Source organism: Phocoena phocoena, chromosome X (assembly GCF_963924675.1).
Source record: "Phocoena phocoena chromosome X, mPhoPho1.1, whole genome shotgun sequence".
In the NCBI taxonomy this organism is placed as follows: Eukaryota; Metazoa; Chordata; class Mammalia; order Artiodactyla; family Phocoenidae; genus Phocoena; species Phocoena phocoena.
This window is the reverse complement of record NC_089240.1, coordinates 12,616,374-12,760,552: the sequence shown is the minus strand read 5'-3', so window position 1 is coordinate 12,760,552 and position 144,179 is coordinate 12,616,374. Positions and strand designations below refer to the sequence as shown.

The following is a 144,179-nucleotide window of genomic DNA, read 5'->3' as shown; positions in this document are numbered from 1 at the left end:
ATGTACAGTCACTGTGCTAGGCACTGGGGACAGAGTGGAGAACAAGACAGACCAGGTCACACTCCCTTTGGAGCTCCAGTCCAATATCTGGATTTAAATGCTTTATGCAATGGCTTTAACATTAATTAACTAATTAACATTAATTCACATTAAATAACTTAAATTTTTCTTCAGCGGAAAATGCATAATCTCCTTAATTATTAGAAACCACCGTGATGGGTTTTTGCTTCTTTGCCAGTCAAACAAAGCACAAAGGAATCTTATGCTACTAATGAACGGACTGTTAAAATAACCCACGAGATAGGTTTGGGAAGAAAAAGCTGATATCCTAAGCAAAGACAAAACATTATATTACCATCAAGTCAACAAAGGACCTCGCTATTCCTCTGTTCTGAGCCAGAACCATCCACAAAAGGATTAGAAATGGCACAAACCCAAGCTGACCTCTTTCTATTCCATCTGTGTCATTTTTTTAGGCTAAGATCACAAGTCCCATTGGTCAGGCTGTGAGCCTCCTCTGTTCTTTGTTTTATAATGTGATGATTGGGCCTTTCACATGTCTTACCTAACATAATCAGTGAGCCATCATGTGAGGAAAGCATTACGATCTCCACCTGGGGATTGGGAGAATAAAGTAATTAGCACAAGACTACCCCTGCTACAAGTGCTGATGCCAGTATTTTAAAACCCAAATCTGTCTGCCTCTTGAGCTTATTTTATTTTCACTGTGACAAAATGTCTCGGATCATAAGTTTTGTGAAATTGAAATAAATATCTTTCTAGTTCTGGTGTCAGAATGGAAGGGACTCTTCTCTGTTCAGACAAGAACCAAGAGGGGACTTAACTGGTTCTTGAAGTTAACAGCAGTGGAAATAAGCATCAGTGACAACAGAGCATGGGCAAATCATTTATATTTTTTCCTGCATCTAATTTTCTTTAGGTGATAAATGGGAATAATAAAATAGAAAAAGCTCGAAGGAACACTATACAAATCAATCTAGTGTTTATGACAATTTGACAAAAGAACACTAAAAATTCTTATTATTTCTCATCTATGTTAACAAGACTATTATTAAAAAAGAAAACACCTGGAAACAATAAACAACCAAAATGTTCATAGATAGTACTATGGATAAATGAACTGTGGTATGCTCACCAAATGGAATATAGGAACAGTAGTAAAAATGAATGAACTTCAGCTACAGACAACAACATGGATGAAATGATGAATGTTAAAAACTTGAGAGAAAAAACACTACATATGTTATGTTATGATGCCATTTTGATACAGCTCAAAAACAAGCAAAACTAAACAAATTGTTTAGGAATGCATCTATATATGGTAAAAGTGTTTTGTTTTTAATGAATGGGAATGCAAAATTCAGAAGAGCAGTTATTTTTGCAGGAGAAGTAGAAATCAATGGAGGAGAGCCCAGATATTAATGTTCTAGGCCCTGTGTGTCTATATTTTAATATTTTTCACAACTTACATATATATTATATATTACATTTATTATTTTGCATACATAAAATATTATGTAATACAAATTTAAGTTAAAAATATATTTTCTGTCATAATGTTGTGAAACTAATTTTTTTTTAATTTTTAAAAAAATTTATTTTATTTTTGGCTGTGTTGGGTCTTCGTTGCTGCGCACGGGCTTTTCTCTGGTTGCAGGGAGCGGGGGCTACTCTTCTTTGTGGTGTGCGGGCTTCTCATTGCGGTGGCGTCTCTTGCTGCAGAGCACAGGCTCTAGGCACACAGGCTTCAGTAGTTGTGGCAAACGGGCTCAGTAGCTGTGGCTCGCGGGTTCTAGAGTGCAGGCTCAGTAGTTGTGGCGCACAGGCTTAGTTGCTCTGCGGCATGTGGGATCTTCCCGGACCAGGGCTCGAACCCATGTCCCCTGCTGATTCTTAACCACTGCGCCACCAGGGAAGCCCTGAAATTAATTCTTAAAAGATCTTAAGACCAATCTAGTTTCCTTGAAAAGTTAAAAATTTGTAAAAATTGAGAACTAGGGATCAAGTGAAGTCTGAATTCTGGTGCAAAGGACTCACAATGCATTTCTCCAGCTAGCCTTTGGAGAAGCCCTTATCAGCTGATACAGCAGTTTCCTGAAACATAGGACCATCCTTCCAACCCAACTCCAAACATCTTAGAATTACTGAACTGGCTCATGTTAGCCAGCCAGCTCCCTTCCACCAGATAAGACCATTTGACATATTATGTAAACACTTTTAGAGTTTATCTTATTCACCACAACAACTCTTCAGTCTGACACACTGGGCAGTCATTTTTTCAAAGACTGGGAAAATAATGACTGTTATCAGCAACTTCCCATCATTCTTTGTGTCCTTGATGCTACAAGGAAAGAGTTCATGAGAGAACTCAGAAGTGCTGGAAAAGCCTTTTGGGGCCTGGATTTATAAGGTGGTTTTCCTTCTGAGTATAATTCCCTGCACTTTTTGGTCTGTTTCTAAGGAGAAATAAAATGACTTGGCTTTTAACCCCTCTTATCCTCATCTCTGTCTTACAGGACATGGAAAAGGGGAGAGGAGTGGTGGGGGTGGGGGCGCGGGGTGGAGGAAGGAGAAGTGGAGAGGGAGGAAGGGAAGGAAGAGGAGAGCATGCGACAGGGGAGGGGACGTGGGGAGGAGAGAGGGAGGGGAGGGAGAGAGGAGAAAGTGACTTAGTCTGAGAAACCACATCTCCACATGCTATGCTAGATTATTTCCACATGGGTCATCTCATTTACTTCTCCTGACAACCTCGTAAGGTAAGTCAGGAAACTTGAAACTTAGTAAAGATAGAAGCCTTAAAGTGACAAAGCCAATAAGTGATGGGATTTAACTCCAGATCTTTCTGACTCTGAAGCCAAACTCCTTCTAAGTGCTCACCTGTGGGAATTGGAATTTCAGAACAAGGTAAAGCACCAGGGGGCAGAGGCCTGGAGCACAGCAATAAGATGGGAACCCCAAATATGTGCACATCAAAAATTTCGTCTCACTAAAAAGAAGAATATTTGATCATTCTTGGACTAGTTTTGCTAGCAATTTCATTGAACACAAGGTAGACAAAAAAATGGGACAGACAATTCTTAACAGCTGAGAACTGGTTAAACAGAAGTGTGAAGAACCTTTGAAGAAAGAGATAGCATTATCTAAAAATCCAAAAGGCGAGGAAGGTAAAACTGGATGTAGACTTTAAAGAAACACATTTCTACTGATTCGCAGAAAAGACAGAATCACAGAAGAGATAGTATCAGGGGACTCAAATTCAAGCTAGAAGCTCTAAAAATAGAGTTCTGTATATGTAATAAGAATACTGTAATACCACAAGTCTGAAGTAAAGAAAGAATTAAAGAAACAAATTTTGCTATGAGCTCAGATGTTTAAAAGGTTAAGAAATGGTCACACAACCTCTTCCAATTCACTGTGACTCCAGCGAGGATTTCAGGCATCGAGAACAAAGTGAAGGTAGCACAGTCCTTGCAGTCTAAGTTCCAAATTGGAGGGCTGAAGGGCTCTCCTGGTTCTCTCTTGTGCTCCCTGCCACAGTGCCTCAGTCATAGTTTGAGAGATCCCCATGGCAGTTATGAAAAGGTCCAGCAGAAAGAAATGAGCGACGGCAGCTCAGTGGTCACTGGTGTCTAGGTCTTAAGTCAAAAGGGAAAAGGGAGTTCTTGACTTTTCTACATGATCCAACGCAGGTAAGCAGTTAGGGATGCAGAATATGCTAGGGAAAGGACTATGCTTTTACCATCCAGGGTCCTGCTACGAAACAAACGGCAGGGGAGCAGAACAGGCTACCCCACAATGTGCCACTTTGGCGTGTGAACTGTTTTGAGCTGGAGGCAATCAAGACCCAGTAGATTCAAGAAAAACTTTTACCTCTCCCTTAACTACCTAAAAGAATTTAAATAGGGGGCCTGGCCCAGAAAGAGAGCTACTACCAGAGATAACTTTTTATCTGAATGACCTATCTGTATGGCAGAGCAAACATCTGCCCTTCTTATCCTGTGAATTACACCCCTCCCCTTTTATCAACGTTTTTTTTTTTTTTTTTTGCCACACCTCGTAGCTTGCGGGATCTTAGTTCCCAGATCAGGGATTGAACACGGGTCCTCCACAATGAAAGCACAGAGTCCTAACCACTGGACTGCCAGGGAATTCCCGGCCCCCCTCCCCTTTGAAGCCTCAGGCTCCTATCCCATTCCTTAGCTTGGGATGGGCTATAGGCCTCAATTGCCTGACTTACCCTTGGGTCTCATTTTTTATATGGTGCTCCCTTTACGTACAAAATTAAATTTGTTTTTCTCCTGTTAATCTGTCATATGTCAATTTGATTCTTAGACCAGCCAAAGAACCTAGAAGGGAAGAAAGGAAAATTTTTCCATCCCTACAGCCATGGGGTAAGTGAGAGGGTTTAATGAAGAACTCTCCACGGCAAGGTTAAGGTAAACCAAAAAGAAATGGTGCAGTGTCATGGTGTGAGCAACTCCCTGAAAACTGAGCTCTGGGAGAAGGGTGCCCAGGCACAAAAGCCATCATCAATGCAAGAAGGTAGCTAATGACAATCCATAAGGAGGGAAGGCGTGAGTCAGAATATATCACCCATCTCTCTCTACTACCCTCCTCCAATGTCCTGCTTGTGCTTGCCATTGCCAGAGGGTAAATGCCCAGTGATGAGGGCCACATAGCAAGGCAAAGAAGCATGGGGAGTAAACCCAGAGGGGCAAACAGAGTAGCCAACGCAATCATTCAAAAATTATGAGTATATGCAAAGATTTAGCTACAAGGAAATTCATCACAGCGTTTGTAAAAGCAAAAATATGGAAATGACCTAAATATTACATAGAGAAAATAATTGTTACCCACATGAGGGCAGAGACAATCTTGCCTATTTTTGTATATAAACTGCAGCAATTGGAATAATGCCTTGCATAGAAAATATTCCTTAAACATTAAAAATGCTAGTGTGGGGATATATTTATGGACATGGAAAGATGTTCATAATTCAATATTAAAAAACAGGTTACAAAATAATGTGGTAATGATCCCATTTTGTTTGATAGCTAGCTACACAGATAGATACGGGATGCAGGTTTGGAAAAACATACAAGGAGATGGTTATAATAATTAACGATGTTCTGAGGGAGATTGTGTTTTGTTTTGTTTGATTTGTTTTTATGCTTCATTTTCTGATATTCCTGTAATGAATACAAATTGCTTTTATAATAAGAAAATACAGCTTTTTTCAGTTTTATTTATAAAACAGTGTTCATTTTCCTGGTGTTTTCCTTTCTCTTCCCTGTGTCATCTCTTGCTCCATAACCTTGAGAGTGGCAGCAGATGGCTGGGCAGGCATGTAGATCGAGGGGAAGGGAGGGAATCCCACCATATGGGAGTCATGACTCACAGCTTTCCCAGCTTGCGGAGCACCGAGGACCAAAATACAGAAGAGTGGTAGGGGCCTAGGAAAACCTCCTGTTCCCAAGGCTTAAACCCTAGGAAGCCGAGAATTATAGTACATGCTGAAGATGACTAAAAAGTATTTTTAAGCTGCATTGGAAGCAAGACGAACAAGCTGGGAAGAGCATCACTGCTAAGGAAAGATGTCACATTACCAGAGAGCAGGGAGAGGAAGCAGTCAACTCCAATTTTGCTTTCATGTCAACCATAAATAAGGCTTTTTCTCCTTTTCTCTTTCTTGGCCATCGTCATCATCACCGTCACCATCAACACCCCCATTATTCTTGTAACCTCCTCCAAAATCACTACCATTATCATCGCCCCCATTCCAGATAGTAAACTTCTTAAGAGCAGTAAAATATGCCTTATGCTTATATATACACTGGAACATTTAGCACGTGATTCTACATAGGATAAACACAAATTGAATTGACAAGGATGAGGGCACTCTTATCAAGTAAGCAGAAAACGTGACACTGGTAGGAAGACTTGATATACTGCATGAAAATCTTATAAACTTTAGTGAGCCAGTATCGCAAAGGGCCAGAACTTTTTAATCATGTACGCTCCCCCCAGTATATTTACATGTGTTTAGTTATAAATTTTATACATGGTCTACCTTATTAAATATTTACATATAAAATAAAAAATTTAATGAAACCGGTAATATTTGTTTTCCACATCCCAGTGGATCATTTTGGGGTTTACACACCCCGCATGGGAGACCACTGTCTTAGACAACAGAATCAGAATCAAAAGTTTCTGAAGCAAATCTATGATGGTGGCTGTAACCAATAACAGGAGATTAAATATAGATGAAGGTCAAATGTTGCATTTGAATTCCCAAATTGAGCCCAAGTTGAGGAATTTAATATGCAAGGACACTCTTGTAATACTAGGACATCACCACCAGACGACTTCTAGGTCTAGTAATTGAAGATGGGTGGACTGAGCAATAAGCAGCATTTAAAGAAAAGCCAACCTTGACAATTAATCAAATGCACCAGATGGTGCCCCACTCTTGCTACTATCACTATTTAACACTGCTGTATTAGATTAGTGTGTTTTCTTTCTAGGGGTACAAAATAAGGTTTCAGAGGATAGGAGCAATATGTGCCTGCTTCCATCACTTTTGGAAACTGCTTTGATACCAAGGCAACCAGAAATTCTCATTTACCTGGGAGAGCCCTGCTTTTCATCCCTTTGGGACCAGCATCCCAGCTCTGGGTTGCTGGTTATTAACTGCAGCAGGAGGAGGCATCCTTACGAGTTCATCAGCGAGCGTGGTTTCCTTGAACGACTCCACCCAAATCTGAACGCTTATGTCATAACTTCAGGTCAAGTTATAGAAACTCTGTAGAAACTGCCACCCCCCAAAAGTGGGGTTGGGGCAACCAGAGTGTGTTCTGGGTAGAATAACCTTTGGGGCACAGTGGCTTTGTAGAAGGTTATGGTAGGACAGAGTAGAGAGAACAAAGGCTTTGGAGTCAGACAGATCTGGGATGGAATCCATCCACACTGCCTGTGTGACAATGGGCAATCTACTGAACTTCTCTGTCACAAAAGGCAGTTAGTAAAATGCCGTAAGATTTTCTAGGCTTATTGTGGGCGCTGGAAAGAATATTTATAGAGCATCAGGCACAGGATCCAAGCTCTCCATTCATTCAGCCATGCCTGTGGATGTGAATACTTGAGGCACTTATTTAAAATACAGATATTTCTCCCCTAGAGTTTCAGATGTCACAAGCCCAGAGTGAACAAAGGATAAACCAGGGTGAATATTCCATAATTCCCTGCCTCTAGAGGAAACTTTATGTTTTAAGAAGTCCCCCTCATCCCCCAGGTGATTATTATTGTCAAACAAGCTTAGGAATCCCCTCACCAACAGTTATTTACCATTGTTGTGCCCACTGCTGTGTCACTGCTATTTTGTTCCTTCCTGCCACGCCGCAGCACTACTCCAGTGTGCCGCCGTTATGGACTCTGCCTACTTTCTTCCACCAAGGAAAATTCCCTGCATTTTCTACTCCACTTCCCTCCTCCCGCCCTCACTCCTCAGTCAACCTACTCTCTGCCATCTGTCGAGTTGGAAAGGTGTGAGTGGATGGATTCACGTGAAGGCTTTGAACTGAAAATGACTGACTTAGTTACGCAGGCCAGGGAGTTTTTCATAATAAGTGGCTTAAACTCGAGAGATTCATCCTAAACAATAGCAGTACTGGCCCGGTGGCAGACGTTTTGAGAAGAAGGATCTCTCAATTCCTGCCATGGCCTACTTGCTGATTCATCTGCATGTATGTAAGAACCACTGGAGAGCTCGTTAAAATGCAGATTCTGTTATCAGATACTGGATCTAAGGTGGGGCCCCAGACTTTGCATTTCTAACAAGCTCCTGGGTAAGCCGTTGCTGGTGGTCTAAGGACACTCTGAATGTCAAGGGGTGGGTAATGGTGAAGAAAAGACCTACATCCCCAAAGGCTTGGAAATATACCAACACCTAGAGACTAATGTGATCATGAACGTCTAGAGTCTCTTAACTTATGTAAGCACCAAGAGATAGGCCTGTTACCCGTACACACACACAACCCACAAACAACAAGTCAGAACTTTTCAACACCTTCAACAACTTAAAAATCATTACTTTCCACGAGGGAACATTTCCGCAGAGAAATGACAACTAAGAGCTCCAAAGTTTATCGTAAAAGCATTTTATGCAGTTATTTTCAAATTTACATCTCAACATTCATAAAAGGTAAGTAGAGGTAAATGTGCTTGTTTTACACATGACAGACAATACAAGAACACCAAGATAACTGTTGAAAGAGCCAGCCCTCCTGGAACAAAGAAATTTCCATTCACCTGTGTAGCACAGTCAGCTCCACAAACGTAAGTAAAAGGTTTTGAACATGTTCAGCTGGCTTCTGCTGTTAACTTCCTGGAGGAAGTTAAAGCACAATGTGAAACAATAAAATACTGAATGTGAGAGCTGGGGACAACGGAACACAGTCCTGGTGTTCTGGAATTTGAGCAGTAACCCATTTGTAAACTTGGAAGGTTTCTGCAAAGCGGCCACAGGCTGATCTAAAAGGTCACACGGTGCAAACTCCTTAACTGCAATCGGTCTTTGAGAAGACAAGCTCCACCTTGGGTGTGTGAGAGTGATGCTTCTAAGGACACTGACATCCATGGTTACAAACATATCATTTGACTCTAAAGCTCCATACATTATCTTTTTTAAAAATTAATTAATTAATTGATTGATTTTTGGCTGCGTTGTGTCTCGCTGCTGCACGCGGGCTTTCTCTAGTTGCGGCGAGCAGGGGCTACTCTTCGTTGCGGTGCGCGGGCTTCTCGTTGTGGAGCACGGGTTCTAGGCGCACGGGCTTCAGTAGTTGTGGCGTGTGGGCTCAGTAGTTGTGGCTCACGGGCTCTAGAGCGCAGGCTCAGTAGTTGTAGCGCATGCGCTTAGTTGCTCCTTGGCATGTGGGATCTTCCTGGACCAGGGCTCAAACCCATGTCCCCTGCATTGGCAGACAGATTCTTAACCACTGCGCCACCAGGGAAGTCCCCACACATTATCTTGAAAAGCCAGCTTTGGCACTTGCACAGATCCAAAGCCTCTTCCTAGGGCAGCTGGAACTTTCTAGATCAACATGACAATGTTGGTTTACAACCTGTTTAAAACGGCCACCACTTACAAGAGGACCCCGGCTATGCCCCTGATCTGGAGCCCATATTGCCCCTTCCCCAGAAAGCTTTCCTCCTCTCCCCGGAAACCTGGATTTTTAGCCTGCAGCTGCTGAGCTACCAGGCGGAGAAAAACAACATCAAGCAATGTCAGGCAGAAATTTTCACTGTGTCTGCAGTTCTGGTGGTACTGGTGGGAAGATAATACTATGTCAACCTTACACAGGGATAATCTTCTTTGTATGCTCCCACTCATTAGATTTTAACCTCTAGTGACTTTCTGAACTAGAAAAGACAAAGAAGGAGTAGCCTCTTTGTTGTTTAGGTTGGGACAAAATGGGATAATTGTGTAGTTTACCTCTGGTACTAAATGCATCCCTCAGATTTATTTTTCTTTTGTGTTTTAGTTTTTGGTTGACCTATAACACACATACAGATAAGTGCACAAATCATTATGTATGAACAGCTCAGCAAGTATTCACAAGCTGATCACATCCTTTGAATCAGCACCCAAACAGGAACTGGAGCACTGGAGCAACCCAGAAGTCCCCTTTGTGCCCTCTTTCGGTCACTATATCCTCCCCCTCCCCAGGAATGGCTATCCTGACTTTTAATACTCTATAGTTTGGTGTATTTTCGAACTTTAAATAAAATTCTAAAAACCGACTTATTTTTGAAACATGAAATTAGAAGGTAATAATATTAATACCAAATTTGTTTAAGTTGGTTGTTTTCATGGTAATTTGAGAGTCCGAAAATTAAAGTGTCTCCTTTAGTCCAATCCAATTGCTATGGACTGGACTGTATCCCCCCAAATTCATATGTTGAAGTCCTAACAACCAAACTGACTGTATTTATACATAGGGCTTTTAGAAGATAATTACGGTTAAATGAGGTCATAAGGGTAGAGCTCTGTATAGGACTGTGGCCTTATAAGAAGGGGAAGATCTCTTTCCCTTTCCCCTGTTAGAATACAGCAAGAAAACTACAAAAGGCTACCATCAACAAGCCAGGAAGAGAGGGCTCACAAGGATCCGAATCACCCGGCACCTTGATCTTGGACTTCCCACCCTCCAGAACTGTGAGAAATTAATTATTATTGTTTAAGCCACCCAGTCTGTGACGTTTTGTTATGGCAGTCTGACCTAATACATCCATTTTCCTAAAAATGTATTTCACTTTTTTGAGTAGTAAGTTTATCACTGAAGACCAGCCTCTACATTTCAAATTAATGCATTTGTTTTCTTTTTTTTAGTTTTAAGAGAAGTTGGCACACAAAATTAAATTGCTACTGCCCAGTAAGAAAACAAGTTTATTAGATAAACATAAGGAGATCTATACGCTAAGTGCTGGGGTGCAAAGACAAAAAGGCAAGATCTCTCTCGTCTAGGAAATTCACACTTTACTTGGGAAGGTCAATCATTCCAAGCCAACGGCAGATATTAATGGCATCGCCGACATAGGTTTAGGTGCCCTGACTTTGAAGTAATGTAATAAAACCCTGTCCTTGCCACCACCTTTGAAATCAGGGTGGTAGCTGCAGTGCCTCACACTAAAAGTAGACATCCAACACATGTTGTTGATTAAAGAGGTGGCTGGAGGACTCTGAAGTGTAGCTGGAGCAAGAGAGGTGCCAAGAGGTGGCTCTCTTTAATTAACACTCTGTTGGGAAGAATCAGGCTCCCGGTGGAATCACCCATAGTACCCAAAGGGAGTGCAGTGATCCTATTTGCAAGCCAGTGTGACGAGAAGTGTTTCCACTGAGTCATATTTTCAAAAGCCATCGTTTTCCCCTCCTGTAAACAAATGCCAATTAATGTGTAGGATGCGACTTTCTTAGAGTCGAATAAAGGTAACACAGCAACCAGGTGGTATGCAATGTGCCACTTGTGCTTTTTATTTACAAACCTATTGCATGCCACTTGTGTCGTCAAAGAAACAAGAAATAATTAGAAAGGTAGACTAATAGGGAAAATAAGATGTTTGTGATATCTGGGTCCTCCTCATAGCTCAAAAGGCACTGTTTGTTATACTGCATCCAAATATAAAACAAATGATCTGTCTCCAACATAAACTATTTAGACTGAACACCAGCCAAATGAAAGCAGCTGCCACTAGATTAAAAAGTCATTTTCTCAGCCAACTCAGATTAAAAAAAAATATTTTATGAACATATTTTTCAACTCAAGCAGATTTTTATTATTCTGTGTTTCAGCTGCACATAAAAATACAAACAGCATCTCCTGGCATGACCATTTGTCAGAAATTTAATTTCAGATAAACAGATGGTGCTAAACTAAAAATATTAGTAGGGTATCATCTGTAAAATTCAAATCATTTTAGTATGTGTTGTCTGTAGTATTTTTTTTAAAAAAGAAGTTTCTTTTTCTAAATTGATCACACCAAAATACAGCTCATATTCATTTTCAAGGATCTTGAACAAGGGTCTCTTATGTCCCCATCTCTAGGGGCTCTTGACAAGAAATAAACTTAGAAATACACTGTTCCTTCTTCACTTCACGGCCTGGAGATAAATCTGGATAAAAATTTAAAGGCTATAAATTGAAGTTAGAATTCTCTTTACTGGTTGATTTACTTGCTATTCAAGGCTTGGGCACATTTTGTGCAGCTGGGGGTCCAAGTTCTACACGACCAATGTCAGTGAAATGAAAGGAAACAGATAAAGGAGAAAAGGACTGGCACAGCAAACAGCTGAAAGACGACTTTCCCAACTTCCATTAGTTATTAAAACAAAAAATTAAAACAGTCCCTCCAACGGCTCAGTGAAAGTTCTACCCCAGGACCAATAGGCACAGTAACTCTGGGGACCAACCAAAGCTCTCACTGATTCGAAGCACAGATTGGATTAGAGTGCATTTCATTATGTACAGTCTTACTGCACAGCATATATCAGGTCGAACCGCATGAAATTGCCAATATTCAACCAGTTTTGACCAACATATATTTCAACCTAATATGGAGACTGCTTCCAAAGACCACTTCATTTCTAACCCTACCCATAGTACAAATCAAGAACATTATTCAATATGTACCAAATCGTATAGGAGGTGCTTGGCCATTTTTGGCTGCTTCCTTGTCCTTAGAAACCAATTCTTTTCCTCACTGGTCTAATCTTATCTAATTCTCTAACACAACAGAGCTTTTTCACCAAGGCTGTGGACACCTTTGGAGTTTGTGCATAGGCTTCAGGGTGTCAGTGAAAACTTAGATATCGTATACATAATTGCGTGTGCATTTTGGAGTCGGGACTGGGCAAGAGAAGTGAGTCCACAATATTTACCAGCTTTAAGAGAAATGAGTGGGTCAAAATTGTTAGGTAGCTGCTCAAAAATCCTGCCTTGTCCCTGAAAACTCTAGCTTATGTTGATCTCACTCTGGAAGCAGTTCTGAAAGACTTAATGTACTTAAACATAAATTGGCTCACATGCTACTTGCTGGTTTGAAAAATAAATGTCTTCTCTTACAGATCAGATAGAAAGTTCCAAGAGGCATAGTTCTTTTATGCCTCTTGTATCTCCCCTTAGTTTCTAGCACAAGGGTTTAATCTTACAGGTTAATTAAGGTTTTTTGTTAACAAGTAACATGTATCATTGCTCCTTAAAATTATTAAAAAATTGAGTTTTCTAGTGAAAATTCATCTACCAACACATACTTCTACATTTCTATAGCAGTGAAGTACTAATATAAATAAATTGCTAGCTCCTGACAGGGGAAAAACAGTATTAAATAGTCACTGTGACTCTTTTCTACTCCAATGCTGTATTGAAGTGATGGGAACTAGGTTGTGTTGCAAATAAGTCGTTTAGTCGTTGTTTTTGTTGTTGTTGTCCTTTAAAAAAAAAGGATAACATACTTCACAGTCAGCGAGTGACAGTGAAAACAGCACATACTTTGGAACCAGGCAGCTTTGAGTTGGAACTTCACAATGTCATTTTTGAAGGTGTGACCTTCGACAAGTTAACTTCTGAGTCTTCACTTCCTCTTTTACAAAAAAAAAGTCTGGGGTGGGTGAGGGGATTATAATTCTGTTACTGAGTAGCTGTGTGAGTGTATGATTAAGTGAGGTAGCTTTTTAAAGATGAAGTGAATATACATAATGTTGCTGGCACTGGGCACTCCCCGGATGTGTGGGACTGATGACCTAGGACTCTAGGAGGCTGTGGACAGGATGTTCTTCTGGCGCTGCACCTACCCCAGATGTAACCGCATAGGCTCCAGGCAGCACCTGCCCAGGGCAAAAGAGGAAGCCGAGGTTGCCCGTCATAGCCACCCATCACACCTAACCCATAAGAGCTCAACGGCGGAGTCCCGTGAATAGGGCCGGGAGCAACACTGAACAGACAGGTGTGCAAAACCGAGAAAAAGAGAACCACAGCCTGACATTTGTAGGGCTATGGGCTATGGTGTTCAACTCCTAAAATGCTCTTCTCAAAAGAGTGTTTCACTCAAATTTTCCCCCTTGCAATTGGTCTGACAATGTAGAAAATATATTGAGCTTTTTTTTTTTTTTAAAGATACTTCCTTATATCTCTATTTCTTCATCTGCAAAAGGAAGGGGTGGGGCAAGTGAACTCTAACATTCATTCCAAGTTTGAAAAATTATGTGATTCCTCCCTCCAAAGGCCCAGCTGAAGTCTCGGCTCCTCCTGAAGGGTTCTGCTCTGAAAATCCTGCCAGCACTAACCTCTCTCCCTTAGCTTTTACTGTCTCTACCATTCATTAAAGCAAACAATCTATCACAAGCTACTTCATATTTTAAAAGATTATATTACCTATATAATGTACACAGAATAATAAAACAAATATCTATGTATCCACTGCTCAATCTAAGAAATAATGTTATCAATGTTTTCAAGGCCCCATCTGCATCCCTTTCACTCTCAGCAGTAACCACTACCTTGAATTTTGTTAATTACGTATCCCCTTTTTACTACTCCCTTGCTTTTCTTAATATTACAACATATATATCTATCCCTAAAGAATATTTGTTTAGAGTTGCTTGCTTCTGAATGTCATATCTGTGTTTTCATACTTTATATTCTATATTCTGTGACTTCTTTTACTCACTAGTATATTTGTGAGACAGCCATGTTGATGGGTGAAATTGTAGTTCAACCATGATCACTGCTCTACCATCTTCTATTCTGTGAATATATTACCATTTACTTATTCATTATTCTGTCAGTGGACTATTGGGTTGTTTTCAGTTTGCTGCTGTTTTGAATAATGCTGCGGTGGCCATTTTTTTCATGTTTCTTGGTGCACACAGACCAGGGTTTCTTTAGAGTATAGCAATAAGGCCATGGGGTAGGTGTATCTTCTCTTTTCTAGATGATGCCAAACTGTTTTCCAAAGGGGTTTACCAAGTCACATCCTCACCAGTAGCCTATCAGTTCTCCTTGCTGCATGTCTTCCACACTGGGTATTGTGAGAGCAAAAAAATTATTTTCTCTGCTTACAGTGGGCAAAGAGACCATTCTCCCACCCACCCCTTTTCTTAGAGTACTTCGGAAAACTTAGGGACACAGTGAATCTGAGCCCTTACTCTAACCTTTCTAACAGAGATAAATCTCTCTAGGGATTAATCCGAGTCTCCAGGTTTTTTTGTTTTTGTTTTTGTTTTTTTGCGGTATGTGGGCCTCTCACTGTTGTGGCCTCTCCCATTGCGGAGCACAGGCTCTGGATGCGCAGGCTCAGCGGCTGTGACTCACGGGCCCAGCCGCTCCGCGGCATGTGGGATCCTCCCGGACCGGGGCACGAACCCGTGTCCCCTGCATCGGCAGGTGGACTCTCAACTACTGCGCCACCAGGGAAGCCCCGAGTCTCCAGTTTTTACAACAGAGTTATCTCCAAGGCCAGGACCAAACAGTCTCTAGATGTGTAAATAGGTGTACCTCCGGAATTAGCTAAGGGCTCTCTTGAGGGGTGGGTAGGAGACTTTCAGAAGGCACAGTCCTTTGTCTCTCTTGGAGATAAGAGAAGTCATTGTTCTTTCTTCTGATATGCTCTATAAATTACATGAGATTTTGTCCTAACTCGTCATCTCTTGCCTGGACCACCTGTGTCATGTGTTTTCTCTCTTCTATACTGGTACGGAGGGGGTCTTGCTGGCAGGATTGTTTTGTTTCTCCAACATATTATTCTTCCATCCATTATTAAAATAATTTTAAAATTTTTGGAATAAATTTAGATTTGCAGAAAAATTATAAAGATAGCATAGAGAGTTCCCATGCACCCCTGATTTCCACTCATTGGAAATTTTTATTTAGTTTAATATCTAGTATCTTGTATTGCTTGCATATCATGTATATTATATATATATTATATATTTGCTTATATGTATTTTTGTCTCTATAAGGGTCTGGGCAAGGTGTTGCTCTATGTTTCAGTACTTACTATAAGACCTTAGCTATGAGAAGAAAGGCCCTAGCTGAATTTGAAGGCAGAGGTGGGAGAGGGCCAAACTGTTCCCCTAAGAAAATGAAAGGAACTTCCAATATTTGTCTCCTGAGAGGAACAAAGCAGAGAAGGGGAAGAAGAGGAGAGCTTAACAAGGACACAAGCTGATACAGAGCTGCAGAGGGGGCCAAGGAATTGTTTTAATAGGATATCGAATGTTAATTTTAAGTTGTGTCCACTGTAAAACAGGGATGCACAAAATACACATTTCAGCCACATGCCCAATGGCCCGAGCAAGGCCAGAAACAAATATTCTATCCTAGAATGAACTTCCATACATAAAATTTTATTTTAAAATATTACAGGGCTTCCCTGGTGGCGCAGTGGTTGAGAGTCCGCCTGCCGATGCAGGGGACACGGGTTCGTGCCCCGGTCCGGGAAGATCCCACATGCCGCGGAGCGGCTGGGCCCGTGAGCCATGGCCGCTGAGCCTGCGCGTCCGGAGCCTGTGCTCCGCAACGGGAGAGGCCACAACAGTGAGAGGCTCGCATACCGCAAAAAAAAAAAAAAAAAAAAAATTACAATTTTATTATTAGAAGCTATCATAGTCATTTTTTAAAGTGTGAGGGTTTACTGTAGCTACAGAAACATCTGGGCTCAGACAGCTGCTGGCCTGCTCTTTCAACCACTGCACCACCGTCTGTAATTTTGTACCAAATGGATATTCACTTTCAAGTAAAGTCAGAACGGGCACACCGTGTTTTTGGCCAGCACCGCCAGCATGGAGTTCTGCCCCTGGTGATGCTGTCACCGATTTAATTAAGTTTCTTTCCTAATAGTAACTGACCAAGGTAAAAATTTACCTCCTGAAGTCCAAGGTTAGGTCGATGGTGATAGTGCAATTTCACTGAAGCAGGGTCACCAACCGAGCTTTGTGCACAGTTTAAATAAGATAAGTTCTGAATATTTTCAGGAGCAGCCTTAAGATTGTTTTTCTTGCTCTGGTTTTTTATTCCTAATATGTGTACAGCACTTAAAATGCTTCACATGCTCACAGGAGATAAATTTGTCCTCAAACCTTGGACGTGGAAATGTGGCATTGGAGCAAATAATTGGCTTTCAAGATGACAAAACTATCTCTGAATCTCCACCTGCATCTCAGCTTTCATTGAATTCACACCAATTTCAGCATCTTCACTGGAGAAAAATGATGGAGGTATCTCTCCGTCAGGTCATGGAGAAAATACTTGCAGCTTCAAGGCACATCAGTCTAGTTAACTGCTTCAGTAGCTTTCAGCAAATAACTACCTTCTCTGCAAATAACCATTGGCTGCTAATAAGCCCTGCTATGTTGGTATCGTTACCTGCAAAATACAGAATTAAGGTTCCTTTGTCCAAGTAACATTTTTTAAAAATTCGTTAATGCTGCTTTTATATCTTGTTTGGCTTGCAGTTTGGAAAGCACCTTGCACACTGTTAGGGGAGGAGTTCTTATTTATTAAAAGCAACAATGAGTTAAATTAATACTTCCTCAACTTTAGTGATGCCCAAGGATTCTGATTTGGTAATTTGGGGTAGGACCCAAGAATTCACATTTCTAATGAGTTCCCAGGAGATGCAGTTGCTGGTGAGGGGCCCACACTTGGAACAGCTCTGAGTTAAATCATGACCTTGTCCCCACCCACTGTCTTCAGCTGGGGGTCTGGTTTGCTGCAGGGGTGTCCGTCTGCTTTTCTTATTTTGCCAGTTTCTAAGCTTCTTTCCAAAGAAACCATTCAGTCCTCTATTTTTTTTTAACAGCTTCATTGAGATATAATTCACATACCATATAATTCATCCACTTAAAGTGTACAATCCAACGGTTTGTACTTAAACCACTTAAAGTGTACAATCCAAAGTTATGCAACCATCACCATAATTTTAGAATATCTGCATCACCTCCAAAAGAAACTCTATATTCTTTAACTCTCACCTCCAACTCCCCCCAGCCCATGGCAACCACTAATCTACCTAATGTCTCTATGAATGTGCCCATTCTAGCCATGCCACAGAAACAGAGCCATACAGTCACCCTCTGTACTTAAGTGTTTTCTTGTCAGCAACACAGCAATATTTGTCACGACTAAACATGATTAGAAAAACAACTCCGTTGGGCACCATTCTTTAAGAGATGGGGCCCTGGGGACTTCCCTGGTGGTCCAGTGGTTAAGACTCCATGCTTTCAATGCAGGGGGCCAAGGTTCGATCCCCGGTCAGGGAACTAGATCCTACATGCCACAACTAAGACCCGGCACAGCCAAATAAATAAATAAATATTTTTTTAAAAAAGAGAGAGAGATGAGGCCCTTGCGGATGACGTTTCTTCCTGAACGGTTATTTGGATTTTGAAGGTTTACTGCTGTGGTGGGATCTACTTATCTTACGTGGCCACCACCCCACCTCCTGAGAACGACTCATTCTTTTGGAGGATTCATCTTCACTGCTCCAACTGTGTGGTTTTAATGCCACTGCTAGTCATAATACCCTCCTCCCAGCTCCCATCACCCCACCTCCTTAACCCATGTTATGGACTGAATTGAAAGTCTGTGTCCGCCCAAAATTCATATGTTGAAACACTATCCCCCAATGTGAGGGCATTAGGAGGCAGGGGCTTTCAGAGGTGATTAAGCCATGAGGTGAAGCCCTCATGAATGGGATTAGTGCTCTCATAATAGACGAGAGAGCTTGCTTCCTCTCTCTGCTCTGCACTACGTAAGGACACAGCAAGAAGGTGGCCATCTGTAAAGCAGAAAGAAGGCTCTCACCAGAACCCGACCATGATGGCAGCCCAATCTCAGACCTCCCAGCCTTTAGAACTGTGAGAAATAAATGTTGCTTGAGCCACCCAGTATATAATATTGTTATAACTGCTTGAGCTAAGACAACTCAATTCATAGGAGAGGGTACATGACCCAAGCTTGCTCTGTCAGAGGCCTTCCCTGGACATTTTCAAATCAATCCTAAGGGAAGGGAACTGTGCTGGGAGGATATGAGCCCTTGGGCTGCCATCAACCAGTTTCAACATCCTGGTTGAGATGGGGAGGGAGTCAGAATCTTGAGGAGAGGGGGATCCAATCTTGTCCCAGAGGTTCCCAGCGCCACCGTGGTTCTTCTTGCTTCCCTAAGACTTGGTTTGTTCGTTCAGCCTCTATTCTAGAAGTATGGAATGGACCCCAGTCAGGCCTGAAGGCTCAGACCTAGAAACTTGTGGTAAATTCACCTTTAATGTCACCAGTCTCATGGCAAACGAGGGATGTACCTACTTCTTATATCTTCTATCCTCTTATATCTCTGTGTCTACTTCTTATATTTGGTGAGCAGGCAAGCAGGTACCCAGGCTCTCTCCAGTATGATTGAAAGGGACTAAGAGAGTAAAAAGACCCCAAGAGAAGAGAAGAGCAAAGTTCTCACTCTGTGCTCACTGTCCTTAAAGGGATCTTGGAGGAATCAGGATGCGAGCTGCGTCGTCTCCTGCTTTGTGAGGCTGTTGGGTGCAGCTCAGTTTCTGTATCTTTTGACATCAGAGGAAACATATTCCCTTAACTGTGTCTATGGGCATCTTTCCACCAATCACATCACTGTCCCACTGAGACTCACTGTGCAATTAATTATCCCAAGATCCTTCCAATAAATCCCTTTTAATCTAAAGTTCTTTTTGTTTGCTTTACCACCTGTTTTGAAAAGTTGCAACTATACAACTACTGACGCTAAGAAATTTAGTCATCACCCTGCTTATCTAAAGATAAGGCATTCATTATACTTTTGTGTAAAACGTGACTGTATGTAACTGTCAAGCTGAACACCAGGTACCGGCTACCAACCCCAGAGGAGGACTCCAAATGCTTCTGCCTCTTGCATGTTGGGGTTGGGGTCGCCAAGTGAAACACAACACAGTCAAGCCCCAGATGGAATGGTGCTTTACCTACGTAGAGAGGGGACAGAGCAAGATCAGCTTCGATGTGGGTGTTGGTCCCTCGTGGCCAGCAGGTCCCCAGGGCGGCCAACACGGTGCAACTGGCCTATGCACACCCCTCTTATGCTGCAAGAGAAGGACTCTGACCCTTCCCTGTGGAGCCTGAAATATTGAAAGCTGGGTGCGTGCCTGTGGGCCGTTGACAGGCACACGTAAGCAGAATGAAGGAACACTCAGTGAGCATGAAACGGGGAAAGATATTCCACACAATGCAGAAAGCCCAACACAGGCTGTGTGTGCTCTTTACCTCTTGGTGAGGAAGTGTTCCAGGCCCAAGGCCCTTTCTTATCTGGCTGAGCAGAGGGTCAAAAGATTGCCTCTTGACCCTGTCTTTCCCAACAACAACCATGTCCACTTGGAAACTGGCTTGCAAGGTATAGACACCCCAACTCAAATAGAATTGGTACACAGAACTGATAAAGTCCACTAGTAAGAGTCCCAGCTCCATTTATTTGTGACTCTTTCCTCTGCCTTCCTACACAATACTGTCACCATTTTAGGGCTGGCATTCTTTATGGAAGCAAAATGGGTGCACACTTTGTCTCTCCTGACATTAAACTCTTCTCTACTTGGACAAACTCAGCAAAAAGGGGAAGGGATTAAGGCTGCCACTTGTGAGAAACAATCTCAAAGTCTGCCATGTTGATCTGCGCTCTGTTTTGACTTAGATAATGGTTGAATTTCAACTGTACCAAGTATTGTCAATGAATGAACACAGCCCTGCCCCAAAGAAACTCAGTCTTCTAGTCAACACACAGATAGTTACTCTGAATATAATACTGAATGCTAATTTAAAGGTAACCCAGGAAACCCAGAAGAGGGTACTTAGCCTAACCTAGAGTGCTGTAAAGGCTCCCTAGTAAATATTTTACCTGCACTTTGAAGGTATTTCCACTTGGGACTTTAACTCCATGCAGACATTCCATGAGGGTAAGGCCTGACCCCACAGTATCCACTTATCCTGGCAGGGACTAGCTCTCATGCCATCCTAAATCTGTTCCAGAAGAAGCCTTTGCATAATTGTATTTTAACTGGTTAGGGGTTTCTTGTTTCCATTTTCAGCCAGTTGTTTGTTCTCTTCTTATATTCTCTTTCTTTAACTTCTGACAGTGTAACAATCCTATCCTGCCCTCCTCCATTTGTTCTAACAGCTCTCCACCCTCTCCACCTACATGTGAAAACTTAATTTTCATTTTCCAATGTATGGAGACACAGAAGTACTTTTCAGAGCAAGTCTGACAATACTGGGAAGGTGAGAACTGACATTTATTAAGCACCAACTATGTGCCAGAAACAAGAGTAGGCTTTTTTACACCCATTTAATTCTCAGAGAAGTCTGTGAGACAGATATAGTATCCCTGTTTTACAAATGAGGAAACCGAGGCCCAGAGTAGATATGTTACTCATAGAATGTTATACAGCTGCTTAGTGGAGTGGCCGAAATCTCTACTCAAGGCTATCTGATTCCAAAGTTTTTCCAAAGCTACGTTCTCTTCATTACCCAGTGATTTCAATTTTGGCTGCAAGAAAAATCATCTGGAGAGTTAACACACACACGCGCGCACGCGCACACACACACGCGCGCACCCCAAGACCTTAGACCCACTCCTAGAGATTCTTATTTTAAATGAGGGGGGGCTCAGTATTTTCCTTCAAAGTTTCTTGGATGATTCTAATGAAAACCCAAGCTTAGAACAAATTGTACTAGAACGTACTGCCTCCCAAACCATATCAATAAATTTCATGAAACCTAGCAGAGGCTGGACAGCACTTCAATCTCAACAACTAAAAATAGCTAATAGTGGCACCAATACACAGCATTAAAGGAAACTCAGGGTAATCTCACCTAGGATGCTTCACCCATGCGAAGTGCTTATGATAGGCCTGGGACCAAGATAGACAGCACAAATCAGATCCCGGAAGCCTGCTCTTGACTTTGCTTCTGAGACTCTGTATGATGGTTGTGTTCTCAGTACACACTGCAAATGCCCTGCCCCATGTGCCCTTGGCTGGGCCTGGGTTCACCTGCAGCTGCTGGGAAAGACAGCCCTGTACCTGCTGACAGCTCCGTACCTCCAGCAGCCACCCGTCTCTCTCCACCTCTGACCCAAGGCTTCACTAGCACCTTCAGAGCTGGCTCAGCTGTGCAGGGCATCTAGGAAGTGTCACGGATTTATCATCCCCAGGGAGCAGCCCTTAACCAATGAGGGACAGAAGCCTGTGGCTAAATACCTCTGCTTCCCATCCTCAGTGGGACGATTCAGAGGATGCTCAGTTCCCTTGAGCTTCATGTGCACACAGTTATAATTACTCACAACTCACCCTTTTTGCTGACTTCTCCCTCGCCTGCCTAAAGGTCCCCCACTCCCTCACTTTATGCTTCCTGGGATCACCCCCCTAGCTTACTCCCTGTACCCGAATCCTAGTCTCAGGATCTGCTTTGGGAGAATCAGACTAGAATAACCTCCAGGCGCTTCATTTTAGCCTCAGATATAAATAAGCATTAGGCCGACAATGATACTAACTTATATATGAATATTACTCTATAGCTTACAAAGAGCTTTCACAAACACTCTCATTTTGATCACTAAAGGAGAACATTTCCTAACACCATCACAAGGGGGGTTGGAGATAGATACAATTCTCTTTCATTTCTGGAGAGAAAAGTACGCCATCATCATAATAAAGACAGGCATAGATTAATTTTTCCCTGTATGCATGCACTCTGCTGATTCTGACTCTGCTAGTGGGTTCTTCATAAGAAAAATGGCCAATTCAAGCAAATATTAGAAATAATTCTATTGTTTTATACAGCGGATGCTCAAGCAATTAGTGCAACAACGTTAGCGTGTTTTTTTTAACTTTTATTGTGAATAGTCATTCATGCTTCATTATGTAAAATTATATGTTAAAAATGTGTGTTGTGGAAACATTTTTCACTGGGATAAATACAATTTAACATGGGTCACAGACTAGGGATAACGGAGAAGTTCAACATTTTTTCTGTCTTCCTGTAAGTTAAATAAAAATGAGACAGAAAGGGGGAGATCATTGGGATTGCACCACAAAATGTAATACACCTTTGCCATTTCTTTGCAACATACAAAGGATTCTGCTGGGTATTAGAGCTTACAGCAGTCTTAGCTATAGAAAACTTTAAATAAAATTGACTGGCTCAAGGAAAGGATATTATTATTTTGAGAATAAGAATGAGCAAAAATGCACAGCTCTCTCTCTGAGTCTAAATCCTTAATGAAATGGATAATCCTGCAGTAGAAGAATTCAATTTAAGCTATTATTGTCCCATCTGTGCTGAGTCAGGGCTGGCTACCTTGTACTTTTCTTCACAGAAAGTAGGTCTCCTTTTCAGTAGAACTGCAATCTTTTTCTCTACAATTTGGACCTTTTTACTGCTGGTTGGATTTCTATTATTAGTATTTTAAGGAATTTTAAAGCATTTCCTTAAAAACAAGATTAGAGGTTTTAAGTTTATATGAGAGGTACCACATAAACCATGTAGGTAAGGTTCTTTTAGTTTTATATTTACCTTTACTTTTAGGTTTATATTTACTTTTCAAGAAAATCTAGAAGATTGCTTAAAATGTCTAAGCTCTAACATCCACAACTGAAGCCTTGAACTTACAGAGGTTTTTTTTCTTAATCCATTGGACCCCAAAGAGAAGCTGGATTTGCTAGTGACTGCATATTTGACCTCCTCAGTATAGTCATAGTTCCCCAAATACATAACAATTCCTGTTTTAGCCACCAATCCCTACTGGAACATTCCGTGTCAAAATGGGGAAACCAGTGGGTTGGGCTCAGTCTGTAGTCTAACATTTTTATTTTTGATAATAATAGTAGGGACATGTTCACATATTAATTAAGACAGTAGTAGTGTTCCTGATCATGGCGCTAATTATTACTGCATGCTTAGGATAGACTGCAAAATAGTAAAATGTAAAAAGTACATATATTCATCCGTTTTCCTGTGCTAAATTAATATGACATTTATCTTGGGGAAGTGGGAAGATGTAATGCTCTTTTGTTTTTGTTTTTTTTTTTTTGGCTGTGCTGTGAAGCATGTGGGATCCCCCGACCAGGGATTGAACCCATGCCCCCTGCATTGGAAGTGCGAAGTCTTAACCACTGGACTACCAGGGAAGTGCCTGTAATGATCTTTTCAACATTTTTGGGGGGGACTTTTCCTCTTTACCATTGGCTTTTGGATTGTAAATGGAAATCAGTTTTCTGGAAAAACTCGAAATGCATTCACATCTTCTTTGAGGCAGATTTTTATCTCAGAGGTGATTATTTATTAGCAGCATTCCAAAAATGCTATCTATTGGGAATGACTGCCCTCATATGCACTTATTTTTATAACTTACCAAACACTAACATGCTAGTCTGCAAGTGATTTCAAGAGAAAAAAAAATGTGTTTGAAATGGATTGTACTGAAATTAATAGAGACTGCAATTTTGGTGTTTCCTATCTGAGGACTGAGACTCAGTTTAGTTGTTTTAGAATCATCAAACGGCCCCACACTGACTTGCATTTTATGAGTGTTGCTCATGAGGATGTCATCTTATCCAGATGAGGCATTTATATTTTACTCTGGGTTTTGGAACAATTCCTGCTTTTCTCTTTGCTAGGGTAGACATATTTTTGATACATGAATTTGTGAGTCCGAAAAGTTTTGAGTAATCAGTTAACTTAAGTTTAAACACTACCACATAACACAGAATACTTGTTTGTGTTTTCAAACAGCAAATATTACTTTAAAATCATGTCTGCTGTAACTTTCAGATGAGTTTTCTTTCAGCACTAGGAAACTATAATATTCTCGGATGTTTTATTTATCAGCTCCCTTTCTCCTACTGCTGTTTGCATGTTGAAGGAACAGTGCAAGACAAAAGATTTAAGTTTAAATCTGGTGAATGTTATAAATGGTGGTGACTGGAACTGGATCGGGGCATGGATATTCCTATGTCACTTCATGTGGTTTTTTCTGCGTCTGGCTAAGAGTTAGGTCCTTTGATATCAGCTAAAACTGTCAAAATTAAGTCAGTTGTGAAAAGTCAAGCCTTACGAGGCATTCTTTATCTGAAAATCTGTAAGTATTATGCCCAGGTCCCCAGGAGAAAATCTGGTGAACAAGACTTTGCAAGAGTAGATTCGAATTCTCTAATGCATGTTTCCCAGTTGGAAACAAATCACTTTTATTACCTTTTTCTTATTTTTCATCTGCAATTTGTGGACTCATAAATATTATACGCAGTTGAAAATTGAATGGAATTCTATGATTTACTTTTTCATAAATTTTTAAGAAAGTAATTGGCTTGTTCTTTGGTTCTCTCATGATATTGAAGATGAAAAATATTATATAAGCATTTTGATGGATTTTGAGGTTTTAAAAAATTAATGGTGTGGAAGTTGACTCTGGAATAATAGGGTTTCTGATTTGGTGTCTAAATTGTACTTTTTCTACCCCCACTCCCACCCTCATGTACTCACTCCGTTCCTTTTTTTTTTTTTTTTTAATTTTTGGGGTATAATTGCTTTACAATGGTGTGTTAGTTTCTGCTTTATAACAAAGTGAATCAGTTATACATATACATATGTTCCCATATCTCTTCCCTCTTGCATCTCCCTCCCTCCCACCCTCCCTATCCCACCCCTCCAGGCGGTCACAAAGCACCGAGCTGATCTCCCTGTGCTATGTGGCTGCTTCCCACTAGCTATCTGCCTCACTCCGTTCCTTAACTGCATTATGTATGGCACCTGGAGGGGAAGGTGCTCAGTGAAAGCTGCTCCTAACAGAGGAGGAGAGAGATCAGTATATCAAGCAAAATATTTGGTAACCAGTGGTTTTTGAGTTTGCCGATTCAAATAGAAGGAGATGTATTATTGAAATTTTAACATTGATCTGTTATGGGATGTTGGAAATACATCCAGGCAATTTTAGTGCATTCCTTAGTAGGCTACCTGGGTAGCCTCTGGTTTCTTGTTAAGAGCACTAGTAGCTATTTTCATGTTGATTTTCCTTAAGCAGGCATTCTTTCTAGCTTTTGTTACTCTTTGAAGGAAAAACTAAATCCTTAAAAGTAATCCCGGGTTAAAAATATATATATATATATTAATGTGTTAACCAGCCTAGAAAATCTCTGGGTTTTTTCCACAGGTGACCCATCTGACTCACTGATGTTACTCACACAAAAAAAAAAAAAAATCACAAATATTATCTGGTTAGGTTTTAACTCATCTTTCTGGTTTGCTTCAATCTTTTAAAACCCTGATTCTAAATTTGGTATCCCTTCCACTTGGGTGTCATCTGAAAATTTGATCAGTTTGCCATCTCAAGAGAGACGGATGGTCTGCTGGACGGGCCTGGGCCTTCCCTCAGGGAGCCTAGCGACAGGCTGTCTCACAGGAAGGACCTCAAGGTATTCAGCTGAGAAAGATTTATGGTGTGCAAATTCCAGGTGCCTCACGTCCTAGATAAGGATGAGCCTCATGAGCCTCGCTTCAGCAAGGCCATTCCACTGACCATTAATCCAAGTTCTCCTAATTCCTGATGATGTGCTCCCGATCCAGTGCCTCTTGCCCTTCCCAACTTCTCTAGAGGCACAGTGGAGCAGAGTCCTCCTGGAGCCAACCCTTGGTGCTTCCAACTGTACCCTGCCCCCAACACTTCCCATGGAAAGAGCAGCTGCTGTGGAAAACAGTTCAGTAGTTCCTCAAAAGGGTAAGGACAGAATTACCATATGGCCCAGCAATTCCACTCCTAGGTATACACCCAAAAGAATTAAGAACAGGTCTTCAAACAAAAATTATCCACAAATGTTCAGAGTAGTACTATTCACAATAGCCCAATGGTGGAAACAACCCTAATTTCCATCAACTGATGAATGGGTGAAAAAAATCTGGTATATCCATAAAATGAAACATTAGGCAGCTATAAAAAGGAATGAAGAACGTTACTGGTGGTCCAGTGGTTAACACTCCACACTTCCACTGCAGGGGGCACGGGTTCGAGCCGTGGTTGGGGAACTAAGATCCTGCATGCCGCATGGTGCAGCCAAAAAGTAGGAAAAAAAGAAAAAAAAAGGAATGAAGTACTGATACAGGCCACAACATGGATGAACTTTGAAAACATTATGCTAGGTAAAAGAAGGCAGACAAAAAAGGCTGCATATTATATGATTCCATTTATACAAAACAACCAGAATAAGCAAATCCACAGACACAGAAAGCAGATTAGTGATTGCCCAGGAATGGGGGTAGGGTAAAATGGAGAATGAGAATGGGGGTTTCCTTTTGGGGTGATGAAAAAGTTATGGAACTAGATAGTGGTGATAGTTGCACAAGACTGTGAATGTACTTAATACCCCTGAATTGTATACTTCAAAATGATTAAAATAGTAAATTTTATATGATGTGTATTTTACCACAATAAAATAATAATAAAAAAGAACAAAGTGTATTTTACCACGACAATAAAAAATAATAATAATAAAAAAGAACAAAGCCATCTAACAGGGTGACCATTCAGAGCATGTCCGTCCATCTTGTGTATGAGGGTACAAGACCTTGCCAAATACTTTGCAGAAATCTCTGTACACTATTTGTACCACACTACTTTGATCAACCGGCCTAATATCATTCGTGAAGGTACGAGTAAAAGGAAATCTGATAACTTATGTGATATTCTTTGTGACCCCCACTATCCTAGCTCCTACAGCTCACTAAGTTCCTGTGTGGGTGCTTACAAATCATTCTTTGACTACTGTAATCACCCGGGAGTAACATCAAGTACACTAGGCTGTTATTTCTGGCACTGTCTCCTTTTTCAGAATTAGGACACCCCCCCCACTACGCCCCTCCATTCCTCTGGTTTTTCTCCTCCTTCCCAACCACAGGCATTCAGGGTCTCATTTGTAAGTTTTCTCTGATGGTTTATCACATTCACCTGGGGCCAAATTCTAGCACTTACAGCCAATCCACGCTGTACCTTGTGTGGTGGTGGTGGTGGTGGTGGTCTTCTTGTTTTTATCTCACCTCTCACTACTCTCCTCTTCACTCACTTTACTCCAGTCACACTAGTCTCCTTCCAATTCCTTACATCAGATATGGCACACTTCCTCATGCCAAGCTCTAAGATTTGGCACTCTCTGCTCTCTCTGCCTGGAAAGCTTATGCCCCAGGTTCCACTGGCTCATTCCCTCACTTTCTTCAACTCTGTGCTCAAATATCACTTTGTCAGAAAGGCCTCCCCTGACCAGTCTATCTGAAATAGCGACCCCCAAGACCCCTCTCTGCCATTTTTCTCTCTCACTGTTTACCACCTTCTGACCTATTTGTTTATCTGCTTATTGTGTGTCTCCCACTGTCACTCTCTTCCCCCACCTCGCCACCTGACAGATTTATGTGTTTATATTTGGGCTGTCTGCCTCTCCTGCGATATCATGGGGGCTCAGTATTATTTATTTAATAAATCAAGATTGGCCTTCAACTCTCCCCTGACCTGTTCAGTCCATCAACCAGGAGTTATTGAGCAATCTTAATAAGCCAGGCACTGTGTTAAGTCTCTGAGCTATGTAAAATGAAAAGACATGGTTCCTGCTTGTAAGTGGCCTCCGGACTAGTCAGAGTAGGTCATAGGAGAGGCCACGATCTAGGGAATGTCAAGGAGTCCTCACTGAAGAGGTGAAAAAGGCTGAGGTTTTCTGAAGGCCAAGGAAGGTTTCTACAGGTGTTCGAAGTCATCATTGAGGTGGGACAGAACATAGCTCATTCAAAGAACTTGAATATTCTGAGGCTGGAGCCCCAGAGGCAGGGGAGACAAGGGTAGCACTTATCATCACCTGATTATTTGTTTATTGTTCATCTGCCCCCACTCTCTTCCCCTTAGTTCTTGGGCTTATCACCTCCTGAGCAAGCCCCAAGGGCCTGACCTGAAAGGCCCCTGCACACAGTTTGACACCTGCAGGTGATGGAGCATGTGGTCAAGAAGACAGAAAGGGGAAAGGAGGCCTGGAGCCCAGCAGCTATGCTGTTTGTACAAAGCCCTCATTATTCCTGCTTGCAGACGGCTGTAGCACTTAAGAAAGCTGCCAAGTCAGATTAAACTCAATCAAGAATGTAGAATACGGGTCTTAGGTTCAACAGACAGCACTACTGGTGAGGGAGTCACTGCTATACAAAAGCCTCCGTGTTTCAGTGTAGGCTGGAGCAGGGCAGTGTTCAGGGAAAGGCTGGGTAACCAACCCAGCAGGTAATTGAGCCTGTTCTTTTCTCTGTTCTACTAATGATTCATTAAGCAGAGCGTACTGCTCACTATGATCCAGACTCATGACTTCAAATCAAACAGAGGAGGCCAATTTTTCTGCAAAGTACAGGAAGGAAACAATCAGTGCCCTGGGCTTGGTTAGGGCAGGCTACAGAGGCAGGAACCCTGCAACTGCTTTGCTGTGGGCAAGGCATTTTGGGAAACCTATAGCTTCTTCCTACAGAATGGGTTTTGGAAAAAGTTGAGGCTAATAATAAAGACATGCCTTGGACTTGGTTACCATCACACAAATTTTCACAAACCTATAAATAATTAGGAAGTTAGGACATTTTAGCTATAGTTAAATGATTATGTTAGGGAAAGAAACTGGCACTAAAATTTTTAAAATAGAAACATTATAGTGTTAAGAAATTAAATTTGATCATTACTTTAAGGGAAGCTGAGGATTATCGGAAAATTACTGTGTGATGAATTCATAATAATATTCACATTCCATGGTATACCTACTATGAACTAAGCATTGTGATAGGTTATTAGCATACTTTATTTCATCTTCAAAATAACTTCCTGAAATATACATATATTAATAACCTCATTTAAGAGATGAGGAAACTACCGTTCTGAAAGATTAAGCAAGCTGACTATGGTACCGAGAAAAGCCAGGATTTAAAGGCTGAGTCTGTCTGGCTTGGAAGGGCAAGTTTTATGGTTTGTATGTTGCCCTGAAAAGCTCTTCCAGCTTTTGTGGCAAACATCAAGTACCTTCCAAATCAAAGTCCTATTGGAGAGAGACTAGGATAAGAATTAGGAAAGTATTTTTACTTAATGTGAATTTGCAATGATGGAAATCATAGTAGGGAGGTGCAGTTTCCTTAGCAGTAAAAACACATGATTCTTCGCTCTTAAATTAGGAGATATCCACAAGCAAAAAGAAAGCACTTGAAGGAGAGAAATCACCTCAATTCAAGGCTAAATCATGAATATAAATGAGATATAAAATAAGAAAGCATCTTCATGAGAAACACAGAGAAGCTTCAAGAAAAGACCCTCTTCGTTGAGTCCCTGTGTGTTGGGCATTATGGGGTAGATCCAAAGCAAATTCCAGACACTGGCCTTCTAGCCCATTTGTGCCTGACAATTCTAGACTTCTGACATATAAATCAGGAAACATTTCATTTCTGTTTAAGATGGAGAGAAACAACACCAATACGCATACCCACAAATCCCAGAACAACAGCTGCCCTTGAAATGGGGTTTTCTGGATCCCCAAATTGAAAAAAGCCTTAAGGTTCTGAGTGTCCAGCCCTTCACATAGCAAAGGAGTCCTCACTGCCATGTCATTTGCTTGAACATCTCCAACAACTGGGCGCTCACCTACTTTGATTCGACTCCTAATTATTAGTAGTTACTTTTTTATATTTTATCTGAAATCTACCACCCCAGTAACTTTCATCCGTTGATGCTCATTTTCCTCTTGGAACGAAACAGAATTCTGTCTTATGTCCCATCTCTTTCGATGCTGTAAGAGAGCCATCCTTTTGCCCCTAAATATTTTACTCCCAAGCTAACCATCCTCACTCATTTCAGCTGTTGCTCATATGCCATGATTTATAGCACTCTATGATATGACTCCTATGAAGGAGTTGAAGTTGGTCTATGTCCCTGATGAAATATTTCCCAGAATTGAACGTAATAAATCAAAGTATAGTAAGATTGATTATCAAAAGCAAAGAACAGTCAGAATACTATGGATATATTTCTAATTAAACAGCCCAAGATTCCTTTGGGTTCTTTTTTCTTCTTTTGTTTTACAGCCTTATCATGCTCTTGGCTGTTATTGCCTTCAGGCTACTAACATCCCCAAGTCTTCTCTTCTACATGCTGCTATTTAGCAAGTACTCCTTATATCCTTAACTTTGGTTCCAAGGATAGAACACTAAAACTTGTCCTATTTAAATTTCATTTTAACAGAGATGACCACTTCTGCATTTATTTGCATATTTATCTTGCCTTTTTGCAAAAGATACTAGCTGATACATCATCCCTGGGCCAATGCCAGTTTGGAATCTGCTTTGTCATCTGATTTATTCACACTCCCTCCCAGACTCTTGTTCTCTATACACTGATACCCAGGTCCACTTAGCCCATATCCAGGTTACTTAAAAAGGACCATGCTAGGAAAGCAACCCTGGTTGAAACAGATCTTCAACAAAATTTGCCAGATTTGACAGAGATCCATTAATCAGCATTCTTAGGATAGAATGATTATGCTGCTAAATTATCCTATCACCCATCCAGTTTCTCCATCTTCTCAGCAAGGATGTCATGAAAGTGTTTGAAAAATGCCTTGCAGAAGCACAGAAATGCTATGTCTGCAGGATTCCTTTGATCTACTAGCCTAATAAACATATAACAAAAGAAACCAAAGCCTGTCTGTCAGGCTGTCTCTTCTCAGTGAATTCGTGCTGGCTTCTTTAAGGATCACCTCCTCTCTCTCTGGGAGTTCACACACCACCCATTTGATACTGTTAATAGAGAATCAATATTGAAATCCCCGTTAACATTTGCATCATCTACCTTCTCCCCATTTTTGAAAACCAAGACATTTGCCCAACTCCTGTCTTCAGGAAGCACTTCTATTTCTAATCTATGGGAAAAATAGATTACAAATGATATTTTAAGGATCTCTTTAAAAAATTGTTTTCATATTCTCAGATATGATTTGTCCCAACCTGAAGACTTGCATTCTTTTAGCTTACATCCTTGGAATGGGAGTGATGGTGGTAGGGGGAGAGAACAGTTTCCCTGAAGAATGGGGGTACTGTTTTTAGAAGGAGTGAGGGATGCTGAGCAAACAAAAGAGATTCCACTGCAGCAGTGAACCTTCAAATTCAAATATACTTCAGCAAGCCTTGGTTCTCTCTAGCTGGCCTTTCTTGCATTAGTGTTACAGCTCTGTGCTGTTCTTGTGGTTTGAGTCTTTGATTGCTACCTCCCTCTTCCCAGGTTTTTATGTGTCCTTTGCATTCTGAGCTCCTTAGAGAGACTTAGCCTCTCTCACCAGCACATTTAGTCTCTTAGATTACTTCCTCCACTATTATTAATAAGAGGCTCTAGTCCCTTCATACAGACAACAGTCCCTTCTGCTTATTTGTAATTGACATTTCCTGGAAGTTGATGCATTTATTCGGTTTTATTGCTTTTAGTAGGCCCTGATCCCATTTTCGCAGTTTCTGTTACTAACATAGTTGAAAAAAAATTAGCCAAAGACCAGAGAAGATAAAGCCGTCGAGGGCTTCTGAGGTTAATAGGCTAGAAAATAAATTATTCCATTATCAGGATGAAAACTGAATCCTCACATTAACCTTCCTAATTGCTGGCTTACCTTGTTTACATACTTTCTAAGTGAACAGGAACAAAGCCACTTGCTGCTCTTCTCATTAACACTAATGATCAATAAGTAGAAAAAAATTTTTTTGCTGATTCTTATATTTTGTTCAACATTATGTAGGCTTAATTTAGAGCTTATTAGGGCATTGCCAGTTTTGCTCATTATCTCCTCTATAAGATGAATATGTTTCTTAGGCAAGTAGTTAACATGAAGCAACAATGACTGACTCAGTTTTTGTCATTAAGCAAGGCTTTCAGTTATGTTTACTGCTGGGGGTGGGGAGGGAAGAAGCAAGCATGAGCATTTAATATTGACTTATTTTAGATACTCCCAAGAAAAGGACAAGACGTACTTTACAACAATTTTGGCACTGAATGTCAATGACCAGAGCTGACTTGGTGTACAAGGGAAGTGTTTGCCTTGCATCCTCCCCTAAACTCTTTTGAGGTTCTTTCCAGCCATTAAAATAGTGCTCCGAAATGAAATTCCGATGCCTGCTACAACATGGATGACGAACCTTGAAAGCACTATGCTAAGTGAAGGAAGCCATATACAAAGGACCACCTATGATATGCTTCCATTTATACGGAATGGCCAGAATAGGTAAATCTATAGACAGAAAGCAGATCAGTGGGGGAATTCCCTGGTGGTCCAGTGGTTAGGACTCGGCGCTTTCCCTGCCGTGGCCCAGGTTCAGTCCCTGGTCTGGGAACTAAGATCCCTCAAGCTTTACCCTGCGGCCAAAGAACACCCCCCCAAAAACAAAAAACCAAACAAAAAAAGAAAGCGTATCAGTGGCTGCCAGGGGCTGGGGGCTGGGGGGAGTGTTCGGGAGATTGGAAGTGATGACTAAGGTGTGTGGGGTTTCTTTTTGGAGTGAGGGAAGTGTTCTGAAATTGACTGCGGTGATGGTTGCACAACTCTGTGAATACACTAAAAGCCACTGAACCGCACACTATAAATGGGTGAACTGTGTGGCATGTGAGTTACATCTCAATAAACCTTTTTTTTTTAATCACACCCTACTCCTCCTGCTGCCATTATATACCACTCCCTCTTTCTTTGGAGTCTTTAGCAACTGAGTCACTGTCACCTTTTCCATCAGGTCCTGCTACCATCCCGAATGACTCTGACATCCACATAGATGACCCACTACTCAACACCCAAGCAAGTCCCCTCCTGGGTCTTCTCTGCTCCAGTGACCTTCCCCTCCTTTCTACTAGGCCATCACTCCGCCCTTATTTGTTGCGTTCCCCACCCAACCTCCCACTTCCCCACCTCTGAAACAATGCCATCACAGGTCCCTCTCAGAACACGACTCCCAACACTTCCAGCTGGCTCTAATTCTAATCTGGCCCTGGTGGGCGTAGGGTTCTCCTCTTCCTCGACCTCATCACTTTGCCTCCTTCTGCTCTATCATATCAGCATCCACCACCTCCCTCCTGTCCTGAAACTCCCCGCTTTCACCACCACGGCTCTCCTTGTCTGGCTTGAATTCCACTACTTTGGTGTCTCATCCTTCTATCTCAGCCGTCTGGCAAATCTCAACCCTCCACCAATGCACCTAATTCCAGAACGACCCAGCCACATTTCTAGTCTCCACTGTACACTCAGTGCCCTCAGTGATCCGTTCCTATTGCGCCAGAAGCCTCTCTCCAGTTCTCCAAGGTTTCTAGGAGAAACCTGCTTCATGTTTCTCAACCCATCACCACCTCCCTCTTCACCCCCAGCAGATAATCTTCCCTCTGCCTCTATGTCAGAGAGGAAGAAGCTGCTTCCCTAGCACCAAACTATGTGCTTGTCTACATCCTTTCTTCCTCCCCCACCATTCACTGGTCTGAGCAAAATGGAAGAAATGCCCCTTTTCTTATTTAGCCTCTAGTGTGTCTGGCTTACATCACCTCCTCACTACTCAGTGTCCTTGTAGGACTGAGTATTTAACTCCTTTCCCCCATATCTTCAACCTCTTCCTCTCTATTGACTCCTAGCTTGTCTCTCCCTCCTTAAGCAACAGCAGCACCTCCAACTTGATGCCACACCCCCCTCTCCAGCTCTCTCTCTTTCCGCCTCTTTAAATACAAACCTCGGGACTCCCCTGCCAATGCAGGGGACACGGGTTCGAGCCCTGGTCTGGGAAGATCCCACGTGCGGCGGAGCAACTAAGCCTGTGCGCCACAACTACTGAGCCTGCGCTCTAGAGCCCGTGAGCCACAACTACTGAGCCCGCAAGCCACAACTACTGAAGCCCGCGCGCCTAGAGCGCATGCTCCGCAACAAGAGAAGCCACCGCAATGAGAAGCCCGTGCACCGCGACAAAGAGTAGCCCCCGCTCGCTGCAACGAGAGAAAGCCCACGTGCAGCAACAAAGACCCAATGCAGCCAAAAATAAATAAATAAATAAGTAAATTTAGTAAAAATATATAAATACATTCCAACCTGCTGCAGTGTTCCTCCCAGAAAACAAAAAACTACATTCCATAGCCAGGCTTCTGGTTGTGATGTAGATTCCAACAATTAGGTGTACCTACGCGAGATTTGGAAGGGGGAAGTGATAGATCATGAAGAGGGGGCCTCACCTCTCCTATTTCTGCTGATGAGCATGGTTATGGAAGCATCTGGCTTTCAGTGGCAGTTGTAGAGGGAGTCCAATGTCCAGCCTCTAGCCACATGAGTGAAAAGGAGCACCCATGGCATCCACTTTGCTGGCAGCAGATTCCTGATTTCTTGATCACAGCAGAGGAGGTATAGGCTTGAAGCCAGCAGTTAATGAAGACAGCTTCTTAGCATTCCAGCTCACTGATCATGGCAGACACAGTGGCTCCCTGGCAGTCAAGTTCTGCAGTGTTATTCTGGAAGGTTTTCCTGGAAACTCAGCCTAGATTTTGCTCTTCCAATCACATTTAGACTGATTCATATTAGTTAGAAGGGTTTATTTTATCTTCAACTAAACTCGGACTACAGTATATCCTACAGTATATCCTGCAGTTAACCACATTTCACCCTGAGTGATTTTTCTGAAACTCTAAAACTCAAATCCAATAATGGCGCTGCCTTTGCTTAAAATCCTTCAGTGTCTCCCAATATCTTTATATAAAGCCCAAATGTTTTAATCTTGTTAAAAAGTCCTGTATAACCTGGTCCTCTTATTCTCTGCAGACTTATCTTTACCCAGGTACTCTCTGACCACACTGACCTTCTATTCAGGTCCTTAAGAGAGTCACACACTCATCTCTTTATCTTTGTACACGCTACTCTCCCTGTGTGGAACACTCTTGCCCAACTCACTTGTTTTGTTTTGTTTTTCAATTTTGGCCTAAAGTCTGTTTCCTCCAGGAACCCTTCTCAGACTCTACCACCTATCACGATCACCGAAACTCTGGATTAGGCCCTCTCCTATATGGTCCCTTAGCACCCTGGCCTTCCCCCTTTTGAAACACTTACATTACTGTATTGGGATTGCCAGTTGTAAACTGTGCCCTCCTGCCCTAATACCATATGCACCTGGCAGAAGGTTCCATGTCTAAGTTGTTCTCTATTTTATCCCCAGTACCCAATGAGTACCTGGCCCAGACATAGGCATACAAATTGAAGTAATAAAGAAACTGAAACATTCTAAGCAGAGGGTCTAATCTCTATTGGATTTATGTTTCAGAAAAAACACTCAGGTGGCCACATGCAGAAGGAATTGTAGTAATGGGATCAGATGGAGGGGAGGGGCTGAGACAGAAAGTCCAGTTTGTTGGTCTGACCTAGGGCAGTATTAGTGGGGATGGAAAGGAGGAGATTACTTCGTATGCTATGGTAGGGGGAGGGGAGCAGAAAACCTGCTAACACTCAAGAAGCAAGGAGACAGGGGCTTATTAATTTTTCTTTTGGTGTCAAAGTAATTAACATTTCAAAGTAACATTTTCTGAGCGTCTACTCTATGCCAAGTATTGGATTAGATTCTGTGATAGAAGGATTAGTAAAATACTATCCCAATCCTGGAGATCACAAGGGTTTCAGTCCACTAGTGGAGACACAAATACTTTAGTACCAGGCTGAGAGATAAGAGAAAGAAATGAAGAATTTATGTTTTGAGGGGCTGTGGGTGTGTGGTTTTTCAGTTTATTTGTTTGTTTTTGTCTAAAGATAATGGGCTAGTAGTTTATGGGCAACAGACAGTGGACTATGGTGGGAAAACACTGGCTGGAGACAGAACACAGGGCTCTTAGTTCCTCATCTACCACTAATGAAGTAGTATGATATTGAGCAATTTGTTTACTTCTCTGGGGCTTAATTTCCTTATTTGTAAAATGAAGTTTTTGAGTGAAATCACTTTTAAACATCTATTATTTTATGTATTTGTTATATTTAAAATGTGTGCATTATTTCTAAAAGTTTTTCAAATCATTCAATTAAAATGTCTGTGTATTCTAAAGAGTGCTTTAGGATAAATGTTTTAACTTTGTCCTATACTATTTAGAAGACAAGGATATAATCTGATCATAAATCAACTGTCATCTTTGGTTTCTTGGTTCTAAGAAACTGACAACATCATGCACTTTTGACAATTAGGGATAGTTAGCCAGAATATGCACCCCCGGAACCCCCATTTCCTTGGCTCTTTCATCCACGTGATTTTTAAAATTTTGCATTATCTACTGCCTGGTACAAATGCTATGTTTTGCCACAGGAATGTAAAGCTAATGAAAAATCTCAAATCAGTCTTTCCTGCCCCTTTGATAGATGAGTAGTTTTAAATTCTGGACTCAGACCGTATGAGGATTCTCTTTAAATTTCAACAGAAAGGAGACACATGGAGGAGCACAAAAAGCAGGTTTAGAATCGAGACAAAGAGCTAGCCACTTGAAAATGCACTGCTCTACCCATCACTATGGCTCCTTCTCTTCGTAAGGAAGTGTGTAACAGCTTGCAAGGATGGCCAGTAACACTAGCAGTTTTAACAGATGAACCCGGAAAAATGACTGGCTTAATACAAAGTTACTTCTCATTCACTTAAAGTAAAATTGGTGGTAGGAATGATGATGGTGGTAGTGGTATGTGCGTCTGCTCCACGCAGTCATTCAGGAAGCCAAGCTGACAGACTCAGCCATCCTCAAAACCCTACTTCCAAGGACACCTCGAAGTGTCAACATCCAGACAGCAAAAGCAGTGTTGAGGAGGGAGGTAGGGAAGAGGCTTTCCTGTGGAGGGTTTTCTGGGCCCAGACTGACAGCACTTCCATCCACACTTCATAGCCTGATCTCAGCTCCATGGGCACACCTAACTGCACGGGTGGCTGAGGAACAGGGTCTAGCCGCATGTCATGGAAGAGAAAGGGCAGATTTTGATTACTACGTAGTGGTTTCTGCCTTATCCAGGGATATGGATTCTGTCTACCTGGTCCCTCTCAACTCTCTCCTTTCCACCTCATGTCTATAATCGCTAACAAAGTATTCAGAGGTGATTCCTACTTGGCATAAGTAGTTGGAAAAAATTTTAGAGTAGTGATATTCATCACATAAGCATCTGACTTTTATGGTGCAAACTTCAAGTTTCTCTACGTACTTTAATCTCTAACTTAGACTACTACAGTACATTAGTTTGTACAGGGCATACCATGATCAGAAGCCACTATGGGTTGTGCATATAGACTGAACTTCAGGTTCATATAACTGAGACTATTACTCTCCCAATGGTATCAGACTTAATGAGGTCAGCAATAAAAAAATTCAGATCTCAAGTTTCCTTTAGATCATTTGTCTGGGAAAATTATATCACAATTACTGGCTTTGAGAACTTTCCTGTTATATGTCATAGCTTTTTTTGGTATAGAGCAGTGGTTCTCAAAGTGTGGTCTCAAGACCAGCAGCATCAGCACCACCTGGGAACTTCTTAGAAATACAACTCTCACCACAAAACTCCTAGAAGAAAACATGGGCAAAACATTCTCTGACATAAACCATAGCAATGTTTTTTTAGGTCAGTCTCCCGATGGAAAAGAAATAAGAGCAAAAATAAACAAATGGGGCCTAATTAAACTTAGAAGCTTTTGCACAGTAAAGGAAACCATCAACAAAATGAAAAGAAAACCTATGGAAATGAAGAAAATATTTGCAAAAGATGTGACAAACAAGAGATTAATTTCCAAAATATACAAACAGCTCATATAGCTCAATATCAAAAAAAAACAAACAACCCAATAAAAAAATGGGCAGAAGACCTAAATAAACATTTCTCCAAAGAAGCCATACAGATGGACAACAGGCACATGAAAAGATGCTCAACATCGCTAATTATTAGAGAAATGCAAATCAAAACTACAATGAGCTACCACCTCACACTGGTCAGAATGGCCATCATTAAAAAGTCTACAAATGACAAATGCTGGAGAAGGTGTGCAGAAAAGGGAACCCTCTTAATGTAAGTTGGTGCAGCCACTATGGAGAACAGTATGGAGGTTCCTTAAAAAACTAAAAATAGAGCTACCATATGATCAGCAATCCCACTCCTGGGCATATATCCAGAAAAGACAAAAACTCTAATTTGAAAAGATACATGCACCCTTATGTTCATAGCAGCACTATTAACAATAGCCAAGACACGGAAATAACCTGTGTCCGTTGATAGACAAATGGATAAAGAAGATGTGGTGTATATGTATATAAATACACATACACATACACACACACACACACACACACACACACACACTAGAATATTACTCAGCCATAAGAAAGAATGAAATAATGCCATTTGCAGCAACATGGATGGACCTAGAGATTATCATGCTAAGTGAAGTAAGTCAGACAGAGAAACACAAATATCATATATCATATATATGTGGAATCCAGAAAAATGATACAAATGAACTTATTTACAAAACAGAAACAGGCTCACAGGTATAGAAAACAAACTTATGGTTACCAAAGGGGAAAAGTGGGGGAAGGGATAAATTAGGAACTCGGGATTAACAGACAGGCACTACTATGTATAAAACAGATAAACAATACCTACAATGGAAAAGAATCTGAAAAAGAATGTATATATTCTGAATCACTTTGTTGTATACCAGAAACGAACACAACATTGTAAAACAACTATATTTCAATTAAAAAAAAGAAGAAAAAAGAAATGCAATTATCAGGCCTCATGTCAGATGTGCTAAATCAGAAACTCTGGTGGTGGGGCCCAGCCATCTTGTGTTTTCACAAGTCCCCTAAAGAATATCCTAGAACCACTAGTCTAGTTGAGTTAGGTTACTGCTGAAACATCTCATTTTAAGGACCAGGTCAAAAGATAATTATTTGAAACTGTTTTGTTGAAAACAGAGCAAATCTTTCTCTAATACTGCTGTGAATTAAGAGTATTGTGGAAAACTGACAGAATGAAAAGACTGCTAAGAGCCCTGGGAGGTCATTAGGGCAAATAGTTTCCAAAGATGTCAGTCACAGACATCTAAGGTTTTATGAAGCATCTCTAGGGGTTTCCTAAAAGAAAATGTATTCATATGTTTGGTGACTGCTCCCCTGACCATCCAGAGTTTGTTGCCAAAAGACATGGAATTTTGTGTCAGGAGAAATAGTTTTGGAGCTTTAGGACAGAGTCAACATCTTACTCATCTTTGTATCACCATTACCTACCACAGTGCCCAGCAGAGAGCAAACACATAATAAACATTTATGTTAATAAATGAATGAATTGGGACTTCCCTGGTGGCGCAGTGGTTAAGAATCCGCCTGCCAATGCAGGGGACACGGATTTGAGTCCTGGTCCAGGAAGATTCCACATGCTGCAGAGCAACTAAGCCCGTGCGCCACAACTACTGAGCCTGCGCTCTAGACCCTGAGGCCACAACTACTGAAGCCCATGTGCCCACAGCCCGCGCTCCACAATGAGAGAAGCCACCGCAATGAGAAGCCCACACACCGCAACAAAGAGGAGCCCCCGCTCGCCCCAACTAGAGAAAGCCCACGTGCAGCAACAAAGACCCAAAACAGCCCAAAAAAAGTGAATGAATGAATGGATGGAATAGTCATCTCATGGATCCCAGTTTTAAATAACTTCCACTAATATTCCAGAATCACTTTGAAAAAAAATCCCGTTTGGATAGTTTATTCTAGTCACTTTGAAGAATACTGACTGCTTCATGTATGTGGCCAGTCTTTTCAGCAGTTAAGGATTTTACCTATCAAACATTAAGAATGCCTCCAACTCCAACCCCTCTGAGAGAAAAACAAACATATGAAGATAAGTGCTTGTTCCATTTCTTGAAATGTCTATAAAATGTCTCCATTGCTGCATGCTAACCTTTTCAGTGACTAACTCAGGGTTTCTCAACCTCGGCACTATTGACATTTTGGGCTGGATAATTCTCTGTCATGGAAGCTATTCTGTACATTGCAGCCCCATCACCAACTCTTCCCCCACCCCCGCCCCCCTGCCCCACTGTGACAACCCAAATGTCTCCAGACACTGCCAAGTGTTCCCTGGTGGGGGATAAAATTGCCCAGCTTGAGAATCACTGCTTTAACCCAATATTAAAAGGAGAAGAGTCATTCTCCTGCATTTTATTCAAAGCTATGGAAACAGGCGTCAAGAAAGAACGTATGTTCCACATTTCCCTTTAGCTCATTGTTGAGGACTTCAGCAGTGACAGCTCTATCTATTTGAAATGATTTGGTTCACAAATCCTCATTATTTTAGGCCAGTTTTCTCCTTGGAACAACTTTATCTTAGAAGATGCAAATTCACAAACTCTGAGCATCTTTTTTACACTTACTGTGATCTTCTACAATGATTCAGCACTGAATTTCATTACAAGACATTTTTATTTAATAAATTTTATATAATATATAGACTGGCTAAAGGAACACTGTACAAATCCTTAATACAGTGTTAGCACTAACAGAAGAATTTTTATCTACTTCATTACAATATTTTAAAAAATTATCTAAGTAAAACCTACAGTAAAATAAAATGTAATAATAACCTTTATTACATCCTACCTCAAGATTCTGTCTCTGGAAAGAAAGTCTTCATTGCATCTGGAATTTACTTCTTGGTATTGAAAGAATATGCTAATAATTCTATTTCTTGATTCATGTTGGATCGTATCTATTTTCTTCCTGTTACCGCATGAGGATTTAGCATTATTTCAACATCCCCTCACGTCTGTCCTCCATATTCTCAAGATAAATATACTACAATTTTTTCTTAAATCGTCAGTGTTTAATCATGAGCCAACAGTGTACCCTGACATCCTCGTTGACATCCTCACGCTACTGTCCCCTCCCTTATTGTCCATGTGGGTCTATACTTGAAACATTCCTCTTCTTTTTTTTCATTTAATGGCATTTTGAGAGGGAGAGGAGATAAAAGCATATAGCCATCACACATTTAACAGGAAACTAAAATTATTTTTGAAAACTTATAAAAGACTACATATAAAGTCTCAAAATGTTACTGTTAAAAGGTAGAATCTCTACTTTACCCTCACCTCTTGCATTTAGCACAAATAAAAGCTAGGCATTTTTTTCGTTGTTTAAGAAACAAGTGATGTTAAATAGACTTACTCTGATCATTTTGTAATATATATAAATATCGAACCATTATGTTGTACACCTGAAACTAGTGTTATATGTCAATTATATCTCTATAAAAACATAAATAAAAGCAAAGGCAGGTTACCAGAAAGACTTCAATTCTTCCCCTTCTGTACACTTGGGACACACTTACCATTCCTATTTCATGATAAATCTGTTCTTCTCTCTTCTGACCTTGCCGAATTTTCCTTTATCTACCTGGGACATTGAAACCTGGGAAACATCTGGCAGCCGTGCACCATGAAACGACGTGTTCTTGTTCCATGAGAAATGGTACTGTAATAAATGTTTCCTGTATCAAAAAAAAAAGTATAAATCTGATTTTTAGTTTTTCATAAAAAATAATTTTTGCACCATCAATCAATAACAACCAAGAAATCAGGACCACCCAGATAACAAAAGCAAAGGACTAAAAAAAGAGACCCTATTAACATGACAGATGAAGAAGATACCAGGTGAGAAGAATCAGCTATATAACCAAGCCCACAATTTGGAAATTGTGGGAATCAAAGTCAAACAGTTAATTACCAACAAAGACAATAACAGTGCTTCTTTTGTCTTTCACGGTGAATGCACAATAAGCTCTTAATACTAAGACTGGGAAATAAACCATCTATAATCTACTGAAAAAGACCATCTGCTTCTATAAATTTTGTTCTTATACACTTGCCAAAAGAAGAGAACATATTAACAAAATAATGGGCCCTGCACTGTTAATTGCTAGGTTGTTTGCAGTTGTGCTGTTGCTATTAGAATTTAATAAGCCATTCCTTCTGCTAAATTAATAAGCAGCCAAGATTATGTAATAGCTGCTTTCAGCTGCTAATTATTTTTCCCATAATTCCCTTCCCTCCCTCCCCCCAACCTCCACCTTTTCTTGGCTAGGAATACCAGAGACTGCCAATATGTCATCAGCAAGTCTCCTGTCCTCGTTTTCAGAACCACAGACCAACATCAGGAGCATAACCAATGAGCTTAAACTTGGAGGTAGTTATCTCAGGAACCTTGAGGACATGAGTTTTGTACAGAAAAAGAGAAAAGCAGCATTTGGATTCAGAGGGCGAGTTTTCATTACATCGTATTAGATCTATCTTTGACTGGCTAATGGCATCTGTTTTGTGTAGTAAGGGAGAAATGGGGCATTAACATGTGCCTCTGGGGCAGGATTGGTCCCGTTGCTGAAATTTGGGCAGGGGGCCTAAAGACCTACAGAAAGCCAGCTCTGTGCTTTGTGTTGACCACTTCTTTAATACTACAGTATACGTTTAGCATACACGTTGGTAGGAAATTTTCCAAGCAGCATAGCAGCGTTTAAAAGGGAAGGTATTCCAGAAAAAAAAAAAAAAAGGAAAGAATTGTATATTTTTATTTTGCCAAAGAAGGGCATTAAAAAATGCCCCCAAATTCCTATTATATACTATCTTACTTTTATAGACATTTTAACACACACAAAAAGAACACAATCTCTAATAAAGGATTCCTTTAGCTTGATTAAATTTAGCTTCCTGAAAAACTTAGCATCTCTTTTTCCCTTTGGGCCGTTAAAAAATTCGGGAGACTATGTTTGGGAACCTCTGCAAAAAGGGCATAGCTTAACAAAAGCAATTTTCTAGCTTTCTTTGTAAGAACCGAGGTGACTGGGGTAATGAATAGCAGTCGACATGAGAAACCCGTGGCTGTTCAAGCAAGGTCACTTAATCCCGTGCGGCTCCCCTTTCCTCATCTGTAAAAGATGAGTCGGACTGGATGATTCATCCATTCTTTCATTCAAAAAAATATGTACATCCATTATGTGCCAGACACAATGCTCAGCACTACGGTTCTTAACAAATCTACAATTTTATAATCCTTATCAGTCAGCTCACATTTATTAGTGGTGTTATATACTAGGCAGTGAACTAGGTTGGGATGCAAAATGAAGAAAATTCAAGATGTGCTAATGGGCATATGGATGAAGGAGGGATTCCTTCTTACAGGGTTTGAGGGTGAGGCTTCATAGGAGCTGTGACATTTGAGAGCAAGGGCATGCCAGGCAGAGCAAGTCGTCGACAAGACTAACTGGAACCCAGGCGGATGTGGGGGAGGAGAGGGGAGACTCCGTGTGAAAGAAGCGAGATCTTGAAATGAGGTGCTGTCTAGGCTTTTCAGTTGAGAACGGACAGTAACTCCTCAGGTCCGCAGCACTGAGGACGGACGAGGCAAGCCCCGGGAAGAGACACTTGCACAGCTTGGGGCGAAAAGGTGTCTAGGGCTGTAGCAGTGCGATGGGAAGCAGGGGTCGGATTCCGGACGGTTTTGAGGCAAAGTAATTGTAAAGAGCACTCTAAACGCGTGCACGAGCTCCAAGAAAGAGCTGACTTGTTTTCCTCAGAGTTGCAGCACCCCCTCTCTCCCCTCACCAACATCACCAGGCATTACACCGCCCCGTCCCACCCTCTTGGGGCACGGAAAGTTATCCGAGCTCGAATGTGGTTCTTGGCAGTACAGCTCTTCCCTGCCCCGCATAGCAGGGTCAACAAAGGGCACCGCGAAACACTACCTTCTCACCACAAAACAGCCGAGACAGCTGCGCGCGCGTCCCGGTGGCACACTCAGGAGTGCGCAGGCGCGCCGGCCCCGGCAGCGGCCGCTTCCGGGTCACGTGGCCTGGCTTCCGGTTCGGACCCCCCCCCCCCCCCTTGGTAAAGACGCGGCCAATCGGCTTCCTCGGACTGGGCGGTCACCTGAGCTGTCTCCGGTGCCGTTGGCAACAGCCGAGCTGCGTCCCGCGCACCGCCCATCCCGCCCCTCTGCTCGCCTCAGCCCTGGCTCCTCCCTCGTCCGGCCCCCGGGGCGGGGTCTGTCGGCTCGCCCTCCCCTAGCCGCCTAAGCCTTCACTCCGCGAACCGGGTCCTCTCCCCACAGCAACACGGCTTCTCTTCCTCAGCTCAGCGACAGGGGCTTCCCCTCAGCCGCCGCCGCCGCCGGCCGAGCCCCGCCGCGCCTGCGGCCCGCGGCCGCCGTAAGTCCCGGGAGGCGATCGGGGGCGCCGGGGACGGGGAGCGGGGAGGGAGGGTCGGGCGAGCCCCCCGCTGCCCCACGAGCGCCCCGACGACCCCACCCTGCGTCCGCCCGCCCGGCCCGCCACTGGGGCACCGCGCCTCGAAACTCACTTCTCTTCGCGTCCGCGCCCCTCTCCACTCGGCGCTGCGCCCCAGGATGCGGGGGCCAGTCTCGGACGCTGCGGCGGCCCCGCGGCACCTGTGGTTCGGAAATCGCCTCAAGTTTTGCGGGGCATTTGCGGGCGGGGTCGGCGGCCGGGGTCGGCGGCGACCAAGGACCCTTGGCGCCCCTTGCGCGGCGGCGGTTGCCATTGTCTGCCCCGCTCCTTGCCTGTCACCTCGCCCGGGCTCGATCGGTCAGTGATGGAGTGCGGCCCCCCGTGGGGCGGCGGGCAGGCATCGGAGACGGCCGGACCGAGGAACGCTGGCCCCGAGCCCGTTCCGCGGCCGAGCCCATTGTTTTTAATACCAATCTCCAGGAATTGAGGTGCTCTGTGATTTGTGGCAAAATCAGAGCGTTGGTTTTTAACTAGAGGAAAGGAATACTTGTGCCTTGCGACCGGGCACCGTCCCATGTTAACATATAATTTATTTTCAAGAGAGTGAATTATCTATTCGTCACAAAAAGTGGTGGTGGGGGAGATGGGGGAGCCTGCTATAGACTCCCTTGAGTCCTTGAGTTCCGAAAGCAAACCCCCAGCCCTCCTGGTCATCGAGATCCTGGAATACGGGTCTGTTCTTTTCCAAGTTCTGCTAACGGGTTTGCATGAAACGTTGTCCAGTTGATGCTTTACTTGCTGTCCCCTTCTAATGCCGCTATCTTAACAGGACTTCTATGTGAGGCACTTTGACATCAATAAACGAATATTGTTCGTTTACTTCGTGCCAGGCATCCCTTTTAAGTGAGGTGTTTTCAGCCAATTTTAACTTTAATAAAGTTAAATTGTTGCATCGTAAATTTCTAAATATCTTGATGCCCGTTTGGATTATTACAAAAAGCGGCAATGATTTCTTAGCGAAATTTAGGGCCCATTTTATTCAAATTGATTGTATAAATTCCCCCACCCCATGTTCATGGTGTGGTGAATATTAAGAGTCAGACTGAATCTTACTTGCAGTAACTAGTACTGGAACATAGAATAGTTAAAAGAAAAAATATATATATATCTGAATTCTACCTTTAAATTACCTTTGTAGAAACAGTGCTTATCTGTTTGCAGTTGAGAAGACCAGTTGAATTATTATACAAGAAGGTTTCCTTAAAAACTGAACATGTAGACTAATCATCATTTGCAGATTCCAAATAAATATATACAAAATAGTTTGTGTAAAATACACTAGAATTCAGCATCCGCTCCATCTGTAGATGCTATGTTTTTTATCGTTTTAAAATGAAGTATTTCGTGTAATGTGTGTAGCTCTTATTTTGGCTTTTTAAAGATTTTACTGTCTTAGGTAAAATTATATTAACTCACTTTATTGTGTGTATATTTATGGTGGGATTTTTAAAATGAGATGAGAAGAGATAACTTAAATCAGGCTTTTATTAAGAAAAATGCATTTATGGGATTTTTTTTGGTTTATATTTTTTGTTTTGCTTAAAATATGTAAGCGTAAACTGAAGAGAGCATTCTAAGTTATAGCAGTCTGTCTACAAGTAATTCGGTCTGGAACTAGGACGGCTTGCTCTGTTTAGGGTGAAAAATAGTAGATCTGTTTCTTTCAAATGCATCTAAACCAGTTGATGTCAACATTTCTCTTTTGATGCATATACATGCATTCCTATAGCACAGGTACACAATAGTTTCTTAAATTGCAAGAATTATATTTTTCATCAGAATTGTCACTTCGCCTGTTTTTGTCCTCCCGTCCCGCCCCCCCAAACTTACGTGGAACCGGGTGGGGTGGGAGGATTTGCATCTGGTGGGAAGATCTTTCTATAAGAATTTCCTGCTATTTTAACTGGCATAGAAATATTGATGGCTACTCATCATTTGTTAGCTAAACGCCCTATCCCCCAAAGCTTCTCTGTGCAGCATGTCATCTTAACCTTAACTTTATTGAATCAAAGTATTGTCCGTAATCTTGGTTCTGTTTATCTTAACAGATGCAGTTTATGTTGCTTTTTAGTCGTCAGGGAAAGCTTCGACTGCAGAAATGGTACGTCCCATTATCAGACAAAGAGAAGAAAAAGATCACAAGAGAACTTGTTCAAACCGTTTTAGCACGGAAACCTAAAATGTGCAGCTTTCTTGAGTGGCGAGATCTGAAGATTGTTTACAAAAGGTATATTTTGATTTATCAGGAAGGTGAAATAGAATCAAATGTTAGATCATTTATAATGTGGAAATTGCAGACTTTTGAGGGATGACATTTATAAATAATGATTAATAAAGATATAGATGAAATAGTCTTAAGGTAAAGCTTTGTATTTTTAAGATAACTGCTGTTTTGATTTATTACCCAGGCTAAAATGTTAAAATTATGGAAATCTTTTTACGTGAAATTATGTGACTGAAGGCCTAAATGATAATTCATGCTTAATCATCTTTTTAGGAAATTTGAAAGAATTCATTTCTTTGCAGGGGAAAATAAGATCAGTATTTTAAATTGTGTGAGTAATTCTCTGAATTTAGATAAGCATTTACCCTCCACCACCACCTTCTCCCCACAAATCTGTAAAGTAATGACTGATATTTGACATGCCTTTTAATCTGACTTTTAGGATCTCTTACTCACTTATAAACACCTTGGATACATAGACCATTTTAGTCACAGATGTAAAAACTGGATATATACAGGATTTGTTCGTTAGGGCTTATTAATTTGAAGTAGACTTGCTGCTGTGGTGGAGGTGTGATTATATCTGGTAGATAGATAATTTTGCCAAGAACAGACTTTTAAAATTTTGATGTTGCAAAATGACTCATAGGTTGGCCTTGAACACTAAGCTTTTTAAAAAATGCTGTACATCTTTATTAATATCTGAAACTTTTTATACCTTAAAATAAACTTCTCAAGATTGTTCTCATAAGGTTAAAAGAAATATAATTACTTTGTTTCTTCCCCATTTCTGTTCCCTTACAAATAATTTACTGAATTTAAGATAAGAACATTCATGCATATAAAAATTCTTTCCTGAGGGGGATGTGCAGGGAACTGACTGTATGGGCTTCGAGGAGGGTCAAAGAGAAGCCTGGGTTTCCTCTCAGTTTTCCTTTATTCCACTACAATATGAGTGGGGTTTGTAGGGGAGATGGTAGAGAAAGTCATGAAGGTTATAGGACATCTAGAACTTTAAAAATACCATAGACTTCTCTTTAGCATAGAATGAATATTAGTCATCTTTGGGTGATTTTGTATCCAGTGTTTGGTTTAGTATTTGTTGAGAAAAATCATAACATTTTAGAGCTGGGAGATGTTTTAGAGTAATCTAGTCAAGTGATTTTTTTTTTTTTTTAAAAAAAAGCTTTTTGCCCCAAGGATAAAACTTTAAATGAAACAAGTGGAAGTGGAGGTGCTCGTGTGAAATCAGGACTGTGTCTCAACTCATTTGGCTTCCACCCTCTCTGTAGATGGTTCCTGAGTTTGAAAACCACTACTGTTGATCAAACTTCAGCTTTATAAAAAATGAGAATTTGGGAGAAGTGACTTGTCCAAGGTCAGTTGCTAGTGACTGCCATAGTGGCCAGAACTCAAATCTTAAGCCTGGAGGCAAAGGTTTTAAACTGGGATGAATAGAAAATTTGCATTTCTTTAAAGATCCTGTAGTTGGACAATGGGTGCGGGGAGGGCTGAGACTGGCACCTGAGGGATCTGTTAGGGGACTGCCTCATCCAGCAGTCCTGAAGGAAGACCTCTGCTGTGGGCTCAGCAGGTGGAAGAGCTGTTCCGAGGTAAGTTTGGTAAGACTTGGTCACCGCTAGAAGCAGGGAGGGCAGTGAAAGAAGAGGAGGAGTGGTGTTATTCCACATTTCTGGTTCAGTTGATGGGGTAAATGGTGAAGTAGAAGGTTGACTTTGAGGGGCCCGTGTGACTTCCATTTGGAGATGCCTAGTTTTCTCAGGGTGGGCATAGGCATGGAAGTCTGGGGGAAAATTAGGCATAAAGCGTTAAATCACCAGCATTCAAACAGCAGGCAAAGGATAAGTATAAGGTCAGTCACATTGGGGAAGGGGAGAGAGTTTCAAAAATAAGGCCACCAGTGCCAAAGGTCGCATAAAGGTCAACTAAAGTGAAGAATATTAGATTTTCCAGTGAGCATTTCACAAAATGCCCTTCATCAGAACATTTTCAGTGGAATAGTAGACAGAACTCTCAAAGAAATGGGGCAAAGTGTGAAGAGGTGGAGACAATAAAACAACAGGTGTAGAGTATTTGGGGGAGCTTTGCTATGAAGGACAGAAGAGGTGATAACCACCTGTAGACAGGGGTGGGGGACAGGGTTAAAAAATGGCATAAGAGACTTAAGCTTATTTCTAGATAGGGGAAGGAGTCCCCCGTGTGGAGGAGGAAAATACAAGCAAGGGAATCAGTCCCAGGAATCAAGATTCCTGTACCTGAAGGAGATGGCCTGTCAAAAGAAAAGAAGGCACTACTTGGTGCTCTGTGCACAGCATTCAGCCCATCCATGTTGGGCCACCGCTTTTTCCATTAAAGGCTGTAAAGGGTAATCTCACCTGACTCTGATATTTACATCAAGCGCCTATAAATAAAGGTGCACTAAAAAAAACCCCAGCTTTACTGACATGAAATTCACATATAAAAGTTAGAATTTATCATCAGTTTTCCTCTGCATTTCCCCATTTCATACTGAAAACTCATCTAGAGTACTTAAGGACATATTTTTTTGTAGCTATGAACAGGTGTTTTTTTTTTTAAGAAGATGTTGGGGGTAGGAGTTTATTAACTTTTACTTTATTTATTTATTTTTGCTGTGTTGGGTCCCCGTTTCTGCGCGAGGGCTTTCTCTAGTTGAGGCGAGCGGGGGCCACTCTTCATCGCAGTGCGCGGGCCTCTCACTATCGCGGCCTCTCCCGTTGCGGAGCGCAGGCTCCAGATGCGCAGGCTCAGTAGTTGTGGCCCGCAGGCCCAGCTGCTCTGTGGCATGTGGGATCCTCCCAGACCAGGGCTCGAACCCCCGTCCCCTGCATTAGCAGGCAGACTCCCAACCACTGCGCCACCAGGGAAGCCCCAGGTGATTTTTTTTTCCCTAGACCAGCTGGAAGAGGAGACCTTTTAAGCAAAGGAATTACCACTTAGCTGCTGAGAAATTCTGAACTAGCACTTTCACTGTCCATACCACCAAGTGATCTTTATGTCTGCCTTCCTCAAGTTACCTCATCCACATTCTTCATCCCTGAGCCTTTCTTTACAGTTGCCCCTCTTGGGGAGGGAGAGGTGAGAGGGGAGTAAGGTTAATATAGCTGAAAAATTAGACTGAAAGTCTGGGGACTTGAGTTCTTTTCCTTTGGCCATTAGCTAGTTTTGTGACTTTGAACAAGTCATTTTGCCTTTGTTTCCTCATCTCTAAAATAAACGCTCTTGAAGATCCCGTGAACACAGAAGACACCGTATGCGTTTTTTATTCCTATTTTGTGCAGCATGTTATGGATTAAAGTCTTAATATTAATTAAAAAATACACATCTACCAATTACGAGCTTCAGAATTTGTTGAAGAGTACTGTATTGATTTTCTTTACTAACAAAAGAATTTTTAATGACATAGCAGTAGAATATTGAGAACGGTTTGGTTACAGTCACCCACAGTCAGCTGATATTTAGCTGACTGGGGAGAAGTCATGTGTTGTGAATATAAGAATAGGCACCTTCAGATGTTCTCTGAGTGCCAGTAATTAGAGTAAGCTGTAATCTACTCTGCTAAAAATAACCAAACATACCTTTCTTCTTACTAGTCTATTATTAATTTTACTTCAGATTTAGACTTACAAATATATACTAAGAGAACAAAATGAGCTCATTATTGAATTTTTTAAAACCACTTGCTTCTGAAAATAGGGAGTATACTCAGGTTCTCCTGGTAATCTTTTACTCAATCAGGATAACAATTTTTATTTCTCTCTTCAAAGCATGTAAAATATTGCTTTGAATATGTTTTAATTTTTGCCAGTTGTAGGATTACTTTATTTAGCACAGTTCTGGGCCATAGTTTTTAATATACAACTCAGGCTCTGGAGTCAAATCACTGTTCTGGGAAGATTACTCAATTAAGTCTGAGTCTCCTGTAAATGCAAATAATAACGGTATCTCTCTGGAAGGGTTTTTTTGAGGATTAAAATGGTAAATTATGCCAAGGCCTTAGGTAACATTTAGTGCCTTACTCAGAGTGAGGACTCAGTAAATGTTACCTGTTATTATGCTTCTGTTTCTTTCTTCCTTAAGCCTTCTGGAAAGAGGTGCCTTCTTATAATCCTGATAACTGGATGCTCACCTACAGTGAAGAATTCATTTAATTTGATATTAAAGTAATATTTCCGAATGACTCGTATAATCTAGGACCTTTGACTAGTGTTTAAATGCTGTTTACTTATAATATAATGTATAATGCTGTTTACTGTGGATAAGGAGCGAGGATGGTGTAAGCATTAGATTGCTTAACAGTAGCACTGAAGAAATCTTGAAATTTAAAAAACAAATGAAATTTACCTGACGTTGCCTATTAGTAAATTCTTTCTAATGGAATTATTTAGCACTCTGTTCATAGCAGCTAGTTATGTCTGGTTTTTATCTACCATTTTTAATGTCAGCCCCTTTAATCTTTAGTTTTCTTAATTCAGAGAATCTTATGTGTCAATTGTATCAGTTTTCCCAAATTTAAGACTATTTGAGGAGCATGGGTTAGGGAGGATGGAAGGTTGGAATATCCCATTGACTTTTAAAGCAATAAACGAAACATAGGATAGTGCTGGGAAAGATAGGAAGCGCTTTGTTAGTAAGGTTGGAGGTGGTGCCTGTTATGTCCTTCATGATAATAAATGAACGTGTGTGAATGCCTTCTCTCTAAGGCTGCAGGGGACCCTTTTTTTTTTTTTTTTTTTTTTCCTGTACGCGGGCCTCTCACTGTCGTGGCCTCTCCTGTTGCGGAGCACAGGCTCCGGACGCGCAGGCTCAGCGGCCACGGCTCACGGGCATAGCCGGTCCGCAGCGTGTGGGATCCTCCCGGACGGGGGCACGAACCCGTGTTCCCTGCATCGGCAGGCGGACTCTCAACCACTGCACCACCAGGGAAGCCCCGAACCACCATTTAAAATAACTTAGTGAAGGACTTACCTGGTGGCGCAGTGGTTAAGAATCCGCCTGCCCAATGGAGGAGACACGGGTTCAAGCCCTGGTCCGGGAAGATCCCATATGCCACGGAGCAACTAAGCCCGTGTGCCACAACTACAGAGCCTGCGCTCTGGAGCCCGCGAGCCACAACTACTGAGCCCGCGTGCTGCAACTACTGAAGCCCGTGCGCCTACAACCCGTGCTCCGCAACAAGAGAAACCACTGCAATGAGAAGCCCGCGCACGGCAACGAAGAGTAGCCCCCCCTCCCCGCTCACCCCAACTAGAGAAAGCCCACGCACAGCAACGAAGACCCAACACAGCCAAAATAAATTAATAAAGAAATAAATTTATTTTTTAAAATAAAATAACTTAGTGAATGTAGAAATCAGGTAGAATGGACGTGGCAAAAAGTGTATGTGTATGACAAGGGAGTCAGTGTGGTAGAGTGGAAAAGGCCTGGAGTTAAGGTATGAAGATCAGATTTCTTGTCACGGTACAACCACTTGGCAGGCCCTTGTACTCTTGGGCCTCTTTTTTTTCCTTCCGTAATCAAGGATGATGCTGCTTACTGTTGGAAAAATCAAATAAGAGGAAATGTTTTTAATAATATTGAAATTAATAGTGTTATGAAAATACTCATACTGAAGTTATTCTCATACTGAAGAGCAGGAATTCCTTGAATTTCAAAACTGAGATTGTGTGTATGTGTTTGTATGTTATTTTACATTGATGCTATGAGCAGTAATTTCCCATTGTGTTTTCTAAAAATCACTTAAATGCTCCTCTGTGAAAATTACAATGGCAACTGAGACTTGTTTAGAATGTCTTAGGTTTTCATTTTGTTTCTTTTCAAAAGCCTTAAATACATTTAAACCATTTGAAAATACTCTTTTAACCCTCCTCAAAGGACTTGGTTAGGTCATCCTTCCTTATGTATGCCTCAAGGTTGTGTTAATAACTTTTGGCTTCCTTGGATCAAGTATAACCTAGTCCCATGTGCTAGAATCCTAGTTTGGAGAATATGAGTTTTCCAACCTTATTATACCTTCTTCAAGGGTAAATAACCTGAGCTTTAATTTAACAGGGTAGAACTTGGAAAATTTGAGGACATGTCTCAGTTTCCCCGTTCTCTTTATCTGACTTCTATGATTACTTGTAACTGTTGTTTTTTTCTTGAGGTTTATTCCATAATCCTATAAAACTCCTTTAAAAATAATTCTGTGCTGTTAGAAGTCAAGATAGTAGTTACCTTTGGGGGTGGGAGGCTGTGACCAGGAGAGATTAGGAGAGGGGCTTCAGGGGTTCAGTAATAATTCTGTTTCTTGGTGCAGGTGCTGGTACACAAGTATGTTCACTTCGAAACTCATCAGGCTGTACATTTATGACTTGTGTTCTGCTCTGTGTGTATATTACACTTCAGTAAAATGTTCCAGAACGTTGACTTAACGTTGACGGCATCTTCAATAAGTCCTTCAGTTGGAGAGTTTATTTTCTTCCCTGTTTACTCGTGGTTTGAAATAGTCACACAGTGCACTTTGTTTTAAGTAAACTTGAGAACAACCTGGGTCAGTTGTGTTTTAGAATATTCTAGGAAGAAGAGCAAAATAAGTAACTTTCTTTTTTTTTTTTGCTTGCCTGTACTTTTCAAAATTTCTTTTTTGTACATTTATTACTTTTATAGTCTAGGAGAAAAATAATCTGTTGTAAAGAGGAAATAAACTGTATAAGCATGACATATTTCACAATAGGATATGAAAATGTATTTTAGAAAACATGATTATAGGGTAAATTTTTTTCTACATCTGTTTTTTGTTACAGATATGCCAGCCTGTATTTTTGCTGTGCTATTGAGGATCAGGACAATGAACTAATTACCCTGGAAATAATTCATCGTTATGTGGAATTACTTGACAAGTATTTTGGCAGTGTGAGTAGTATTTTGTTTTAGGAAATTGAATGCCATAGTGCTTTTTTTTTTACCTTTTCTGTAACAAGTTTATTATTTGATTATCTTGGGGATTCTGACTATTTGACAGTAACTGTGGGAGAGGGAAGGAATGACTATTTCTTGTCAGTGTGCCTAGTGAGTTAACTGCCAGAATTGCTTGACCCCACAGACCTACTCATTTAATTATGCTGGTGAGAACAAGGTTTAAAATAGTGAAATAGAAAGGGGTCCAACTGCAAAGATTAATATACTGGAAGTGCTTAGTATAGAATTTAGATTTGGTTAGCAGTTACAATCATATTACCCAGAAATATGTATTTCAAAAGATCAGTCTTTATGAGTAGAAAATTATTAAGTTGCCCATGTTAGGAGCTTGCAAAGTCTGGTCTTCCTTAGCTTGTAGGCATTAAGATTGATTCCCTCTGGTCAGATTTTACTGACTACCTGATAGTAGGTAAGTAGGTAAGTATCTTTTACTTTATTCGGTTTTATTTATTTATTTATTTATTTATTTTTGCTTTTCAGGTGTGTGAACTTGATATCATCTTTAATTTTGAGAAGGCTTATTTTATTTTGGATGAATTTCTTTTGGGAGGAGAAGTTCAGGAAACATCCAAGAAAAATGTCCTTAAAGCAATTGAGCAGGCTGATCTACTACAGGAGGTAAGCTACTCAGAGTTCTCTTGACTGGACACTAGCATGTTTTGCTCTTGCTAGGGAAGTCTCAGTCATCTTCCCTCATTCTTACAGTTTCAGAAATTACTCTGAAGCATGCTTGGCATATAGTGTCCATGTGCAGTTTATTGATTGGAATATGTGTCAGCCACATCGACTCAGTTATCTGTGGATGGATTGTTTACTTTGGAGATGATCTGGAGATGGCCCATTTTGGGACCCCAAAACACCAGAGTCCAAACATTTAGAGGATGGACTACGTTAATATGGGAAAAGTAACAGTAATTTGAGAACTCTCTGTCCATTGTTCTGAATTACTTAAGATAACCCCTTTGCTCACTAGTGTGTACAGTGAGGAGTTGACTGTGAGATTATGGCATTTTCATTCCAAGTTGGTTCATATTTTCACCTCATGTCCATTAAGTGCAAATGTAGCCAAGCAAATGATAGTGTTATAATTATACTTTTTGTAGAATCCTCTAGTTTTGTGTTAGCAAAACTAACTAAAAAGTATTTCTACTTCTCTATGCTTTTCTTAAATAACCATGTTCTGTTAAACAGCTACATTCTTGTCTTGCCTTGATATCACAAGAACCATTGATAAAACCCCTTTCCCTTTCTAACTTCCACAGTTGTCTTGGGTTAATTGTATATTTGATACTTCTGTACCTTCAATTTCTGAAGTTAAAAATTTCGTAGATAAGGCTACCTTTTCCTAAAAACTTAATGATACATTAATTCAGGTACCTAGTTGAATTATGCTTTAGTCATAATTGTGGTTTTATTCAAATAGAAAGTTTATAGCATGAGGAGACGGAGCTAGTCAATATAAAACAATTAATTTTTTCATTATGGTAATTGTCTTTTTTATTATTAAAGGAGGCTTTAAATCAGAGTAAATCTTTTTCTTCATTATAACTTTTTTTTTTTTTTTTTTTTTGCGGTACACGGGCCTCTCACTGTTGTGGCCTCACCCGTTGCGGAGCACAGGCTCCGGACGCGCAGGCTCAGCGGCCATGGCTCACAGGCCCAGCCGCTCCGCGGCATGTGGGATCTTCCCGGACCGGGGCACGAACCCGTGTCCCCTGCGTTGGCAGGTGGACTCTCAACCACTGCGCCACCAGGGAAGCCCCCATTATAACTTCTTAACTGTTGGCCTCAGTCAGGAGAGTGGGGAGCTCTCGGTAAACCCTCTGCATCAGTCACTGACTATGTCAGTTGTGGGAATTGTTTGAAGTTGGGATGACATCATCTGGAACATTCATAAGTTAAATATGAGACAATGCTTTGTACACTTAATTATCTTGAGTTACCAAAACAGGGGTTAAGGTGCCTACACAAGTGAAGTCTTTTGTTGACAGCCCTAATGGCATCTGCTGTTCAGTAGTGAAATGAGCACAGCCCTTTTTCCATGTGTGTATGGTTTGCCACAGTTGTTTATTAATTGATTGTATACATGTCATTCGAAGATTTTCTTTTTAAATGTCAGATGTGCCGACTACAAGTTCATATTCTACTGTTGTAAAATTGCTTTAAAGTTAGCACCTCCTTATTTTGCTGTTCACTAACCAGACTTTTCTAAAAATTAGGTCAAGACCAGGTTCAGAAACTGGGAATTTTTCTTTTTTTTTTTTTTTGGCCGTGCCGTGCAGCATGTGGGATCTTAGTTCCCTGACCAGGGATCAAACCCATGTCCCCTGCATTGAAAGCGCAGAGTCTTAACCCCTGGATTGCCAGTGCAGTCTGGGAGTTTTTCATATTTGTTCCTTCCCTTGATCACTTTTATATTTCATTATTATGGAACTATATTCGGTTCTATCAGATCCTGGTCCAAGTACTTTGTCATTTCCTGATTAATTACGTATGCCTTGAAACATTTCTAAAGTTGTTGAAGTTCAGCTTTTAATTTTAATATTTTTTTCTGGAGAGTAATGTTTAGGGCATTGACGTCTCTTGTGTCTGGATTGTTTTTTAAACCCTATTGGGAAATCGCTATACACTTTACAATATGACAAATATGCTAAGTTTACTTTATAGCATGTATTGAGTAATATACTAGAGGATCCAGAAGTTATTACAGGTACATGTTTGTTTGTAAATGTGTACATGTGTGTGTATCTCCCCTATAAAAGTATTTTAATAAGAAGTAATGTCTCTTTTTTTGAAGTAGTATTTTTATATCTCTAATTGGGAAAAGTAGGAATGGAGAAGCATAGGATGTCCTTAGTTCCATGTAAAATTCTCCTTACTCCATCTCACTCTAGTTTAAAAAAAAAAAAACCTGACTACTGTTAATTACAGTTCCTTGTCTTTAGAAGAGAGCTTTGGCCCTATTTCTCATCTGTGACTACATTGTTTTGTACATAAACCAAATTGATACTATATTAAGACATTTTCTATTCAATGGTCCAGGTGAACCATCTTTCTTAATTTAGCCATTCAGGTCTTGAGGAGGCAGAACGTGGCTGGTCCATTCTGAATTTAGAGTGAGGTTAAGGCCTTTATGAAACCAAGCTAAAGTCTGTATGGGGCAGTTAAGCTTCATTCAGGTTATTCTGTTCAGGTTAACTTGTTTATTCAGGTTATTCACCAACGTACTGTCATAAGAAATCCAGGATGATAAGATGTTTGTTTCCTACAATAGAGTCATTTATATGTTGATACATGATACAAGTTTACATCTCTGGGAGAGTATTTGAATATTATGTTCATAAAATAGGTGATAGAATAAGATGAGAAAAAGCATTCTACAAACTGCTGAAAAAGATTTGTCTGGGCACCATGATAGCAAAAAAGAACTATGATGATAGCTAATGCTTATTGAGCAGTTAGATGTGAGGCATCCTATGCTAATCATCAGGATTTCCTGAGAAGGTCACAAAAGCCTTTTTTTTTTTTTTTTTTTTGTGGTACGCGGGCCTCTCACTGTTGTGGCCTCTCCCGTTGCGGAGCACAGGCTCCAGACACGCAGGCTCAGCGGCCATGGTTCACGGGCCCAGCCGCTCCGCGGCCTGTGGGACTGGAACACGAACCCGTGTCCCCTGCATCGGCAGGCAGACTCTCAACCACTGCGCCACCAGGGAAGCCCCCACGAGAGCCTTTTTAACCAAAGAAGAAACAGAGGCTCTAGAGGCTCGGTGAAGTTCCAATGACTGGTCCTAGGTAGCAGTTGGCAAAACCAGGATTGTAAACCCAGATCTGCTAGACTCCAGAGCTGTATGAAATCTTAACCACTGTGCTCTGTCCGCCCCAACTGCCATTTGTGTATTTTCTTGGTATGTTTTAAACATTCTGTTTTAGACACCAACTTCTGTATGTCTCAGTAATATAGTAAAGAAATTCATAATTCTCCTAGAGGTTTCTCTATGTTGAACAAAGTAGGTTTCCTAAGACTGATGCTATCCTTTACTTTTTAGACTGGAAATTTTCATTGTCCCAAGTTATCAATAGTTGGAATTTATTAATTGGATATATAGATATAAATAGTATTTTCAAATCATTTCTTGTTGGATTTATCAAAATGCCTAGATCTGTAGTAGCTTTTTTGGTCTTATAATTAGGGTATAATATTCACTTAGTCTATGTCATGAAATGATTTTGCTTCCAAAATTGTAAATATAGCTGTAAAGACACTTATCTAAATGCAGCCTTAAATTTGTAGAAGTCCTAATTAATTGATTTTAATCTAGTTTTTCATATATTGTGATTTTTTTTTTCTTTTTCTATTTAGTGTCAGGTCTTTTACTTGAATTGATTTTTTCTAAACACCAAAGATGACTTTGAATTTATATTGAAAATATCTGTTGGCTTAAAGATATATGCAAAGCACAAAATAATTTTGGTTTTAATCCTTTTTTAATCTGTGAAATACACATTTCTATCCTTAAGAATATTTATTTTCTTTAGAAAAATTTCTTTAAAATGTCCTTTTTACTCAATTTGTGTAAATGTCATATAGTTTGCTTAGGTAGTCCTTCATTTTATAGGCAAACAGGGTTAGAAAGTCAGTGCATAAAGTAGATTTTCAATTAGCATTTTATAGTCAGTAATGAGAACATAACATAAATGTGTATCTGAATAATAATTACTAAAATATCAGATATTATGATTAAATAATAAAGATGTCTTATTTTACTTAATTACTTGGTAAGGAAGGGTTACAATTTTGATATTTCTAGACCAAACTCTGTTAATTCCTTTTGGTATTCTGTTGTATGAATACATAATTAGATTTGGGGGTAAAGCCCAGAATAATTGGTCTGTTACCCAATTTTTAACGTTTGACCGTTGGAATTTAAAACATATTTTCTTAACATGCCACTCGTACTTAACTTGATTCTTAAATTATTAAAGTGCAACATGCTGAGATTACTAAATTGACATTTTTTATTTGCAATACTTGGAACATTTTCCCCAGCACCAATTAAATACCTATTTTAAGCTAGATTTTTTTGGAGGGAGGACATGGGGTAGCAGTACAGTTGGATTTATTTTATAAACATTACATATAATGACAAAGGAAATATAGAGTGTATTTTCTTTGTGAAGTCAGGCACTTACCAGTTTTTCTCTGCTCCTTAATTTTATAGAGCCAGAATGAAGAATGGGGAGGTTTGTCTGAGGATATCTTATGATAAAGAGCAGTCTAAGGCTTTAGTCCCTTTGACCCCCACCTTATTTATTGGTAACTACTAAATTTACCATTTTCGTGGCATGGATAAAATGGGGTGTTATGCCAAAACTGTTGCACGTGAGATGATTTCAAGTCCTTGCTTGATCTGTGAAGATCAAATAGTTAAATACTGGGTGTTGGGCTTTAACCCTCAGCGGTAGATGCATGATGGTGTTGATCAGCGCTTTGAGATGTGTCAACCTTTTTTTTTATACTAACAGCATCATTTTCAAATTCGTGGGGGTTTTCCTTTTGAGCTTTGTTTGCTGTTGGTATTGTTTCTCACTAAAGTAATCTGAGAAATGAAAAATAAGTGAGGTACCAAAAGCAAGCATCACACATGAATTTGCTTCTACTTCAAGGTGGTCCACTTTATGAATAGATTTATTGGATTTACAGTTGTTAATTTGCCTCATCTAGAAAGTGGTGCTCTATGGAGAATTAGTGCTGCTAAAATTGATTTGTTTTAGTGCTGGGCCTGCATGATACATCTTAGTACTATACAACATCTTTGTGGAAGTAGTAATTAATAAATCTCTTGGACTGCATAAAAATGGAAAGGTAAGAATCTTAAGAGAAAAAGTGATTTCTTTAAAAATGAATCTTTTGTAACTTAAAAGTTTTTTAAGTAAGTAAGTACTTATTGAAGTATTTAATAACATGCCTTTTAATAAGTTTGCGTTTTTTTTTTTAATTAAAATCTTGCTAATTAAGAATATTTGGGCTTTGGGCAAGGTAGTCAAACTCAAGAATAAAGATTATCTTACATTGTTTTAAAACAGATGCTTTAAAATATATACAGTAATATAACAGCAAAAAGCATTTTGATAAAAATCCTCTTAGGATTGGCTTTAATAAGACAAGCTCCTGTAATTCCTTTGTAATTACCACTGTTTGTATTAAAACCTTTAAGCCTAAACCTTCTTCTTTTCAATTGGGTAAAAGTTAACAAAGCTATATAATCTTTTACGCCAGCATATTTTAACTTTTTTTTTTTTTTTTTTTTTTTTTTTTTGCGGTACGCGGGCCTCTCACTGCTGTGGCCTCTCCCGTTGCGGAGCACAGGCTCCGGACTCGCAGGCTCAGCGGCCATGGCTCACGGGCCCAGCCGCTCCGCGGCATGTGGGATCTTCCCGGAGCGGGGCACGAGCCCGTGTCCCCTGCATCAGCAGGCGGACTCTCAACCACTGCGCCACCAGGGAAGCCCTATTTTATCTTTTTATGAGTAAACTTGATTGGGGTCTGCTAGAACAAATTCTGGATAAGTGAGGTTTAGTTACATTAATGCTTGAAATAGAAAATACAGAAGGGTAGATACAGAGAAAACAGAAGGCGGAACAAATCTTGCCTTTCACTTTGCATTTAATAAGAAACAATTTGGCCAATGCCCTTGGTCACTGGTTTTTAGGTTGTAATCATTTTGCTGTATGTTTGTTTTTTGAGCTCTTTTTCTTTGTTTGCTTTTCAGAATTTTGAGGATTTCCCCCTTGCTGTTTCATTTTAATTCATTTTGAGTCCACTGTTGCTACTCTGGTCTGTTTGTAATAATGAAAAGTTGGAATAACTTAAAATATTCAGTAACTGTAAATGTGATTTTCAAAAGTATTTGACAAGAAGCCACAGTAATAAATGCAATTTTATATCACAATAGTTACATAAACCAAAAAAATTTTCGGTTAAATAATATATACTTACTTATATTTCTTATTTTATAGTCTCATGTTTTCTATTCTATTCTTTTTTCAATGCTGGTCCTGATCCACTAAGTTGATTGCATGAGCCCTAGGATTGGGACCTGCACAGGGACCTGCAAAGAGCATATTCCTAGCTGGTGGTGGTGGTTTTATGTGTTTGTTTATTTATTTATTTATTTATTGAAGTAAGTTGACGTGATTTTTTTCTTTAAAAAGTACTTTCTGAAAAATTGCAGGGTTTGAGTTCTTTTTTCCCCTATTGAGACATTCTTTTTTCTTTTATTGTTTCCTCTGCTGTCTTTTTTTAATAAAAATTCCCATTATAGGAAAATTAACAAATACAGGCAAGCACACGAGAACATAATTTTACCCACCAGCCAGAGACAATTTATTCTGGTTCTCAACTAGGGTTGGGGGTGGGGAAGTTGTGCCTCCTCAGGGGACATTGGGCAATGTCTGAACACATTTTTGATTGTCACTGCTAGCCGTGAGGTGCTACTGGCATCTAGTAGGTAAAGATCAAGGACGCACTGTTAAAGAACCAGCAGTGCCCATAACGGCCCTCTCAGAATAAGAAATTATCCGGCCTCAAGTGTCAACAGTGCCAAGGTCCAGAAACCCTGGTTTAATTTAACATCATGTAATTTATAAAAATTTCATTTATAGATTCCATTTACATTTATGGACTGCTACATCTTTTCAGTATAATGTATAGTCCAGATTATAAATGACTGGCTGAAAATGAATCAAAAGTAGAAGGGGAAAAAAAAACCCTAAAAATTGTGAAAGAAGGAGAAATGTGCTCAAGTAAATGGCTATAAAAATCACCTCTGTGATCCACCAAAATTACTTTTACTTGATAACCAGAGATAGCCCGTAGCAAAACTTATGGGATGTCACTATATAATTTAATTTCCTCAACAACAACCAAATCTGTTAACATCTATTAAGGTAATTGAGTTTTTGCCAGAAAACAGAATTGAGCATACCCTGCAGGCAGTTAGAACACTTGAATTTTCTGCTGATTTCCCTATCCACCTTAGGGATTTGATAATTCCTTAAGAGAGGAATAGTTTAAATGACCAGAATTTACATATATAGACTTATGTTGTACCTGTAGACATTTTTGTTGTTTTTCTTTTATACCCTATTAGCGTTAAAGAATTTACTTAGTAAAGATATTTAGAGTTTGAATATTTGAAATTCAGTGATTCCAAGAAATCTTTTCTATTTTGAAAATCCTGATTAAGTTTAGGGCATTTCAAGTTATGATCCTAATGGAAGAACAGGGCAAATACAATACAACTACCCTAAAATGTGCTTAAAACTATTTCTTTATAGTTTAAAGTTATATTAGCTAGGTTAATTATTCTGCTTCTTTATTAAAAAAGTACAATTAACTGCCAGAGAAAGTAATTTCTCTTTACTATTTTATCACTAACGGGTTTTAGAGCAGGGTTTTAGGAAATGTAGTTAAGTTTTCCTCATTATTAAGACAAATGTAATAGAAGTAGACCAACAGCACAACAGAATAAGACAGCAGGAGATATGAATAAGTAATCCACAGATGAAAGAAAAAACACATGGTCCTTTGACTAAGGGAATGTAAATTAAAATATCCGTTAGCTTTTTTTTTTTTTGGTTTCTTGGATTGGCAAAGAATAATTGTTTGCTTCTTATGAACACATACATTTGTATTCCATTTTGAAGGATTAGTTTAGTGATATCTATTAACAGTTAAATGTGTACACCTTTGCCCCATTAGTTACACTGGAAGGAATTTTATCCAACAGAAATATACAAATGCAGCAAGACACATGCTCAGTATAATATTGAGCCATTGGAACCTAACCAAATGTCCATCAATGGGAAATAGGTTAAGAAAATTACAGTACAACCATACATGAAACTGTTAACCTGGCTTTGAAAGAAATGAGATCAATTTCTATGTAATGATATGGAAAGATACGCATCAAGTAAGAAAAGATCTAGGAGCAGGACATTAACAGTATTACCTCTGAAGATATTTGAGGTCCCTCCCTCCTGTTTTCTAGAAGTGTAAAACATGTATTTTAAGTATAATTTTTTTTAATTTATAAATTTTTAAAAAAGACAAATTGCTGCTCTGTGAATGGAAGACTACATTGTGTTGTTCCTTTAGTTGAAACTAGAGTAGAATTTGCTAAAAAGGAAGTTTCAGCAGGTAAGGTGAAGCACTTATGTTCTTTTGGCCATTTTAACACTAACCATCTGGAGCAACCATATTGCTCTTGCCACATTGCTAACTTAATGTAAAAAAAATCGCTGGATTTTCCTAGTGCCTCACAAGTGCTTTTGTAATAAGACACCGTGAGCCCTTTCATCTAAAAGGTACCTTATAAAGTGCTCTCATTTCTTCTCTTTTTATTCATTGCTAAAAAGAGATCTTAGTGCATTTGGATACTCTGCAGCCCTTTGGTCTTTAGCTCAAGGATTAGAGTTCCAGAGTTGAGAATAAGGACTTTGCCACAGTATTCAGTGAGGGGCAATAAAAAGGACCATTGTATTCTAGAACATGAAGGACAAAGGATACAGTTCAAGGAATAAGTAAAGCCCCTTCAAGAAAAACTGAAGTAGAGCAGTAACTTCAAATTACACTTTCTTATATATATTTTTAATTAAATGTACATTATTTCTCTTTGACTACATAGTGTACCAGAAAGAAAAATCAGGACACTAGGTTTTCAGTTTTGGATCCAATACCACTAGTTTATTTAAGCACTTCTCATTTCAACAAGACTTAAGCCTTCAGATAATTACTTGCTTACCAGTTTTCATTATAGTTTATCAGATCATTTTACTTTTGAGTCATTGGCCTAGTATAGTGAATATCTGGGAATTTTTAAGGTAATGAGGTTTCTTAGGAACGTAGGTGGTTTTGAGAACAGGTGTAACTTAATTCCTTTCTGCTGTGTTTGTTGTCCTACACTTCCCACTACATCTGGTCCTTTTTGTAGGGGATTAAGAAAAAGATTATTCTTAGTATGGAGGAAAGTTGAACATGCATGTATACTGAGAAGAGGAGCTAATGGAGAGAGCGATGAAAAACAGGAATGGAATAATGGGAAAAGTATATGCGGAGGGTGAATAGGAATGGAATCAAAAGCATTGGTCTTGAGTAAGGTGAGTCTTCTCCCTCCTCTGTTTGGAGGAGATGAACGGGTTAAAGCTGTAAATTTTTTTCCTCATGAGTTGGATGAGTTGAGAAACTACATCTAGAGGAGAGCTGCAGGGACTGAGGAGAAAGAAGAGGTAGATAACTTGAGGAAAATGTTGAGGGTTTGGAATAGATTTGCCCAGGCTTAAAGGCCCATTTCAGACTGAAAATAGTAAATATCTAATCTTTATTTAAAAAAATAGGTCTCCAAAGAATCTGTACTAAGGGCAACTTGTGGTTTATGTTTGTGTAATACAACTTGGTTAAATTTTTTTCCTCACTATTTTCATCCTGGTCTTTATTCCCACACAATCTAAATCACTGACATTTCAGTGTATTAAACTCAGTTTGCTAGGTAGTAGAAGGCAGTAGGTCTAATTCTGCACAGGACTATAAGGTCTGTGTATTGTAACAGACTTCATTCTCACCCTCCCCAATTCTTAATTAATATAATTATTACATGACTCATAAAATGTACTGGTGGTAAGAAGGCCCAGAATACTGGAGTTATATTTAATCCACTATAATGTTTTCCTCGTATATAAGAGAAAAAATAACTTGGTTAATTATGGGCATATCTGTCATTTAGCTAAAAATCAGCCTTAAATGCTAAATGGTCATTAAGGCATTTATTTATAGCACAACTTTCTCAGCCCCGAGCAGTTTAAACTGGGCAAGTACTTAAAACGTGTTATAGCAACTTAAAAGTGGTTAAAAGAATACATTTTTTTTTAATTTAAAAAAATTTTTTTTATTTTTTATTTTTGGCTGTGTTGGGTCTTCTTTGCTGCGCGCGGGCTTTCTCTAGATGCGACGAGTGGAGGCTCTCTTTGTTGCGGTGCGCGGGCTTCTCATTACAGTGGCTTCTCTCGTTGCGGAGCACGGGCTCTAGGTGCGTGGGCTTCAGTAGTTGTGGCTCGCGGGCTCAGTAGTTGTGGCTCACGGGCTCTAGAGCTCAGGCTCAGTAGTTGTGGCGCACGGGCTTAGTTGCTCTGTAGCATGTGGGATCTTCCCGGACCAGGGCTTGAACCTGTGTCCCCTGCATTGGCAGGCGGATTCTTAACCACTACGCTACCAGGGAAGCCCAATACACTTATTTTTGTGGGTTTTAGAGTTTGTTTTCTCCTTGAAGAATGTTTTTCCGGGGAGGAGGTTTTTGCCCTTTGAAGAGTATTCTTCTCAATTGACTGGATGATAATTTCTTAAGTACAGTAATATGGATCACTGTTATAAAGAATAGTTTGGCTTTATCAACTCCTTTCTTTCCTAAAGGGTAGTAAAGGTCTGTCAGAAATGCCTGGGGGGCTTCCCTGGTGGCGCAGTGGTTGAGAGTTCGCTTGATGAAGCAGGGGACACCGGTTCGTGCCCCGGTCCGGGAAGATCCCACATGCTGCGGAGCGGCTGGGCCCGTGAGCCATGGCCGCTGAGCCTGCACCTTTGGAGCCTGTGCTCCGCTATGGGAGAGGCCACAACAGTGAGAGGCCCGCATACGGGTGGGGGGGGGGAGAAATTCCTGGGGCAGTCAGGGTTGAGAATTGCTTCTATAGAATTGTCCTCTTTCATAGTTAAGTCTCCTCTGGGGAGGAACCGCTGTGTACTCAGCCCTATTTGAGAAAGTACCTTTTTCTTTTCTTTTAATTGTTGGTTTTTACATGGTGTGATATAAAATTAAGAGAGAGGGCTTCCCTGGTGGCGCAGTGGTTGAGAGTCTGCCTGCCGGCGCAGTGGTTGAGAGTCTGCCTGCCGATGCAGGGGACACAGGTTCGTGTCCCAGTCCCACATGCCGCGGAGCGCCTGGGCCCGTGAGCCATGGCCGCTGAGCCTGCGCGTCCGGAGCCTGTGCTCCGCAACGGGAGAGGCCACAGCAGTGAGAGGCCCGCGTACCGCAAAAAAATAAATAAATAAAATTAAGAGAGAAAACAAAAAGATGAAAAGCTGTAATATAAAGGCTCAAAGTACTGGTATTATTTAGGTGAAAGGTTATTTGATAGACAAATTTTTCTTGTTCTCTGTCCAGAAAACGGAACATGTATCACAGCAAGAGTTTCATTGGGTGTAAGAAAGCATAGTAGAATATGTGCTGGAGTACTTACATGTATCAAAATGTAGTAGGATATATAAATTCCGTTTGTAATTATAATTTTGTCAAGTTCGTTGTTTATAGTTTAGCATTACCTGAAAAGTTTAATTACATTAAAACCCAAGGGATAGTCCCAATTATTTCATTTAACTGATATTTTCATAGGGAATTTTGCTCTGATAATGATCTATCATTGGGGCTTATAATTTATATTTTTTACACAGAGAATATTGAAATAGGTTCAGAGTTCATTGACCAAAATACTATAATTAATACCATTGATACCGAAATCGAATTCCCTCATGAAAATGAAGCATTTAGGGGTTCAATTTATTATTAATATTATTTTAGCTTGCTGCTTCATTCCACAATATTCTGAGTGGGAGAAAAAAAGCAATTATATCTTTAAACTGTTTAGGAATTATCTGAGGATTAAAATTTAACTGGCTTTTTTCCTCAAACACTTTTGTATTTAATGGTTATTATTTAAGTATAAGGTATCTGTTACATATTTTACTGAAACAGTTTACATCAGTTTGTAGCCTAATATTTCAAAGTGCCAAGTTGAATAAATATTAAATTGAGGATATCTTAAAAGCACTCAAATAAGCAGTTTTAAACTTTTTTGAGTCACAAGCCTTTTGGAGGGGTGTAATCGCTTTGAGAGTCTGATGGGCCATGGGCCCTCTTCTCAGGAAAATCTGTACCTAATTTTGTCTCTAGTTTCAGGGAGGTTTTGGAGTCCCTAGACATTCATCTCTTCTGTGCACTCTAGGGTCAGTTTAAAACCTCACCTCAGGTTACCTTGTTGATGTGAGAAACATCCTTTTAGGTACATTTATAGAGAGAAGGCATAGACATTTAACACGTCTATTTGGAGAGTCCTTTAAAATCTTTCTCGAGGATTATTTTAAAAGTAATATCCTTAGTCGCAAGGGTATAGTCTTTGGAATTTTTTTTTTAAGCTAAGCAAACCATTGAAAACCTCTACTGCTACCATATGGGTGACTACTTTTTTCTTGGGAAAGATTTTCCTTTAGGATCTGTAAAAGTTCATGGTCATTCTAGGATGTAATGATTTTCCATTAAGGGATTAAATTCCTTTGCTTCGTGTGGTAAAATCCTGATGAACTTGAACACTGGTGGGAGGGAGTATTCTAACTGGATTTTGAGTTAACTCAGTATTTACCAGATGACTTATACTGAAACATCTTTTCAGAGTATTTTAGTAAATACAGTGCTTTCGGATTTTGTAGGACATATAGGTCATCATATAGATTATCATTATATACAGTAAAATTATAAAAGATGAATCTGAACTCCTGGGCTTTGTTTAGAAGTTAAATATTCAGCCATGAACCAAAATTCTAAAAACAAACAAATTCTAAGTTTCAATTAAAATTTCTTTACTGTGCACTAAACAGTCTAGAAATCTGATTGTGTCTATGTCAGTTTGTATACTGTGTGTAAGAATATATGCATTTCTTTTGTAGCCACGTCATGAATATTTTAATGTCCCTGTGTACTAAATGACTACTCATCATCGTGTATGCAGAATTTCACAGAGGAAATAGAGAGCTGATATGCTCATGAAAGAAAATACCCTCAGCTTGGTGACTGATTATCTTGTATAATAATAATAGAACATTTCAGAACCATTACCTTTATAATTGTAATAATTTTCCTGTTTTCATCCTCTTTTCTGTTTTATTTTCATTCGATATGTGATCTTGATATAGCTTTTCCTGCTTGCAGCTGGTTTAATTTCTTCTTGAAAAAATATGACCTATGACCATTTTGAGTAATGCTTCATCTTAAACACATACGTGTCATCATTTATGAACCATCTGTGATTAATCGTGTAAGAGGAATACCTAGCAATTGTTAAAATGTTTACCAAAGAAAATATAGCTGAAATGCTAGGGCAGAATAAGCAATGCCATAATATAGTGTGGTTTCATCTTCAAATGTTGGCGGGGGGCTGGGGGAGCTATATTTAGGGTGATTATATTATAGTCTATATGAGCAAACGTTTTCTAATGTATCACATAAAAGTGTATTTGGAAATAATACAAGAAAGTAAAATCTACTATTATATAATATTTAAGGTAAAACATTCAGTTTCTAAGAAATTTATAACGCCACATTTATTGAATCACATTTGTGCTATACAATATCAAACAGTCCCTTTAAGAACTATTAGAAAGCTATGTCAGAAAAGTCTCTTCTGCAATATCTGTTGTTCAATAGTAAGTAATCCTTTCAAAGTATTGATACCTGCTTTATTTTATATAGTTAAGATTCTAATATTGCTTAAATACTAATATTTTACTAGTTATGGTTTTATAATTGTCTGCATTTACTTAATGATTTGTTAAATATGGTTTTATATTTCTGAATATGAAAACCTTTAATACTGATAATTTTTGTGTATACTTTTAATAAAACATGCAACATATATTATTATAAAGGGGAAATTACCAAATAATTCATTGTTTATGCCTAGAGAGTTTAAAGCCCGAGTTAAGTAACCTATCATTAAACAATACATTCAAAAGATGCTCAAACTGATTTACCATTGAAAGAAGACCTGTGAAAATGTGTATAAGGCAGGTATGCAGATCAGTTGTTTCCATTCTTACCATTCTCACTGTACCACATGACATTTGAAGCACCTGGGTAGGCGGTCAAATGAGAAATTTAGCATTATATACATTGATAGCATTGGGAAACATTGGTCTTTCGTTTCCATTTTTTTCCTCTATCCCTCCCCCAGCCCTGCAACATGTCATTCATGTGGTTTTAATGCTGCATAAATATGCGTTGTCTCATGCCTGTTTGCTTTGGATGCTGTGTGCCCAGCTGTAACAAGATGTTGCTTCTTTTGTTATTTGTATACAGCTGCTTGCTTTAAACTAGTAGATTCTGAAATACCTTTCCTTGCATGTCTAAAATAAAAGTATTGCATGTACTTTGTCTCATGTGAATGACTTTTTTCTTCTCCATCCTTTTGATAAATAATATATTTCATATTTTAATTTTTCCAGGTAATTTTTTTAAATTGTCTTTTAAAAATAACAAAATTTACTAGTTTAACCATTTTTAAGTGTACAGTTCAGTAGTGTTCAGTATGTTCACATTGTTGTGCAACAGATCTCCAGAAGTCTTTTATCTTGCAAAACTGAAACTCTGTACCCATTATACACAACTATTCCCCACTTCCCCTCCCCTCAGCCCTTGGTAACCAACCACCTTTCTACTTTCTGTTTCTATGGATATTACTAATTCAGATAATAGTTTTTCTAGGTAATTTTGAGCTACAATTTCAGTGTGAACATGTGAAAATTAATTTTATATTATAAATACAACTGATTAAAAAACTCTAACGTACTCTTTGTGTAAGTCTCAAAGGAAGAAAATGTGTAAATGATTCTTTGAAGTTAGGCCTTTCAGAAAGGACAGATACTTTAAATAATGCATATTTGAGAAGTAACGTGGTTCTCTTCAAGAAATGCTATATAAGATTGCAAGCAGTGAACACATAGGGGAAGTCTGACCAGTTCCAGGGAATAGGATAGGGGGACATTTTTACACGGTAAGCTAAGAATGTTAACTATAGAATTCAATGTAGGCACCCTTTAATAAATACATTAAAGGTTATATGATGTTTTAAAAATTATTTAACATTAAATGGAAATGATTCTTTTTAAATTGTCCCCTTTATTTAATACGTATGTGATTCAGATGTCAGTCTTGCAGTGTATTTAATGTTTAAGGCTAAACATTATTATAAATGAAAGAGATTGGCTTACATCATTCTTGGGAGTGTTGCATCACTTCCATTAAACTTTCTTTTAAAGCTATATCATGAAAACTCTGAGACATACAAATAGAATAGTATAAGGAACTGTCATGTACGCATCACACAGCTCCAACAACCATCAACTCAATGCTAGTTTCATAAATCACCACCCCACCCTGCCTTTTTTTTTTCCACCCCACCTTTTTTGCCTATTTTACAGCAAGCCCTAGACATCCTACCATTTCATCTTTACTACTTAAGTATGTATCCCTAAGAGATGAGTACCACACCCCCCAAAATTAATAGTAATTCCTAATGTCTTATTCCTGGTTGGGTTTTTTTTCCTAATTGTCTGAAAAATGCATTTTTATAATCAGTTTGTAAGCGCCAGATTCCAAACAAGGCTCACATTTTATCTGGTCTCTTTAAGTCTCTCTTAATCTTTAACAACTCCTCTGCTTTTACCCTCCTTTGCCTATTTTTGTTAAACCGAGTCCCCTATGCTGTAGAATTTCCTCCATTCTGTATCTGGCAGATTATAACGGTGATGTTTAACTTGTTTTCTTATCCTCCATGTATATTTAGGTCTGTAGCCTGGTTAGGTTGAGGTTCAATTTGGAGGCGGGGATGGGGGCAAGAATACTTCATAAAAAATAGCCTTTTTTCACCATAGCTGACTTTTACCCATTTTTCATTAATACACAAACATACTAGAAGGTCATCATATGAACTTTATATAGAGAGCTGGTTTATAGTAAGGCTAAATACCTTCATTTAGATTTCAGTTGAGTAATGTATCAGCTAACATTTTTTGAGCACTTCCTGTGAATCAGGCACTAAGCCTTATTTCCCTTAATCTCTACATATGAAGGTAAGTACTATGATCCTTGTTTTCATAGTATAAGGAATAAGGAAACAGACCAAAGAGTTTAAATAATTAACTTAAGATTATTTCATGTAGTGCTTTACATACAATTAAATCTAATGTATGGATTTATGGTTTAATTAATTTTTCTTTTCCTTGTTTTGTGCTGTACCACAATTAGGATGCAAAAGTAAGTTATTTGGGTACAAAAATTGTTTTCCTCTGTTAAAATCTAGTATGCCTTTTAATTACAAACTTGTTGTTAGTAATATCTGAAATTTGACCTACTTGATCCTTTTTTATTTTGTGCCGTGCAAAATTAGACACTTGGGAAAAACGTTTAATTTTTTACTAGTATGCCTACTTTGTTTAGTCTTCTTTTGACATTTAAAAATGAGTATTGGTTGTTCCATAGAACAAAAGGCACTTTTGTCCCAGATCCCAGAGCATTCTTTCTGTATGTTGCTTCCACTGAAACCATTGGTTGCTCTGGGGAGGTCTGGGAAGGTGAGTTTCTGCAGCCTTGCTGCTGGGGACATTTAAGTCCAAAACTGAGTAAAAACTCAGAGAAGAATAAATACATATGACTTGAAAAAAGAGCAGGGAAAACAAAATATGTGAAGAATGGGGAGAACCCGGGGGGGGGGGTTCCCTGGTCTTTATTTAGGGGAGGTTTTGAATTTGAACACTAAGGTAACTTACCTTTCCTGTAGAAATGTCGGGTAGCTGTGGGTTTGCACTGCGTTTGCAGTGGGCTTGACTGCTTTTTGTGTTACAGCAATGGAGCCCAGCACAATTGGTAGGTAGTCAGTAGGTATTTAATGCATGCTGAAAATATCCTCCTGTGGTCTCTGATGTTTGGGGCAAAAGTCGCTAAATAAGCACTGGCTCTCCACAGAAGTGCCCATACTGCTGAACTGCTTGCGTTCAGCGTTCTCTGAAACTTGCACGCCTTTCCGTGTCAATTTCACATTCTCAAGCCTCCCCGGATCTGCTTACCAGAGTCTCACATTTTCCCTCCACAGGAAGCTGAAACCCCACGTAGCGTTCTTGAAGAAATTGGACTGACATAACTCTCCTCCCCTGTTGATGACTTCTTGTGGCATTTCACACACTGTAGATGGTCACTGCCTTCATGTTCGTGTTAGCTAATGGTGTAAGATGACGTCTTGTCAGTATTACTGTTCTGCTAAGCTGCTTCATTCAGGCCTACACAATCTTTTTTTAAAGGGAACTTTGGTTAATCAAGTGATAACAAGGGACTTAAATATGAATTAGAATGAATGCAGGAAAAGAAAGGTACTTTTTCTGGCTATTTTAAAGTTTATAGGTCTGTTTCTCTTGAATAGATGATTATCATTACCTTGATTATGTGTATCTATGAATATGACACAGTCAGGCAATATACATTTATTAATTACTGTCTTTGGCAAAAAAGTTAAATTATGTGAAACCTGGTTTTATGAAACCAAAGACTAGTTCATTTTAGTATATATGCGAATAAAGGGAATTGACATGTCACATATCAAATGAATAAAAATTTCACTCTATGTTGAAACTTTAGGAAAAAAACAAATGTATACCAAAGACCCTTATTAGAAACTAAACACCTTAAAACAAAGGGAATACACAAAAGGCTAATGGAATGATGCTGTTTTACACTAAAAATTATTTCTTAGGCATTCCAGACCTGGGAGGAGGAACAGAGATCAGCTGTTTCATAATAGTAAGCACGTTATTTTTAAGGCCAAGGAACATTGGACTCCTGAGATAAGTTTCTTGTTGTCATAATCATTTAGTCACTTAGTTGTATTCTTTTTGATGCCCCCAAAATAAAATGGAAATGTTGACTTACCAGGGATTCTTAATAACAGTATGTTACGGAAAATGTTTTACTCCCTTCACAAAGTGTTGCATAAGTCATTGTTTAAAGCAGGAATATTCCTTCCAGGGTGCTTGTTACAGCCAAATTTATTTTACTCCCCTATTGCTTCCCTCCACTTAGAAGTGCAGCAAACTTTAGGGCAGCTTCCTTCCCTTCTATGGCACTGCCTAGTTATTGGAAGTCATAAATATAAAAACAGATACCACCTCTCATATGAAAGTGTGAGTTGAATGAGGTAAAATGGCACTAGTGGGCTCTATATTTTTTAAGGATATACAGTTGTTTCAATGTCACTTTTATACATACTTCTATGTATGTAAACATGTCTTCACAGTTTACACTTTCATTTGTATCTGCTGGGCTGGATTAAGCTTTGTTGTGATTGTGACCAGTATTCAGGCCACGTGAGCACGTCTTATCACATCGCCAATTAGTTGTAATAAATGTTCAATGTACACCACTGTCGTGTGTTTTTATCTGTCTCTTTCCAAAAGTTTGTCAAATTATGAAGAGCTGCTGAAGGAAGAATTTAAAGAAAAAATTTTTTGAGTAAAATGTTGAAAATTCACCCACATTTGAATGTGGTGGTGGTTGAAAGCACACACAAGATAAATGGCGGAAGACTTACGGAGTCTTCATGTACTTCAAGCTCATTAAAAAATAATGTGGAGTCCATGCTACTGAGAGCTTATCTACACATTTATTTTCAATCAATAAATACTGCTTTTAAAACCTTGATGCAGTTGACTTTCTCTTTCTGAATGAGCAACTCAGATCACTCCAGGTAATCAGAGGTATTCCAGATCAACTGGAGTCCCCCCACACACACACTAACTGGAGGTGCTAGCACACTTGCTGAAATGGACGGGTATGTGCCAAGTACTGCCTAGTATGAGTAGCAAATCAACATTTTGGTTATGATAGTTAAGGGACTGCCTATTAACTACAGATAGGAAATGTTACATACAAAATTGTGGATTTTTTTTTAAGTATACTCGTTGATTTTTAGAAAAAATAGGAAAACAATGAAATGAGGATATTTAAGATCAAGGAAACAACTACCATCAAACGAATTTGCTAGTCTGCTAAAAATAGATATGTGTGCAATTAAAAGAAAAGGATACGTGTAGATTTAAAGAGCCTCCAACATGCAGCTATCTCTTCACTGAAAACAGGCATATGGCCTTCTGCTGGCAATGTAGAGTTGGAATTTTTGAATCATAAATAGTAATCAAATTGTAGGTTTAAAAAAGGCATTAATAAGTCTAAGTTCAAGATGGACATTTATCAGGATAATGACCCAGTCAGTGGTTTAAAAACTACTTCCTTCCATCCCTCTCATACTACCCATTAACACTTGAGGGAAAAGTCACCAACATCTCTACCTTGAGGACAAGCTGGTGTTCATCTCGTTTTTTCTCCATGAGCTATTAAGATGAGTATTCAGCTTTGAATGCCCACATTTAATTGTGTATGTCTTGGCTGTATTTAGAAAAAGACTGAAAATTTTTGAATTTAGTGAGAATTATTCAGCATTTGTAAATCCATTAGATACTTACAGAAAATTTTCAATCATTTTTAGGGTAGAGGCATTTAAATTCTGGAACAAATCAAATTTTTTCTTTTTTTTGGCCGCACCACATGGCCTGTGGGATCTTAATTCCCCGACCAGGGATTGAACCCTGGCCCACGGCAGTGAAAGCACTGAGTCCTAACCACTGGACCACCAGAGAATTCCCACATATCAATTTATTTTTTCCACATATCAATTTTTAAAGTAAAATGTATTCTGCACTACATAATTCCTTTCCTGTAGACTACAGATTAAAGAACTTTCATTTTCCACAGATACCACTCAGAAATCCCAATCTTGAAATTTCTTTTCCTATTTCTGTTAAACTCAGTATTTTGTGCATCCTTAAGTCCTTATTTCCAAATCTCAAGTTGCCAAATGCCACATACTCGGAAACTCGAGATCTCCAATACGTCAATGGAGAGGAGGTTACCAAGAAAATAAAAAACTTATAAGGAAGTATGAGAGCATCTTTTCTTTTTTATGATCTGAAACCTAAGAATGATATTTTGTCTTAAGCTTTTTATTTATTTTTTTGGCCATGCAGGGTATCTTAGTTCTCCAACCAGGGATCGAACCTAGGCCCCTGGCAGTGAGAGCGTGGAGTCCTAAGCACTGGACCACCAAGGAAGTCCCTAATTTTTTTTTCAAGCAAGTTTCTCTGACCACTCTTTTTTACCAGAATTGCTTTAACACGAGGCATATTCAGTAGCAACGAACTCTGTAACACTGTAAAAAAGATGAACATCCTAATGGAAAACTATGCGGTAGGAGGGAGGGGAAAAAATTGACTCCACACTTTAGTACTTTAAGAAAGTGAATTTTAAAGTAAAAAAGCTATTTGGCTATTAACATGTAAAAAATCTAACAATTATTAATAATTTGGGGCAAACAACCAAACTTAATACCCATTAAATACGGAAAAATGTGTTTGGCTTAGCCAATATGTGCAGAGATGAATAAACACATAAAATTTACCAAACCGGCAAAGGTTACAGTAATTTGGTGCAGGAACAGCAAAATTTACTGTTGACGGTAAAGTGTTTTGTAGTCTTTATGGAGGGCAATCTGGAAAGACTTCTGTATTCATATTTCTTGATGTAATTTATCCTAGGGAAATGACCAGTAATGTATGAAAGTATTTAAGGAAATCCACCACAGGATTGTTTATAGCACAGGATTCTTTAATAGTTCAAAACTTAAAATAACTTAAAAATCCAACAATAGGGATACTGTTAAATTGTTAGATCCAAACTATGCAGTGAGTGAAAATAACAGTAACACTAGGGCTTGATGAAATAGGACAATGTTTGGTGTGAAAAAAAGCATATTCAACTCCAGACATATATGTTATCTTTGTGTAAAAAAAATGTGTACACACCCATACACCCATAAGAGAAAAAAAAGACTTAAAGCAATGCTCCAGTGTTAATTGGTTTTATGTTTTGTTTTGTTTTTTTGCGGTACGTGGGTGTCTCACTGCTGTGGCCTCTCCCGTTGCGGAGCACAGGCTCCGACGCGCAGGCTCAGCAGCCATGGCTCACGGGCCCAGCTGCTCCGCGGCATGTGGGATCTTCCCGGACCGGGACACGAACCCGTGTCCCCTGCATCGGCAGGCGGGCTCTCAACCACTGTGCCACCAGGAAAGCCCAACCGGTTATATTTACGGGTCAGGAGTATAAATAATTTTTGTGTTGTATACATTTTATGTTTTCTAGGTTTTCTATAGTAAGCACACTGATTACCGGAGAATAGAAGTATTTTAAAATAGGGTTCCAGGCTACATAGGCTTTTGCCAGACTTGCTAACCCACATGAGCTGAGAGCCCTCTATCCAACTACGCAGCCGCCATAATAAAGGGTGGATAATCACTGAAGGACATGGTAAGTTTATTTGGATTTGGGGCTGTGCAGAGTTCAGTCTCGGCTCCCCGACGTCCTCCTGCCGCGGCTCCTGGACCTGGAGGAGCTCCGGCTGCGGCTGCGGCTGCGGCTGCGGCGGCTGCGGCTGCCCCGGCCACGGCTGCGGCCCCTTTTTCTTCCTCTGCTTCGGGAACTGTGCCTCTCCCGGCTTTTGGACGCGTGCTTGTGGGATTTCTTGCCCCCGTGGCTCCTCCTCCTCCTCCTCTCGGCCTCCCCGTTCCTCTTGTAGGAGTGGGCCGGCCCGGGGCTCCTCCTCCTCCGCGGCCTACTGTAGTAGTCGTCGTGGCGGCCCGGCCGCTCTCTCCTCTCTGAGTTCTTACTGAAGCAGGAGCCAGTCCGATCCGGAGACAGGTACATGTCTCGATTCGCTTCCCAAAATTCATTGTTGGGATTTCTGAACACGTGAAGAAAGTTGCAGTGTTTCCCTCTTGGACACTGCTGTATTTCAAATAAACCTGCAGGGGCACAGTGAGGAAACGGCATTTACTGCTGGCACTTCATCCTTTTCAGAAGGTACATTTCTGATGTTTGCTTGTGATAGGACTATTTTCTCCTTACGTACATTGATGTCATAGTTTGGTTCCCCGAATTTCAAAAATATTCAATGCTCTAACAAAGGGCACTGTGAAAAGTAACAGATAAGAACTTTTAATTAACCAGAATGCCCTGGATTATGGTGTTGCAGTGCAACCAAACCAATGGCGACCACATTATTTTTTCTAGGCTTTTACCATCCTGCTGACTGACAATGTAGATCCCTAATTAACAGTGAAGAACCAGCCCTGGGAGTCCCCCTGGCAACATGCTTTGAGGGCATGGCGGTGGGAGGACCAAACCACTGACCAAAAGAAAGAGCCTATCATAAGTAGAAGATCCTGTATTTTCTTATACTTCAAGAAGATGATAAACACTGGCCTAATGCTTTAAATTTACCAGGTGCTTTTAACATGGAAGATTTTTGTCAAAGGTGAAATCTACTTGAACAATTTAGAGATCTTTTGGGGATTTTCAAACTTTTTTAAAAGCGGTGAATTCCCTAAATATGTAAAAGAGTTAAAAGTGAAATACCTCCATACCACACACTATATACAAAAAGTCAGTCAAAATGGATCAGAGTCCTAAACGTAAGCTATGAAACTATAAAACTCTTTGAGGAAAACATACAAGTAAATCTTCGTGACACGGGCTAAGCAGTGGATTCTTAGATATGACACCAAAAGCACAAGCAAAAAAAGAAAAAAAATAGAAAAATTGGACTTCCTCAAAATGAAGAATTTTTGTGCTTCAGAGGACAACATCAGCGTGAAAAGACAACCCACATGATGGGAGAAAATACTTGCAAATCATATCTGCGATAAGGGACCTGTCTGTAGAATATATCAAGAACTCTTACAACTCAATAAGACATACAACCTAATGAAAAATGGGCAAAGCATCTGAACAGACATCTGTCCAAAGATGATATACAGTGGCCAATAATCCAATAATAAGGACACGACAAAATGCTCATTAGTTACTAGGAAAAAATAAAGCTGTTATTTAAAAAATAACAAGTGAAATAAATAGTCTCCTGCTTTGGGGGAGTCAAAGTCACACTCAGAAGCACCTCACTGAAATGGAGAAAACAGACCCATCTCTTTCAGCACCCCAGTCTTTAAATCAGGCCTAATGGTTCTTCTGGTTTGCCAAAGCAAGGAATTCTAAATTCCTTTTTTTTCTCCCTTCAAATAAATGGATTTTAAGTGAGAGCATCCATTAAGACCGGGTTGCCAAAGACTCAGACTTCATAAATTATAGATTTTGAAATAAGAGGTTTTTAAGCAGGCGAGTATAAAGCAAAGCAACACAAAGGGTAAGGGAAGTGGTCCCGTAAGGCATGGGCAGCTCCTCTCGTAGCTCCCGGAGCACTTCAACAAGAAATGGTTCGGCGAAGCCCATCTGATAGAAATCAAAACAGAATGAGCCCTTCAAAATTGCCAGCTACTCATAGGACTGACTCATTTCCTGACTTGGCAGCCACTGTCTGATGAGTCAGCCTGACTGAATGTGCCCTGACCAGGTTCTACAGCTATAATCAATCTTTACGACACAAAAGCTTGTATTTCAATAAGGCAGGAAGTGTCATAGGTAATGTTTCAGGTGGCAAAGATGACAGAAGGTTCATTACGGATAAAGATGGGAAAAAACCCAGCTCAAGTGAGGAGCCAATGAATAGAAAACACTTCTGAGACTGCAATCAGGAGACGGCGTCCCTGATAGACACAACTTCTCAGGCTTCCTGCAGAGCCCAGGACTTCGAGCACCGACTCTGTCACCTATACATTGTGACCCCAGTTACCTCATCCATAAAGTGACCCGCAAGGTCGGTTACAGGTCTAAACTGTGATGTACTTTACATAATGATATCTGCTCATCTACCAGGTGAGGCAAAAGCTATGCTTCACACCTTTAAAAGGTTGGTTTTTTTTCCTAAAACTATTCCTTTATATGACAGTGGAACAGTGGGGAAAAAAGTCACGTTGTATTTTACCACAAATTGCCATTTTCCATCGGGTCACTGGGCAGAATTCGCACTGAAGCTGTCTTCCCGCGTACCACCGTCCATTAAACAGAGAAAGGGCTGCTTGGCATTCTTCTTCCCTTGAAACCACAAATTAAAGGATGCACTTTAGAGTAACTTTCTAATATGCAGATTAACCCTATTGTTAATTAACCCTTGTATTTGTTTACTGTAGGACCACCTAGTTCACTGCTTTTGTGCTACCTAGGGAGTCCTTGTTACAGCATTCAAGGTCCTTGAAGCTCACCTTATTCAGGAACCGTTTTGTTTTTTAGTTTTTTTTAACCAACCCTCCCAGAGGTTTTGATGCAAGGAAATCTACTTGAGTCAAGGCTTCTTAAACCAAAAGACTGGACCATTAAAAATGCAGAAGTGTTTTCCATTGTCACTGCCTGTTCCTTCTCAGCTCAGATGCTGTCCTTCCTATTATTCAATACAATGGTTAATTTATCCCATTAGCCATGGCAGCACAGGGAAACAGCAAGACGAGCAGAAACAACACACTAACTGCTTGCTTTCTTAGCGGGCCAAATGCACACTGAAATTATTTGGGGCTTTTATTTGGGGTTCTCTATTCTAGTTATCCCTTTTCAGTTTGTGTTTTAATTTTAAAATTATATAAGTAAAAAATTAACTATAATGCAAAAATTAAAAACTCTAAGTATATGAAAAATGAAATACAAATATATAGTTTTCTAATCCTTTCCATATTTCTAGGTCAGCTCTTAATATTTACATTTTTTAAAATACCATGCATATGAAAGGTATATATTCAGTGGAAAAATCCCAGATGTCAATGTAATCACAACACTATATTGTGACAAATGTGAAGATCTTTATGTTTAGAATACTTACGATTGATATTGAACATACACATTGCCCCTCAGATGAGGTTCCAAGTTGCAGCTGACCTAAGGAGCAATGAAGAATTCCATCATTAAAAAACAAACAAAAAAGGCAAAAACCTAAGGAAAAGAAGCCCTCCAGTCATCAAACGCATTTTTTGTCCAGGCCAACATTACCAAAAGTTGTTATCAATCAAAGATTCCAAAATTAAGATACTACCCCACTCTTACGTCTATTTAAGGCATACTTCAGCAGACGGTAGTGTTGCAGGCCCCAATTACCTGATCCCTGTTGATCCTGATTCTTTTTTGTCCAAAGATATGAAATGCTTCACACATGCATAAAAATACAGAGACTATTTTAAAAAAAGAAAAAAAATACAGAGACTAGAAATCAGCCCCTATATACACCACCCAGATTTAACACTAACATTTTCCATTTTTGACTGAGAATGTTTAAATACATAAAACATGAAAGACCCAGTTGAAGCCCTTCCATCCTATTCTTCTCCCTCCTCCATCACATAGGTGAACACTATCCTGAGGTTGGGTGTAACCTTCACATTCCAAACACACACACACACACACCCCTATCTGCACAGACACAATACCCACAGCCATACATACACACAGACAGGCATATACACACATATCATATGTGTGCCATAAAATACATATATTATGTACAGACATACAAAGAAGTGTATGTCTGTTATGTACGTATGGGTATACACATATTTATGTACATATATGCTAAGAAGCACGTATATATATTGATAAACAATATACAGTATGGCTTTGTACATTTTAAAATTTTATATAAATAATATTTATTTCACATCCTTTTTTCAAGATGTAATCATGTAAACTTAATGACTCATTTTAAACTACTGAATACTGGCTATATCAAATTATCAAATATATTTATCCACTCCTCTAATGATGCATATCCAAGGTGCTTCCAATTTTTCATCAACAAACAGCGATGCAGTCAGCATGCCTGAATGCCTCTCTGGGCGGTAGGGCTTTGTCTAGTGTGCATGACCGGAAGTAGTATGCTGATTTGTAGGTTCCATGTACTTTCAACCTCGCTAGGTACTGACAAACTGCTCTCTAAAGTGGTTTTACTAATTTACACAACCTCGCCCATGCTTGATATTAGAATTCATAATTTTTTTCCCGATGGGTATGAATAACATCTCATTTTAATATGCACTGTTCCCATTACTTGTGAGGGTGAACATTGACCATTTGTCTTAAAAAATGACAAATCTGATTTCGTTTTACATAATGGTATAAAAAGGTCCTCAGGGCTTCCCTGGTGGCGCAGTGGTTGAGAGTCCGCCTGCCGATGCAGGGGACACGGGCTCGTGCCCCGGTCCGGGAAGATCCCACATGCCGTGGAGCGGCTGGGCCCGTGAGCCATGGCCGCTGAGCCTGAGCGTCGGAGCCTGTGCTCTGCAACGGGAGAAGCCACAACAGTGAGAGGCCCGCGTACCGCAAAAAAAAAAAAAAAAAAAAAAAGTCCTCAAATATTCATACTAATGTTTAGCATTTCTTTTCAAAATGAATCTATCAATATAATTTTACAACTTAGTTGCAGAGTATTTTTATCAGAGCATCCCAAGAGAGGCAGGATGCGTACTGACTGACAGTACTGACTGACACCATCCTTAGAAGGAAGACTGGGGGGGTTTACCTAGTGGCGCAGTGGTTAAGAATCCGCCTGCCAAGGCAGGGGACATGGGTTCGAGCCCTGGTCCAGGAAGACCCCACATGCTGTGGAGCAACTAAGCCCGTGCGCCACAACTACTGAGCCTGAGCTCTAGAGCCCATGAGCCACAACTACTGAGCCCGCACACCTAGAGCCCGTGCTCCACAACAAGAGAAGGCACTGCAACAGAAGCCCACGCGCCGCAACGAAGAGTAGCCCCCGCTCACTGCAACTAGAGAAAGCCTGTATGCAGCAACAAAGGCCAACGCAGCCAAAAATAAAATAAATAAATAGATAAATTTATTTTAAAAAAAAGAAAAAAAAGGAAGACTGGGGACTTTCCTGGTGGGCCAGTGGTTAAGACTTCACCTTCCGCCTTCCAATGCAGGGGGTGCGGGTTTGATCCCTAGTCAGGGAGTTGGGGAGATAAGATCCCACATGCTTCTCGAAATCTTTTAAAAAAAAAAAAAGAGAGAGAGAGAAGGAAGACTGAAAGGCCCCAGGAGGCCACGTGAGCCGCACCAGGGCCCTTAGAGATCATTTAAGCCAGTGGTTCTCAAAGACCCGTTATTAATTTTCCATGATGAATTTGATGTTTTGGAAATTTTTCTACTAAAAGTTTATTAAACAGCTTTCCATTTATAACTGCCAACATGATTAGCATGAGCCTGGCTGACAGAATTCTCAACAAAAGAAAAAAAAAACTCCACGGTTAGTAGGTACGGCCTGTTGCAGATAATGGGGGTGATTTCCATTAAGCAGCCTGAGGTGTTGAAAGCTCCAGCACTAACTTCCCAGAAGCAGTATGATGTAGGGACCCCATGCGGGAAAACACTGATGTAGTCCAGTCCTCGCCCTTCAGGGATGAGGAAAAGGCACAAAGAGGCAAAGAGCCCACGGCTAGTCAGCACACCAGCTCCTCAGCGGTGCTTCTCACGTGGCACCGAGTCGTGTGTGGCCAGGCACTTAGAAGTACTGTGAAGACGGGAAAGCGCATGCAACAGAAAGAAAAGGTAAAGGGGAAAGAGAAATTCTAAAGAATTTTTTAAAATCTTGAAATCAGTAGTAAGAAGGATAGCCTTGAATTTCACGAGGGCTACAGTTGCTCTGTTTCTTAGCTGTTCCAAATTTCCACTGTCATTTCCAACTAGCAGAAAAAATTCACAGCTTTATTCCTATCTCTTTCCAAATTATGGGCCATTTCCCCCATCCTAACATAACAAAATCATTCAGGTTCGGATCTGATCAAATCGCAGACAGCAGGAGACTTCACTGTGCTAGGATTTGACCACTGGGCCCAGGAGCAGCAGCCATTACACCTGACTTCACGCTTGCTTTAAGGAATGTTTTAAAATAACTCTGTAATCTGAACACTTCTTTTACCCCCTATGCTGCATCACAAACCATGACTCTGGGAACACTATTTTCAGTATTGAGAGTATTCAGTGAATAAAAACAAAGTAAAAATAAAAAAGGAAAAGGAATCAAGGTTTATGTTCTTGGGGAGCTCCAGAAGAAAGAACATGCACCTTGGGTGGAAGCTGCAAGCAGGCACCATCAACACAATACAGTAACAACAAATCAACCACCTCGGTAGGTGGAGTAAGTAGAGGATTGTCACACTCTGCTCTCCTCGGCTCTAGGGGAGACCGACCACGGGAGGGAGGGCATTCCGCATCATACGCAGCCCCTAAGCGAACGCTTGGATACCTATCTGCAGAGGACCTTATGCAGAGAATTCACAGGCTGCAAAAGAATGGGACCATAAAGGTACTGAATGGATGAAATATCTTTTCCCATCAAAACCTCAGAACCCAGGAAATGTCATGCTAGTACCTGTTTAAGATTTCAAGTAGTACCTCAACCGTAATGGCAATGAGGTGGATGGAGAGAGAGAGAGAGAAAGAATTAACATTTCCTTCCAACATGGCGCCAGGCCCTCCACCATAGCGCACATCCCACCCAGGCAGAGAGCCTGTGCCCTCGCTTTCCCATCCCATCCGGTGCTTCAGAGGGAGGTAAACTAGTCCCGTCCTCCACGCGCACTGCATGTGCCCACCTTGAACTGTATCACTTTCCCCACGTTCTTGAACTCGGGGAGCACATCGTCATAGAAGTCCAGAAACTGCTGGTAGGTTTCCTCTTCGCTGTACTCCAGACTTGCGTCGGGGTCATAGTCGTCCCTTCTGCACTGCTCCATCCCGAAAGTCGTAAACATGCTTTTAATAAGAAGGGTGGGACTTGATGCCGGGAAATTGTGTTTACGTGAACACCTGCGTATGAAGGAAAAACTTCAGCATTCCAATGGTGAGAAATTACACATAAAAGGCTTGCTTTAAACTGAGATACTCAAGCAACTTAGCTGTTTCAACTGAACTGTAAGATGATAAACCCCATTCAGACTTTAAATTTCAACACTTAAAACTGTTCTAGGGCTTCCCTGGTGGCGCAGTGGTTGAGAGTCCGCCTGCCAATGCAGGGGACACGGGTTTGTGCCCCGGTCCGGGAAGATCCCGCATGCCGCGGAGCAGCTGGGCCCATGAGCCATGGCCGCTGAGCCTGCACGTCCGGAGCCTGTGCTCTGCAATGGGAGAGGCCACAACAGTGAGAGGCCCACGTACCGCAAAAAAAACAAAAAACAAAAACTGTTCTAAGGGCTTCCCTGGTGGTGCAGTGGTTAAGAATCCACCTGCCAATGCAGGGGACATGGGTTCGAGCCCTGGTCCGGGAAGATCCCACATGCCGTGGAGCAACTGAGCCCGTGCACAACTACTGAGCCTGCGCTCTAGAGCCCACGAGCCACAACTACTGAAGCTCGCACGTCAAGAGCCCGAGTTCCGCAACAAGAGAAGCCACCGCAATGAGAAGCCCGTGCACCGCAACGAAGAGTAGCCCCCGCTCGCCGCTACTAGAGAAGGCCCGCGCGCAGCAACAAAGACCCAACGCAGCCAAAAATAAATAAATTTATTTTAAAAAATAGTATCCAGCATTAAAAAAAAAAAAACTGTTCTAAAACTGACCAATATATTGGGTCTCATTAAAATGTAAGGTTGGGAATTATTTCCAAGTTCAGATGCCATTCAGCTGCCTTTTACTGAAGTTCAGGAAGCCTTACACATGTGGAAGCACCGGGAAAGAGATGCATGGGCATGACGGACCGTGATGAAAGGCACACAGACACCGAGCATGGGACTCCGGACAAGGTGAGAACAGTGCAATCCTGGTTCCATACAATCGCCAACAAACCCGACACTTAGAGAAAAGGGTATTCTGAGAGTTTCAGCTAAATGGATCGCATTTCATAGTTTTCATGGCATTTTTATATTCTTTTTCTGATCCTTGCAAACTGTTAGGACAGCCAGGGCTAGTATTTTCTCCACTTTGAAAGAAAGAAAGTGAGGCCTAGAGAAGCACACGTACCCAGGTCACATGGCTGGGGAGAGAAGATCCCAGAGATCCGAGCTTATCGACAGTCTACTGCCTGTGTGTTATATGATGTGCTAAATGTAAGGAATTTCTCTTTAATGAAGGTTAACCATTGTGAAGAACAATTTTCTTTTCATAGCTTAAACTGGACCGGGTTGTAACTGAGTAATTTTTTTAAAAAATCTTTTATATGAGTTTACTTTCTTATTTACTTCCTTCTCCTCAAGTAAAATGAAGGAAAAAAATGCAGTTTAGGATTCCAAATCATCAAAATTTTCCTGATTAAATTTCTAGTTTAAAAATTAGTTAAAACAAGAACTTTAGAAAAAAATCCCCAGAACTTTGGAAGAAAAAAAGTTGAAAAACAAGGCAGGTGTTAGAAAAAAACAATGGCCCTGAAATGAATAAACGTTTAACTCATGCTCACTTTCCAGTGTCTGTAACATACATCTGTACACCTAGTGAGACAATGCACACAGAATGCCCCGCATACACCATGCCCAGCTCAGAAATGGGCAATCTGTGTTCATTAAAGTGAAATTTTCTATTTTTCAAAGGACCCTCCTAGATTATTCAGTCAGAGACCTTGTAATGAGATCCATCTTCCCAAGGACAAATACCCACAGAAAAAAGAACGAGGATTCAACCTGGTTGGCAGTGTTAGCAGAACCAGAATTTTACAAGTATGGAGCACATACAGAATTAAATGAGAAACCAATTTAACAAGGTTAAAATTCTCATGGGATTATCATAACTGAATGAACTTGGCTCTAGTACCCAGGATGTCAAATGAACATTTGTGAGTTTTGGAACAGCACCAAAGTCCCCATCTAGGGAAAAATCCCACTTGGCCTAGAGATAGTCCATATAATCTGAGCGCATTTAAGGCCAGCCCTATAGGTTCTACTGAAAAGTCAGCTAAGACAAGAGATATTTGGGAAGGCAGTCTAAAGTTGTGGTACCAAACCCATGTGATTCTCAGAATCACCTGGGAAGAACTGAGATTTCTCAGGTCCTGCCCTAGACCATCTGTTCAGAACTCCAAGAGTGGGGAACCCATGTTTTCAGAGTAACTCCCCACCTGGTCCTGAAGGTTAGCCATGTTTGGGGACTCCTGGTTTAGGCCATGCTATTTACTCAGATCCTTGAATCAAGTAAGACTGCCACAAAATCATGTAGTTGGACACTATCTTAACCAAAGGACAGCCAATAAATGGCATGGGTCTCCAAATGCCCACTCAGGTAGAGCTAACTGACTATGCCTCTTTTTCTTTTTTCAGGGGAGCACTCCAGGCACCCACTACCTTTGTCCTTTATAGAATCAAGCTACATGCTAAAGGTAGGCTGTGATTATTTACTGAAGGTTTTTGTGAGAAATATTCTCATGAAAATTACATATGCAACTGTTAATAAAACATCTATCAAAGTTACTGTCCACCTTCCTACTCAATGTCTTTATATAGTATTCCACGGGAGAAACATTTAGACTCTGATGCCTGGAAAATCTTTGTCTTTCCAGAGATCCCACTCATTTCCTTTTTGGTAAGAACTACATAGCTCATTTCTGCCTGGGATGGATACAACTCCAAAGCCAAATGTATTGTACGTTCACAATAACTCACTTTCTTCTCCTTTCCTTGCTTTCAATTTCTTTTATTTTATTAAACTTAGTGTAGTAGATTGTGAGCCTTCTTTATTTTATTTTTCGTAAATTTATTTATTTATTTATGGCTGTGCTGGGTCTTTGTTGCGGTGCGCTGGCTTCTCATTGCGGTGGCTTCTCTTGTTGCGGACCACGGGCTCTAGGCGCACAGGCTTCAGTAGTTGTGGCACGTGGGTTCTAGAGCTCAGGCTCAGTAGTTGTGGCACACGGGCTTAGTTGCTCCGTGGAATGTGGGACCCTCCCAGGCCAGGGATCGAACCCGTGTACCCTGCATTGGCAGGCAGATTCTTAACCACTGTGCCACCAGGGAAGCCCTGTGAGCCTTCTTTAAATCACTTCTGGAAACAAGTGAGGTATAAATAACTACTCTGATTAATAAATTTTACTTTTCATCAGTGATTATGTTCTTTTAGGACCAAAAAAAAAAAAAAATTGAACTCCCCTCAAAGCTGTGACTCCAAGTGCAAAAAGGTTCTAGAATCAAACTCGTACTAATTACGAAAACAAAGCAACCAAAGAAATGCTTAGCTTATGGGAGTGCCTGATGTTGCGACAGACCTTAACAGAAAAGAACAGTTGTATGATCTGGAGCAAGTCACTGGGGCTCTCTGTGAAAGGGGGGCAGTATCTTTGTTTGAAGGGATGGTGCTGGATTTTGTAATTGCTGGTTTCATGGAATCTTATTTCACAACTGATCACTTGAATCATGCAAATACCCAAATCGCTCTCATACTGTTTTTTGATAGTTGTGATGGTGAAATTTCACATGCCTGTGAATATATTAAGAAAGGTTCACAAACTAAGCTGACCACCGTCAATATTTCCTTGAAACGGCCCTCAGGGATGGGTTTTGAGAGCCTGAGAGTCCATTCCCCTTTTCACAAATAAGTACTGTCAACTGATTTCCTGAAACCACTTAGGACATCTCCCCTTCTCTCACTTATGCCCAGCAGAAGACTCCAGAATCCGATGACCACAAGTCTTCACATTTAGGGAAATGTTATAGACATATCATAATTGAGGACTCCTGCAGCTGGGAAACCTTACATACAATTTGGTTCAATTCCCCACCCCTACCCCACCCCCGCCAATGCAAAGGTGACTCACACTGAGTCTCAACTGTCTTTCAAAGCTAAGTCACTGTACACTTTATCTTTGGTGGGGGATGTTTTACATCAATCATTACTATTTTGTTTTTTTTTTTTTTTTCTGTACGCGGGCCTCTCACTGCTGTGGCCTCTCCCATTGCGGAGCACAGGTTCCGGACGCGCAGGCTCAGCGGCCATGGCTCACGGGCCCAGCCGCTCCGCGGCATGTGGGATCTTCCTGGACCGGGGCACGAACCCGTGTCCCCTGCATTGGCAGGCAGACTCTCAACCACTGCACCACCAGGGAAGCCCCAATTATTACTATTTTGATGAAATTAAACATACATTTGGGAAACACTTCTAAGGATACGAAGGGGGGTAAAGTCTTTCTCCCCTCCTTAGTTCCCAGTTCCTCAAGAGGAGACTTTCACTATTGACCGGATCCTGTGAATCCTTTCACAGGTATTCTGGGCATATACAATCCCAGCTATAAAATATAAGAGGAGTCACAAATCCTACATTAGTGACTCTCAATCCTGGGCCCATCAGAAACACCTGAGTACATTTCAAAAATTAGGGTGCCCAAGTCTCAGAAACTCTGATTTAATCAATTTGAGGTAGGACATAATTTTTTTCAAGCTTTCTAAATGATCCTAGTGTGCATCCAGGGTTGAGAACCACTGTTCTTAAAAAATGTAAAATGATGTGAAGGCTTAAATTAAAAAAGAAAGAGAAAGCTAGAGAAGGTTCACATTTTCAAAGAAGGAAATAAAACAGCATGGAAAATTTTATGAATAAAATAAACATGAGAGACAACATACAGTTTCTCATTAAATACATATGAATTTGCCTATTCATATCCCTTTTTATGATGAATAGGACACTAAGATATAATTAGATCTTTTCTTCTGCAGAATGAAAAGTAATAATTAGATTTTGCCTCAGATGGATTTACTCACCATTATGAATTATTTATCTACTTTAAGCTGTTCATTCATAAACAAGCCAAATTATAAAACTCACCATTGCCTGGCACAGTTGGTATTGAAATATTTGCTAAATGAATGAAAACATCAACACTTAGTTTTCCACATGAATGTCTTGTTTTAAAATCATTGATCCAAAAGAGGGAGGGAAGCAGAGTGTCTCAGAGAATAAGGGCAACAGTAACGAAATGAAAATACGAGCAAACACTCAGAACTTGCCATGGGCCTGCCATGTTCTCCCTGCTTTCCCTGCATTCACTCACAACTGCCTTAGAAGAGGGGTACTGCTTTTTTTTATTTTATTTTATTTATTTATTTATTTTATTTAGTTATTTTTGGCTGTGTTGGGTCTTCGTTTCTGTGCGAGGGCTTTCTCCAGTTGCGGAGAGCAGGGGCCACTCCTCATCGCGGTGCGCGGGCCTCTCACCGTTGCGGCCTCTCTTGTTCCGGAGCACAAGCTCCAGACGCGCAGGCTCAGTAGTTGTGGCTCACGGGCCTAGTTGCTCCGTGGCATGTGGGATCTTCCCAGACCAGGGCTCGAACCCGTGTTCCCTGCATTGGTAGGCAGATTCTCAACCACTGCGCCACCAGGGAAGCCCGAGGGGTACTGCTTTTAATCCCCATTTTACAGGTGAGGGAACTAAGGCACAGAGGGCTTAAGTAACTTTCCCACCTTGACAGCCGCTAAAGCCAGATGTTGAACCTGGTGTCTGTTCCTGAATCAGAGCAGACTGAGAACGTGTATTAGAATTTTCCTCTACTCACTCGGATCCTGTCTTTCACAGATATCCCTTTGGGCATGCCAGTTTTGGGGTTTTTTTTTTTGCGGTACGCGGGCCTCTCGCTGTTGTGGCCTCTCCCGTTGCGGAGCACAGGCTCTGGACGCGCAGGCCCAGCGGCCATGGCTCACGGGCCCAGCCGCTCCGCAGCATGTGGGATCTTCCCGGACCGGGGCACGAACCCGCGTCCCCTGCATCGGCAGGCAGATTCTTAACCACTGCGCCACCAGGGAAGCCCGGCATGCCAGTTTTTAAAGCCTCTTTTGTGTACAGTGTTTGCCATTCAAAAAATAAAGCCAGACTGCTCCAGTCTTTTGAAATAGATTATTTCCCCATCCCAGCTGTCCCATGTGGACTAATACAAGTGCAGGAAGGAAATAAAAGCAAAAGGTCTTCAGATAGCTGTGGGAGGAACGCAAAGGAAGCCCTGCCAGAGAACTGGACGAAGCCCACCCAGAGAAGAGGTATGGGGGTGTGGAGGGAGCAGGGGATGCTCAGCTGGGGGAACCGGAGCAGCAGCAAGAATGCAGCAGATGCCTATGAACATTTCAAACTCCAGCCCGTGCCAACTCAAAAACCTCAACATTTTGAGTCACTTAACTCTGACACAATAAAGCAAAATTGGTTACCTATCTCCGAATCTGCAAGCTCCTGTTTTACTGTAGAATGGACAATTAGCTCGATCTTTTTCCATTATCCTCAATTCCATGGGTGGTTCTGGGTTTTGCCATGTGGTGCCATTTTCCAACTGTTAAAAATAACCATGACTTTACTTGGTGTTAAAAATCCATGAAGAAGTAAATGTTTAAAAGGTATTCGAAATATTTTGGTCAAAAATAAAACCGATTCATGTAAGAATATACACATTCAAGTTGTATCACACAATCTAGACTCTACAAACAATTGTCGTGAGACAGGGGCTGTATGTCTCTCCTGGCTCCCAGTCACTGCCCATCATCAGGCATCGATATGGCTACCAGGAGCAGTCACCAAGGTTTCCCTTCTGTCCATCCATTCCTAAAAGGGTTGAAGGACTTCTTAGGGAACCACCCCCTGAGACCAATCTAAGTTACTGTGAATCAAGTTAAACCATCCATCGGGGCTTAAGCGTGTGTGATGCTGGTTACACACACTTTAAGGACTATAAACAAGTCCAGTCCACCAGGGTAACCTTTGCTTTTGTTCATCAGTTCAATTTTGTTGTTGCTGCGGTACAAAGCACAGAGCCACACAGGAGATTCCCACATTCAGACAGGATCTAAGTAGCTTACCATGAAATTAACATTATTGGAAATATTGTTTTTAAAGAAATGTTCATCGGTCTCAAATTCTTAATGAAAGGTTTTGAAAATACCTCATTTTCAGCCTGCTCCAGCATCTTCTGCACAGCTTCCTACAAATGGTGCAAACATAGGACTAATGAAAACCTCAAAGTCAGGTAAGTCACATCTGGTTTCTCTGGTTAAGAATCTCATGTGTCACAATTTTTAAAAAAACTTATGCACACAAAAGGCTTCAGGTTCTAATTTGCTTTCTATAGCACATATAGCTGAGAGTCTTCATTCAACTAGGACATTTAACAGCACACATTGCAAAACATAGTCTTCTAATAATTTCAGTAAGAGTAGTATTTAGTAGATTTGAACATATATTCCACATTCTAGTTTTTAAGATGAGGTATTAGTGAATATCATAAAAGACAATGCTAGCTGAAACATCACAGACATTTAACAGATGCTACATTATGACATGAACAGCAGCAACTGGGATTGATACAAAATCTCAAACTTTCCGATAAGGCAAAGTCAGTCCTGAAATATGCCAGTAAATTTTGACCTCCTTGGCATTTAAATAAGTTTTAAATTATGTTCGACAGACTTCTCTTCCCTAGCTCCTTAAAGCATTACATAGAAGACTCATATGTCTAGCTGCTTACTTGATTAACTCTGCCTGGCCATGTAAGGGTCCTCAGTAACTTAACGTGCTCAAAACAAACCTCACTCTTGCCTACCCCTTGCCCATCTAAATGCCCATCTCAGTAAACGGTGTTGCCATCTGACCACCTGCTCAAACTAAAAAGCTAAAAGTATGACTTGAATTCCCTTCCCAGTCCATTCAGCCTACCAGCTAGAGTTCCGTTGACTGTGCCACGACTCACCCCAAATCTCTGTACTTCTCTGTATTAAGCACTACTGTCATCCAAACCACCATCATGTCCTGTCTGGAACAGCAGCCTTCTAACTGGTCACCATATATCCACTCTTGCCTCCTTGGTCACCACTCCCCACCCCCATCCCCCATTCTTTATACAAAAGTTAGAATGATCTGTTAAAAGTAACGATATAAATTAGATGAAGTCAATCCCTGATTAAAAACCCTTTAATGGCTTCCCATGACACTTTAGGTAAAATCCAAACTCGTCCTTCCCACCCAGGAGGCCTTACATGAATGACCCTGCCTACCCTCCTGACTTCCTCCCCACCCCTGCTGCTCTTTCCTTTGGTCTCTAGGATTCAGGCACCCTGACCTCCGTTCAGCTCCACGCTCAGGGCGTCCCCCCTCTGCCTGGAGCCCTTCTCTCTGAGATCTCTGCATTCAGGCGTCAGCTCACACGTCGGCTTCTCCTTGGAGACGTCTTCCTGGACAGGCAATCGGAAGAAGTACTTTCCTACCCCGATCACTCTGTCACATGACATTCTGCCTTATTTCTTTTTTTTTTCTAATGCTTTATTCCTTTATACCACTTAACATTACCTTAGAGCACTTCAAATGACCTTTTTTGCTTGCTTATATTCAGTTCCGTCATCTAGAAACCGAACTCAGTGAGTACAGATCTTTTTCGCTGCCCTATCTCCAACCCCTAGAGAAGCATCTAGCTTACAGGAGAAACAAAGAATGCAGATCCCTTTATATATGCTTAGAATCGACTTCATTTTACCCACTTCTCCCTAATGTCTCACCAGACTTCCTTTGAAACAAAAGCGTTAGCTTTTATCTGGTGCCAGAAAGACCTCAGTTGAAGAACATTCCACTGTTAAAATGGGAATTTATTACTCTCTACTAAAAAAATAACAAGCTCCAAACAATTTTCCTGCCCCCTAAAAACTTAGCATGATCTCGCCTCATCTAGAAAGCAGTACTCAAATAAGGGTATTTAAAATTTGCACTGGAATTAACTGATGGCCTGAGACAAAAGAAACAAAGGTTGCTTCTACCCCATCATGACCAGGATGTAAACAAATGCATTTTCCCCCGTAATCTGGTGATTACCCAATTTTATGCTATTCATACATAGCATTATCACAGAAAAGATACATCCTGATGAATCAGTCAAGGAAAGATGAGCTGTGGTATCTTTGAAATAAATACACTGTTAAGGAACAGCAGCAAAATAGACCAAAGCAATCTTTAAAAACAATCCTGGAAGATATAGAGGATATATACATATACCTTATAGATTCTTTTTTTGTGTGTGAGCAACTATAGGTTAGCTACAATTGCCTTTATAGCACAAGTTAGAAAGGAAGTCAAGATTTAATAACAAAAAATATTTCCTCATCCCTCAATATTTGAGTCTGACTTCTTTCAATCTATTAGTTCTCGCTGACACGTCCAAAGCAGTGAAGTCTCTTATGAATCAAACAAAGGTGGAAACTATACAAAATAGTATTCTCTAAGTAAGTCAACCCATATACAGCAAAACCTCCGAAGAACACCATTTGCTCTAGAGTGGTACAAAGTGTAAGGCAGGGGCCAGCTGCCGATTTTTAATCAATACAACAGTAAGGTTTTATTAGAACATGGCAACACCCTTCATTTTCGTGTCACCTATGGCTGCTTTCACGGGACACTGGCAGAGTTGGACATTTTCAACAAAGACCATACAGACCATAAAGCCTAAAATGTTTACTCTGGCTCTTTACAGAAAAAGTTGGCCAATCCCTGGTATAGAGAGTAAGGTCGGCAGAGATGAAGGAAAACCTTCATTTAAGGCATCTGCCACAGCACCCACCCAAAGAAGAGCATCATAAGGAAACGCTAGTGTATATCCAAACTAAAAACATGACTCTTTCTAAAGAAAAAACCAAGTCCAAACCTGACATGCCTGTAGCTTATCCTTCAAGCCTATCACCCGCCCCATCTGCTCACTAAGAGGATACGCAGTGCATCTATCCTCCTGTGACGGGAATCACCTCTCTTTCCTTCTTCTCCTGTAGCTTCTGCTGCTCCTCTTCTCTCTCTTTTCTCTGCTGTTCTTCCCATTCTTCCTTTAACTTTCTCTTTACAGAGGAAAAAAGAAAGAAGAAAGGTAATTATTTTTCAGACTCACTTTTTTACAACATTTCACATATGGGGCAAATAAATGAAAAACTTTAACACTGGTAAAATGGATAATATCCGATTTTTAAAGTTCAAGGTATGTAACTCAATGAGAGTCATTTTGGTTAACTGGCTATCTGATTAATACCATACCTCTTGCTCTTCCTGCCGTTTTCTAGCCGCCTCTTCCTTTTCCTTCTTTATTCTGAATTCTTCTTGTGCCTTCTGTTCCCGCAGCAACCACTCCTCATGTAATTTTTGCCTATTGATGTAACGATGTGATCAGATAAAAGGAATGGACACTAATCTACAAATACATCCACACACATATATGATAGCAAATGGGATTTTGGGAATGACGAAAGTATCATGAAAGATATTTTCTAGAAAGCAGTTAAGTGGAGGTAAGAGGATCGAGAGGTGAGTAGTGATATTGGAAAAGCACTACATTTTAGCATATCCTCCTAGAGGGTGACAGCATAAAATCACTACTTCTACATTTCCTATCTGTAATATCTTTACACAAAACAATGACACTCTAGCTTTCCCTTTAGGTTGACCACAGTGATGTGTGGGTGCCAATAAAGTGAGTAACATCCAGCTTTTCACATTCAGGAAGTACCACCCTTCCTGTTCTATGCATTTTGAATGTGCCCATCGCAGGATTGCAGCATGATAAAAACCTGACATCTCCTGCTGTAAACCCTTGGACTTCTACTCTTTACAGCTGAGAGACTCCTGTGGTTTGCCCCAAGCACCTAACTGCTGAGAGAAGAAAAATAGAACTACATCGTGATCGTGTCTTTAAAATAAAGAAAGCTACAGGTTGTAAGAAAAGATGACAAAGAGTTACAAAAACAGATTAGTGGGTGTCTAGTTTATTTTTTGAAATGACCAATTATAAAGAGTGATCTTATCTTAAAATGGTGTCTCAGATATCTAATACCACAAGTTTCCAACTTAAAGATGGGTTATATTTCAAAAGTTTATTAGCCGATTAAGTGTTTAAAACCTAGACTGCATTTTCCCACTGAATTTGTAAAAGGAAAATGAAATATGAGAAACTGTTCTATATTACTTCAGGGACATTAGCAGTTAAATAAGGTTTTATGTCTAGTCTGGGGACCCAACCACAATTTCAAATACTTGATGGGAAAAAGTATTCCATTTCCAACTACAGATTCCAGGAACCCATCTTTTAGCCATAGTAGACACTGGCATGTTGCATGTGTCAACGTTCCTGTGTATGTCATAGAGTATACGTAAATGTTTCAGTGTGCAGAACTCTGATTCATAAACCTTTTGAGGAAGATATTCATTGTAAATAAACTGAACCAAAGTGTATATACATTTAAGACCACAAAAAAGTAAAATATTACAAACTTTAAAACTTAGTAACTTGGATATAATACTGAGAACTCTAGAACTCTGGGCACATAACTCTGTCAACCCCCTGCACTAAGAGACTTGAGCAAACTCTAGCATGCCTTTTAGCAGCATAAGGCTGTGTCCCTAGGATGACCCCATCACCTCCCACCCCCCAAGACATTAAAATGCCTGCCTGAGAAAACTCAATGCTGCCTAGAAAATGGACTGTTTGCTCTGGCCAACACCTGATAATAGGCCTCTGCCTTCCCTCTCCTAGAGCATCACTCAAAAGGGCTCGTAATTATGAATATGTGTCTCTTACAGCTCATAAGGGTCTCTCTCAAGGGCCTGAGAGCCATTCCTGGGAAATGCAGTCATTAAGAAGGATGAGGCCTCTGGCTCCCAGTCTCTGTGGGAGGATAAAGCCCTAACTTCCCTAACTGCCCACTAATGAACACAGCTTCCTGGTCACCTTCACAGGGATCAACTCCTGGTACTGTTCACTTTCCTCATTCTCCCTTTTAAATGCCTAAATCGCCTCTGCACAAACCAGAATGGAGCTCAGGTCTTCCCCTACTGTCAGGAGTTACTGAATAAAGTTTGTTCCTGCACTTTAATGTCCGGCTCTGTTTACCTTTGACACTATACACATCCTTTTAAGTAGTACATAAAGCCATTCAGTATTTTCAAATAAATTTCCTGCTTTTCAACAATAAAGTATTATGCAACTCGTACAGGAATAAACAAAAATCAAGGGAACACAAAGACATGTGTATGTGATTTAAAAGAAGCATCTAAGTAAATGGGAAAGCAAGAAAAATGACTTCCCTATTTCATGCTATACATATCATCTTTATCATTACAGAAATCTCTAGTAGTAAGAACAACCAGAGATATTACAGCATCTCCTATCTGCTCACGCTACGTTAAGCGCTATACACTTACCACCTCATTAATCTCATTTAATCTCCCCAATTCTATGCTGTAGGTACTATGATCGATGGTTTTTTTTTTTGGCTGCATCATGTGAGATCTTAGTTCTCCAACCAGGGATCGAACCCGTGCCCCCTGCAGTGGAAGCGTGGAGTCCTAACCACTAGACCACCAGGAAAGTCCCTGTTTATGTCCATATTTAAGGCGAGGAAATTGAAGCTTAGAGAGATTAAGCAACTTGAACACAGCTAGTAAGTAGCAGGGCCAGGACTGCAATGCAGATCTGGCTGAATCCAACTCCCTGTTCCCAATCATTACTACTTTTTTTTTTTTCAGCATTTTCATATTTCCACCTATTTATGTGCTTATTTGGGTAACAGGAACTAATTACAAGAAAAGAAGCAACATTTCCAGTGAACACACTAAATAGCTAGACAGGACCTATAAAGTTTTTTCTCCTTTAAAAAATTATTTATTTTTTATTGTGGCAATGTATACATACCATAAAATTTACCATTTTAACCATTTAAGTGTACAGTCGAGTAGCATTAAGCAGATTCATATTACTGTGTACCACTTGGGGAATAAAAAATAAACTACCCCCTGAAAAATACCAAAAGAGAAAAAGAGCAGAATATTTTTGTCATCTGGGGATGGGGGCGGCCTTTTGAAATCAGACATCAAGGCTAGATAACACGATGAAATTGACGACATGGAGATCAAATTATGTGAGTAACACGATAAGCCAAGTTAGGACTGATGACAAATGAGAAAAATATACATCACACACAGGACAGATAAAGGATTAATATCCTTAATCAAGTAATAACATTGCTTACACAATAAACTTAAAAAAAAATGAAACCCAAAAGAGAAAGGTGCAAGAACTAAGCAAGCTACAAATAGATAATATATAAAAAGATATTCAACCCTACTAATTAAGAAGTGTACATTTGAACTCTTCTCAATACTCTGTAATGGCCTATATGGGAAAATAATCTAAAAAAGAGTATATATATGTATATGTATAACTGATACACTTTGCTATACAGCAGAAACAAACACAACATTGTAAATCAACTATACTCTAATAAAAAAATTTTTTTAAATGTACATTTGAAACAATGAAATATGACTTTTCACTAAAGGAGTTTTAAGAACTGATAACGCCTAGTGTGAGTGAAGGTGTGGAGAGATGGGCACCTTGCTTCACTCTTGGAAAGGCTGCAAACTGCAATCTGGATGCCCTTTCTACCTGCCCATCTGCCTTTTACGTGTACTTCTCCTCTAGGCATTTTCCTAAGGAAATAATAGGACAATTACCATGGATTTATAATCATGGATACTCACTGCAACTTTTTTATAATAGTAAAAAGCCTGAATGCAAAATAATAATAAATTAATAGTAAATAAGAGTAAATTAATAGTACATGGTAAGTGAATGTTATTTAATAGTAAATAACCTGAATGTCCATCAGTAGAGAACTATAAATTATGAATAGAAAATAAATTATGCCAGTCATACAATGGATACTGTGTTGCTATTGAAATGGTTGAATTAGATCTCTGCACCAACACTGAAATAAATGTCCTATATAGCGAAAAAAGCAATTTATAGAAAAATAGGTATAAATATCATCCCACGATAGAAATATACATATATACTACATCTATAGTTTCTTTCTTACCTTCTTATTGGGGCTATCTTTGGTGTGTTGAGTTTACTGAAGCCCTTTCACTGTTTACACTTCTTAATTATTTGGATTTTTTTTCAAAAACATTTACCAATGAGCAAAAAGAGTGAATAATACTTTTACACTTCTTAATTATTTGGATTTTTTTTCAAAAACATTTACCAATGAGCAAAAAGAGTGAATAATACTTTTACATTTCTTAATTATTTGGATTTTTTTTCAAAAACATTTACCAATGAGCAAAAAGAGTGAATAATACTTTTTTTTTTTTTTAAAGACAATATCTTTTTTCAGCCCATCAGCTAGCGGTTTAAACAGTTTATCCAGGGTATTTTATAAGACCTATTTTGTATAAGATTGTATAAAGAAGACCCGCCCTAGTTAGCGAAGATTTAGGATATTCAAGTAAAATAACTGGGTTCGCAGGAAGCGCTTCAATCAGTGCTGACCTCTCTCTCTCCAGCAGCCTCTCTTCTTCTCGTCGTTGTTCTTCAATAAAGGCATCCGCCGCTGTCTCCTCCTCCTCCTTCTGTGAGAGTCCTGAAGGAATGTCAATGTTTTAGTACACTATCTGTATATTACAAAACCTTGGTCAATAATTCAGGGAAAAACTTACATACAATTTTTCATCTTTACAAATATGGTACAAACCTGTTTTTAAAACTTTCTAATAATAAAGGGCCCCGATCGCCCAAATTGGAACAATGTGAACACTGAAAAGAACAATAATGGTAGTAGATAACACATTAAACTTAAAAAATTTATTGATGGTTCCATAGTGATACCCCAAAAGATGGTGAGGTGTGAGAGGGAACATCCACCTGTATAGAAGAATGGCAACTAAAAAATGTAGAAAGACTTAAGTAGAAAAGTCCTCACTTCTGCACCCCACTGTAGGAAGAGGATATTTATTTGGGAAGAGGATATTTATTTACACTATCTCAAAATATCAGCCCTCAGACGAGTACTAATTACAAAGGCAGGAACATCTTTTACAATGGAGCCATCTGATTGGCAACACTTAGACCACACTTGCATCATTAGGAGTGGAACAACTTGACATGAGAGGCCCCCTGATGTATGCAATGAGAGCTACACAGCATCAGCTTTGTAGTATTTTGCTATAGAGTGTAACCTGAAGCCAATCAGAAGACAGACTAATCTAGAATGCAGAGCATTCCACAAGACAACTGGCTTGAGCTTTTCAAAATAATCAAACTTGAATTGGGAAAGTTTAAATATGGCCTGTATATATATTACTGAATTAATGTTCCTTTATTTGTTTAGTATTATGGTCCTTATTCTTAAGAGATGCAGGCTGAAGTATTTAGGGGTAAGGGGTATGTATATGCAACTGATATGCAAAGGGTTCAGAAAAAATTTGTACATATGGATCTATCTATCTATACATAGAGAGAAAGTAAGGCAAAATGTTAACAATTGACAAATCTAGACGAAGGGTTCATGGATGTTTATTGAACCATTTTTTCAACTTTCTGTACATTGGAACATTTTCAAAATAAAAACATGGGGGCTTCCCTAGTGGCGCAGTGGTTGAGAGTCCGCCTGCTGATGCAGGGGACACGGGTTTGTGCCCCGGTCCGGGAAGATCCCACATGCTGCGGAGCGGCTGGGCCCGTGAGCCATGGCCGCTGAGCCTGCGCGTCCGGAGCCTGTGCTCCACAATGGGAGAGACCACAACAGTGAGAGGCCCGCCGTACCGCAAAAAAATAAAAATAAAATGAAAACATGGGAAAATAAGTTTTAATATAATAAAAATTTATATCCTCTTCTACTCAGAATTTAAATTTGAGGGGAAAAAAGGAGGAAAACTGAAGTGATCTTAAGGAAATATAACAGAAGATCTCAGGCTAAAAGGAAAAAGATATTGTCTGTCACATATATTAAGTATAGGTCTAACCAAAGGCCCACCCAGTCCTAGATAATCACCATACAGCTGACCCTTGAACAATGCAGTGGTTAATGGGCACTGGCCCTCCACGCAGTTGAAAATCCACGTATAACTTAGAGTCGGCTCTCCACATCCATGATTCCTCTGTATCTGTGGTTCTGCATCCTTGGATTCAACCAACTGCAGACCATGTAGTACAATAGTGTTTACTATTGAAACAAATCCACATATAAGTGGACCTGAGCAGTTCAAAACCCATGTTGTTTAAGGGTCAAGTGTATATCTAATTGTATTGTACATGTAACTGTATATGGAATCATGCTACAATTTTGCAACTTGCTCTTTATCCTTCATGTTACCTTAATTTCTGATAATGCAGCTCGTTTCAGATTATTTCAAGTAGAACTGGGGGCTAAAGAGGCTACCTGTAATAGAGAGGTTGATACTCCAGAAATTTCTACCAATCACTTGCCAATTCACTCTTATAGCAATCCTTACAGAATACTTCTATATTCTAGCCTTCTGTAATGTTTGCCCATGCAACGTGTGCTACAACCCACAGCAGTATTTGGTAGACCACACTATTCATGAAGCACCACTAAGTAAAGAATTGTGAGTTGGAGTAGGCCAAAGCAGGAGCAGCCATCCAGAGACAAGCGCTTAGTCTTGGATCTCTCATTAGCCATATATAATCACGAGCAGACCAGTGAGCTGCATCCTTCAATTGACTAAACTGCCAAAGGACACATCCACCTGCCTATTCACAGAGGCTCACTCCAAATGCACTTTACAAAGTTAAAGGGGAATAAAAAATCAATGGAATATGTTGGATTTAAAATATGTAAAGAAAAAGAAGACTTTTAAAAAGTGGGGGCATGTTACAAGAAAACAAAGTAAGGAAGCTGAAAACTTTAAGGAGGGTGGGAAATCACTAAGGGCATCAATAACGCCAACCTAACCTGTTTTTCCTTTTATCCCTGATGCTTTATCCTGCCTCTAGTGGGCCAGTTTTGAACGAATAAAACAGAGATGCTAATACAGGCTGCAGGGTAACGCACTGCCCCTTCCATTCTAAGTATCCCATGTAATGCTACTGAAACAGTTACAAGGTAACTCCAATGGTAAGTAAAACCTCCATGGCTATTTTCTCAAGGCTGGAGAATCCTGGTTCCTTGAGTCTGTGGACTTCAAGAATTGTCTAGGATAATTTAACAGGCATATTCTGGCTAATGTGTATGGTAACCATTATAACTCAGTACTCCTGCGTGATTTCAGTGCTTTCATCTGCATTTATAACTACACTATACAACTTTACAACTAAGTTCATTAAACAGGTAGGTTTAATATACAAATGTTAGATTCTGCCATGAAGGCCAAATGACACCACCATCAGTACAGATCAAGGTTCCACAGTATTTTAATAGGAAAAAAAAGTGATAAATAACCACAGGGCAACAGTAGTAGTGGCATTCCAAACTCCACTCAGTACCATATTCACGTTGTGAGCATCTATTTCCCATCATCCCTAACATTACATTAATGTAGATATGGGGACTTCCCTGGTGGTCCAGTGGTTAAGACTCTGAGCTTCCACTGCAGGGGACTGGATGTATAATTGTATAATTTCACTTGGTTTTGTGATTTGTAAGTATATTGCTTTATAAGTCAAGTAAGTTTCACAACTAATTTTATGCATATATATTTAAATAATGTCAACAAGGGGTCTCTCATGTTAGTGAAGTTTAAGAAAAACTTGCAAAGTGTCTAAAACCCTCGACTCCTGCTGGTTTTACAAAAAGAACTATTCACCGAATACTTACTATGTGCAAAGGCTGTGCTAGCTACTGTAATTCGTAATGCCTGCACCTGTAATATTAGATACTTCATAAATACTTAACACGTAATCAGTGGCTGATGATTCACCGTGACTTCCCCCCCACCCCTTGAGTACGTTAACATTGTTTCTGACATGGGTCTAACACAACTTTTTGAGAGGCCGTGGCCACAGCAATTCTTTTTCGGATACGGTACTTGCTTTCCTTCTGACACTGGGGCCTCAGGACGGGAGTCGGGGGAGCAGTTTCATGCACAGAAAAAAGGATGAATCCATTACCTGAGTCTCTCAGTCGAGCGAGTTCCTGCCGACGTTTCTTTCGTTTCTCCTTCTTCAGGGAGGCCCTGTACTTTTTGTGGCTGGAAAAACAAGACACAAACACACTCCAGCGTCAGTGGCCGCACCTGCAACGCTGCCTGAGCTCCCCTCTCCTCCGCGCCCAATGACAGGAACTCGTTTGGGCGCTCGAAAGTGAAACCTTGCTTCCCGTGTTTTAATTACAGAGCATGCTTTTACCATCGCCTCGCCATCCCCTGCGCAGACGGCAGGTCTTCTCCATCCCGTCACCTGTACCCCTCCTCGCCTCCCTGAGCCCACAGATGCCCGCGGACAGTCCGGGGCGCGCCGAGGGAAGGGATCGAGCTGCCGCGGTGGCTTATCTGCTTGGTCCAGCTCCCTTTCTGCCTGCAAATCCTTCAACCCAGCCTCGGTCCGCTCCGTCCCCTTTTCTTGTCAGCTCACCTCCCCCAACCCAGCTCACCTTAGCTTCTCCGGAAACATCATTTTCTCGGACGCCGCCATCTTGCCAGCACCGCCACGCCCCGCAACAGTCGGCCGGAAGGGGCAGGCTTGAAGGCGTCCGCAGCCGCGCGCAGTTGCAGTCGCTGCGCGGCCTCTCGGGCTAGAGGGGCGGTAGCCTGTCTCCACCTTGGCTGACGAAAGACGGATGACGGGAGGTAGGTAGCTCGTCTTCCAAAATCCTGTACGAGTAAATGTCTCCTTCTCGAAAAATCCTCTGGGCTCCTAACCCGTCTTGTAAGTACTTTTTCCCTCGTAGCGCTTCCCCAGTGCGTTATCACTCCCTCTCCCCACCTCATTGTGAGATGTCTTGTGGCCAGGAAGTTAAAGCCACACCTCCCCCTTTCTCGTCCATTCACAAAGCCTCATCTCTCACGCTGCTCGCCTTGCTTTCCAGTCCGAGGCTCTGGCTCCTTCCATAGTTCCACCTATCAACGCCTTAGACAAAGTTCCTTACCCCGCCCCCTTCCATTCACACCTGCCGGCTCTATAGGCGAAATTAACTACCGAGGCTGCAAAGGTGCAACCTCTACTCCCAAGGAATTTACAATCTAGAGGCAGAGAAGGGCCAATTCATAGATTAGATAATATGGTACAGGCAACTAAGATTACTTAACATATTCCGCCTGGAGATTCAGGGAGAGCTTTCTGATGCCTGAGTTGCTTTGAAGGCAGACGACCTTTACTCAGGTGGAGAGGGCGGTAATGGCATTGCAGGTAAACCAGCATAAGCAAAGGCACTAAGAGGTGAAACAAGGTGGGATCTGCCAGAACCGCGAGAATTTTGGCCATCGAATATAAAGGGCAATTTGAAAGTTTCAAGGAATACAGCGGTATTCCTTGAATACCGCTGCGGCTAGGTTGTGGAGGAGGGCCATTCCAAGAAGCCTTAATTATGCTCTGTAGGGAACAGAGAACCGTTGCAAGATTTTAAGTTGAGGCTTGTTGTGATCATATTTGTGTTTTAGGTAAATTACTCTGGTTTGCAATATAAAGGGTACAGCCGGAATAACGCAATCTAGGTGAGAGGTGACAAGGAATTAAACTGGGGCAGTTGGGTAAGGGACTGAGAAAACAAAATAAACCCTGCTAATAATTAGACCGTGATTTACACATACAAGGCCAGGGACAAGACCAAGAAAAAAGTGTTTCTCCCAAGGACAGGTTGCGACTGCAAAAGGATTAACAACCCCCATCTTTTGATAATTGGATAACTTCCCTGGCTTACCTTTTTCCCTCTCTCCTCCAAATCAAAATTACTGAGATACCCAATTACTAAGCTGCCTGTTTCCCTAGTCCCTCCTTGAAATCATTCAGCAGAAGCCCAAACTCTTCATAAACTGCCCTACTCCCTCTTACAAAGACACTTGCAGTAACAAGCCTCCAAGTGGAGCTCGTCCAGCTCAGTGCATCGGTAATTAGGGACATAGACTTTGGAGTTGGATGGACTGGGAATCTCAAGGCTTGGCTCTCTGATCTTGAGTAAATTCCTAATTTTTTTTTTCTGGCCGTCCTAACCACTGGACTGCCAGGGAACTCCCAGTTCCTAATGTTTAGTCTTCAGTTTTCTCATCAGTAAAAATCAAGGGAATGCTATATGTTGGCATAGTGCCTGGCAATAGTTAGTGTCCCCAAAACTTTATCTGTGATTAATGGCAGCAGCAGCGTGAAAACTTCCCAACCCCCTCAAGAGTGGGTTAGGTACTTGTCCTGCGGGTGCTCTCAGCACAAGTATTTCACCTTTTATAACACCTATCACACTATACTGTACTTTGTTGCCTTCATAAGACTGCATCTGGCACTAAATCTTAAACTTCTTGAAGGTGAAGACTTGGCAGTTACGGCCTCTAACTAGAGAATGCCCTGGGTGGCACAAAATATAGCTGTTCAAATCTCCAATTTTGCTGGTTCCTGTGACCAGGACTTATGCTGAGAATTGCTGCCATTCTGAAAGCATCAGTGTTTGGGTTGCTGTAACATTTCTTATGAATCAGACCAGACTTTCATGTCAGAATAACTAAGAATGTCTTCTAGGAAGAAACTTCTAATTAAAAAAGGATACAGATTTCGATTTTATTCTATTATGATTTAGAAATGAATGCAAATCTCCTTTTATAGGAGTTAGATGTTTATCTTCAACAGTTAACCGCTGCGTTCATTTTAATGAATAAGCTTAAATTGCTCAAGTTAATTTCATTACAGAAGTTACTCTAAAAGCCAATTCCATTTCCAAACTAGTTACCATCATTTGAATTCGATAAATCATAAGATAAAAATAAGGTATGTAAAAATGTAATGCAAAGATACATTCTACTATGATATTCTGATAAACAGAACAAATTTATCTTTATTCTGCAATGTAACATGTATTTTCTATTTTTCTTAGTGCCTGAAATACAACATCTACTTATTCTCAAATATATATGTTTTGGTTTATCCCCTCTCTATGGGAAAAGGCCTAAACTTTTGTCTTATTTTGTCAGTAGAAAATAGCTGATTGTTCTTAAAAAGTTAAAGAAAATATTTTACTCATATAAATGGTGTAATAGATACTGCTATTACTAAATATGAGGGTTTTGTTTTGTTTTTCTCTCGGACCAGGGATCAAACCCGTGTCCCCTGCAGTGGGAGTGCGGAGTCTTAACCACTGGACCACCAGGGAAGTCCCTAAATATGAGTCTTAGTTATTATAAAGTGACCAAAGAATGATCCATAAATGTATTTTTCATTTATTGCAAGCATAAAGGGAGAGCAAGAAATGTCTACTTTCTGAATGCCAGGTTGGAACTCTTTTTTTTCTTGCTCTAGTAGGACAATGGTACTAGGACTCACTGAAAGGTCAATGCAGAAATTCTCAGGAAAGAACACTTCATTTCTCACCTACCATTGATTTCAGTATTAATCACCAGATTTATTCAAGGACATATAGTGGGGTCTCAAGTCCTCTCCAACACTCATTGCTATGCCAAAGGCTTTATATATTTTCTAGGTTACAGTTACCACTTAAAATAGAAAGATAAGATACTTATAAATGCATATTAATATGAAAATGCATGCAAATCTATATTTGTGCAACTGATTAAAAGTTTTCTTTGGAGCAGGGAACTATCCAGTGGTAGTTATTCTTTATTCAATCAATTCTTATTCAGTTATTAGTGAATAAAGTTATTCTTCATTCAGTTAATATTCTTATTGATTCTTTTGTCTAGTGATAAGCTCAAAGCAACACAACTCCTGGAATGGTGGCAGAGTTGATATCCCCACCTAGAACCGAAACCGAAGTACCATTTTCGAAGAGTAGGTTGAATTTGATAAGCAGGGATCAAAATGTACACAGGGACAAGTGTCTTAGTCTGTTCGGGCTGCCATAACAATATACCACAGACTGGATGGCTTATAAATAACAGGAATTTATTTCTCACAGTTCTAGAGGCTGGGAAGTCCACGATCAAGGTGCTGGCAGATGGCAGATTCAGTGTCTGGTGAGTACTTCCTTACTGATTCATAGATGCACATCTCTCTGTGTCCTCACATGGTGGAAGGGCTGAGAGAGCTCTGTGTGGCCTCTTTTATAAAGGTACTAACCCCATCATGAGGGCTCCAACCTCATGACCTAGTCACCTCCCAAAGGCCCCACCTTCTAATAGCATCACATTGGGGGTTACATTTCGACACAGGAACTTTGGGGGGATGCAAACATTCAGTTCCTAACAACAAGAATGCATTACTATTTACATGCAAAGTAGCCAGTATTGTTAATATGTACTAATTACATGGTCAAATTGAGCTTATTTGCTTAATTGAACTGTAACCATTTTGATCAATAAAATTTTGCATGAAAGAACTTAAAGTTGAATTAAAAAGACAATAAAACATTAAGTAGAATAGGTATCAAAAGTTGAGTCTTCTAGTGAACAGAAAAATACCTAAAGTGATTACAATACTGTAGTTTTGCTAATACTGTGCCAAAAGAATGTGTCCCCAAAGTGAGCAAGGGAAAGACATCTTCCTAAACTTTTCTGAGGTGGATGCCTGGTTTTAGAATAGCCAACCTCACCCTAACCCATGTAGCCCTGGGAAAGGAGAAAGGGGCTAGAAGCTTGCCCTACTGGTGATGTCAGCAGATTGTCACTGGTTCCATAGTGAGCTGAGGAGCAGCGGGTGGATCTTTCCATTCCTGCCTCTCTAGTAAATCCCTCATGAGTTTTCCAGTCACTCTCTGATCTCATGTTGTCTCGCTAATTGTATAGATACCTTACGTGCTCAAAAAAACTAATAGGAAGAAAAAGTCATTAAACAAACATTAATAGTGTAAAGAAAGGGTTTTATTATATTATTTAATGAAGATAAGCAGCAATTTTAGTACAGAATTCTTTCTCAAGCCCTTTGACAGCCCTCAAGCCCAACTTTCCCCCTTCATGTCTAGGAAGGCACAAGTAAAACACTTTTTGGAGGCAGAAAAGACTTGAAAAGTTTCCCCTGAGGGTGTATCAGTAGCCAGGGAATTTACATCACCCCCTTGGGGGTCATCTGACTAAGGCATGGAAGAAACCACATCCCCAAGGCAGTTTCCATAACCTCTGCAGAGAAGGTGACCAAGAATTTGTCATGCAAAGCAGGACATGGTTGAGAGTGAAAGAGGGTGCTGTTAATAACTATACCAGAACACCAGATGTAAGTTGATCAGGGGTGGCCAGCAGGGACACACCCTATGAATACATCCTTTGTATGTCTGAGATAGAAGGGCAAGTCAGGCATTCTGTGAGTCAATTTGGAAGACTCACTGCAGTTGAATTTTGCATTAAGAATTTGCAAGAGACCTAGGAGGGAAGCCTGTGTGCCCTGAAAAATGCATATCTTGTGTGTTTACCTTTTAAAGATAACTATGGTTTAAAACAGAAAAAATATATAAAGTTAACATAACTTTTTCCCCATATTAATCTTTTAAAGAATTTTATTCATTTCCTAGAGCATATATGCTTCCCTTTTCCAGAGAAGGCATGCACTCTAGAAGCAATGCCTTTACCCCCTTCCTTTTTTAAGAGCAGAGATATGCCCCCAAACTTACACATACAACTCCAACCCTATTTTTTTCCCTACTGAATTTATTAGTTATTTTTAATGGTGGTAAAATACACATTAAAATAAAATTTGCCATCTTAACCTTTTTCAGTGTATAGTTCAGTAGTGTTAAGTATATTCATCCAACCTTATCTTGCAGATCGGATGACTAGCATACTAATGAAAGAAATATACTAGTAAATGCAGTATTGAATTTGAACACAGGCATAGGCAATTAAAAACATTCCACATATTTACAAGCAAGGGCGACAGTGGCGTGTATTCCTCAGAATATGTAGAATTATCTAGGTTTTAGCCTATTTGACAGGTTTCTTTCCCTATTATTATAGCAAAAGTCTTCTAAATGTTTATTTTATTATTTATTTATTTTATTTTGGCTGCACCAGGTCTTAGTTGTGGCATGCAGCTTCTTAGTTGCGGCATGCAAACTCTTAGTTGCGGCATGCATGTGGGATCTAGTTCCCTGAGCAGGGATCAAACCCGGGTGCCCTGCATTGGGAGCGTGGAGTCTTACCCACTGGGCCACGAGGGAAGTCCCTGCAAAAGTCCTCTAAACCACTGTATAAATTAGGAGATTTATGTTGATCACCTGCCTTGCACAGAACCTCAACTAATGAAATAAAGTTCAGATAGTTTTAAAGGGAAGTCAAGATAGTTCTGTCATTGTGGAAAATATTATTGTATTCTATGAAACAATGTACAAACAATTTAAAATAATATTATAAACCATAGACTATTATATTACTAGCCTTTTGAAAAGTATTTCTGTAAATGGATCATGAAAGAATTTTAAGTTCTAGGCACTTAAAGCTTTTTCTTTAAAATATTCTGCATATGCTTTCTATATGATCAAGCCTTTAAGTAAAACATCTGACTTTCAGAAATGCAAAAGGATTTCCAGATATAAGTAAACTCTTGTGTTTTTAGGATTACAAAATATTTTTTCTTTTTTTTTAAATAAATTTATTTTATTTTTATTTAGTTTGGCTGCGTTGGGTCTTTGTTGCTGCACACGGGTTTTCTCTAGTTGTGGCGAGCGGGGGCCACTCTTCGTTGCGGTGCGCAGGCTTCTTATTGCGGTGTCTTCTCTTGTTGCGGAGCACGGGTTCTAGGCGGGTGGGCTTCAGTAGTTGTGGCACACGGGCTCGGTAGCTGTGGCTCACGGGCTCTAGAGCGCAGGCTTAGTAGTTGTGGCGCACGGGCTTTGTTGCTCCTCAGCATGTGGGATCTTCCCAGACCAGGGCTCGAACCCGTGTCCCCTGACTTGGCAGGTAGATTCTTAACCACTCGGCTGCCAAGGAAGCTCACAAAATATTTTTTCTATTTTATAAATTGATAGTAAGTAATCATGTCCTGTACTAGTAATGACAAGTGAAAATCGAGGCAAATATACCCATTGAGAAGGGCTTATAAAAGAACACTCATTCATGTTTTAAAATAAAATATACCTAAAACCATAGCCAGTGTTCAGCCAAGAAGTACCAATCTGGGTCCTGTGGCTGTTTCTGAGAAGCCTGCATTCTGGATGGTCAGTGTCTGTGCCTTACCAGTTGTTAAATATTTTGATTATCATCCCTACTTATAACTCTGTAGAACCACCAATTGATAAACATATCAATAAAAAGACAGCTCAAAAATGTCACACATAAAAAGACATTACAATTACCAGCAGGTTGCTATAAGAGAAATTTGTGTCTCTTGCTGGTACTTCAGTGATAAACATCATTATCAATAAAAGTAAGAATTTGTTTACCAAAGAGCTTCCCTCAAAGACTAAGGAGCGCTGCCATACCAAGAAAGGCACATCCATAATTATTAAATGCAGGCATTTAGAAGAGTCTAGTTAGCAATTTTTAAAGAACTAGTATATATTTAAGCAAGATACCACCTAGATAATGGCGTCTACGGGGGTCACTTGGCTGGTAGACGACTTGGGTTTTGCTTGTATGTTCAGCACATAGTCGTGAGGGAAGGATGAGCGGACAGTGCAGCTCATTAGGGGCTGAAGGGGGCGGAAGTTGTCCACCATTCTTTTCTCTTTCTTCCGCTCAGAAGTGAAGAGCAGGGTCCGAAATTGCTCAAGCTAGAAACAGAAACAGGAAGCATAAATAATTTCAATAGAAAAACAGCTTTACTTCATGAATAAATTACTTTCATTTTTACTACCCTGAAACATTCGTCTAAAATTGGATACAGAAGGAGAATTTACTTCTGGGCAGGAATACCTTCACTGCTGGACAGGGAATAAAATGTTGTGTGAGGAGAGTAGCAGGACGTGGTGAAGCCAGTGGGGCACTTGGGATCCAAAGACTGGCGGTCAAAGGCCCTGTCTCCCACGTATTAGCCATGTGCCAAGTCCAAGTTACTTCATCTTTGGTTCTCAGAAACCTCATCTTTAAATGGGCAAAATAGCCAGGCTACAGGATAAAAAATAAAAGGCTTGACGCATATAGTAACAGTGCCAAAAATGTTTTGTTTTTTCAAAATTTAACTGAATCCTTAACATAACGTAGTCTTGATTGCTTACCGCACCTGGGCATTGCGGACAAGGCAATGCAGGTGGAGGTCTTAACAGGCAGTGGGGTGCCTCCTGCCAGCACTGTCCAATAGAACTCTCCGCGGTGAAGGAAAGGTCCTAATTACAGCAGCCACAAGCCACAAATGGCTGGCTGCTGAGCACTTGAAATGTGGCCATTGTGACCAAGAACTAAATTTTTAATTTAGTTTCAATTTAAACGTATTTATACTTAAATTTAAATGCCCACACGTGTCTTGTGGCTAAGGTACTGAACAGTGCAGCTCAGTATAAAAGGAGTGATCCCAAATCAAAGGCTTGTTTTCCAGTGTGGCAGTAGCATCAATCAGTAGCCCCTTGGCTTTCTGAGCAACCATGTTATAGAACACTTGACTTCAAGCCAGCTGGAAAAGCTCTTTGTAGCATTTTTCCTCACTCAATCAGGCACACTATAGCTACAGAGAGGACAGCCTAGGGCACAGCAGGCAAGCATGGGAAGATTTGTTTGGATTAAAGACTTCAGGCCCAGTAGACCAGGGACAAGCACCAAACACAGTGACCGTACTTGCAAATCACACATATACCCTCATTAATTAGGAACATGTCTGAGTAGTTCAGGTTTATTTTTATTTGGCTAATTGCAAAAGATTAGAAATAGCCCAAGTATCAATAATATATTTCATTAGAGCTATAAAATGGGCTAGTATGTAGCCATTAAAAATGATATTGAAGGTAATGTTTATTATCTATAAAATGTTCCACACATCATCGAGTGAAAAGAGCAACAAAATGGCATGTACAGAATGATTCCATTTTGTTCAGAAAATTGTATATATTTATATAGATGAAGGAACAGAAGGATTTATGTGTATCTGTATAAGTAAAAGACCAGAAGGATTTATCCAAACAATGATTAACACTTAGTGGTAAGATTGTAGGCAACTAGGATTATTGATGACAGCTAACATTTCTTTCTTACTGAATTTTCTATGTTGAAATTTCATTTGAAAAGTCCTCACATGGGCCACTGACCCTCTGATTTATTTATTTAATTTATTTATTTTTCAGTGTTATGTCAATTTTTAAATATGAAGGATAGTAGCGGAATAAATGTATAGGCCACCAAGCCCAGGCTTATGAGCAAACTCTGTATTCTGTCATTTGTTTATGGTGGTTTTCATGACACAGAATTTTTTTTTTTTTTTTTTGCGGTACGCGGGCCTCTCACTGTTGTGGCCTCTCCCGTTGCGGAGCACAGGCTCCGGACGCGCAGGCTCAGCGGCCATGGCTCACGGGCCCAGCTGCTCCGCGGCATGTGGGATCCTCCCGGACCGGGGCATGAACCTGTGTCCCCTGCATCGGCAGGTGGACTCTCAACCACTGCACCACCAGGGAAGCCCGACACAGAATTTTTTAAAAAAATTATGTAGTCTACCTTACCAGTTGCTGTCTCTGTGACTTCTGGTTTTGATATATGGTTAGAAAAGCTTCCTCCATTTGGACATATGAAAAGATTTTCCTATGCCTATCCTAGTACTTTTATGGCAGTATTTTTAACATTTAATGTGTCTGGAATATATTCTTGTGTAAGGTTTGAATGGTCAATCCAACTTTTCACCCGCAAATGTCTGCTCGATTGTCCCCATCGCTCTTACTGAATAATCTCATCTTTCCCGTTCACTGGGCTGAGATGCAACCTTTATCATAAACTAAATTCTCATATGTACTTGGACATATTTCTGAATCTACAGTTTTCATCCTATGATTGATCTCTTTATTTGTGTATCAGTACAGCACTATTTAACTATTGAGGCTTTATAACTTGGTTGATTTAATCATCTTTCATTTTCTCTTTCACAATTTTCCCTGGCTCTTTATTTATACTTTTCTTTTTCCACATGAGGTTAGAAGTAGCATGCGTATTTTAAAATCCTGTTGGTATCGGCTTCCCTGGTGGTGCAGTGGTTTAGAATCCACCTGCCAATACAGGGGACACAGGTTCAAGCCCTGGTCTGGGAAGATCCCACATGCCATGGAGCAACTAAGCCCGTGTGCCACAACTACTGAGCCTGTGCTCTAGAGCCCACAAGCCACAACTACTGAGCCCGCGTGCCACAACTATTGTAGCCAACGTGCCTAGAGCCCATGCTCTGCAACAAGAGAAGCCGCCGCAAGGAGAAGCCCACATACCACAACAAAGAGTAGCCCCCGCTCGCCACAACTAGAGAAAGCCTGCATGCAGCAACGAAGACCCAATGCAGCCAAAAATAAAAAAAAAATTTTTTTAAATATATTTAAAAATCCTATTGCTATATTTATCGGGATTACATCAAATTTATGAAGAATAAACAATTCACGGCCAATAACAACTTAAGGAGAATTGACATCAAAGGTGTCTATGATGTCTTCCTATTCAATAACATGGAATGAATTTTATCAACTCAAGTCTTTTGTGTCCTTCAGAAATGTTTTAAGTTTTCTTGTTAAGCTGATTCCAAGGTATTTTGTATTTTTTTTCCATTATAAATAGCATTCTTTCTTCCATTATATCTTTTTTTAAAATTTATTTATTTTATTTACTTATTATTTTTGGCTGCATTGGGTCTTTGTTGCTGTGCGTGGGCTTTCTCTAGCTGCGGCGAGCGGGGGCTACTCTTTGTTGCGGTGCGCAGGCTTCTCATTGCAGTGGCTTCTCTTGTTGTGGAGCACGGGCTCTAGGCGCGCGGGCTTCAGTAGTTGTGGCTCGCGGGCTTCAGTAGCTGTGGCTCGCAGGCTCTAGAGCGCAGGCTCAGTAGTTGTGGCGCTCGGGCTTAGTTGCTCTGCGGCATGTGGGATCTTCCTGGACCAGGGCTTGAACCTGTGTCCCCTGCATTGGCAGGCAGATTCTTAACCACTGAGCCACCAGGGAAGCCCTCCATTATATCTTTTAACTGATTGTGATTTATACATGTCCAGTGTACTGATTTCTAGAAATTAATATTGTACTCCACTAATTACTCAGTTATCTTTGCAGTAGTTCTTTTTATTGTTTTTCTAATTTATTTTTTCTTTTCTGGTCTAATTATATTGACTACTTCCAAAATATAACTTCAGTTAAAATTTAACATAGTAATACTCTTTTCCGTATTAAGCATACTATATACTTTAGAACTGAGATCAATCTCTTTTATCAAGTTAGGGAAGTCTCCATACATTCCTATTTTATTGAAAATTTTTTGAAAAACAATGTTGAATTTTGCTAGTGCTTTTTAAGAATCTATGGAAATGATTATTTTTTAAATAGATTCACTGATACGATGAATTAATATCATTCGTAATATTGAACCATCCTTGCATTACTGGAATAACTACTACTTGGACAAAATATATATTTATTTTTTAAAAAAATTTATTATTTATTTTTGGCTGTGCTGGGTCTTAGTTGTGGCACGTGGGATCTTTTTTTTCAGTTGCGGAATGTGGACTCTTAGTTGTAGCATCTGAACTCTTAGTTGATGCATGCATGCAGAATCTAGTTCCCTGACCAGGGATTGAACCCGGGCCCCCTGCATTAGGAGTGTGGAGTCTTACCACTGGACCACCAGGGAAGTCCCTTTTTTTTAAATTGGAGTATAGTTGCCTTACACTGCTGTGTCAGTTTCTGCTATACAGCAACGTGAATCAGCCATATGTGTACATATATCCCCTCTTTTTTGGATTTCCTTCCCATTTAGGTCACCACAGAGCACTAAGTAGAGTTCCCTGTGCTATACAGTATGTTCTCACAAAGTACATATTTCTTTTAAGGTACTGCTGGCTTCTGTTTATAAAATATTATTTTAGCTTTTTTTTTTGGCCATGCCATGCAGCATTCAGTATCTTAGTTCCCCAACCAGGGATCGAATCCGTGGCCCCTGCATTGGGAGCGTGGAGTCTTAACCACTGGACTGCCAGGGAAGTCCCTGTTTTAGCTTTTTAGAAAACATATCCTTCAGACATACCAGTCTGTACATTTTTTTTTTTTTTTGGTCTGATCTTTGGTGGGTGTTGGTGTCAGTTATCCTGGCTTCATAAAAAAGGTTCTGGAACCTTTTGTTCTTGTGAAAATGCTTTGTGATTAATTAAAATCCCATAAAGCAAGCATAAGCAAATACTATTGCAGTTCAGTTATGTTATGAATTAAATAGAATATGTGTATTAACATAGTAATCACCACTTAGTTGCTAAGGAAAAAATAGACTCCAGGGTCAAAACAACTGACTTAAAATTTCTGGACAGACATTGTTGGGTTCTGCTTTTATCCTGAGGTTCCATAGCAAAATTCCCTTAAAGATTTTAAAGGGTTTGAGCACATCCATTTTCAGCCTTCATTCTTCCTTTTAAAAGGGTCTTGTTTATATAGAGATTCGTATTTATATATAAAATATACAATGCATAAAACATATGTCATTGTCAAATATGGAAGTAAAAAGCTTATGTTTCCTAAGTTTTACCTCTTCTCTCTAGTTAATTTGAAGCATTTCCTAATTCATATCCAAATTAACACAAGATGTTAGCACATTTTAATAAAAATGTATGAGCATTACAAGATGTTAAAAACTGATGCCAAAGTTTGAGCCCAGCCTTGTTTTAAAGGGACAGACTAGAATTTCCTTACATAGAAATGTGGAAAGAACGTACCTGATCATGATCAACCTCTATGGGCTGCTGCTTAATGATCCAAGTACAGACTCAGAGAGTGGTGGGATAGTCAGGGACCCTGAGTAGGTCCAGTAATCTGGGCAGGTAGGCATCAGACAGGAAGGGTCGAATGACCCAAATTCCACAAGCATGTCCTGGCCAAGAGAAGGGGTCATCGAGTTATCATTTTATGCTGAAAACCACTCAGGAATCAGATGATGTGGTGATGATTCTAGGGGAGTCTGAGGACCAGCAGTGGTCCAGATGAGCTCCAGGTACCTCTGGGCACCTTAGGACAGAATCATACCCATGCTTTGTTCCTGCAGTTAACCATGTATTTCTGATAGTCCTCAGTGGGAACACAGCAGAAACCATTTTCTCCCTCCGTTCTAGTGAGCTTATAGCAGATGCTCTCCTCTGAACTCTTTGGGAGGCATTAGGTGGTAGCTGTGCATAAACAAGGAGGCTTTTCCTTTTCAAGAGAGACTAATAGAATTCACCTTTCTAAAATGCAGTGCAAATTAGGAGGAGACAGGATCCTGGACAGAGAGAGGGACAGAGGGGAACAGGGAGGGAGAGAGAGGAAAGGAGATGGGGGTGGAGTGGGGGTGGGGGAGGGAGGAGGAAAAGGAGGGAGTTGGAGAGGGAGGGCAGGGTGGAGACAGAGGTAGGGAGGGGAAGGAAGACAGACTTGCAGAGAGCAGCCCCTCTGGGATTCTGAATATTGAACAATTAACCTTGACGGCTGGACAGAGGTATCTACCCCGAAGGATGTGGGTAATTGTTCTGTAAAGCTGGACAAGCCAAGTTTCTATCAGACTTTTCTATGCCCCCTGCCTATGGGAGGGTAGCTAGAGCCCAGAAGGCTTCCCTGAGTGTTTGCACAGGACTGAGAAGGAGCAGCGGTTGGGAGCAGAAGAGGGGACTCATGTTCCTCAGTTTCTGAGTGCTCATTGGCATGGCAGCCAAACCAGAGCCGCCGTCTGTGCCCACCAACAGGATCACGTCTGTCCTCTGCAAAGTGTCCCAGGGCCAGGGGCTCTCTCAACACAAGCATCATAAATGGCAAGTTGTCTTAAGAGGCAGCTTTCAAAGAGAGCCTGAATTACACTGAGGTGAATTAACATTTTCCCTTTCAAAGTGCCGTGTTAGCGTCTCCACTCTAAGATTAAAACATAAAATATATTTCAAGTGATTTAGGGGGAAAAATTACCTTATGCGTAATTGATGCTGTAGTATCCACCAGTTTCTGGTGCTCTTTATGATGTTTGCCTAGCTAAAGAACAATAGATGAGAAAATATTAAAAACAATTGACATCTCACTCTAGAATTGTAATAGAACGTGAATTAAAATCAGACACCTGGACTTCCCTGGTGGTGCAGTGGTTAGGAATCCGCCTGCCAATGCAGGGGACACGGGTTCGATCCCTGGTCTGGGAAGATCCCACATGCCATGAAGCAACTAAGCCCGTGCGCCACAACTTCTGAGCCCACGCGCCACAACTATTGAAGCCCACGCGCCCTAGAGCCCACACGCAACTACTGAGCCCATGCCCCACAACTATTGAAGTCCACGCACTCTAGGGCCCACGTGCCACAACTACTGAAGCCTGTGCGCCTAGAGCCCGTGCTCCTCAACAAGCAAAGCCACCGCAATGAGAAGCCCATGCACTGCAAGGAAGAGTAGCCCCCGCTCGCTGCAACTAGAAAAAGCCTGCGCGCAGCGACGAAGACCCAACTCAGCCAAAAATGAATTAGAAAATAAATAAATAAAACATATTATAAAAAAATAAGATAAAGTCAGATACCTGGTGATTACCTAAAAACAGTCCACAGTACTGGAACTGCACTTAAATTGACAATTTAGAATGTTATAAACATCACTGAGTGAAAGTAGATACAAAACAAATGAGCAGGCTGTTTGCTGATAGGCTGGAACCCACAGTCTGCAGGAAAAGATGTCCCTTGCTTCATCAGCTTCCCCCTCTGGGTCTCACTGGTGCTTGGCGCACAGAGGCTCTGGAGGCTGAAGCTGTCAGGGCAAGCCAGCGCGTAGTAAGGCCCAGCTTTCAGTTCAGGCCCCTGAGTCCTGAGGAGCTTCAGTGCAATAACTATGTTTTCCAGTTTCTATAGTTGATGCTTTGATATCTGAGGCCTTGCTGATGCTAGAGGGATCACCTCTCCCAGGGTTAGTCAATTGCTAGAGAGAACAAACAGGGAGCATGCCTTTCATGTACAAACCAACCAATCCAGAGCTCAGACCCCAACGACTTCCTTTTTGGGATTCTTAATACTCTGAGCTACTATTCCTCTGCCCTAGTCACCCCAGGGCTACATACCAGACAACTGGGGGAAGCCTCTATGTCCAGAGCCTGCTGAAATTATCCAAAGTGGCCAATCCTAAGCCTGCTTATGTTGTCTCACCCATTCCTTCCCATGGAAACCACAGCAAAGGTTCTGTCCATGTCTTCCCCTGCCCTCTCTGCCTCCTGACCACCGCTGGTGCTTCCCCATGTGGCCGTGCATGGCGTGCCATGTCTCCTCTTTTTAGGTATTTGTGAGTATAATAAAATTCTTCCTTCATGATAGCCATTTCCATGTCTGTGTGTCTTACCATACTTGACTAGACTAAAACCTGGGTATCCTTAAAACACTCAGCATCCAGAGTGGACTAAGGCAGGGAGCCTGCAGGAGGCCTGTACCTATGGAACCTGCAGGAGCTCAGAGGTGCTGTGCAGAGTATGGTCCACAGATCTCCAGTCCAGTTCTCCAGGTGCTAGCTGAGTGACCTGGCAGGAAAGCACTTAACCTCACTGACCTTTACTTTCTCCATCTAAAAAACAGAGATGAGGGTCCACCACAGAGACTTCTATGGGAGATAAATGAAGTACTCAGCAAATGTATAGTCACATCACACTCTTAAATGTTTAGTTCCTTTCCTGAATTTCCCTTAGTTGTTTGCCTTTATCTTTTTACTCCATTTAAAATACATTCTTATCAAATCTCACATTTTAACTGATATTTATTTAGTATTATTTGCTTTTATCCTTTTATACCAGTGCCTAAAAATAGAAATGTAATGCAAACCACAGAGGTAATTTTAAAGCTTCTAGGAGCTCCATTGAAGAAGTTAAAAACAAAAAACACACAGGTGAACTTAATTTTGAAAACATTTTATTTTACCAAATATATTCAAAATATTGTTATTTCAACATATAATCAATGTGAAAAGTTACTAAGTCTTGAAAATATGTTGTGTATTTAATACATACAGCACATATCAATTTGGATGCTAACTTTTCATCAGAAATACTTGATTTGTATATTTTACACTTGAAAATGTAGATAACATACCCAAGCTGTCCCAAACATTTTTAAGTTTTCCAATAACTGAATTGTCAGTTCCTAAATTTAAATGACAATCAACTGAAGCAAAATTTGAAATTCGTTTCCTCACGTACAGTAGCCACATTTCAGGTGCTCAACAGCCACACATGACTTGTGGCTACCATATTGGACAGCCCAGTTTCATACCATTTGAAATATATTCTTAACAGTCTTGTATTTTAAGCATTGTTTATCTTACCAATGTATTGATCCCCATATTCTTTTTTTTTTTTTTTCTGATTGCCCCAGAGCATTTTATTTTATTTATTTATTTATTTATATTTATATAGTTTTTGGCTGTGTTGGGTCTTCGTTGCTGTGCATGGGCTTTCTCTAGTTGTGGCAAGCAGGGGCTACTCTCTGTTGTGGTGCACGGGCTTCTCGCTATGGTGGCTTCTCTTGTTGCGGAGTACAGGCTCTAGGCGTGCAGGCTTCAGTAGTTGTGGCACGCGGGCTCAGTAGTTGTGGCGCACGGGCTTAGTTGCTCCGCGGCATGTGGGATCTTCCCAGACCAGGGCTCGAACCCGTGTCCCCTGCATTGGCAGGCAGATTCTTAACCACTGCGCCATCAGGGAAGTCCCGATCCCCATATTCTTAAAGTAAATAACAATATTCTAATGTTCTATCTTTTCATTCTAGAATACAACACATCATTTAAACTTGGTAAGGTTTTTAAAAAATATTCCTACCATAGCCAAAGCATCTTCCTCCAGTTGCTGCATCCTCAAAGCTTTCAGATTGGATTGCATTCTGATGTACCAAGTACAGTTGAAACACCACTAAAAGAAGTACTGCCTGACCATATAGGATTGCTCCAAAATAATTCAGCAGCCTTATTCAGCATACACTATTTAAACATGTTTCCCTACCTAAAATAAAGCCACTGGGAAAAACATGACAATCTGATGCAAAATGAGATAGAAATAAAGAACAGGAAGAAACTTATGCAGGAGCAGCAATTAATTCCATGTGGATTAATATTACTTTGGAATAAAGGGATTTATTTGGGGAGAAAAAATTTTTTTTTTTTTTTTTTGTGGTACGCGGGCCTCTCACTGTTGTGGCCTCTCCCGTTGCGGAGCACAGGCTCCGGACGCACAGGCTCAGCGGCCATGGCTCACGGGCCCAGGTGCTCTGCGGCATGTGGGATCTTCCCGGACCGGGGCACGAACCCGTGTCCCCTGCATCACAGGCGGACTCTCAACCACTGCGCCACCAGGGAAGCCCAACAAGGATTCTTTTTTTTTTTTTTTTTTTTTTTTTGCGGTACGCGGGCCTCTCACTGCTGTGGCCTTTCCCGTTGCGGAGCACAGGCTCCGGACACGCAGGCGCAGCGGCCATGGCTCACAGGCCCAGCCGCTCCTAGGCATGTGGGATCCTCCCAGACCGGGGCACGAACCCGCGTCCCCTGCATCGGCAGGCAGACTCTCAACCACTGCGCCACCGGGGAAGCCCCAAAAAATTTTTTTAATTATATAGTAAAGTGAGTAATATTTCAGTGAGGGATCAACATTTGTTCATTCCCATCTTGATTTGCAGGAAATACTAAAATCCAAAATCCATTTGCATCAAAAGGAGAGAAGATGCTTATCTTGAGAGAAATAGATTCTCCTTATGGGAATTGGACAGGAGTTGAAGACACATTTCTTTTTTGAGGGGTAACCACTTAAAATGTGTTTCTTTCTATTTTTAACGTAACATTTAAAATTAAATTAGGGGAAAAGTTGTAAGAAGAAATTTTATTTCCTTATATGCTCCCTATACTTCCCTACAAATTATCCTTGTCCATCATTCATGAACTTTCTGGCATTGCCATCCCCAGAGCCTCCCAAGTGAGACACCTCAAGGTCATGGTTAACTTTGCCTTCTCCTCACTTTGAAGGCTTCTTGTCTCCAAGTCCTGTTGCTTTTATTTTAAAAATGCTTGTTAAAACTTGCTCTCTCTCTTTCGACGGCCACAGCCTTCATTTAGGCTCCCACCGTCTCCCATGTGGATTAAGCTGTCCTGCACGGTTGCCTGGGTCAATCTCAAAAAATAAAGCAATTGACCAATTATTTAGATGATATCATGCTATGCCACTCTGTTTAAAAATAACCAGTGTCTCATAAGCCTGCCTTCCACCTACCCTCTTTTTTTAAAACTACATATATTTTAAAATTTTATTCTATTTATTTATTTATTTTTGGCTGTGTTGGGTCTTCGTTGCTGCGCGCGGGCTTTCTCAAGTTGAGGTGAGTGGGGGCCACTCTTCACTGTGGCGCGCGGGCTTCTCACTGCGGTGGCTTCTCTTGTTGAGGAGCACAGGCTCTAGGCGCGTGGCTTCAGTAGTTGTGGCACACGGGCTCAGTAGTTGTGGCTCACCGGCTCTAGAGCGCAGGCTCCGTAGTTGTGGCACACGGGCTTAGTTGCTTCATGGCATGTGGGATCTTCCCGGACCAGGGCTCGAACCCGTGTCCCCTGCAATGGCAGGTGGATTCTTAACCACTGCGCCACCAGGGAAGCCCTCCACCTACCCTCTTAATCTTCAGTGATCACCAATCTTCCCGCTTCTTCCCACAACACACATTCTCATTCTGGCCACTTTGGGTTTTGACCACTTTCTGAACATCTGCTTCTGCATATGGTTTTCCTTCAGTCTGGAATGCCCTTCTAATGCTCTTGGCAAACTCCTTTTCATCTTTCAATACCCAACACAAATGTCCCCTCCTTAGTGAAATCATCATAGACTCCTCTGAGCAGTCTACATCACACCCTCCTCTGTGGTCCCATAGCACTTTTAGAAACCCTTCAAATCACACTTGCTTTATCATTTTAATTTAATGTGTGCTTCTGTCACTAGACTTTGAACTCTGGGAGGTCAAGAATCGAGTTGTTATTCCTAGCACTCAGTGCAATGTCTGACACATGGTTGGCACTTAGTAAATGTTGAATGAATAAATAAATCAATGAATGACAAAATACATACATGTTATTGGGTAACCACAAATATAAAAGGCCTTTTTCTTGCCCGACTAGCCTTTTGCCCTGTACAGTTGACCCTTGAACAATGCAGGGGCTAGGGGTGCCAACCACCTCGCAGTTGAAAATCAGCATATTTAACTTTACAGTTGGCTCTCCTTATCCTCGGTTCCGCATCTGTAGATTCAAGCAACAGCGGATGGTGTAGTACTGTAGTACGTAGTTATTTTTTAAAAACCCATGTATAAATAGACCTAAATAGTTCAAACCTGTGTTGTTCAAGGCTCAACTGTATTGCAATTTTATCATTTAAAATCTGACTAAATAGTATTGCTATTTAATATAAAAGTTATTTGTAAAGTCAGCAAGCAGAGGAACATTACCACATATTCAACACACACAGAAAATAAATTTCTAGCAAAGTTTTAACTTCACGCCCTATCTTCTACATCAGTTATAGAATCTATACACAGAGATATATGTATTAACAGGAAGTACTATTTACACTAGTAGATGGAAATGTGCATAAAAATGAAAAGAGACATTTTTCATACACTCAAAAAAGTCCAAGGAGGATCCAGCAATCCCACTTCTGGGTATATACCCAAAAGAATTGAAAACAGTATCTTGAAAAGATATTTGTACACCCATGTTCACGGCAGCATTATTCACAATAGCCAAACGGCGGCTGCAACTCGAGTGTCCACGAACAGATGAAGGGATAAACAAAATGTGGTATATACAGCTGACCCTTGAACAACACGGGTTTGAACTGCGCGGGTCCACTAATACGTGGATTTTTTTCTAAAGTAAATATTCCAGTACTACGCGATCCCCAGCTGGATGAATCCGAGAATATGGAGGAATGCAGATATGGAGGGCTGGCTATGAGGTATACTCAGATTCTCAACTTTGTGGAGGGTTGGTGCCCCTGACCTCTGTGTTGTCTACGGATTAACTGTACATACAATGGAATATTATTCTGCCTTCAAAAAGAAGGAAATTCTGACACATGTTACAATACGGATGAACCTGGAAACATTATGCTCAGTGAAATCATCCAGTCATAAAAAGACAAATACTGTATGATTCCACTTAAGTGAGGCACCCAAAAGTCAAGTTCATAGAAACAAAAGGAAAATGTCATTGCCAGGGGCTGGAGGGCGGGGAAAAATAAGGAGTTATTATTTACTGGGTCCAGAGTTCTGAGGATGGATGGTGCTGACAGTTGCACAGCAGTGTGAATGTAGTTAATACTACTGAACCATATACTTAAAAAAAGGCTAAGAGAGTACATTTCATGTGATGTGTATCACACAACGAAAAAAAGAGTCCAGTGAGGCCCGTGCCACTGCTAACAAAAGAGGTCCCCGCTCCCATGGAGGCCTTGCGATGTGGCCTGTGCTGACGTGAAACTGTCCCTTTAACTCCAGATGAGACCACAGACAGGTCTGGCTCTCACCTGAGTTATCTGCAGAGTCTTCAAGTTCCACGAGGAAAGCGTACCCGTTATTCCAGACGCAGAGGCAGGTGGTCGGGTCGTAAGAGACGGTGAGCGGTTCTAAGCCAGGATCGTAGACACTGTCCCTCCACCGGACGTTGATGGGCGACTGGTGCTCACCTCCTGGGACCAGGTCCACGCTCTCCCAGAGAGGGTGCACTAGGAGAAAGCACATCGGGTCTGTCCTCGAGATGACACTAGCTGGAATCCCACTGGGGGCCTGTAATACGGTCTCATACAGTCCCATGTAAGCGTGTATGCTGGGTTCACCTCTTACGTGAGCCAGCTGTGAGGATTAGGCAGCCATCCTGCAAAGCCTGGGTAGAATGTTAGCATTGCTAAGGCCCCTGGAGTCCTGCCATATGGATAGCTATGACACTGTATATATTAAGGTGTACACGCACACTCTGTCCCACACGGGTGCTGATGACGTCACTGACGGTGATTTTTCTACCAAAGAGTCAAGCGGCAGGTCTTTGTGGCAAGTCCCTGATAAATCTCAGGAAACTTCTTATAACAAAGAAAGAGCTATCCACACATGATGGATAGAACCCACATGTATAATTCGAGTGGTCCAGCTCTCTGCCCTTTAGAATCAGCACGGATGGGCAGAACCGAGACCAACAGGAAAGCTGGACAAAATACGAATCAAGATAAATCATTACCAACGACCCTCTGCACCTCACCCCACCACTGAGAATGAGTCTGAGGATTGGTGAAAGTGACAAGGCAGCTGCTGCCCAGTCAAACCCCCCTGTGCATGGCAGGGTCACTGGCACTCCACTTGCAAAAAAAAACAAGCTTGCTTCTGGTTTCCTCTTACAGAGGAGACGGCTCTCTTCCTGAGATAGCTGCCCAAAGCAGGATCTTAACCTTGGATTTTTTGGTACAAGTGCCCCAGCAGCATAGACACAGAGCGCTCCAAGGCAGTTTCTGGACCAGTGGTTCTCAAAGGAGGGAGCGATTCTGACCCCGGGGGACATTGGACAATGTCTGGAGACACTCGGTGGTCAAAACTGGAGGAGGGTGCTACTGACATCTAGTGGGTAGAGGCTGGGGATGCAGCTAAACGTCCTACGTATATAGGCTGGGCTTTCACAGGAAAGAATTACGTGGCCCCAAATATCATTAATGCCAAGGTTGAGAAATCTTGGTCTAGAGCAGAAAGCAATAGGCAAACTCAGGGCACTCCCTTCCCCCCCCCCGCTCAATTTTTTCATATAATGCGGTAATCTCATCTCTAGAGAGGTCTGAACCCAACGTTTTGGGTTTTCTCCCTTAGTGTAAAATAACTTCTGAACAAGAAGAACTTACTTTAGAGAAGGAGGACTTTCTGTTTCAGAAACCTAAAATGAAAAATGCATATGAATTGGTACAATAGTCATATTGTTATCAGATTAGAATGCAAGTTCCTTGCAGGGAGGAGCCATACCTCCCCTCCCTTTTTTTCATGCCCTGTAGCGTCCTAGTGGGTATATGCCCTTTGAGTATTGATTATCCAAATGCTATTGTTAGGATAAAAAGATGTATTTGATTAATTTTTTAAAATTGTTTTTTATTAATTTTTATTGGCGTACGGTTGCTTTACAATGTTGTGTTAGCCTCCACTGCACAACAAAATGAATCAGCCATACTGATTAACTTTTAATTTGATATTTTAAAACTTCCAGAAACCCCGAGAACAGCCATGATGCAGTCTTAAAGCTGCCCGCCGGCACAAAGAAACCTGACAACATTGTCCGCTCTGAGATGCTCAGACTGAGGCTGAGGGTTTGAGCATTCACACCCTTCAAAACCAGCTCGTGCGGGTCTCGTAAGGAGACTAGGGGAGAAGGGAATAAGGAGCAGATCCCTAAGACGATGCCCTCTTTCACCCAAATCGTCCCCCACTTCATTCAGGAAATGGCCTAGAGTCTACTCTCTCACCCACACAAACACCAGCCCAAGGAAACTGGGCCTGTTCCTTCAGCTGCTCTTGTATGGTCATAATGCTCCCGTCAATTTGCATGCCCCTCGGTTCACAAGTTCAGCTTCCAGGTTTTCTTTCCCCCACCCACCTCCTCCTTTAGGAACCCAGAGCATCCCCCCACCAGGGAGCCCTTGGTCACTGTCCCCTTCGTGAAGCCAGCCTTTGCCCAGGGCTCGTTTTGCTAAAGATAAATTCACATTTTTGTTCTCTCCTCCCTTCCTCTTCCTGCATTTTAACAAAATACAGATTAAAATGATTTCTTGGTGGTTACTCAGACTTCCCCTCAAAGTCGGACGGTGGTTACGTGTTCTGACTAACGGAGCCTGCGTTTCCAGCTTCTTCTCGTGTGGGGAGAATGAAAGAAACAGAGAGCGATTCTGTCAGCCATAGTTTAAGGGCACGACGTCACACTGTCGTTAGGAAGGTGTCACTGATGTAACACTGAGAGCAACACAATCCCTTTAGATTCCACAGTGAGGATGTGCTCAGCTTTAGTTCCTGTTTACATGACTGGTCCTGTCTTCGATTTACTTTGTGCTTGTACCACCTTCAGCTCCAGCCTCGGGGGTGTCCGTCTTTCGGGATCATTCCTGTCTCAGCCGCTCAGTTCCTGCTCCTTCTCAGAAATCAATCTCCCCTCATTCAGCTCAGGGCTGGCTCCTCTTCTTGGCTTAATTGTCACCTCTTCAGCAAAAGTGTCACCTCCGCACCTCCCTATCCTCTTATGCGATCCCCTCTTGTTTTTTATTAATCATAGCATTCTGATCTTTTCCTTCAAATCGTTTATTACATGGGTATGATGATAAGTATATGCATATATGCTTAGTTATCTGCACCCTCACGGCTCTGCAAGCCCCATGAAGAACTGAGCTGGCTTTCAGTCCCTGCTTGTGGATTGAATGTATAAGATAAAGAGCATTACTGGGAAGGGGTCATTCCCGTTTTATCTTTATCTCCTTTTACTCTGCTGAGCGCTGCATTGTCTTCTCCTTAAGGATCTTTGAGGTTTATCTCTTCTTTGTCCAGCCCATGACCACCAGCCTCATTCAGGCCCCTGTACCACAGACTTTTCCTCAAGGAAAGGTCCTCTTGCTCACTTTTCCTCCTCTCTTACTCCCCTCTACTGTGTTTTGCCATCCATCAGTTTTCCTAAATTACCACCTTCATCATGTTGTTCCCATGTTAAAGACTATGTGAAGTCCAAGCTTCTGCATCCAAGCACCGAGGTATTCCTAGTAGGAACCCACCTCACCCATCTAATTTTATTTCTCCTCATTCTTCCCAAGCTCTGCTCTTGCCACGCTATTCCGGAACCTTGCCAGGCTACTCCCCTTGGTCAGTCAGTGAGATGTGCTGAAACTGTAGGATACCCCACTGGGCTTTGAAGACTTAGGAGAAAATCCTGTAAACTACCTCACTAATAATCTTTATATTGATTAGATGTTACAGTGATAATGTTTTGGATATAGTGAGTTAAAGTATATAACTAAACTTAATTTCACCTGTTTCTTTATCCCTTTCTTAGTGTGACTGTTAGAAAATTTAGAAGTGTCTATGTGGCTCGCATTATGTATCTTTTGGACATTATTGCTCTATACCGTCACTAGCTTTCTCTCCGGTGCCTTGCCCTGTACTGTCCTTTTTCTTGAGATGGGCTATTTCCTCGTCAAATTGAACGCCATCCTAGCAGGCCTAGGGCTTATTGCAGTGATGGGATACACAGGGGCCCTCCATGTGACTTTGTTGGGGATGGTCACAGAATCACAGATTGCCTTGTTAGAGCATCAGGGCTGTAAAAGGCACTTTCATGCTGAGCCCAGGTAAGCACAGCATCACATGCAGTTACCAGTGCAGAAGACTAAGGCCCACGTTTCCTGGTGGTCAGTTCAGGGCTGTTTGTTAGTTCACTGTAGCTGCAGATACCCCTGAGGCCGTTACTGTAATTCCACAGGGCTAATAGGTCCACTGTTTCTCAAGATTATTTGAAAATTAATGGAAGACAACACAGTCTGGGTATCCCAGCCTATATTATCTGGGGATTAACGGAATTCTCTGTGAAGGCGTTGCAAAACAAGCTTTTGAATACTCTCGTTCTCCAGGCTTTATTAGTGTCCTTCAAAATGAATTGGAGAAATAATAGAACAGTTTTCTAACACAGTTCAGTTATAATATAGACTTGTCCTGTCAAATAGAAGTTTCTCTGATGATGGAAATTTCTAATATAGTAAGTGCTAGCCACAGGTGGCCGTACAATTTGAATATATTTACATGTAAATACACACACGGGGCTAGTAGCTACATTTTATACAGTGCTATTCTACTGAGATTTGTCCTAAAAATAAATGTTCCTCTTACTTCTAAAACTAGGGAGATCATGAACGTTAAGAATCAATAGAATAACAAATCTGTACCATTTCCATTCCAGATGACATTCTTTATATTTCATTAAATTAAAAATTAATATTATTTCCCTATGGTCTAAGATCTCATGCCTAAATCTTCTTTTTGTTTGTTTTTTTTTATTCAAGATCCATTTATTCTCTAGTTCTGCCCACGTGGAGACACCCTCCTCGAAAAGGCGTTGAATCCTTCCGTTCACTTTAACACCTTGTGCTGAAGACACGTGTTCCGAGGTTTCAACTATGAGATCCACATTCTTAAAGCACTAGATTTCTCCCCTTGGATCGGGGGAGATGACCCAGACACAGAGAAGAACAGCTCAGGACTGTGGGCTCTGTTCATCCAGAAGACCTTGCAGCTCCCCTGACTACCTGGCTGGAGCCAGGATTAGGGCCCTGAGACAAGGGGCGCCTGCTGGGCTGCCGCCCCCGCCCCCGCCTCCTGTCCTCTTCACTAGGCTGGCCGTCACCTCTAGTTTCCCTGGAGTTTGGGGATTCTAGACGGTCTCTGCTCACACTTCTGCATCACACCTGCTGCCTCAGCACTGCTGATCCACACCAAGGGGGAAAGGCACACAGAACTGCTTTTCAGCACACCAACGTTCCACACAAAATTACTCTATAAGTCTGCAGGCTCGTTTTCATCAGAGGACATTCACAGGGCCATGACCTGCCCCGGCTCCCCACTGCCCTTGCCAGCAGACTGGACACGCAGGGCGGCCGTGCTGAGTGGTGCACACCGCCCTGGCTCCACTCAGGCGCACTCTCTTGGAGAGCTGAGGGCGGTGCCCTGGGCTCATCAGCAGGATCTGTCCCGAAGCCAGTCCTAGGGTGACAAGAGCCACACCTGCAGGTCTGTTCCACTGACCAGCCGCACAGGACCGAGCTGGGCCCACGGACCTTGGTCTGGATTGTGTTGGCTGGTCCTTCTTGCCCAGGTTCACAGGCCAACAGCCAGTGTCCTTCCTTTCCTGCTCATCACCGCACCAGCGGCTCACTGCTTGCTACCTGCTGCCGTCACACGCCTGGCAACCTCGTGTTCCGGGGCCAGCCAAGAACTGAGACCCCAGCAGGCCCGTAGTTCCCAGCAGGCCAACTCCCCATTAAACTACTGCTGCCTAGCCGTGTTCTCGAGGCTGCAGAGCCGGGAGGGTGCGGAGAGCATAGCAAGCCGCGGGCGCCCCCAGCCCCAGACCCGAGGTGCTCTGCGGAGGCGCCGGAACCTCGCCGCAGCCCCGCCCCCCCAAACACAAACGACCTCTGCGACCACCGCGACCCAGGATGGAGGCGCGGGGCGCGGGGCTCGGCCTGCGGCGGGCGCTGGGGCGGGCGGGGAACCCGAGCTCCGGCCCCGAGGCCGTGCGGCCCGCCAAGCCCACCTCCGTCCCCGCCGCCCGGAAACCCTAAATCTTTTTTATGTGACAGAAATTTAGGCTAAATTTCACTAGATGATACAAGAAATGAAAGTGATTTTATTTTCATCGTGGGTAATAGATGCAGGCTTTCATCTTTATTTTATCATATCACCAGTCTGCAGGGTTAGTACTGTCAACATTTACTGTCTGCCACTTGAGATCACAGCCAACAGCAGTCTGAGTTGACGCCAGTGATTCCTCGGAGAGAGGGATGGTGCAGAGTGAAGGCAGAGCACAGGGCACAGGCCCCAGTGAAATGCTGTTTCTAAATTCGCCGCAGCCTCCTCCTTCAGTCACTCCCTACTCGGCTCCCGGATCCTAACAATGGTCAGACATCTGAGGGAGGTGCTGAGCATATGACAGTGATGAAGGTGGTGATGATGATAACGACTGTGGTACTAGAGGTAGCTGCCAAGGCCGAGTTCTCACTGTGTGGCAGGCGCTAGCTAAGGACTTTCCACATTAACTAACCCTCAGGGGTCTTGCGTCACTCTGGGTCACAAGTGTACTGGGCCTTGCGCTGGGGTACTGAGCTTCCAGAATCAATGAGTATCGTCTTTACAACTACACAGATGAGGGACCAGGATATACAAATAGGACATGCGCAGTGGCCCAGGGCAGCAAAGACCAAATATTCTCCTGGGGGAAACAAGGAGGGACAGAGGAATATTCGAAAACCAAAATCAAACGGTGACTGTGACCTGTTTCTTCTAGTAAGTTACAAACAAGAACATTTCATCTGATGTGGGAAATTAATCAAGAGAAGCCCCTACCTCCCTAAGCCAATACTTTCTGGGTTCTGTCAGCACTAAAAGGAGCAAACTATCCTAAAGACACGAGCATATTGGATTTACTTCCATCTTTCTGTAAATAAATACTTTCTGTAAATAGAAACAAGCAAGAAAATAAGGAAAGCCCTCACACTCACACAAAATTTAGTAACTAGATAAATATGACTACTTTTTTCCATGTTAAGCCTTAGACCGCAAAGTGCCAGTGTTGAGAATAAGCCAGTCCGGGTAGGATGGGGGCCTGATGGTAGGAAGCCGCACCCAGCAACCAGAAATTTATTATGACTCAGACGAGTTCAGTTTAATGAGAACACAGTCAACATCGGAGGAAACAAAATAAACTTACAGTAAAAATGTATTTATGAAGCAGTTTCAAGGCAATAGATTTAGCTAGATTAGCATTACTAATAAATCCCTTTTGTAATGTGCAAAACAGGGTCAAAGAGAGTAAAGGAGGAAAAGTTGAGAAAGCTAGAATCTGGAAGCAAACCAACACTGGAAAACTCTGTGAATTCACTGTGAATGGTGGAAAATATGTAACTACTTAGCAGATATGCTTAACCATTTCATTAAACTCGTGTCTCCACCAACACACACATTATCCTCTCCGATCATCTCAGGGGTTCTGTACCAGGGTTACTTGACCCCCACAGGGGACACTTAGGGATGCCATGCAGCATCTGCAGTGCACAGTCTACCCCGACAGCACAGGACGACCCACGCCCATGGCAGTAGCGCCGTGGTGTCAGGGAGGACCATCTGCTGCCTCACTTGATCTGCTGGGTTCACAGAGGAGCACACACTGGCAAGCTGGTCACCTAGAAGCACCTCTTCTGCAATTTGTAACGAGGGATGGAATATTCCAGAGTATGAAGCTACTGAACTGCTTGCAAACATGAATATGCAAATTCCAGAATGTTCAGACTCACAGAAATAATTCGCAGTCCGTGGATCAATTTTAGTAAAAAGACGGTTGCTAACAAAAAACAATAAAGAACAGGTTCAAAGTATTTGAAACTTGGGACTTTGACCTATTTCTGCATGACATCATTTTAACAAGTTAAAATTGGTGAAGAAAACACCTTTCCACACGGTACCGTGGTAATCATTTCACAGTATGTACGTGTATCAAATCATCATGATGTACACCTTAGACTTAGGTCAGTTATATCTCAATAAAGCTAGGGGAGAAAAAGGCTTTCCATATTTGAACAAACAGAGAAATAATGGGTTATTACTCTCAGTTCTCAAGGCATCTAATCCCAGTCTGGAATGCCACTGACATCAGAGCTGCAGACACTCAACACATGTGACTGTTAGGAAACAACCAGGCTTCTGCTCTCTCCAGGCAGCCATGTACTCACAGGCTCGGTTCCGGGTTTTGTAAGTACAGGTGTAGAGGCTGCAGGGCCTTGCTAGTATGGACCTCGGAATCTGGAACCTTCTCCACTGTGCCTTGCATGGAGAGGCTTGAAGAATGACCCTCAGGCGACTCATCATCACCATCTTTAGCTTGAAGTCTTGATCAGCTCCCAAGTAACTTGAAGGAACCTAATAACCCAGAGCAAAAGGAGGACAGGAGGAAAAGTCGCAAACAACAGAGGTGGCCGATCACGTGGAAAACATCATTCAGATTATTAGTATGCGGGAGGGGGAGGTAAATACAGCAGGAGTGGAGTGAACCAGGCAGAGGGTGGTAGGAGGTGAGGTCCAGAGGTAGTGGATGCCATATCAAGGAGACACGTAGGCCATTGTAAAGGCTCTTTCTCTAACTCAGGGTTTCTCAGCTTCGGCATTGTTGACATTTTGACCAGATAACTGTTGTAAAGGACTAGTCTTTGCACTGTAGCTTGTTTAGCGGCACCCTTGGTCTCTACCCACTAGATACCAGTGGCACCTTCCTTCCATTTGTGACAACCAAAAACGTCTCCAGGCATTGCAGATGTCCCTTGGAGAAGGGGAATCACCTCTGATTGGGAACCACTGTTCTAAGAGAAGTGGGAACACAATGGAGTTTTCGGAGTAGAGGAGGGACATACTCTGATTTACATTTTTTTTTTTTACATCTTTATTGGAGTATAATTGCTTTACAATGGTGTGTTAGTTTCTGCTTTATAACAAAGTGAATCAGTTATAATCAGTTATACATATACATATGTTCCCATATCTCTTCCCTCTTGCGTCTCCCTCCCTCCCACCCTCCCAATCCCACCCCTCTAGGTGGTCACAAAGCACCGAGCTGATCTCCCTGTGCTATGCGGCTGCTTCCCACTAGCTAGCTACCTTACGTTTGGTAGTGTATATATGTCCATGCCTCTCTCTCGCTTTGTCACAGCTTACCCTTCCCCCTCCCCATATCCTCAAGTCCATTCTCTAGTAGGGCTGTGTCTTTATTCCTGTCTTACCCCTAGGTTCTTCATGACATTTTTTTTCCTCTTAAATTCCATATATATGTTAGCATACGGTATTTGTCTTTCTCTTTCTGACTTACTTCACTCTGTATGACAGACTCTAGTTCTACCCACCTCATGACAAATAGCTCAATTTCATCTCTTTTTATGGCTGAGTAATATTCCATTGTATATATGTGCCACATCTTTATCCATTTATCCGATGATGGACACTTAGGTTGTTTCCATCTCCGGGCTATTGTAAATAGAGCTGCAATGAACATTTTGGTACATGACTCTTTTTGAATTATGGTTTTCTCAGGGTATATGCCCAGTAGTGGGATAGCTGGGTCATATGGTAGTTCTATTTGCAGTTTTTTAAGGAACCTCCATACTGTTCTCCATAGTGGCTGTATCATCAAAAAATCTAGAAACAATAAATGCTGGAGAGGGTGTGGAGAAAAGGGAACACTCTTGCACTGCTGGTGGGAATGTGAATTGATTTACATTTTAAAAAGCTCATTCACAGTGCCCTACTGGAAACTGACCAGGATGAAAGAAAGAAGCAGGGAGCCCACTCAGGATAATCCAGGGGCTGGAACTAAGGATGTCACAGTGGACGTGGTGAGAAGTGGCTGGGTACTGGATGTATCTTGGGGATACAGCCCGTAAGATGTGAAAGAATGCAGTCAGAGATGACTGGCAGATGCTTGGCCTAAACAACTGCAAGGATGGACTTGCCACGAACTGAGATGGGAAGACTGTGTACGGAAAAGGTTTTGGGTGGGAAATCAGCAGCTCAGATTTGGGCATGTGGAGTTTGAAATGAAATTCCAGTAATTCAAGTGAGGAAATATGGTAGAATATTCTACCTCATGGTAGAACGAGGATGAACCCCTGAACAAAGAAACAGAACCCGGCACAGGAGCTGGCGGGGAGGGAAAGATGGCACTTTTACTACTAATTCTATTGGGTTTGAGGTGCCAAGGGGACAGGCGAGAGGAAAGGTCTAGGGAGAGTTGGCAATGCAGCTCTGGTGCTCGAGAGGTTGTGAGGCTAGAGAGAGAAGGAAGATCCCCTCCCCCCAGGGGTAACAGGTGTATAGAGACCAACAAAATGGAGTGATTAAGGAGGCCAAGAGATGGAGAAGGAATGGTCAAAGGCAACCAAGGAAGGAATGGAGCATGGAAGGTCAGGGGCAAGGAGGGTTCCAGGGAAATCCTAATAGAAAGAAACTTAATTTAGCTAATGCTAGGCTACAATACGTGTAACAATACGTGAGATTATTAATGTCCAGGTATGTGCTTCGGAAAGAAAGATGCTTATCAGAAAAACGTTTATGAATTTGCACCTAGACTATAAACTGCAAAATTTAGCATTACAAATAAACTAATACTCATTATTAAATAGGCCCCAGGTGAACCCTGGAACGTATAAACGTAGAATACATTTTCTCAATAAGTTATATTTTGTTGTACAGGCACAGGAAAGGTGTGACCATGAGCTGGATGGGCCCTAGGGAAGGTAAGCTTTCTATGCTACATGCCCTTTGCTATCACTGATTATATATGCTCTTGGATTTTACTTACACCGTCCTTATCTGCTGTTTTGCAGACAGAAATGTGTGAATGAACAGATTCTAACAGCCTTTGAGAATCACTTGTAGATTGTGTATTTATTAAATGCCTTGGCTCTTCAACTCTGCCTGGTTAAGCCATTTGTACTTATGCAAAACACCAAAAAAACCCAAAAAACAAAGCACAAAAACCTACTAAAGGTTACAGTTGCGTTGAAGAAAAATTCCTTGATTCTTATCAGATGGACCCTTCACTTGCCTTCTGATTTAGAAAGGAAGACAGCGTTTTTGCAATTCTCTGAAATTTAAATTAGAAGTTATGTTTCCTTATCTTGACTGAGAAAGTTCAGCTTGCTCCTCTCACCCACTTCTTCTCTATGATCCCATATAGGGTTGCCAAAGGTTACATTTCTGTAATTGCTTAGCGCACTGCAATTGCTCCAGCGCACTAATTGCTCCAGTGGAATGATATGAAATGCATTTCCCTCTTTCCGTCAGATTTCCTCAATATTCATATTCAGTCAAAAGGAACCCAACTCACTGTATTCCAACTACGAGTGGTGGCAGCCTTTTGCCTGGCTCCAGGGACAACGGGGCAGGCGTGCACAGGCACAGAAATGGTGCCCTTGCTGCTTTCAGCCTTTAGGTGCATTTCAGACCTGGCACTGAGTTTACAATTTCTGAGTGAAGTAGGAAAGCCCTAGAAAGTTGAAAGGTTTTCATTTCCAAAATACTCAAGAACAGTGTAGCTCTTTATCAGGACCCAGAAGGGAGAGTGGGGGCATGGGGCTGGGGAACATTGGTTCACTGTGGACTTCAGTGCAGGCTGAGAACAGAGACCGTTCTGAGGGATGTGCAGGGGCAGCTTATGGGTAGCGTGTGGACAAGCTTCCTTCACCAGAGACTTCCAGCTTCTCTCCATACTCCATCAAGACTTTTAAGCAGCAGAGTGGAGATGACCAGACTGTCAGCAAAGGAAAAAGGGGAAGCAGAAAGCAATGTGGTTTTCAGTGGTTGACAGAGAATGAACTCTACTCAACATAAGGTGTACACATCTTCGTTATCTCCCCATATTTCTCAAGCTTTCTCAGCAAAAAATAAACAAGAGGGAATTTCACTAATAACAACGACTTTCCAGCATCCTCTGAGCAGTAGCTTTCAACTCACACCACAAAGAATTACAGCCACCAACAGCGTCTGTATTTGGTAGGTTCTTCCCCTCTAGCTCCAGGACGGGGCACAAAACAAAAAGGATAGAAGAAAGAATTGAGGAGTAGAGAAGACTCAGACTTGTCCACATGATATAGCTGCTGATCCCCTGCCCTGGGGGTGGTTGTGAATCCGTCCGTAGCCCTTGGTATAGTCAGGAAGAAAATCAACAACGCAGATATGAGTGAATCCAGTTTGCTGGGCCTCGGTTTCTGAAACTGCAACCCCCTTACTTCCCAGACTCTCTGGGACAGCTGTTCTACCTTTAAATGCACAAAACCGTAAGGGGGTGTAGTTTTCTGGTGACCCTCAGAGCGGAGGAACAGGACTAGAGTAGAGATGGAGCGACTCCCTGTCTCCCCTACCCCCATCGTACAGAGAAGCCCCGCCGGGACTGTGGCCATCCTAGCGGGGCCAACAGCTGTCCCGCCTCCGGGGCCCACTACAGCGCCTGATCGTGTGTATGAGAGGATCCCTGTTCTCTCTGCTAGCCTACGCTCCCCTGCTGCCCACGCTCCACATCGCCGCTGGACTTTACCCGAACGTTCCCCAGAGGGGGAACCACTCTGTTCGCTACCGGGATGAGAGGCTCATGCGCGCGGCCATCTTGGACGCGCCCCCTTGTGCCTAGCCGCGCCCCTCACGCCGGGACACGTCATTTCGCCTATTTACGTCACGTCCCCGCGCGCCCGGCCCACGTCCCGAAGAAGCTTAAAGTCCCGCCCTGGCCACGCTCCCCGTGTCGGAGCCCGAGCCTGTTTTCCACCCAGCTCTGCACCTGCTCTCTGTCCTGACTACGCCCCTGCTGCCATCGCTCCGGGCCTCCGGGCGCGGTCACGCGCCGGCGCGCTAACTTGGGCCCACCCCTGGCCTCGCCGTGGGCCCACCCCTCCTTGGAGCCGGACCATCTTTGTTGCCCACCTTAGAACTGTAAAGCCACGCCCCCACGGACATGCCGCGCCCACGTTCACGGTAAATCCTTACACTGCGCCTACACCAGGGCCCTCCTTTCTGTTACGTCACTTGCGTCCCATACGCTACTCCGTGGCCCCGCCTCTTCATCGGCGTCCACGCCCCTGATCCGAGTCCTTTCACATTCCTCTTATCCTCTGGGCCACGCTCGTTTCGCTGACCCCACGCCGCTCTCTTGTGCCCATTTCTCTGCTTTCCACTCTGGTAATTCCTCTGCCCACCTCTCCCGCAGTCTCGACCAAGCCTGTCTTGCCTTTACGAGCGGCTACGCACCGATTGAGTCCCACATTTTCAGGTCAAGCCTCTGTGCTACGCCGAGGCCACGCCCCTCCCGAAGTGGCCGTCGCTGCTGCTCCTTCCCACGGTTGTCCAAACCCCGCCCCTCAAGCCCGGATTATATTCCACTCCCCTCTGTCCTGGCCAATCCCGGCGCTCCGCCCATGCCGCACTGTACAACCGTGAGGTCCCCATTGGTCCCCATTGACCACGCTAACTCCGCGCATGCGCGATTCCCTGCATTCCGCATTCCGCCATGGCCACTCCCTGGGTTCCCAGGCCATCCCCTTCTGGTTGGACTCTGGCCTGGTCCACGCCTCCTGCTCTCCCTCTGCTGGCCGAGCCTGGTCCTGGGAAGCCGCGGAGAAGCGGGCGGGGCTCACGAATTTCAGGAGAAAGTCGCCCGGGTCTCGGAGCTAGATGTTAGTGGCGTGTATAGGGTGAGACGAGCCTGCGGATCTCTGCTCCACGCCTAAAAATGGATTTTCTTCATATTTCTCCCAGTTCCAAACACCAGAAGTCCAAGAGCAGAAACCGGATAGGAAACGTAACTGAGGACCAACTGGAACTGTGTTCCTACCAGCTTCCCAGCCGACTTTAAATGCTAGCGGGCTGCATGGAGTAAGCACACTCCTCTACTTCCTGATGGATGTCTCCTTCAGACGACTTTTCTAGGTACCTGGTGCCCTCCTGCTGTCTAGGGCCTGTGGAGACAACACCACACTTAGATTTCTGCTTCTGGCCCCCTACTTTGAGATTAATTTTCTTTACTCTCTCCATTTACAATTCTGGGTCCACAGGAGAAAAGTGAGGAGGTTATTACCAGCTTTATTTATTTTTTTCCTGTCCAGAAACCTCTGAGTGGGCGCTCCTAGGGGAAGGGCCATTTCCATTAGCCATTCAGTTATTCATTCATTGAAGTCATATTTATGGAGTACTATGTTCCAGTGACAAGACAAACTTCAAGGAGCTTATAGCCTGAAGTTCCCCAGCTTGGGTTTGGATGGGACAAGAATTGATGAGAAAGTTAGGGAAGATGTGGTAAGGGGGTCGGTTATAGGTGGAAAAGGACTTGGTAAGTGCTGGTCTCTTTCTTTTAAATTGAGGGATAATTGACATGTTACATTTTATTGGTTTCAGGGGTACACATAATGGTTCAATATTTATATAATTGTGAAATGATCACCACAATAAGTCTAGTTAACATGCACACATAGCTACACATTTTTTTTCTTGTGATGAGACCTTTTAAGGTTCACTCTCTTTGCAACTTTCAAATATGCAACACAGTATTATTAACAAGTCACCTTTCTGTACATTGCATCCCCGTGGCTTATTTATTGTATCAATATAAGTGGAAGTTTGTAGCTTTTCGCCACTTTCACCCATTTTACCCACCCCCACACCCTGCCTCTGGCAACCACCAGTCTGTTCTCTGTATCTGTGAGTTCGGTGTTTTGTTTTTTGTTTGTATGTGTGTTTTTTAGATTTCACATATAAGTGAGATCATATGGTATTTGTTTTCTCTGTCTGGCTTATTTCACTTAGCATAATGCCCTGCATGTTCATTTGGGGTTTTTTGGGTTTTTTTGTTTTTTTGTTTTTTGCGGTACGCGGGCCTCTCACTGCTGCGGCCCCTCCCGTCGCGGAGCGCAGTGTCCGGACGCGCAGGCTCAGCGGCCATGGCTCCCGGGCCCAGCCGCTCCGCGACATGTGGGATCTTCCCAGACCGGGGCACGAACCCGTGTCCCCTGCATCGGCAGGCAGACTCTCAACCACTGCGCCACCAGGGAAGCCCCACTTGTTTGTTTTTGAGAAGCACAGTTTTTCTTGACTTTTAGTCCCAACGGAAATCCTGATTCCTCATCATAATGATGCTATGAACTAAGTAGGAAACAAGTGTCATAAAGTGTAAGTGTCATAAGGAGTTTCATACAGATCCCCTCAATGTAAACTGCTGCCACAATCACAAAGCACAACTAAATCAGTTTTATGAACCACCCAAGCTTTCCTGTTTATTTGAGATCACAGGCCCTCAGTGGTATGACTTAGCCAGGGCAGCATTTAGATCATCATTCCCCACGATGGCAAGTAAGTTTTAGCTCACATGTCGACTGACTGAATAACTGCATTGGGAAGTTTTGTGGCTGAGTCCAGGCTCCGAAGGAAAATGTTCAGTAATAGATTAACAATGTCTGTTGTGGGTCCAGGATGGATGAGTGGTTGCAACAACCTATCTGGCATCTCTGATTTGTAGTAATAGAGGTCTTGCATGCGCGTCTTTTAGGCGGTCTTCAAAAACAACATTTCCTACTGTAAGTTTTTGATGTTTTCAGACAGTAGAAAGATCAAGGTCACTGTCACTGGCCAAAACTTAAGGGCAGAAACTTTGATGTGTTGATTACTTCATATGCTTTGTATATCAAGCAGAATGAGGGTAGCTTAAAATTCTGTTATGAAAATGAGAGCATTTAACCTGAAAGATACATGGCCCCTCTACCTCTTGGTAGAGGTTGGTAAAGGCGGTACCTATTGGCAGGGCTAAATGTGACTGGGTGGCACTAACTGGCAGCCAGATATAAGATTAAGAATGGAAAATACTACTCCATAGAGCATGGTTACAATAATCTTTAGCCTAGAAAGAATATCATGACTTGTCAAAACTGTGAGAAAACTTTTTTTTAAATTCATTTATTTTGGCTGCGTTGGGTTTTCATTGCTGGGCACGGGCTTTCTCTTGTTGCGGTGAGCTGGGGCTACTCTTCGTTGTGGTGCGCGGGCTTCTCATTGTGGCTTCTCTTGTCGCGGAGCACGGGCTCTAGGCACATGGGCTTCAGTAGTTGTGGCACGCAGGCTCAGTAGTTGTGGCTCGCGGGCTCTAGAGAGCAGACTCAGTAGTTGTGGCGCACGGGCTTAGTTGCTCCGTGGCATGTGGGGTCTTTCCGGACCAGGGCTCGAACCTGTGTCCCCTACATTGGCAGGCGGATTCTTAACCACTGCGCCACCAGGGAAGTCCTGAGAAAACTCTTAATACAACACCCAAGCAAAGTTGGAAAGAGTTAAACATTCAGGAAGAAATGTCAGTAAAGTCTTGTTTTTACTACATGGGACTTATTTTGTTTCATTTTTATTTTAAAAATTTTTATTTATTTATTTTCATTGAAGTATAGTTTGTTTACAATGTTTTGTTAGTTTCCGGTGTACAACAGAGTGATTCAGTTATATATATTTTTTCAGATTATTTTCCATTATAGTTTATTATAAAATATTGGATATAGTTCCCTGTGGTATACAGTAAATCCTTGTTGCTTATCCATTTTATGTATAGTGGTGTGTATCTGTTAATCACATACTCCTCATTTATCCCCCACCTTTCCCCTTTGGTAACCATAAGTTTCTTTTCTATGTCTGTGAGTCTGTTTTGTATAAAGATTCATTTGTATTATTTTTTAGATTCCACATATAAGTGATATCCTATAACATTTTTCTTCCTCTGTCTGCCTTGCTTCACTTCGTATGATATTTTCTAGGTCCGTCCACATTGCTGCAAATGGCAATATTTCATTCTTTTTTATCGCTGAGTAATATTCCATTGTGTATCTATACCACATCTTCTCAAGCCTATCGTCTGTTGATGGGCACTTGGGTTGCTTCCATGTCTTGGCTATTGTAAATAGTGCTGCTGTGAACATTGGGGTGCATGTATCTTTTCAAATTAGAGTTTTCATCTTTTCCGGATATATGCCCGGGAGTAGGATTGCTGGATCCTATGGTAGCTCTATTTTTAGTTTTTTAAGGAACCTGCGTACTGTTTTCCATAGTAGCTGCAGCAATTTACATTCTACGTAGGACTTATTTTAATGTATTGGTCTTCATGTAGATGAGACACTCAGACAGGCGCATATGCATCCTGTTTATGAAACCGTCCTTTAAATTGCTACCTTAGGAATATAAAGTTGGCAGAATTACACTCACTCAGTTTGTCTGAATTAATCTTCATTTCCAAACATTAGTGATTAACTTTCTCTGAACTAGAAAATTGTTACCCTGTGTGAAAAAAAGGCAAGGTTCATAATGGTTACAGTTGTTGATTAACCTACAAAATTTGATGAGCTTTCGAATATCGTAGCTTCAGATTTTTTTTCTCATCTTGAAAAGGGCATAAGGTACGGGAGTGGAGACAAAAATTTTCCAAAGCCCAGGGTTCCTTGTTTATCAAAGATACTGGGAGTTGTTTTTCTCTGGCTGGGAATGTCAAAAAAATTGCAGTGTACCTCGTGATACTTCATTTCCACAGTCTTGAGCTCCTTAAACTGCCCATTTATGATTCAAGTAAGTCAATTCAGTGTTATTAAATTACCAAATATTCATGGGCCGTGAGAAATGCAAATGGAACCAAATATAGTCCCTGCCCTCCAGGAGCTTAAAATTTGTAGGACCCGAAAGCAAATCATGTTGGCAATAGATCCATGTACAAATGTGAACAAAATGCTATGGGAACACAGGACAAAGAGAGAATAAAAAGTTAGTAGATTAGACAAGTCCACAGCAAATAGTAACAGCTAAAAATCTATAACAAAAAGAAAAGAAAAGAAAGATTCCTCGAAGGAGGTGATCATTGAGATAGACCTGTAATAGTGGTTAAGATGTTTAAAGATAAAAAAATGAAAGCTTACAGTGTTCAAGGTTGTATAGGTTTACAAAATACCTGTTTGTGACAGTGAAACAGAACAATCAGCTTCAAAATTTAAAAGCTACATTGGTTCTCCCTGCTACATCTTGTTTTATTGCAGGTAAATGGAGCATACATAATCACCCACATGCGTTTACAACTCTGATGTACTTTAAAAGGCATCTTGTGTGAATCAAAAGAACAACTCACGTGTTTTCTTTTCGTGTGGTCTCATATTTAATTCACCCTCCAGAGCAGTAGATCAATAGTTATGTGCCAAGAAACTGCTTTCCAGTAGTGTTGTGGAGTAGGAAAAAGCACAGAGAAATCAATTTCTCTTTCCTGTCTCAGGAGACTCAGTGCCTTTCATATTGCTCACGGCTACAGTAGTCTCAATTTTTTATCTGCGTTCTCTAAACTCTAAACATTGGCAGTAAATAGGACCATATTCGGGATGATTGAAAATGCTTTATTTGCCATCATTACCACTGTTACTGATAAATTATTAAGCTCCTATTTGTGAAATTTCTGAAATGAGCATTGTATGAAGCAAGTTTGATATGAATTCTCTGGAGGTTTAATACTTAAAATTGTGCATGAAAATAAAGGCTAAGTATGTACAGGATTTTGAAAAGTGGAAGAAAAAAAACCAATATGTTGAGAGGCAAGAACAATAGCATCTCGTTCTGTGTTCCATGTCTTTTATTGAACTCTCAAGCTCTTTAGTTGTTAAATCATTTTTAGCATGTTCCAAGTGATCCAGACCTTGTAAGAGTCTTCATATTTTACGTCAAGTTGTTGACGGTGTCTTATTTTATCATTATACGTTTTCTCTCTCTATTCATCTGACAGGACCTATAAAAGTCAATATTTTAAATCATTTCATTTTTGGCTGCTGTTTCTTTTGCTAATGACAAGTACTCTTCTAAGCAAATACTGGGGTATAGAAAAATAAAACTGTAACTATAGACTATTTAGAAAATAGAATGAGATCACTGTACATCTGTACTTCTTATGTCATGTGGCCAGAACAGTAGTCCAAGGAAAGTTCATAGCCACAGATATTTTCACATTAACTGAGAAAGATTAAAAATAAATAAGCCTACTAGCCAACTCAAGAGTTATAAAAAGAACAAGAAAACCAGTATGACAGAAAGAGTAAAGACTTAATAAATGTAAAGATAGATGAATCAGAAAGCAGAAAGAAAGGAATTAAAAATTAAATGCAAGATCTTTGATTAAACAACAACAAAAATAGGTAAATTTCTGGAAAGAACAAAGGGGAAATGAGAAAAAAATTAATATATAACTAGAAAATATAAAGGGAATGTAACAGTGAATGGAGTATTTTATGGGAAATATTGTATAAAGTCCATGAGAAAACTGGAACATCTTAATGAAATGAATGCATTTCTTGGATACTGTAAACAGCGAAAAGGGACTCAGAAAGAAATACGAAACCTGAAATTACTGGCAATATAAGAAAATTTTAAAAGAACTCTTCCTCCGAAATATGTATGGTCCAGAATCTTCAACTCTGAATATTTTATTTCTTCTACATTTTCAAGTATTTGTAAACACATAGACAATGTTAGAAATCTATCTGTACCATTTTCAACATGGTAATAATACGAGGGCTGGAGAAAAGAATCAGTGCTTGAAAAGGAACCTAAATATTCTTCTACAAAAATGGATTTAAAAACCTAAAGAAAGAAAAACACAGCAACTAAGTCCAGAAGCATGTTAGAAATCATCACACTGAGCTTATCTAAGGGTTGGATCAGTGTAAAGAAATTCTAAACTATAATGTACCAAGTGGTAAAAATTCTCAGATCATATTAATAGATACTGAAATTCAATATAGGTTATTGAATACAATTCAATAAAGGGAATTTTCAGTAAACTAGGAATAAAATAAATTTGATATAAATTTGATATATCTCATATCTATCAATTTTAAAGTGACTCACCAGGGAATTCCCTGGCCATCCAGTGGTTAGGACTCTGCGCTTTCATTGCCGAGGGCATGGGTTCGATCCTTGGAAGTAAGATTCTGCAAGCCAGACAGCGCGGCATGCATGCATGCATAAATAAATAAATAAATAAATGAAAATAAAGCGACTCACCAGATCCCGTGGAGGGCCCATGTGATTGCCACCGTGATGTTTCCCTGTTCCCATAGGGCCACTACAGTGAGACAAAACAACAATAACATCACACGAGAACATACAAGAAGATCCAAGGCTACGGAAGGTGTGTTTCAACTATTAAAATATATTCACATTTGTCGTCCATGCGGGTAGTAGTATGGGTATTTTGTACTTTTCTCTTTTTGCCTCTCTGTATTTTCTGTACAGAACTTCTATTCTTTTTTCTATTGTTTTTTAAAATGAGACAACAAACATTGAGAAATCATAATTCAGAAGAGAAGAGATTTTCTTCTCTTTTCAAATGAGTGGCTTACACTGACAAAAACTCAGCATTTTACTGTCTTCAAGCCTCGTCACATAGTGACTAAGTAAAAGCAGAAGAGAGACATTTGATATATTTATGAAGTTTTAAGGCGAAAAGCAGGCTGAATCAGATTTCTATCTCGCTAACACAGCTTTGTTCCTTGATGCAAATAATCAGCTTTGTTACGTCTCTGTCTTTTCCCTCCCTGCCCCCAGGATGCCTTTATCTAGTCTAACATTTCCTAAGATAACTTCATCTAGTCTGACTTTATTTTCAGGGGTCAGTTATGCGGGCCCTTCCTTCTCGGAAATTTCCATTTCATCTAATAGTGAAATTTCTGGAATGACCACTAGGCTAACTTTTGGCCACTTCTGTCTCTAGCACAACTTTTCCTGACTCTGTGCCCTGGCAACCAAGGTGAAGGAGATGAGGGAAACTCCTTAAGTGGAGTTAGCCAACAGCAGTGGGTCATCTACGATAAGCTATCACCCTAACCAGGAAGGGGAAATGAGAAGTGTAGCTGTTGATATTTTTCTTGTTGCTGCTTTAAAAATCCAGATTGTCCATTTAACAGCGGGGTCACCCGATCTACTTTTTCCATTCATGGTTTTCAAGCAACGAGGTGGAATGTGGGGACTGAACACATGCAGAGGCGGCGTGGTAGAGAGGAAAGTCCTGACACTGACCCGCTGGGGGGCTTGATTGGCACCTGTAGAATGCCCACTAGGGGAAAGGTTCTTCTCCACTCACTGCCGTAGTCCTCAGAGCATCTCTGAGGTTTCGTTACAATTTCAGTTTTGATCAGTGATGACCCTGAGACACAGTCGGGTTCAGTGTGGTGGAGATAGGGTTCAAGTGTAAGTCATCCAGGCTGGTAAAGTGACACCCATTCCACTCCCTGTTGCCAGCAATACCTTAAATACTGGATCCTCGGTTTCCTCGTACGTAAGATGATTATATCACAGCAACTGTGGGGTGCTGTTTTGAGGATTAGAGAAATAATTCAGCAAAGCTAGTTCATGGTCGGTAGCTCCTAATTACTGTCGTGTAGCTGCACTGAGCAATGTAGTTGCTTAGCCACATGTTTCTACTTAAATTAAATTAACTTAATAAAAGTTCATTTTCTCAGCAGCACTAGCCCCATTTCAAGTGCTCAACAGCCACCTATGCCTAGTGGCATCCGTATTGTATACACAGTGTATAGTGCAGATATAGAACATTTCCATCCTCACAGAATGTTCCATTGGATCGCACCGCTGTACATCATTAACTTTTGATTTTACACAACTACCAGAGCTTAGCGCTGAGCAAAACCGTTCTCTTTGAGTTGGAAACTCTCCTGAATGTTTACCTGTGGAGGTGAGAGTCTAATGAGGCCAGTCTTGGAAGGGTGTCCTTTGTTCACCAGAGATAGAAAGGAGTGATGTTTGTTTCCTAAATTAAGAGAGTCTACCTATACGCCAGAGATATTTCAGCCCTGAAAAGATGGGAAGTTCATGCCAAGGTAAACCTCCAGAAAGGACTAATGCTTCCCA

The 144,179-nt window shown here is 41.1% G+C and overlaps 3 protein-coding genes and 1 non-coding gene across 4 annotated transcripts; 1 reads left to right on the top strand and 3 right to left on the bottom strand.

Annotated features, from left to right (window-relative positions):
- Positions 1 to 44,758: 44,758 nt before the first annotated feature.
- On the top strand, positions 44,759 to 73,461 carry AP1S2 (adaptor related protein complex 1 subunit sigma 2). Its single transcript, XM_065900710.1, has 6 exons — positions 44,759 to 44,857; positions 47,005 to 47,183; positions 54,005 to 54,113; positions 54,660 to 54,797; positions 71,300 to 71,308; positions 72,144 to 73,461. The coding sequence occupies exons 2-6, from the start codon at positions 47,005 to 47,007 to the stop codon at positions 72,189 to 72,191; spliced, it is 483 nt and encodes a 160-aa protein (XP_065756782.1). The 5' UTR covers positions 44,759 to 44,857; the 3' UTR covers positions 72,192 to 73,461.
- A 2,983-nt stretch (positions 73,462 to 76,444) lies between these two features.
- ZRSR2 (zinc finger CCCH-type, RNA binding motif and serine/arginine rich 2) lies at positions 76,445 to 102,421 on the bottom strand. The gene is made up of 11 exons (XM_065901035.1): positions 102,381 to 102,421; positions 101,900 to 101,979; positions 98,324 to 98,414; positions 94,033 to 94,141; positions 93,753 to 93,839; positions 90,914 to 90,952; positions 90,189 to 90,307; positions 83,677 to 83,890; positions 79,914 to 79,969; positions 79,029 to 79,138; positions 76,445 to 76,953 (listed from the first exon to the last, which is right to left on the bottom strand). Exons 1-11 carry the CDS (start codon positions 102,419 to 102,421, stop codon positions 76,493 to 76,495), a joined length of 1,407 nt encoding a protein of 468 aa, XP_065757107.1. The 3' UTR covers positions 76,445 to 76,492.
- Positions 102,422 to 109,388: 6,967 nt separating this feature from the next.
- CA5B (carbonic anhydrase 5B) lies at positions 109,389 to 130,601 on the bottom strand. Its single transcript, XM_065901057.1, is given in 8 exon segments — positions 109,389 to 109,583; positions 114,675 to 114,721; positions 114,724 to 114,829; positions 115,888 to 115,950; positions 118,709 to 118,774; positions 118,776 to 118,856; positions 122,430 to 122,680; positions 130,460 to 130,601. Coding segments are annotated over 8 exon segments (951 nt in total).
- TRNAR-CCU (transfer RNA arginine (anticodon CCU)) lies at positions 113,531 to 113,602 on the bottom strand. Its single transcript has one exon. It is a non-coding gene; the product is annotated as a tRNA-Arg (tRNA).
- Positions 130,602 to 144,179: the final 13,578 nt, after the last annotated feature.

Coding starts and splice junctions, on each gene's coding strand:
- AP1S2 (XM_065900710.1), top strand. CDS start 47,005: ATGCAGTTTATGTTGCTTTTTAGTCGTCAGGGAAAGCTTCGACTGCAG. Junction 47,184..54,004: donor CTGAAGATTGTTTACAAAAG/GTATATTTTGAT, acceptor TTTTTGTTACAG/ATATGCCAGCCTGTATTTTT. Junction 54,114..54,659: donor TTGACAAGTATTTTGGCAGT/GTGAGTAGTATT, acceptor TTTGCTTTTCAG/GTGTGTGAACTTGATATCAT.
- ZRSR2 (XM_065901035.1), bottom strand. CDS start 102,421: ATGGCGGCGTCCGAGAAAATGATGTTTCCGGAGAAGCTAAG. Junction 98,415..101,899: donor CGCTCGACTGAGAGACTCAG/GTAATGGATTCA, acceptor ACATTCCTTCAG/GACTCTCACAGAAGGAGGAG. Junction 90,308..90,913: donor TGGAGCAGGCTGAAAATGAG/GTATTTTCAAAA, acceptor TATTTTTAACAG/TTGGAAAATGGCACCACATG.